The sequence below is a fragment of the Cottoperca gobio genome, unplaced genomic scaffold, assembly GCF_900634415.1.
Source record: "Cottoperca gobio unplaced genomic scaffold, fCotGob3.1 fCotGob3_146arrow_ctg1, whole genome shotgun sequence".
NCBI classification, from domain to species: Eukaryota; Metazoa; Chordata; class Actinopteri; order Perciformes; family Bovichtidae; genus Cottoperca; species Cottoperca gobio.
The window spans coordinates 1-144179 of NW_021166807.1; the positions used below are offsets into that span (position 1 = coordinate 1).

Consider the following 144179-nt stretch of genomic DNA (forward strand, 5'->3'; position numbering starts at 1 on the left):
ATAACTTTACTTTTTTCCTCCTCTTTCTTTTTTTTTATTTTTTTTTTTTTTCTTCATTTTTTTTTTGTTTACCTTATTTATATCTGATCTATTATTTATTTAAAAAACTATTATATTAAGTCTATTTAACCTTTTTGATAATCAAATAATATTTTTATTAAAAATATATTTAAAGGAATACTTTGCCGGTTTTCAACCAGTGTGTGCAGATGAACAGCACTAATGTAGACATCCAGAACTCGTTCCTTGACTTTGTTCATCTCTTTCGCCAGGTCTTGTCTTCTGTACAATATACTTTACATTTGTAACTGTTGTTAATGTGACTGTGTTTTTTCAGAGCCCTGGAGACCAACAAATACAACCATATCACAGCCACATACTACCTACTGGCAGAGCGGATCCTGAGGGAGAAGCAGGAGAAGGAGGTGCAGACTCGCTCCTCCAGCCCCAGCAACATCAAGGCACACTTCAGGTACACAACAGAAACACTGCTTCTGTTTGGACTGAAGGTTCTGTGCACAAGTCCAATTTTTTGGATAGCAAACTAGTGAAGAGTGTGATTAAGAAATAACAAACAAACAATTATGATACTTACAGGTTTTTGTTTAGCAGGATAATCTTCACAGCACGAACAGTACTTTTATGATTTTTGAAGCGTAAATTCAAAAACACCTTGCTTCTGAACAAAAACGATTGACTTTGAGACAAGGGAACCGGAAGTGTGTGTGTGTGTGTGTGTGTGTGTGTGTGTGTGTGTGTGTGTGTGTGTGTGTGTGTGTGTGTGTGTGTGTGTGTGTGTGTGTGTGTGTGTGTGTCTTCCTTTCGAATAGTGGTTCAAATAGTCCCCTAATATCGATACATGGTCTGCAATATGATACATAAATGGCAGAGTTAACCATGTTGCCCATGACGTGTCATTTATTACCAATATGGCTCTATGCAGCTCTTTGCCCATGGTTGTAATTAATGATAATAACCTTTCATTTCAACTGTCGTTTGCCTTACATCTGTAACGATGATGTGATTGAATACTATGAATTAGTCACATAGTGTTCCACATTGTGAAACCAATAAGGTAACATCCTTGGATAAAAAGCCAAAGAAGAAAGCCAAAGAAGAAAGCCAAAGAAGAAAGCCAAAGACTCTGCGCTGGCCGGGCTGCTGCGCTGCACTCTGCTTTTCCATCTCCCTGTACACATAAGAAAAAAAAGCAATTACGTTATTGTCCTGTATAGTTAGGCCCCAATCATAATAGTAAAACTAAGAAAATCTATCTGAGTTCATCCCTTTAGCTTAGCAAACATTTTCTCTTTGCTTCCTTGGCATAATTGTTCCTCTTAAAAGTAAGAGGAGAGCTGGATGGTGTACAATTATTAAAAGAAGAGGAACACATAAAGAAGGCTTCAGAATTATTTCCCTCTTCCTGCTCTACAGAGAGTGCTTTAAATCTAAGAAATGCTTTTAATAAGCCACTTTGAGGCATGAAGGCTGCAGTTTTTTTTACATACAAGGTTTATTTATTATTTACAACTGTCTATTCTTGAAATCATTCAGACCAGGGACTGTTCCACTGCCAGGCATACAGTATATGTCAGTGTTGGTAGTTTACTACAGTGTATTAGTGTTGGTAGTTTACTACAATATATTAGTGTTGGTAATTTACTGCGATATGTCAGTGTTGGTAGTTTACTACAGTATATTAGTGTTGTTAGTTTACTACAGTATATTAGTGTTGGTAGTTTACTACAGTATATTAGTGTTGTTAGTTTACTACAGTATATTAGTGTTGGTAGTTTACTACAGTATATTAGTGTTGGTAGTTTACTACAGTATATTAGTGTTGGTAGTTTACTACGGTATATTTGTGTTGGTAATTTACTGCGGTATGTCAATGTTGGTAGTTTAAATACAGTATATTAGTGTTGGTAGTTTACTACAGTATATTATTGTTGGTAGTTTACTACAGTATATTATTGTTGGTAGTTTAATGCAGATACAGTATATTAGTGTTGGTAATTTATTGCAGTATGTCAGTGTTGGTAGTTTGTATAGATAGATACAGTATATTAGTGTACATTTCTCTCACCTTGTCATGCAGGAAGATCAATGTTTGTCATATTTTTTGATGGTAAATGTGGCAAATGTAGCATTTCCACAGCAAGTTCCTTGCCATCAATATCTGTCTGTCCGTCATTTGTTTGAGCAGTGCTCTGGGTTTGACTGTGCTCGAGCAACTCTTCTTTTGGGGAAGTTGAGGAGCACTGCAAATATTTCATGCACCGCTGCCAGGTTCTGAAATCTCTCAACAAGTGAAGAGAGAGCTGGATCCACTACCACATCAAAAAATGTGATTTCTATTTTCCAATAGGCTTATCTGGAGCCTCATAACCAAAGTGCCTTTCTGCCTCAAACGCTTTTGTTTGATTACAGCCTCCACGTTCGTCCACATACATCTCCTTTGCAGTTGTCTGTGCATCAGAAAATCCAGTGTGAAGGAATCTTTTCTTCAGCAAATCAACAGCCACAGCTAGCTGCATGGAGGGTGACTGCATCAGTTTACTCACATGCCGGATCTTGTTGAGGATGTCAAACCATATGACTGTGCAAATAGAAAAGCGGTCTCTTCAGCCAAAGACTGGGCTTCAACTTTCACTACAGGGTCTGCAGTAGTTTCTCTCTCAAGAGCCTCTATGCTTTTTAACCCTTTAACACCTAAGCCTAAAAAGCCTCAAAATGTTTGTCTGGACTTTTTTGCTTATTTTGACTATGCAAAGGTCAGAAAATGTCCTGTAAGTGCTTTTGCCCATTTTTCAAGAATACCTGGAACTTTCAATATCTGGCAGTTATTTACAATTTATTGCATGTTATAAGAGTGTAACAACAGTTTAAAATGAAGAGAAACACAAAAACGGAATTTGATTTTAGAGGTTTAGTGAACAAAAAACACTGAAATTGTACATGACTAAGAGATTTGGCATGTTACATTTGAAGTTTGAAATGTATAAAACTATTTCCAGTAAAAGTTTTGAATCTTTTACTCTTTTTTTTTTTACTTTAAATGTGAAGAAACAGACCATACAATGGAAAATATGTACAGGCGTTTTTCCCCACACAGGGCAATTCGCTCCTCTCTGAGTGTCCCTTCACATGCAGAGGTCTTGGTAGTATTGCCAGTGACAGTTCCTGTCTGCCTGCAGACACAGGCCCACATCACAGTCCTCACACTTCCAGGCAGTGCTCCTCTTGCAGAGTTTAGAGCTTGAAGTCGATGGTGTAGCCGTTCATGTCAGCAAGCACAAAAAACTTCAGCCCCCACTTTGTTGGCTTGGCCTTCATGTACTGCTTGATGCTGAGCCTGGCCTTGGTACCAACCATCCTCTCGTCGACTGCAAGGTGCTGTCTTGGGTGGTAGATAGCCTTGCAGTTCATGCATATCATTTCCATGAGAGGTCTGACCCGGTGGAGGTGATCATAATCCTCGGTGCCCTTTTTCTGATCATTTTCCTAATTTTTCTCTGGGTCACTCATATGAAGATTAGATCAAATGGCCATGAACTGTCCTGTACAGTCTAGGGACATGGCAGTGGCAGGGAATGACGCATGGAAAATGGTTTGCTTACACCAAAAGTTGCTCATCTTTCTGCAGGTCCAAAACTGACATGTACAGCAACATGCCTATGAACTTCTTCATTTCTTCTGGAGTTATTTCATTTCAGATTAACTTTCTCCCTTTTCACAGAGGAGTTTGAAAACTGCAGCATCAAAGTGGGAAAAAATGTCACCTGGTGGTGGGTTTCCCATATCGAGAGGGGGTTGGACACCTGGGGTGGTTGAGTGGATCATCGGGCTCTGTCTCAGTCTGCCATCTTTGATGATGTGGTGAGGGGCTTCTGTCTCTGACAGCATCACCAGATGCTCCAGCATCCCCACAGCTTCTCCCTCTACAGCCCTGAATGTGACCTCTGGTGACACCTCCTAATCTCCAGCTCCAGCCTGCCCACAGCCTCTGCTTGGACGCAGGCTACTTAAAGAAGATGCGCACATTTACGCATAGAAAGTACAATTACACACCTAGTACAACCTTACAGACTTGGTACACTGTTCTAAACAAGTCACCACGCAATACAAGTGTTGATTTACATATCGTCTTGCTTCCATTTTAATTAAATCCGCTGTTCTCCGACTCTATTTTTCTGCTGCGTTGTCTGTGTTTCTCCAGCGCTGTGTGTGTATTCGCTCAAAACATTCGATTGCACAAACCATGACGTAGGTCAATTGTCTCACTACTCCCCCACTGCGAGTGAGACCCATATTTGTTTGATATCCTGTCTCCAAAATGTTGGAGAAAGGTCAGCAGAAAGTCTTCACACCTTCCGCCGCAGACTGAAAACCCACCTGTTTCGACATCACCTTGGCCAATAATAAAAAAGAATATTATTTCTGTATGTAGCACTTACATTGGTTTGGCTTATTTGAAGCTAATGTACTTGCAAGAGTCTTGCTGTTCAGAGTTGTATCCTCATGTTTGTTTGGACTTAGGGTTAGTCGCCTAATATATGCATCGGGCATGTCTGGGCCAAAATAACAAGGCTGATTTTTCCAAACGGGCACTGCACTAGTCATACTATACATGTTGTGTTCAGAGCACGTAGCATTTGAATCTGAAGATTTGAGAAAATAAAAAAATGGATGAAATATTCAACTCTCTGCAGGCAGTCGTGGCCCTCCAGAGTGGACATGCACCAGGACATCGAGGACAGCCTGGCAGCGTCCTCTATCTCCCATGCTGGAGGCCCCCAGTCCCCAGCCCGCAGTGCAGAGAACCTCCTCAACGGACATCGCTCCAAAGGCCTGATGGAGCTGGGCCGACGGGACGAAACAGTGAGCGACTCAGCAGGAGCACCAGCACAGGTATGTTCCTCCCTATCACCACCACCGGGAATATTAAAGTGATATGGCTCTCTGTTTGTTTGTGTTTCTGCTGTTGAATGCACTGACACATCTACGTGAGGACCCGGGAGTGTCACTCGGATACGATTATCTGCAGCACAGAGCCCCCCAAGGAACGGTTCTGGCGCCGATTCTCTTCACCCTCTACACTGCAGACTTCATCCACAACACAGCAAAGTGTCACCTGCAGAAGTTCTCTGATGACTCTGCTATTGTTGGCCTCATCTCTGATGGGGATGACAAGGAGTACAGAGAGCTGACACAGGACACAGAACCACCTCCTGCTCAACGCAGGGAAGACCTGGGTGCTGGTGGTGGACTTCAGGAGGCGCTATCATTCTCCCCCAACACCAGTGAACGTCCTGGGAACAGACAATGAGATTGTAAAGTCTTACCTTAAGTACCTGGGTGTTCACCTGAACAGTAAACTGGACTGGTCAGATAACTCTGCTGCTCTGTTTAAGAAGGGTCAGAGCAGCTTTATCTTCTAAGGAGACTGAGGTATTTTGGAGTGCAGGGGGCACTCCTTAAGACAGGGGTGGGGAATTAATTTTCGCAGGGGCCTCATGAGAAACTGGGACTGTTGTGGAGAGCCGGACCAACAGGCTGAACTTAATTCTAGTTTCCGGGCCGGACAAAGTGAGGGCGAGGGCCGCATGCGGGCCGCCAGTTGCCCACCCCTGCCTTAAGACCTTCTTTCACTCAGTGGTGGCATCAGCTATTTTCTATGGAGTGGTCTGCTGGGGCAGCAGCATCTCGGCTGCTGACAGGAAGAGACTGAACAGACTGGTGAAGAAGGCCAGCTCTGTCCTTGGTAGCCCTCTGGACACTGTGGAGGTGGTGGGAGATAGGAGAATGACGGCCAAGCTGTCATCTCTATTGGACAACATGTCCCACCCCCTCCAGGACACTTTGTCTGCACTGTGCAGTGACAGGCTGCTTCACCCGTGGTGTCTCAGAGAGATACCGTAGGTCCTTTCTTCCTGCAGCGGTCAGACTGTACAATCACCACGGCCCCTGGTAGACCACCACACCAAGAACAGACTATTCCACCACTGTTGTGCAATTATCACTGCCATGTGCAATATTCACTTTTACAATTTGTGCAATTATCACTGCCATGTGCATTATTACATTTTACAACTTTTATCAACAACTGTGTACTTATACTACTGTTACTCTATTTTATTCTAATTAATTATTGTGTACTTTACTTTCTTGTTCTTTTGCTGTAACAACGTAAATTTCCCCGTTGTGGGACTAATAAAGGATTTCTGATTCTGATCTTGTTCTAATGCTTTATTGCCGTCTCATTTCAGGGAGCCTGTGCTGTTGTTGGCTCTACTGCTGGATCTCTCAAGGCGCCCACACCATCTACCTCAGCATCAGCCAAGCAGAGAAGCTGCCTCTTCAGGTACTTTCGGTGGAGAGCTGTTTTAACTTTGTGTTGACCTTCACGAAACGTTCACATCCTTCATCACTGAATGAAAAAGAACCATCAACCATGATTCAATACAAAAAAGACCAAAGTTATTTTTTGGATCCAGCTTCTCAAATGTAAAGATTTTCCATCTATGGGAACAGATATGGGTTGTGGACTTGTCACTGTTTTCTTTATTGAGTGTCAGATCCATAAAATAACAGGAATATAAATTGAACTGTCCAGCATGGTGTTGCTTTGAGCTCCTGTTCTCACATTCGTTGTGTCTCATGTTTTTACAGGGTGGAGGAGGATGAAGAAGAAGAGGAAGAGCATGAGCCGTCTCCCCTTCCAAGCCAGGTCATCCTGAGACGTAAGCCCCCCTCCATCATCAACCGCCTCACCTCCAGGAAGAGCGCCCCAGTGCTCAACCAGATCTTCGAGGAGGGGGAGTCGGACGATGACTTCGACATGAACGAGGGTCTGCCACCCAAACTCAGCCGTGTCAAGATGAACATGGCTGGAAACACCGCCAACCTGAGCTCCGGGACATCCCCGGGGGCCACGCACAAGCGCTACCACCGCCGCAAGAGCCAGGGGAGGGGGTCGTCGTGTTCGAGCTCTGAGACGAGCGATGACGACTCAGAGAGCCACCGCAGGCGTCTGGACAAAGACTCGGGCTTCGGTTACGGCTGGAACAGAAGGGACAGCAGCGAGGGGCCACCGGGCAGCTCAGGGGGCAACGGAGGGGGCAGCAGCTCGGGTCAGAGTAAACCTTCCGGAGAGGGAGGGGGGACCTCCGGCCCTGACATGGGGAGTCCTCCTGGAGGGGGTGGTAACGGAGGAGGGGGGGGAGGTGGCGCTGGAGGGGGAAGTGGGGGAGGAGGGGGGGGGTAATAAAGGACAGGATAGCCCCTCCAGTTGTTGTAACAACAGCAGCAGTACTAACCCCTCTCTCAGCACGGAGCTGGTGGAGAGCCTGAAGCTGATGAGTCTTTGCCTCAGCTCCCAGCAGCAGCACCGCGGGGGCCGGGGGGGGCAAGGAGGAGGGGGGAGGCAGTTCATCATAGACCCTCGCAACTTCCCAGGAGGGAGCGTGAAAATCCAGGAGAAATCCGCCTGGAGGATGTGCATCGGCTCCACCGGAAGCCTGGACACCATCACCCTCCCCATCACCACCGCCGCCACCCTGCCCCGCTCCCATGCCGCTCACCACCACCGCAAAATGGCGGTGCACGGTTCCCCCGGCAGCAGGGACGCTCACAGCAACCTGAGTGCTCTGAAAAATGGTGTGCTCCAACTACCTCTGTGTGAAAAAACCATCTCGGTGAACATCCAGCGGGGCGGGGGCTCCAGGGACGGCCTGCTCTGCAACTCGGCTCCGGCCAGCTGCTGCCAGGTCATCTGAAGCTCTCAGTGAGAACACATGACGGCCTGCTGCTGTTTTCACTAGGCTGCTTTTACATTCATTAGTGTGTTTAGTACCTTTTTCTTTTTACCCCCCCAACTGCCCTCCAGACTAGTGGAATAACCTCAATGACAGTCTGCTGCTTTCAGAACATATAACATAGGAAGGTCTGATTTGATGCTAACTGGATATGGGATGGAAAACATAATGGCAGACTTTCTTTTAGCTGTGCTGTTTGGGAAAACGTATGTTAATGTTATGAGTATAAAGTGAATATTTTGAAAAAAGTCATTATTATGAGAACAAATTTTAGTAGACAAAAGTCGAAATAATTTCTGAATGAAGCCATCATTTTTAATATTTAAAGTAATTATTTTACAAAACAAATCATATTTTGAGGCTAAATTGTAATTTTACAATAACAATGTTCTAATAGTTTAGGATAAATATTAAAATTATTCTCATAATATTTACTTATATTCCACTAATGTCACTTTTATCTTGTATTTCTCACATTTAAAATTACATATTTATTCTAAAAACACTGCAATGTTTTTTTCTCAAAATGTTTAATTTGGAATCTTAGAATTCTTTGCCGTAACTAATTCTAATTCTCTGTGGTACTTATACTCCAGTAGAAACACTCCCGCCCTCTGAGCGTCTATAACTGGGATTACGCACGGGAAGAAAAGGTTTGTTTTGACTCCATTCTGGACTCCATATTGCACTCAGACAATTTGTTTTATGTTTATGTTTCATTTAGAAAGTTATTTCTATTAGAATGAATTCAACTCATCTGTCAAAACCCCTTTACATCTGACTGATAAACGAGCTGGTCGTTTATCAGAGTGTGTGTACTCCAACATAATGCTAATCTTTGGAAAAGTTTCTGCTGACCATATATTTAAAATGAGGTGTTCTTATTTTTTTATCCATATTTCAGTGGTTTGCTGATAGTAAACATTAGATGGGTCTGGCTCTCACTACCAAAATCCAAGTAGTGTGTTCTGGTTTGACCTGCTGGCTTCTCTCAGTCCCACCTCTTGACTCTTGTATATACAGTATGTTGAAAGTAAAGTTTATTTTTAAAACTTGTACATTTATTTGGAGCGATCTGCTGTTTGAAAATGTAGAAAGGCTTGTGAAGTGTCATGGTGTCAGCAGTAGGAGCTCACTTGTCATGAACTCCAGCTTTAAAGGAGCTGCCCAAGAGAAGATCACAGAAAGACAGGACGGGGGGACGGGGACATTCTCTAAGGGCATTGGCAATAAGCTATATGGTGTGTTGCAGCTATCTGTACAGAAACATTTTATTAGTTTAATGTTCTTAATTCCAGACTTGTGCAGCCTCACAGCGGCCACTTTGGACTAAACAGAAAAAAGGAAAGCTTTCTTTGAAATATTTCTGTGTGTCTTTGGTTGTTGTCTGACTTTTCTTTTTCAAAGAAAATGTAAATGGAGTTGTAAATATGGTGCTCTTTCTCTTTCTGTAGAACAGCTGAGTGAACCCCTTGGTGCATAGCTGTACAGTAATCTAGCCTTATGATAATTAGTACTGTATGGGTGTCTTATTCATACTGTCAGGTCTGTCTGACTGTCGTCTTGCTCCACTGTATCCAGGTGAATGACGTGCATGTGTTTCAATGTTTGACATTCAATGACACACAGGAGAGAGAATCAGCCACAGAAATGTTACTGGACCAAAAAGCAGAAGAAAAAAAGGGTTGGAACTGACAGAAATATTCAGTGTATTATTCTGTAGTTGATACCTGGTGTCAGAAGTTACATATAGCTATGGTGATATCCAAAAATAAAATGTGGAATACTGTCTCATACCTGTTGTCTTCTTCTGGTTCTTTCTTCACACTTACTGAAACCAATGAGTTATTGTCTGTGACTCAAATGACATTATCACCTTATAGACCAGGATAGTTATGTGTGTGTTATATGTGTGTGTGTGTATATATACATATATATATATATATATTATATACATATATACTATCATATATTATATCTATATATATCTATATATCTCATATATCTATCTATATCATCATCCTATATATATTACTATCTCTTATATATATCTATAGGTATATACATATATCACTAATATATATATATATACTATATATACATTCCATATATATATTATATATATATATATATACATATACTTGTATATACTATATATACATATATAATATACATATATAAACCTATACATCTACCTACTCAATCTACCTCTCTCTCCTCTCTCTCTCCCTCTCTCTCTCTATCTCTCCTCATCCTCTCTCTCCCTCTCTCTCTATCTCCTCTATCTCTCTTACCTGCTCTCTACTCTCTCTCTACTCTCTCTCTCTCCCTCTCCCTCTCTCTCTCTATCCCTCTACTCTATCTCTCCTACTCTCTATCTCTGCTCTACCTCTATCTATCTTTCTCCCTATATCTCTATTCTCTCTCTTATCTCTCTCTCTCTCTCTCTCTCTCTCTCCTTCTCCTCTCTCTCTCTCTCTCTCTCTCTCCTTCTCTCTCTCTCCTACTCTCCCGTCTTTCGCTATCTCTCTCTCTCTCTATCATCTCTCTGCTTATCTATACTCCTCTCCTACTAGTCTCTCTCTCTCTGTGTTTCTCTCTCTCTCTCTCTCTCTCTCTCATCTTCTCTATCTCTATCTCTTATTCTCTATCTCTCTTCATACTCTATTACATATCTTTACTACTACTCTAAATATACTACTCTATATCTCATATATCCCCCTCTCTCTCTCTCTCTCTCTCTCTCTCTCTCTATCTCCTCTCTCTCCCTCTCTCTCTCTCTCATCTCTCTCTCCAGCATATATAATACCCTATTCCTATACTCTACTATCCATATATAGTATTTATTATATATTTTACTCTCTCTCCTCTCTCTCTCTCTCTCTCTATCTCTCTACCTCTCTCTCTCTCTCTCTCGCTTCTCGCTATCTACCTCTCTGCTCTCTCTCTCTCTCTTTCTTCTATATATCTATCTCTCATCTCTACTAATCTATCTCTCGTCTCTCTATAATCATATATATATATTATATTTTGTATCTCTCTCTCATCTCCTGCTCTCTCTCTCTGTCTCTCTCTACCTCTCTGTCCTTCATCTCTCCTCTTCTCCTTCTCTTGTGTCTCTCTCTCTCTCTCTCTCTCTCTGTGTTTTTCTCTCTCTCTCTCTTTGTCTACTCTCTCTCTCTGGTGTCTCTCTCTGTGTCTCTCTCTCTCTCTCTCTCTCTCTCTCTGTGTGTCTCCTCTCTCTCTCTGTGTGTCTCTCTCTCTCTCTGGTGTCTCTCTCTGTCTGCTCTCTCCCTCTCTCTCTCTCCTGTCCTCTTCTCTCTCTCCCCTCTCCTCTCTCTCTCTCCTCTCTCTCTCTCTCTCTCTCCTTTCTCCCTCTCTCTCTTCTCTTCTCTCTCTCTCTTCTTTCTCCCTCTCTCTCTCCCTCTCCTCCTCTCTGTCTCTCTCTCTCCTCTCTCTCTCTCTCTCTCTCTCTCCTCTCTTCTCTCTCTCCTCTATCTCTCTCGCTCTCTGCTCTCTCTCTCTCCCCATCTATTCTCACCTATCCCTCTCCTCTCTCTCATCTCGATCTCTCTCCCTCTCCCCCTCTCTCCTCCCTACTCTCTCTCTCTCTCCCTATCTCTCTCTACATCTCTCTCTCTCTCTCCCTTCTCTCCTTACTCTCCCTCTCTCTCTCTCTCTCTCTCTCTCTCTCTCTCCTCTCTCTCATCTCTCTCCTCTCTCTACCCTCTCTCTCTCTCTCTCCCTCTTCTCTCTCTCTCCATCTCCTACTCTCTCTCTCTCCCTCTCTCCCCATCTCCCTATCTCTCTCTCTCTCCTATCTATATCTCTCTCTCCTATATACATCTTCTCTATATATCTCTCACATATCTACAATAATATAATAACATATTATACCTATTATCTATATATCTCTATAATATTCCTATACTACCCCATATATCTCCCTCTCCTACTACTCTGTGTCTCACTCTCATCATCTGTATCTCTCTCTCTCTCTCTCGTCTCTCTGTCTCTCTCCTCTATCTCTCTTCTCTCTGTCTGTCTCTCTCTCTGTTCTGTCTCTGTGAGTCTCTCCTCCTCTCTCTCTCTCTCTCTCTGTGTGTACTCTCTCTCTCTCTCCTCTGTGTGTCTCTCTCTCTCTCTCTCTCTCTCTCTGTCTCCACTTCCCCCCCCGCTCTCTCTATATATAGATTAATATATTTGTGTATATATATATGTGTATATATATATATTTATAATATATATGTGTGGGTATATATATATATAGTGTTGTATATATATATATAGGTTTGTGTATATATATATGTGTTATATATATATATAATATATATATAATATATATAGTGTGTGTATATATATATATATATTATATATAGATATATATATATATATATATATTAGTGATATATATCTATATATATATATATGTATAATTTTTGTTTGTTGGAAGATCACATTAAAGATGGAACAAGTCTGACATTTACGTTGTTGTTATTCTGTCTTCAAAAACCTGCAATTTCATAAGGGTATATAGACTTTTCATATCCACTGTATACGTATCAGTTGCTACTGACATAGGAGGTTTGTTAGTCTATCAACAGTAGCAAACAAGGCCTGTGCATTATTATAGTTTTTGATGTCAGAGAAAGCCTTGTATTTCTCAGTTCTGAATCATATATTGCACTCTGTATTTATAGATGTAATAATGAACCCAGAGATTTGTATTACTATAAAGTTATTATGGAAACATTTTAGCATACTTTGTCTATTTCCACATCCAGCCGTTACAGAGCATCGAGATCATTTATTAGTTTGTGTCCACCTGATGAATGTCTCCGTATTCAGTCTCTACCAACCAGCTAGCCTCCAACTGTGGTGCTGAGTTATTACAACTTTCTCTCTGAAAGGCCTGCTCCAAAAAGGAGTCAATCCTCGTTGACCCCTTTGTTAAAATGCCCGATAGCAGTCATAAAATGTTTACAGCCTGGTGCAAAAAACAGGATGTGGGTATCCTCAAAGGTTGCTAGCCGCTGTTACCGTGGCCTCAACTCCAGCTCTTGGCCCATTATTAGATGTTTTAGTTAGGCGGAGTTGTTGCTGCCAACCTGGCAACGGCCGGAGCCGCCCACTTTGAACTTCAGCCTATGGCGACTACGTCCATGTTTCATACAGTCCATGGTTTAAAGCAGTGTGATGAAGATGCAGAGTAATATGCTCGTTGAAACACTGAGCTTTTCAAGGAACTAGAGGCTTCCAGAGCAAATAGCACACTCCACTTTATTCACATTCATCTTTCTATGAACTCCCCTCTTTATTTCCTTACAATAAGAAGTAACTTGATTCAGTTCCTTCCTTTCAATCTACTTTATTCTCAACATTTTCACCAGAGCATAGAAAACCATGTTGAGATAGGCGTTGCAATTCAAGGCACAAGGTTGTTACAAGAGTGTTACAAGAGTGCATGGTTTAACTTCACTGTAACTGTCACATGCCAACACAAATGTGTCATGAGGAAACATTATTTTAACCTTTTAAGCAACTGAATAGCTAAGTGTGGGTTTAATCACTACAGAATACTTCATGTTGAAATCTAAAAAGAACAAACATTTGGTTTTCACAACTATCTTATGTGAATTTATGGGCTTTGAATTCCCAGAAAACAATTTCAAGTTTTGCTGTCACAAATTCAGATAAAGCTCCGCTGTGTGACGGACTGTGTCACTGAGAGGAGCTCTGATCCATTGCCTTCACCTTCAAAGCGTTTTTTATTGGTAGCCCGTGTTCAAGTTTGAATTGTAAACCTTGAATTATTTTCTTTTTAATTTTTATATTTCAAAATTACCAACACATTCTGAGCAACAAAAATAGAATATATATTGTACAATTTAATTTCTTTCTGAATTTGAGTCCTTAGTCCTAGGTTTTTTTTTTAGGAGATTTTGAACTTTCACTACTTGAGATGAACTAGAAGAGGGGACTACACGACACATGAATGCAGATGGATGGTTTTCAAAGTCAAATATTGTTTTTTTGGGTATTAAATACCAAGTATTTAGTAGTGATTACATTTCACCATTAAGTGTTCGGTTATGGCCAATATTTGCTTCCATACTTGGAGTGCAGTTCCAGATGAGCTTGTATTGTTTTACACAATTACAAGCAGCTTACATTTGAAAGGTTGATTTACAACTCATTAGTGGACAAACTTCAACATTTGCATAATCCCAAACTACAATATTGATTAGCGCCATCTGTTTCCATTCAGTGACTGTGAACATGTTGCAGATAAGCAGCGTAAACATACATGCAAGAGTGATCATGTAAAGCTGTGTGAAGCGGCGGCTGGCGATCCATCAGCGTCTGCAGCTCCTCCTCTCCTCCTCACTGCATCCTCTCACTGAGCTCCGAGGCTTCAAGCATTTTCTGAAACACAGCAACAGCTTCATGTGGATTTGTTTCACGACGCAAAGGTGCAGTATGTGCGTGTGTGTCACTTATTTAAAGGAGATAGCATCCATCTGCTATGTTAGCTGACAGATAAAGTAAGATGTGCTGGGCAGAGATTTTTGTAATAGCAATTTAAATGTCTACTGTTTAATTATGTACAAGTTCCCTCTGTTAAACAAGCCAACTGCCATTTGATGCTAATATGGGAGTGTCGGTTAGATCAAACCAGGACCAACTGCCATTTCATGTGAATACAAGACACAGACATATCCTGATTAGTCTGATTAACTAACAAGAGACAGGACACAGATGTGTCCTGATCAAACTAATTAACTCACTGAGACAGAATATTGAGTGTATCACCCAATATTTTGTTTACATAAATATTACCTTACAAGCATTAAAGGGCAGTTTGGCCCGGTCCCCTGTGGTTTTTCATCACCTCGTCTCCAGACCAAGTTGTATAAAATGCCTGTGTTTTCTTCCAAACAGCGTCCTCCTATAGACTACACTGTGCTCTGTAGAACTGGTGTCTTTGAGATCTCAAATAAATGGACAAAGACAACTCTGTCTCTATCACCATTTATTTGACTTGATATACATCTCTCCAGAGTAAAGCAGGAAAACTTCCACAACACTTTGTGTGTCGCCGTTTTATGCCCAGCAGCTGCAATCACAACCACTCAGAGTCATGCATGAAACAGCCTGTTACTGTAGCACGACTCATCCAGTCCTGATATATTGTTTCACTATGTTAAGCAGCCCTCTGACAACTCTACACCTTTCCCTGCACACAAAGATCACTAGAGATCGCCTGAGCTACATCTTTGTTCTCTCTTCCAGATAATACTCTGTCACTACTACAGCACTAATGTAGGCATGTGTGCAATGTGTTATGTTTTCAGAAAGTACTGTGTCCAATGGGCTGACATTAAGCTGTATCTAATGAAATCAGGGTTCAGGTCTGAAGTGTTCCTCTGCTGTGATTGATGTGCTCAGATGGCGGCGCAGTGGAAGGTGACTTGGAGCTACACAAGTACAGCCAAGAAAGTCACTTGTCGGTCTGATCAAATGTCTCCTGTGGGAATGTGAGATCTTTATGTAGCATGTCCTCCTCTGACTGTGAGCATGTTGCACTCACATTCATATTGCACTTTAATCACACCAAACACTTCTGTTTGATTTGCTAATGGGATTGAAAGATTATGATAACTCCCAGCAGCATTGAATCCAACAACACTCATGCTGCCTGTCACTTCAGTCATTGTATTTCAAATATATCATATTAGAGTATATGACATACTATAATAATAGGAGGGACTATTTTAATTTGAACATCATTATTTAATAATAAAAACTATTTCAATTGGAGTGTGTATTTTTCTTTCATATTGCCACACTTGGTAACCGTTTTATAAAAGCAATAGCTCACTTCAGACCGTGATATATGGTCATTATATCACAGTTAAGGGGCACAGAGGCAGCAAAATACTGATTGCTTGATCACAGCAGGGGACAGAGGTGTGAACTGCTGCTGAACCACAGATCAAAGACTCTGGTGTGGAAATCATCTTCCCCTCCTGTAACAACCATTTGTGTAACCAAAGGAGGAACTATCCCAAACTAGTTCTTTGATTTGATCTGCGTATAAACACCATGGAGGAGACATTCACTCCTCTGAGCAACACATGGCAGCATTACAACCTGAAGTGTGGGAGTTTGGACATATTTTCTATGTAACATAACTCAGCTCCTTCTTGCAAGAATATTGATTACAACTCTTATTTGATTTGGATCCTGACTTTGTGGGTTTATTAAGAATATTTTCCCAAAAAGTATATATGATATTAGTATATACTGCAGGAGGAGTTGTCAGCAGCATTTCCCCTAAACTGTAGAAGTTGCTGAGTTGTGTTAAAAAAACTTCTCAGTTAATTAGCAGCCATGATGATGATACAGTAAACATAATATTAGTTTTTCTTTAAGATTATTTAAGTTATATATTTTAGCTCACTTCAGTCCTCATATTTAAAATGAGTAAGTTTCATTCATAACTAGGAGAAAATCATAAATATGGCAAAATGGATCAATGCCACAAATAGTCTTAAATCAGTTGTAAGAGCCCAATCACAGATTTATATTTGAGAAGAACATTTATGTTGGCATGACAGATTACAAGTGTTAAATACTTTTTAAATGAATTCATTAGTTTTCATTTATTGATATAGGTGGAGTATACCAAGGTTATCTTGCTGTTTACTATTTTTCTGTAATAATGTGATAAAGTGCTATATTTTATTATTTATGACGACAGATGATAGCTTTCCGTGAGGATGGCCAAAAAGAGGTTTTTAACTACGGTATGCTCGTAAGATGCTGCAAGTTTGGATCGCACAAAGTTTTTTGACCGTATAGCTGTGTTAGCAAGGTTAGCATGTTTTAGTTATTTAATGCAGGGTTAGAGCACATACTATTGAATCATCACGTCGGTAGTGGACCGGGTGAGATGTCATTTGGATGGAAATCACCTGCCGTGGTGCTATAATTTATTTTCAGGATTTATCTGCCACCTGTGAGGACGATGGGTCTTCACTAAAAGTTTGGAATATTGTGGAAATAAGATACCTTGCAGACTAAGTGGCCTAGGAACTTGGTGCATTGTATAACTACTATACCACTATCTCACTGGTACGTGCCACTTCAGACATAACCAGTTTGTACGAGTGCTTCTTGCATTTTGATGAAAGTTTGAGATCTGTGAGCTCAGCTCATCATTTCACAAAAACAGCCCGAATCCACAACTGTCAAATGTTTCTGCAACAAATCTATTGATTTGGTTTCTTCCAACCAGAAGTCTACCTTCTGTCGGTCTGTCTATGTACTTCTGTCAGAGTATTGTCAAGGTTTACCTCAAGCAGTAGAGTAACTCCCTTCATCTAGCTCTATCTGAGTCTGAGGTCAAACAGAGGTCATCCACAGAAAAACAGGCTCATCGACACGCAACAAAACATAAATTTCATCTGGAGTAAGTGATGATCATAATTATGCCATGCATGTTTTAATCACGGTTATGACCTTGGAAAAGGTGATGCTGTAAATATATCAGCGTTCATGTTATATATGATATACAATAATAATAGATATGTTATATGACAGATTCACAAACAAACCTCTGGAGTTAGGATATTAGATGAGTGTCAACAGTATAAATTACTTTAAATAATGTCTTCCAGAGCTACTCACCCTCCATGGAGCTGTCTCTGCAGAACCAAGAGAGCACATAACAGCAGTGATCAGAGCACTGCACTGAGGCTTCATTATACAGGACTGTATGGAAGCTGCAGTTGTATCTTACACAATAAAGTAACAATGTGAACTCCTGACCTTCAGTGTAATTCAGAAATTTTATTAGAAAACCGGATTATGGAAACTGGGGATGGAAAGTGTAAAGAGTCAAAGCTGTACAATGGCGATATTGTGCAGCAGCAGAGCACAGCTCAGAGAACCACTGAGTGATGCTTTACTGTGGAGCCATATCAATACTGTTAACAGAAGGCCCACCATTTGTCTTCAGCAAGTGCTCTGGGGCAGGCATTAAGCCCATTGTTCATGCTGGATGAAGCTAACGATAAGCATGTTGTAATGGACGTACAGAACATGTCCACTCTGTCTACAGCGGTGGTCTTCACTATTTTTTACGTGAGAGCCACATTGATAGGACAAAGTCAATAGGAGAGCCACTTTTACCGCAAAGTATGAAAAGCAACATCCAGTGATAAAAAGCATGTCTGTTTATTAAACTGTCATTCCACCCAGAACATACAATATGCAATGCAGCCAACCAATGCATTAATTAAAAGCAGGGTTATCTTAATACTGGGATAATGTTGTTAAACTCTGCAAACAATATTTCTACTGAAGCCAAAAAACATTCTTTCACAATTTGAGTCTGAGAAGTTTTATTTGCCCGAGCCAAAATCCATGCGATCTCAAAAGATGCCTCAGTTAATCGTTCAGCTGTATTAGTTGTCCTGTGTATGAGCCTTTGTTGTCCAGAAAGAGAAGAAAGCCGCTCTATTTTTTAAAAACTAATTTCTCTTACAGGTGCGTAAATTTCGTTGAATTTTGGATGCGTCGTTTGGAAATGCGGCTCCAAATTGACTTCTCTTAAAACCAGAGCGGGTTTGTCTGCACATTAAGCATGAAGGGTTCGACTCGTGGAGGACAAATACAAACTCCTCTGTCCACTTTTCTTGAAATTTCCTTTGCTCATTTTGTATGGCTCGTACCTTTCTTTTTCTTTTTTAACGGGAGCACCCGTTGTCTGTCCACAAACCACATCTCCAGCATCTTCCTCTCGATTTGCGGTGGTTTGATGCTCCAAAGCCAAATCTTAACTTTCCTCGTTTGTCACGCTTTGTTTCTGTCCACCTGTTGTGCAACTTTTTAATAAGAAATCGATCCATTTTACGTCCGTAGAAACACGTGCCAACTAGCATGTAATGGTGAAACGAGTCGACTGGAGCAAAGCTAACGCGAGTGAAGGACAGTAACGTTAGGCTTTAGCTTTTCTGTAGCTCTCTGCTCATTGGGGTTGATAAAACTAAGGCAGTCATTTGAAATGCCTTAGTTTTTTACTAATTACTTAGTAATTAAAATTCTGCAGGTCTGTTGCATCTGTCCCCTTTGTGATCAGTTTCAAGTATCTGGAACATGCTGCACGCTGACAACAGACTGAAATTCACAGACAATGTTGATGCCAATATGTAAGAAACCAGAAAAAGTGTGTGCCTTGTGTTTAACATCTCAGTCTGATATGGTAACCCGACTGTAGCCAACAGCAACCATTGGATCCTGTGTAGAATTCTGCTCTCTTATAAAGTCCATTCTTTCTTGTCCTGCTTGATAGAAAGTTCAAACTCACATTTAATCAAACATACAAAGACAAACATTCACGTCAAACTTATAACATAATTTAACTGATTTTGAAAATGACAATTCACATTTACACTGTGGAAAGTTGCCCACGGCAACATGATGTTTTGATTTGACTATTTGCTTCCCACCCAGGAGTGCAAAGCCGGAATGAATTCCATGTTTTTGGAGGCAAGAATAATTATAGGGTTTTGTAGTCGAGGTGACATAAAGAGCATACAAACGTCATAAACAATTCATTGTCACGGCCTGTCATTCCTTGTGTTTTCCCTGTGTCGCCTGCTTGTTTCTCTCTCACGCCTGCCTTCTACCTGCTACCCACTTCACCCTCTGCCTCCACGAGCCGGATGTTCTCCGTCCTCTGTCCCCTTTCCCGGGGAACCCCTTCAATAAACCTCCTACCTATTGCTCCAAGTTTGGGTCCTTCCCTTGTTGCACACGAGACATTCATACAATATTATAAAATCAAACCGCAACCTTCAGGGATTTGAGCAGAGGCTCCATTTCAAATAGCATCATTTACAAACTAAAATGATCACAAGAGCAGATGAATAACAGTTCTGAAGTAATATCTTTAATTTAAAGCCTCCTTCCAGTTTTAGCTTTAAGAAAAATGTTGATGGTGGACTTAGCCTGGATTGATGGGACAGTAATGAATATAGTCACTGAATAAGTCACATATTCTTCACAAATAGTTGTACAGATTTGAAATATATCTAGTGAAAATATGTATCCTTTTTTAAAAACATCTCAATGTTTATACAGTGTAGTTTGTTCCAACACGAGGTCACATCTGTTAAGATGTTACACGCAGCAGTGGCAGATAACAATGCTGATGAGGACACTCACTCACTGTCAGCACTGATGAGCTGTTCTCAGGTGTGCATCAACACAATGTGGAGTCTCGAGCCGCGCTGATGCTCGCTGTCCTGCTTAATGCTCGCTGTCCTGCTTAATGCTCGCTGTCCTGCTTAATGCCGTTCGACATGTCCTCCAGCTGAACTCTGTCAGCTCTTTTTAAACCTTCTATAGCATGTTCTAAAGTGCATACGCAAGACCATTTATGGCCTGTCCAACTCCATTTTGCTAGTTAAAAGGCGCATAATGTGGGCGCCGTTTAATGAGTCCTCTGGAGTTATTGGAAATATTTGGATCTCCGGTCACAGAGCAGAGCTGAGCAGTGTCTGAGAGCACACTCATTATTCCATTACATTTTCAATTGTCAGCTGCCAACACTGTAGTAAACGGAGGAGCTGTGTGTGCCTACTGGTAAGGCTACATGACATAACCTGGCACATTGCACATTAAAAATAAAATAATCCGCATTTTAAATTGCAGAAAAATACTGCAGCGTTTTGAAATGTTGAGTGTGAGTGCTAATAGCATTTTATTGTATTGTTGGTTCTATTTTGAATTCGATTTTTTTTTGCTCGAGGATACTGTTAATTATAGTTTTGTACACTCCAACACCAACCATAGGTGTGATATAAAGGAATATGCAATAGACCGGCTTATTCTGTCATTAAAACATATGTAATTATAAACATGTTGCTATAGTTTTCTTTTATTTGTCATTGCTGTAATTTGTGCTGTTAACTGACTTTATGTTGAAGCTTCCACACTTGTTGTCAGATCTTACCTTTTTCTTGAGGGCCTCCAGTGATTCAAACTCCAGGCGGGCCAGGTTGATCTGAATGTGTTTGGGAACATCCGGGATGAGGAAGGTGAGAATGAACTTGAAGGCCAGCAGCCCATGCTGAAATCATAGTTTTTAAGAAAAAAGAGAACATGCTTGATTATGTTATTTATCCTGTACACATATCATCTATTGCACGTCTGTCCGTCCTAGGAGAGGGATCCATCCTCAGTCTCAGTCCCTGAGGTTTCTAACATTTTCCCCCTTTAATTGTGGGGTTTCTTTTAGGGAGTTTTTCCTTGTGTGGTGTGAGGGTCTAAGGACAGAGGGTGTATCCTGTACAGCCCACCAGACAAATGTGTTATATTGGGCTATATAAATACATTTGATTGATTCCTTTGGTTACCCAGAATACTGTGTGCTTACAAAGCACTCTACTCAAGTTCTTCTCGGATCTCATCTTGACAGGTTACATGCACGATGACTCTTGCTCACCACATGTATAAATGATCAGACGAGGTGAAGATGAATAATGAGAAGAGCCTGTGTGTGCCTTGACTTGACTTTTTTCCTCACATCCGTTTCTTTTCACACATACACATCAAAGTGAATAAAAAAAAATAAAAAATATATATATACATATATATATATATATATACACACATATATATATATATATATACACACACATATATATATATACATATATATATATATATATATATATATACACACACATATATATATACATATATATGTATATATACTCTATATTATATAATATATATATATCTATATATATATATATATATATATATATATCTATATATATATCTCTCTCTCTATATATCATATCTCTCTTATTCTCATCTCTATCTATATCTATCTCTTCTATCTCTCTCTATCTCATCTATATCTATATCTCTATCTATCTCTCCCTCCATATCTCTATCTATCTATCTCTCTCTCTCTCCTCTCCCCTCCCATATCTCTATCTCTCTCTCTATATATCATATATCTCTATCTCTCTCTATCTGTCTCTGTATTCTCTCTGTCTCTCTCTGTCTCTCTGTCTCTTATCTCTGTCTCTCTGTCTCTCTCTGTCTCTCTGTGTCTCTCTCTCGTCTGTGTCTCTCTCTCTATTTATATATCTATTATGTGTATATATGTGTGTGTGTGTCTATATATTGTGTGTATATATGGTGTGTGGTATATATAGGTGTATATATATATATATATATATATATATATATGATATATATATATATATGATATATGATTATATATACTATGATATATATATATGATATATGATATATCTATATGATATATGACCTTAAGTGGGACCTGGACATTAGCTAAAGGGACAATGCAGCATATCTTTTTGCTCTGCTGAGAAGGTGACGATTGTAGCCAACCCTTCCCACCCCCTAATCAGATTCTGATAATCCTGATAATGAGCAGAGGTCTAATCAGAATAACTAACAGCACCGTGGTGGATATCAGGACCTTTAATTCTATTCCTTGATGTGGTTCCAAAAACTGAACAGTGTAGTTGAAAGAACCCTTGTGTATCCAGCCTGTTGGACAGAACTGAGACTGGAGCTGCGGTCGAATACTGAACACAATGGACATCCTCTGTCTTTTCCTAAACACTTTTCTTTCAAGGAAAGATGTGAGGGAGAATTCATAAGGAGGACAAGAAGAGAATCCCACTATTCTTACACAAGGCTACGTAATTATGCAACGGCCAATGTTATTGACGTTGGTCTGCCGTCTCCTTAAATATGGCTGCCGCAAGGAATTGTGGGACGGCATTATCTCCTTTACTTTGGGATTTAAATAATGTTACATTGTTTCCTATGCTGCAGCCTATAACATTTTCACAACAGACTTGTTGGCATGTCTTAGTAGGAAAAGCACAGGTGTACTTGATAACATTGGAAATGCATTTAGGTTCCTGCTGATGTAGATGCTGGCTCCCTGTGGCTCACAAACATACACTTGATGGAACTGAGCCTTTGTTAACACCTGTGAAAGTCTCTGAATGACTGCCTTTGTCTGTCTCTGACACTGACTGTCTCTGGTTGACTGTCTCTGATTGACCGTCTCTGACTGACTGTCAGCCAGAGACGGTCAATCAGAGACAGTCTCTAGCCAGACACGGTCTCTGGCTGACTGTCTCTGGCTGTCATATGCAGAATCTGTTTATAGAGATGAGGTTGAGAGGTATTTGTGTGTGAGTGTGTGTATGAAGTACCTCAATAGCCACTGTCCATAGTATGAGCTGCAGCTCTGAGTCGGGGAAGTAAGCCTTGACTTGTGAAGACATGCCAATCAGCGAGCAGTTGGTCACAACAGCAATCACGCTCATGGCCTCAAAGGCAAGCTGGACACAGACAGACCGACAGACAGCAACAATCAGACTTGTTTCCACAAATGAAAACCTTTTTTCCCAACCTGGCCACAGTGCATGATACCTTTCTTAATAATCTGCACTGTTCGGGTTAGGAACAATATTTTGTCCCTGGGGAAGTGTAACATTCTCAAAGTGTACCCACATCCAGTGTTGGGTAATGTTACTTTTAACAGTAACTTGTTACATTACAGTGTTATCCACTAAGAAAAGTAACGTGCTTTTGCATTACCAAAATTGAAAACTACTTTGTGTACCTGTGCAGGCAGGAGTGACAGACACAGTGCCCCCTGTTAGATGGCTGCTAGAACAGAACGTTAATACAGGTGCGTGCAGAAAGCTGAAGAGAAAACTGTTTATTGACCACAATGAAAACGTTTTTAAAAATAAGGTTACACGCCAGCAAATATGGATTGAAGCAGAATATTACGTTATATAAAAAAACAGGTTGTGAATTTTGGAAATGAGACAATTACAGAGATGCTGTGTGTATCTTTTAAATATTACAGACTTGTTCTGGTTTTATAGGAACAAGAAACCCCCCCGCACCACCTCTCTTTGTCCTCACAGCTGCCAGGAGGCTGTTTCTCTGACTGTTTATCTGTCTGCAGCCCCGGGAAACAGCGTAGCTTCAGTTAGCAGTTAGCTGGAGTTCAGCCACAGCACCGGGGAAGTGCAGACTCCCTGTTGTTTGATTGAATTTTGGTATTCTTGCCCTGTTGACTGACTGACAGGCATTACACAGGAGTAAATGCAATCAACAATATAATGAATACATTAAAATACAATACATTTGCCAAACTATTACATCTAAAATATAAACATTAGAGATTGTATTGACCCAATTTAGAGGTGAAATACTGCCCCCTATTTATTTCGAGCAGGTGGCTCAGAATTACACATTGGACTATTGCACACAATTTTTCTGTAAGTTATTAATAAAAATACTTCTAATGTGAACATAATGAATGAAGCTTTGGAGCTTTAAGCCATATTATACCATGTTAAGGATTTGATAGATCGATAGATAGATACTTTATTCATCTCGAGGGAAATTTAGGATTATGAATAATGGAGACTCTTCAGTTGATACAAGTAGCTTCTTCTCCACCACCTAACCAAGCTGGCTAATTTCCCTCAGAGTGACAGTTGAACTAAAAGCTAGCTGTTGCTGTTTCTGAACTGTAGCATGGTTCTTTTTTTCCCTTGCTGCTGTGGAGCTGTGCGTATGCAGGTGCCCCAGGTGCAATTTGCTATTCACCGTGATGTTTTTGTAACACATTGCTTATTTGAAAACATAACTTAATAACTGATTACTTTGCGTTATGTTACTTGTTACAAAAAAGTTAACACTGCTCACATCACATGTCAGACAGAGATGAGCCATGGAAACAACCAAGGATATGTGTGTTAGTTGTTGGTCTTAAGCTGCTCCATCAGATTTTAACCTTTCCTTTGGTCTGCAACATCAGGTCATGTGTTTAGCTTTGCATTTCCTGAAAATAATATCAACCGCCTCCTTTGTGTCAAGAATACTGTGATACATCCATAAAGGTACCCGAAGCAATCTGACAGAGTTATTCCAAGAGAAAATAGCAGTGTATATCTCACCTGCCAGACTCCTATGTTGGCTGCCGGGTCAGAGAAGGGCCGTTTGAACACATGACACATCTTGAAGGCATCAGAGTAAACCTCTGTGATGTTGTTCAGCACCACCAGGACAGCAGCCAGAGGGTAGACGCAGGAGAACAGACTGACGTAACCAAACAGTAGGAACAGCTCCAGGTAGTCATCAAAGGTGCCCTTAGAGACACACTCATTAATGGACTCTGAAGCACATAAAGGCTTTCATCTGCATAGAAATAGACCCCGTACACATACCAAGTACATGCTCATGTCGGCCTCCAGCCGGACCTGCTCGGCCAGAGCAAGCTCTACGTCCTCCACAGCTCTTCTCTTCTGAACGTTGCGCATCATCTTCTTGTTGCGTCTCCTCTGGAGCCAGTACGGCAGGAAGGCCTCCATGACCTGATTCAAGATCTGACTGGTGATCAACAATGTGGCCAGACTCTGCATACAGACAAAAACAGAGAGCAGGTGGGGTGAGGAGAGGAAAAAAGATATAAAAGGTGAATAGAAAAGTGTTGGGAGGAAATATGTCCCCTTTGTTCTACACACATTTGTGCACGCGTATGCAGAGCATGTAGAAACAGTCACAGGACCGCGCACACATTCTTTTCAGGATGCCCTCTCGCCCTTATAGTGTTCCAACAAAAGGAATGGAAATAAAAGTAGGGAAACAGAAAAAAGCCACAAAGAAAGTGAAGGCAGGAACTAAAGAGTGGAGACAGGGAAGATAAATGGAAGGGGAGGAAGCAGAAAGGTGGAAGAAAGAAACAAAGAAAATGGAAGAAACAAAGAAACAAAGAAAAGTGGTAAGCTGTCAAAAGGGAAGTAACAACGGAATCAGGAAATAGAAGGAAGCAAAAGTAAATTAAGAAATTAAAAAAGGAAGCAAATGAAATATAGCGTTGAAAGAATAAAGGAGGTAGGCCTACCTGTCTGAGCAGAACCATGTCCTGCATGACGAAGGCAATGTAGAAGAGCGAGGCGAAACAGTTGAAAAAGTTGAACTATGGGGGAAAAGAATGATGACATGAGAAGCTGCACTGTGATCACTGAAGGACAGAATGGGCAATGTTATAGGAAACATAAATCTGTCATTTATACTCACTACTAATACTTTGAGGACCAAGTGATTCTGATATGAAGACTCGAGCCTGTGGTTCTCTAAGTACACAGAGGGGAAAACACGCCAATGAAGTGCAGAAATCCTCATTTCAGCCACAACACACTCACTCATACACCTACACACATCTTTCGACTGCATTTACTACGCGTTGCCTGCCATCCAAAATGAAAGAGGAAAATATCGAAAGGTTTCCTTTTTTGAAGTTTACAAAATAATTACAATAATGTTGTTTCTGTCCAATCACTGAAAAAGGTTTCCTAGTTAAAGAGTATGGAGTTTCTATGAAGTAGGAGGACTAACAGATTATAATATTATTATTATTATTATTATTATTATTATATTATAATTCCATTCAACATCAGAATTCAAAAGTGAAAAAATGAATGCAGCATATTTTAGTACCTAGTTTGGGTGAAGCTCATGTCCTATAATGCAACTCGGTGTGCTTCATTTCACTGTGTAATAAACACCTGCATGTTTCCTGTTAGAGTTCTCTCAGCATGACAACTTCTCCCTGTGACTTTGACACAACCTAACTAACAACTACCAGAAGAGACAAGTATGTCAATCAAGCACATTCTGTGAATCTATATTACTATATTTCCTAAAACCTTTAATTGTCCCGTAGTGTCACAGACGTCAGTGTCACTGTGGACAAAAGTGTCAACTCAACACTATTCTAATTATTAATTCATCTGTTGAGATTTTGTTAATCACAAATGAAAGAAAAGAGCATCACATGCCCATCACATATTCAGTCCAAAGCCCAAATATTGACTTTGCTATGATAAAAGCAGCTGATTCTCACATTTCAAATGGGATTATCAATTATCAAAATCTATGATGATTGACTTTCTGATGAAAAATAGATTATAGATTGTCTGAATAATGAAAATACAGCACTACTGTAATAATATTGTTTCCATACTAAGAGCCTGCTCACCCCACTCAGTGAGGAACTCAGCCACATATCTGTAGACCAGGTTCATAATCTCTATGACTACAGCATAGATAACACTGGGGATGAACAGCAGGATTCCCGTCCAGAATGTGGGCTCCTCATCGTGGACTGACAGCGCCCAGCCCTCCATGAGAAAGTAGATCATCATGACATAGAGGGACAGGTAGATGCAGAGCAGGACGAAGGGCAGGGACACCAGGTATATCCGCAGCTGCCTCTTGGTGTTAGGGTAGAGAGGCTCCTCGCGGCCCGTCACAGGGTTGAACCCAAGCACGCCATGGAAACCAGGACGAGGTTCTTCGAAGGCTTTCTTCCTGCTCAGTGTGCCCCAGATGTAGGCTAGTGAGGTGCTGCAACGCTTCCATAACTGGTGGAGGAAAGGTTGGGCTCATCTGTTACTCAGCTTTCACTACATTCTTATTTATTCAAGCTACAATGTTTTACACTCCTTTTATTCTTCTGGCTGCATTGTCACAACTTTTAACATTTCTTTAACTGTCCCTTAGGTTGTAATTCCACTTGAGGTGACCAAGTGACTTATAAGTAGATACAATCACTGTCCATACCTCCAGGATAACGGTGCACCAGACCAAGTTGAACACAGCAAAGACGACATATTTGTCGTAGTCCTCCCAGTCAAACAGATAGTAAGGCACTCCAATGAGAGCCATAGGCACCAGAGCAAAGGTGAAGTACTCCAGGAAGCCAAAGTAGAGGGCCTGACCCTCGCCATAGTAGTGTCTGATGTCATCTGGGGATAGAGAATGGAGAAGAAAGTAGCAGAGAGGAATAATAATGAAACATGGCAGAAAAATAATTATAAAGTGAAGAGAAATTAAAAGAGGAATACAACATCCACAAAGGTTGAGAACAACTTTGATTAGTAAGGCAAATGTTGCATCATCATGTAGAGTTACAATAATGTGGAGTGTATGTGCTTATCTCATCAGGGTTTCACACAAAGACAGAAAATGAGAGATAATTGGTACATCTTCTACTCACCAAGAGGCTGAAAGGAAAACTTCACCTTCTTGTACCAAGAAAAAGACAGCCTCTTAAGTTCCTCCTTGTCATGGAGAGGAAACACTTGGATCAGGATCCCCTTGGACTGCAGTCTGCGAACTAAAATGTATATAAGAAAACAGCCTGTTACCTCCCGTGTTTTCATTTTTATTCTTTACACTTTTCTGCAACCTATTGTCTTCAGGGCCAGCAGCAAACCATATGTATCTGCTTTAACAATGGAAAGCATGATGAATAAAAATGTTGTGTGGAGGTAGTTGAGTAAATCTTTATTTGCTCAAAGTTTAAATTATTTGGAAGATATTTTGCAGACTTTTGAGTGACATGAAAATGCCTTGCAGCCTTTGTCTGAACTCACTTTCCCAAAGTACAGACAAACAACAGCTGTGCACAGTGCACGGTCTATAAGCAATCATTTCTATTGTCTTACACAGAGTGACTCAACACAAGAACACGAGAGCTCAATCATTTCATCTGCCATTTCTTGACTGCATCATTTGTAGCAAAATTATTACTTTCTGCTTTAACACGATTTGTCAAATAAAGGCACTGAAGAGAGTCGGCCTATCTCCACTGAAACTTTATTGCTTCCTTATCTCGCTTAGGGAGGATTTCACTGCATCTGCATATGTATTGTTTCCATACTGCTGCTACAGTGAGAGTGAGAGAGACAAAGAGAGAGAAAGCGAGGCAGCAGTGGGGAGAACTTTACAATGTTTAGCCTTTTTGCTCGATAAATGAATTAGATGATTATCTCTGGAAGTTGTTTCTGGATGGAAATGTCTGCTTTTGTGTAAACCAGTGAGTTAGATACCTGACAAACAGACGAGGACAGACACTCACTGATAGATTTCCCGGGGTAGAGCTTAGCCTGGGTGTGTCCAGGGACATGGGTCTCATCTTTGGCCCGTAATGTGTCCAGCTCGTGTTTAATGATGTACTGACACTCAGCCATACTGAGGAAGGAGTCCCCGTACCCTGGAGACACAGAGCACACACTGTATATGTATGTATGTATGTATGTATGTATGTATGTATGTATGTATGTATGTATGTATGTATGTATGTATGTATGTATGTATGTATGTATGTATGTATATATATATATATATATATATATATATATATATATATATATATATATATATATATATATATATATATATATATATATATATATATATATATATATATATATATATACACACATACACATATACACACACACACACACACATATATATATATATATATATGCTTTAAGTTTTATTCTCCAGCAGAAATACTCACAAGCCCCCATGCAGCCTCCTCCTGGACTTTACCTTTAAAGTCTTTAAAGTTGTGTTTGTTGGCGCAGGTGAAGCCTCTCATGGATCCATCATTGAACTCCTTGAAGAGGCCCACATCCTCAGCTCCAGTGAGCAGCCTTTGCCATGTAGCCCCCACCAGGAACATGTTGGGGTTTTCCTTCTCCTGAGCCCCAGCTCCAGGGCCCAGCTGCTCCACCAGCAGCTCAGCACCTGGGACAGAAGACCGGCTTAGAAACACTAAATGAATGCAATAGAAACAGTGTAAATATGAACTGTAACTTCCACACCTCCATTCTGCTGCCGGTCTCTGATCCTGCTCAGTAACCATGCAGTGGCTTCCTGCTTGGTGTCTGAGGCGAGCTCCAGCACCACCAGAGGAGTGAAACTGTAGCTGCTGCTGTCTGCTGACAGACCCTGCACCATCTCCCCTTCACCTGCACCACAAAGAGAGGATTTTATATTGAATAATTATAAAAGATGTGATATACTATCTTATCAAAACATGCAATATAAAATATAATACAGGTTAAATTCTAAAAGTTGAAATTGAAGATCATTCAAATGTCCCCCCACATTTCCAGCTGTAAAACTTATTTGGAGACTTTGTTATTAGTAGTTATTGTTATTAGTTATTGTTTCTTTTTGTGCATCTTTCATGTAAATAACCCACAGAAAGAGAATCAACAGAGATATTTGCCAGAACAAGTAAAGAAGTTAACTAAATATTCTGGAAATCTCTCTGATAAGGTGTGTCAAGAACCAGTAGAATCATTATTCTGGAGAACACATGACAATAGATAATAGTCCCAATGTCCACTCCCAGACTTGGAGACATGCTTCTGCAAACTCCATGAGGGTTTAGGTCTGTCCCACTGCCAAATGATCAGGTGCATGAGGGCTCTCTCTAGCAGACATTTTGAACCCTTTATGCACACTTTCCATAAACCAGCATTTCTTAAGACTTTGGCAGACGGAATTACCCATAATTCATAGTGTGGTGATGTAAAACACAGGGTTAAAAAAAGTTAGAGAAAGAGGAGGACACATGGGTGTTCAGCCTGGTGTATTAAATGTACACAGAAACATAAACATTAAGGATTTAAGATGGAATACATGAAATCAGAGGAACGCAAAGCATAGACTCCATTAAACAGCCAGTTCATTCTTCAAGCATTTCTTTTCATGCTGTTTTGACAAACAAGTATATTGATTACTTGAAAATTAGCTTTCTCCTCGGCCTGGAAGACGTTCAAATTAGGCCGTAAAAGGAGTTAAATAAAAACCCACAATTATAACATGTTTTGTTGTTGTCACGGTAACGTGATATGTCACCATAAAATGGTGTCCCATTCCTGTGTATACCAGTTCAAGCCTTTGCAGCCAGGTGGCCTCACTTAGTCCCTGAGGGTTAAGTACGGAGGTTTCAGTGTGAATGTTGAATCCAACAAGGGCCATAGACTACTGACAGAAACAGCTGACACAGAAGGGGGGGGGGGGGGGGGGTTTATGAGCGAAGCCTGTTAGTAAAGTGGTAAAGTAGCGTTGGAGAGCGCATACCGCTACAGTACAAGTGACTCCATACTCACTACTTTAGAGCTAGTCTCCCCGGATGGTTTTGTCTGTGAGGAACGGGCTCTGCTGCAGCCTCGGGACTGATCTGTGAACAACATGGCTCTGGAGTCATGTTTCACGTCACAAGCAGCAGCAGGTTTCAGCTGTCACACTCAGCTAGTCAGCTCTCTTCACATCGCGGGAGACTTTACTACAGAACATCTATGTTTCTCTCAATGTTATTCCGCACAAAGAAAAGTGGGTAATTCAACTAATTTCTGATTTACAAATAGAAGGTTGCTGTAATCTTTAATGTTTAATCAAAATGGTCTATCTAGAATCAAACATACGGCCCGCCGGAACCGGCCCGCCAGAGGGTCCAATCCGGCCCGCAGGATGATTTTGCAAAGTGTAAAAATTACAGCGAAGACATTAACTTCACATTTTCAATACAAGTAACTGCTATTTCAAATGTGTCCACTGGGGGTCGCACACAACACTGCCAAGCAAGCAAACTGTTCATGCTGAGCTGCCGGTAAAAAAACCTTCTGGAGCTGGCGGGTTCTGTCAACATTACACTCGCAGCCTCATTATCCAAAATGTCTTTGTCTAAAAAGGAGAAAAGTGGACACGGAGTGTAGAGTTTTCCAAGAAAAATTGACCGTTTCCTATTTATTCACAGAGGTGAGTGGGAAAGCTGTGTGCTTGGTGTGTTCACAGAAGGTTTCAGTGCTCAAAAAATATAATATTTGGCATCACTAAAAATAAAAAAAATACAACAGCTTGCAATGACAACTGAGGAGATAAATGAATTGTTAGCGGGTCTGAAGAAACAGCAGTCTGTTGTTACCCGTAGCTGAGATATCGGTGATGCAGCAGTGAAAGCTAGCGAAATAGCATTAGCATCAAAGCCATACTGCAGTGTTTCGCTTGCCGTTCACGGTCAAGGCTTCTGATCTGCCCGTCGACATCCAACATGAAGTAATCAACTTGCAGTGTGATTCAGATATGTAGGACAAATTTGCCTCGGTGGGCTTGGACACCTTTTATCAGCATCTCTTGCCAGGGTACCCCACATTGACAGCCCTCACTGCAAAGGTTTTGTCCATGTTTGGGACTACCTACCTTTGTGAACAACTTTTCTCTGTAATGAGCATCAATAATACAAAGCTGCACTCTAGGCTCACACACAAGCACTTAAATGACATTCTGAAATTGGCTGCTACTCAGGATTTGATGCCTGATATTGATGCACTTGTAACGCTAAACGATGCCAAGTTTCAGGAGCAATCTGAACAGTGAGTAAGCCTACTTAATGTCAAATGCTGCTTCAGACACTTTTGCACATTATATATTTCTGTAAGAATATATTTCTGTGAAAATGAATACATACTGTGGAAATATTTAAAGACATTGAACAGTGTGAAATATAATGTCAGTCGGCAGCTGCAGTACAAAGAGACACAACCTTTATGTATTTTTCATGTATATGTTTACAAGGCAGGGGGATAACTTAACCTTCTTCCTTAAAAGTTGCCACTTTAGTTTGTATTTGTGTGGTGTCAGGATTACTACACAGATGTGGAAATGAATGTAATTTTAAAATTATTTCTATCTCTTGACAATTTGTTTTGATCATAAAGTAAAATACTATATTGTTCCAGATACCTGTGACTAAATGTTTTGTGCCTGATACACTGATCTGTAAGTTGTAATGCAACTAAATGATATGCTGAGGCATAATATTGTTGAAATTGCACTTTTAGGTTGTTCATAATGTTTTGTAAAAAGATAGTTCATTAAATGTAAATATTTTCAGAATGTACTGTGTACTTTTTTGCACTAAAACAAAGGGAAACATTTTGAGATCTCGTTATTTATAGGTTATTGTGATATGATTTCACTAGTCCGGCCCACTTGAGATGAAATTGGGCTGTATGTGGCCCCTGAACTAAAATGAGTTTGACACCCCTGATCTAGATAATTAAAATGTGCTTTATTTTTATTTATTTTTTATTAATTGTGTTTATTATCAGATAACATGGGCCGATAGTTGGACTCCTCTTCCTTGGAAAGGGTAAAGGCTGAACAAGAGCATGCGCAATGTATTTCATCCCAACCTGCCCACTAAATGTTGATATTTAGTATGCACAGGTGGAACATTTGGACTGATGGCCGTGATTGAGCAAAGGTTAAGGATGCACTAAAATCAATAAGATTCATCTTCTAGGGATCACAAATATCCATAATATAATTTAGGAGAATCTGGCCAGCGGAGGTGGTGCTAGGTTCCTGACAACAGTTCAGTGTGCCCTGACATATCCCCTTCAGTATATGAGTGGCATAGCAAACATATGGGCCCTCAGTGGGCCCACTCTACTTTTAATATGGTGCACCTGAGCAAATAACTGAATCAACAAGTAATCACATGCATCTGTACTAATCATGGTAATCAGTAATGGAGTGTATGAATATCTTTAAGAACGTTTGCATAATCATTTCCCAACATACTGTAATTACTGTCTTCATTATATCCATGGCCTAAGACTAACACAAAAGGCCATCGAACTCTGTCCCCTCTAACAAACAAATAACACTTCACTGGAATCATGTAGTATTGGAACAATTATTTCATACAAGTGCTAGCCCAGTATTGCAAAAATGTAAAAGATATAATACAACTCTACAAACTTAAAAACACAATCTATATACAGCAAAGTTAGCCCCAGTATTCAAACTGAAAGACAGGATAAGAACATTTGATCAATCTTAAACTGATGGTGTGACTGGTCTTAATGCAGGAAGTAATGTTCAATAATGACTCTTCTGAAGCTTTACTTGCATATTTGGTAACACTTTAGTAAACTGATAATATTTCAAAAGTCATCACTTTATACTGTACATTGTACTGTCACAAAACTCTAATATTGTTTAAGACAAAATAAATAGTATTTTCTACTATTTCTTAAAATGATAAAATTGCAGATAAAAAAACCCACTCTGATCCTGCCCTGACTCCTCCAGGGTCTCCCCCTACAGACGAGATATCCGCTTATCGAAACTGTGACCGTCGGATGGAAGATGGATGCAAAAGATTGCTGCCACTATATTCTACTGCACACCCATAGTGCACCTACACAGATGTTTTATCTTATTTCTCAGGAAATAGGCTGTTCTGATGGCTCGACTCTCATTCTCCTGTAATCAGCTGTAACTGAAACCATGTGGCTGTGGATTTCAAATATATTATTGTAATTCATAAACTGTTATCAATAATTTCAATTTTAACAAGACTATTTTCAGTATTACACTGATTTCAGAAAAAAAATAAGATTTTGGTTTCACATGATCACATGCCTACTACAAACAAAAGAGGAAGGATTGTTGAAGTTTCATTGTAAGATAATTTTCCACTTTTTGCTAACACATTTTAACTTGTCATAAAACAGGCGGAGTAATAATCCCATTAATTATGGCAATATTCCAGTAAAACCATGTCAGTGAGATAACAAAATGCAATGCAACCATGCAGTCATACAGTTTTATAATGCTATGATTAAAATCACCAAGTTTTGTTAAATTACAATATTTATGTTATATAGTATCACCTGTTTAAATCATATATGGTTTACATCTGTAATAATTATACTGATGATATATTATAAGATATTTAAAAAACAGTGGAGTATATTTATGTGCATTTCTAAAGCCCTCAATGACCTGAACGTTACCATCGAGGGGAATAAACACGTACAGTAAAGTTAAAAGTTTCAGGTATGTAACTTAACATGTTACATGTAACATGTTAGTGTACCACAAGCTGTCAGTGCAAACTAAACAATGTGTGTTACCTTGAATATGCGCAATTTATAAATATCCTTTAGCTCGCAACTTACCAGCTCTGTAAGCAGCAATGTTTAGGAAATGTTTAGCGAAGCTACTTCCGCAGTGTACAACGTCTTGTAGCTAGGTGCGCTTGTTTTTGTGACACATAAATAAAGAAACGCAGCGGAGACAGAAGCGGCATGGACGCATAGAATTGAGCTGTACAGGCACCGCTTAGTGGGGAAATCTCAAACAACAAATCAAACGTATTCAACCATATTGACTCTACGTCAGAGGCTTTCAGGCCATGTGACCGTGTTGCAGTATGGCCTATGAGTATGGACGAGCAGGCGGTGACAGCGAACGGAGGGTGAGTGTTTCCTTTAACCAAACTCACGTCCCTGTTTGTAAAGTCTGTACGGGAATACAAGAGATATTTAATATGTCATATTCAAATCTGTGTAATTATAGAAAATACCTGCATGTCGTTGTCATACACCTGCAAAGTTAATGAAGTTGTCAATAGTCGGGCGATAGGCTACCCTAAAGTTCAGGTAAACACACACACTAAGTAATATAGTGCCTTGAGAGTCGGGCACTACCATGAAGTTCAGGAAAGCACACATGCTAACACAGTGCCCAGCGGTGCGTAGTCCATCACACTGAAGGACAAACGTAAATGTGTATCTACCACAGATTATGGTTTGAGAAGATGGGTAGTTTTAGTGTCATCCATATAACTACTATGTACAGGGGATCGAACACATATGTCCCTATTGACAGCCATCATTTACCACAGCACTACTTAACTAATCTCTAATCAAGCGGTTTCATTTTGTTCTGGCTTCAGGATTGTTCAGAGAATGATGTCTGTTGTTGGTGCTCACAGTCTGCTCAGCAGTGTGAGGGGCTATGTGGACACCACAATAAGGTAAGTCTGATGTTTGACCACCCATCCACTTACCTGTGGTGTAGCCCCATAAATCACAAGACTGTTTAGCATGCAGCATTGTTTCAGATGAACCTTCCCTCTACTCATGATTCTTTTTTTCTTCCTATTGTTCCTTTCCCTGGATGTTTGAGCTTCACATTCATCAGCTGACCGCTAAACTTTATCTGTGCTCACATTAAATCTCAGTTTAAATGACCAAACTTCCCATACAATGGACTTTTCAGTAAAGTAGGAGACATCTTGTGTCCAGCAGGTAAACTTTGAAATGAACAATATATGCATATTCACGGACATTTTGAGGAGGGAGAAGGTGTAAATGTAATTTTAACAGTTAATTGAAAAAAATAAACATATCAGACACAGATAATTATTCCAATTATTGTAATTATTTTCTTAAATATCCTGTATTCAATGTAGGGAATGTGCCCAGTTTACAATAGTCTGTCACTCACACCTGTAACATTTTGTTTTAATTTACTAATTGGTTTATCAAACAAGTAGTCTTACTGGAGCTCTCACATAAGGAACTTTCCATCTATTGGCAACCAATATATTTTAATACACTAAGTTGCCAATTTACATGACAATTCTGCAATTAATAGTCACTGAACAAGCCAATACACAGTAATAACTTAAATACGTATTTGTTATGATAAAGTATCATTTGGCCTAAACTTGTTTCACATGGATTACTAAGTGATGGTGCAGTTGATGGAGGTGATATGCAGATCCAGTCATGCTCATGGTCAGCGACATTATTGTTTCCTCTGCAGAGACGTTACATCTACATATTGTCACAAGTCTGCAGCCTGATGAGCTAACATATAAAAAGAACATTCTGTTGAAAAGTTAAAGTATTGTATTTTACTTGGTTCATGAAATAGAGAGGAAACAAAAAAGCCAGAAGATGAATTTAATCATCCGTGTTTTTGTTCCAGCCCTGCTCTCTAATGTTCTGTCTCCTAAACCCAACGGTGTCATGAAATGAGCCTGCCTATGAAATGAGGGCAGTACCCTCTGCTTCATACAGAGTAACCCACACTGAGTAGCTGACGCAGAGCTCAGATGATCAGATCACATGAGACGCTCTTAATAAATGCTCTCTTATACTTTTGAACTTGTTTCTTTCTAAATCCTTTAAGCATAGTCCTACACTGCAGTAACACCATGGCCCTGTTGTTCTTCATAAAGCTTTTTCTGTGTGTGAAGGTGGTGCTGGATCCCCAGCTGGTTGCCGTCATGGTGTCCCACCTCTCAGATGCAGCTGCAGACTGCAGAGGACATGATGCTGCGATGTAAGGATCAGCTTCTCTAACTTTTAGTTTCCACATAGGACTGTCAAAATGTGGAAGCTGTATTAATGAAAATAGTGATGATTGTTTTCTACAGTGTGAGCAGGAACTGCCACCATCAACTTAAACTCTATTGTTGTGGAAAAAGTATTTTCTCCGGGCCAGAAGTGAAGTCTGAACCTCTTCCTCGAACACTTTAAATCTAATAAGCTATTGAAGTTCTGCTTGAGTTCTAGTCTTAAAGTTACAACAGATTCAAAAGAAGTTCACTGGAGAAGAACAAAGTCAGATACAATAGAGTTTATTCTTATATGAAAATAAGAAATCACCCGAGGTTACAACCGGCTGTAAACACTAAATTCTTATGTTCTGTGCTCTTCTTTTGTACACATTTGCCCACACCTCTATGTCGATACTGAGGTTAAAAGTTCATCCATTTCCCATCGTTTTAGTCTCCTAACAATAAATCAAGGGACTGTGTTTTTCACATTCTCTCTTGATCTGACACCTGAGTCCACAAAACATCTCCAAACATAAAACTTAGCCTGAGTGAGGGGGTGTCGTAGGGTTATCAAGCATATTCTAAGTCTCTCATATGCCCATTTTTCAGCGCATATCACCCCCTCCTCTCCTCCGCGATCTGCTTAGGGTCTCATGAATCTGTTTTTATGGTTTAACTAGGGGGCTCCTTTATGACACCGTGCTTTTACTCTGTCTTCCAACCCTGCTGTGCATACTACGTGATATGCTGTTTTCAACAAGATTGAGTATATTGAATTTTCACACGTCATTGAATATTACACACTATTATCATATATGTTAGATACAAAGTACTTGCTAGATGAATATTTACTACAACACCATCTGTGATCATTTACTCACTCCTTCATACTGGACACTTAATGAATCGTTACAAAGTTCACAATTTTGGCACATCTAGAAGTTTTCTATGATAAAACACTGTACATCCTAATCTGTGTGGGAGTGTTTTGAATGACTGAACACTAAAATAATAATTATCTAAAGGTTGGACAAAAAATATTATTGATTAAATTATTTGTGACATTTAGTGGAAAAAACGTTTGTTATGATCTATGCAAATCATCTGGTTTAGAGTAAATTATTATTTCTTTATTATTGCTTGGATCAGAAATATCATTTTGAAATTCAAACTATTGAGGTATATATTGTTTATCTTTTAAAGCAGGGCTATTCAACTTCATAAGCAAGTGGGCCAAATAGGAAAATCACTGGGGGTTTGTGGGCCACACAATACTTTGTTACAATTTAACAGTAAGTAGGCTTGTTTGACTCATAAAGCAGATCTGTCTTTGCATTTACACTAAGAATACATTACATGCCTAAGTCAGATGATGTACTACTATAGAACTACCACACATATCAGACTTCTGTCATTCTGAGCCTGTTTGAGTCAGTGAGAGAAATTACACTGTCTTGATTTAGCTATTTCAGCATAGTCTGGCTCATAAGTGGTAAGAGCAATCCTGGGCCATGTCAGTACAGTCAGTTGATTCGTCCACAGCGATTGATATAAACTCCGCTTTTCAAAGGTTTTCCAAAAGCTTCCCCGACACATCCTTTGCACGTAGTTCCACTCTGTGAAGTGTTGTTGTGTCTGAGAGAGGCACTTTTTTAATGGCTGAAGTGACGCTGTCCTTTAGTTTTTGGTGAATAACCACTTCATCAATGACAGCAAGCATGCAATCTTTAACGGTTTCCACGTCGGTAAAGGTCCTCTTCTGTCTGGTTAGTGTCCAGGCTACACACAGGGATGCTATCGTGGCTCTCTCTTGTTCTGTGCAAAAGCAACCAAAAGCCACTTGACTCCGTTAAATGACTTTCCTTCTCCGTTCCTATGAGCCCACGGGACAACTGGCAGAAAACGAGACACTTCACGTTGTATTCTTTCATCACGGAAATACATTTGTTGCATGATAAACAGTTTAACACCCGTTTATTACTTGTTGTGGCTGGCAAAGTAAATAAATATTTGTCAGTCCATTTGCTCTGGAATTGGTGATTTTCGGAATCAACTTTACATATCTTTAGCTTGGAGAGACATCTTGAAGCGTGTTGTTAGCTTGCCTAGCTCAAGTAAGGCAGTGACTTTCTCTGTGGCCCGCCAACCTAGTGTGCAACCTGAGCTTGACTGAGCCGATGGCAGGTGCGGACAGAGTGCGTTTTTTTCCGGACGATGGGCAAAACGGATGGGCATTGAAATGAATGGAAAAACCTGCGTATTCGCCGCATCGCCGGATTTGGTGTGAAACGGCCTTAATTTTATTTATGCTATATATGCTAGCCTAATTGGCCTGTTCTAAAGGCATTATTTTAGCCATATTGTCCAGCCCTGCCATCATAGTCGTAAATATACAACAATGCCACTTCAAAAAACAACAATGTTGGGTCTTATCGAGAAGAAAGACAAAGGACATCACATGAGTTATGCTGTCTAACTGTATCTTTGACCAACTTTCATTTCTCCCTTTCAGTAAAAAGCAGTAATCACACCGGTTGGTGAAGTTTCTCTTCATTGCTCTATTTCCTGTCTTTTCAGGTGTAGATGGCACTTTCTCCAAACAGTATGTCCCCATCGCCAACGGCAACGTGCTGTGGACCCTCACCTTTAGCAGTGAGCGTGTCAAAGACAGAACCCCGCTGGTTCTGCTCCATGGGTTCGGAGGTGGCGTGGGTCTCTGGGCTCAGAACCTAGATTCTCTCTCGCAGCGTCGGGCCGTCTTGGCAGTGGACCTGCTGGGCTTCGGACAGAGCAGCAGGCCTCTGTTCTCCACTGATGCCCAGGAGGCAGAGGAGCAGTTTGTGGAGTCCATAGAGCAGTGGAGGGCTAAAGTTGGTCTGGAGTCCATGATACTGCTAGGACACAACCTGGGAGGATACCTGGCTGTGTCCTACTCTATTAAATACCCTGGCAGGTGAGATTTCTCTTATCGTACTGTTGGGTTGTTGTTTTTCATTTAAAAGGGATTTTTATTCTTTGGTGCTGATCTTGTTGATATGGAAATGGAAATTGAGGACTTTGGTGTGATTATTGTTATAGTGAGGTTACAAAGTCATAATTTAATCTGAAACATTCAGAAAATTAGACTTTTTGACTGACACTGAGAGGTGGAGGATGGCAGGGTTTTGTAATATTCCGTTATTATCAGAATCTCGCTTGAGCTAGGGTGCTTTGTTACATTATTCTTATCGGTGAGAGTGTTATGCACTATTTATAGGAGCTTAACGGTTGGTATTAAATTACTTGTAAGATGGAGGGTGATGGAGACAAAACAGATACTAAAAAAATTATCACAGAAAGGTCAATAAAATGGTTAAAAAAGCTCCATGAGCCCAGGCTGACGTCCAACATTCAGCATGTGTGCAAAAGACTTTGCTTTTAATTGTGTACATGACTGTTTCATATGGGTGTGTGTGGATGATACTTCTGAATAATGTCCCTAGGGGCCCCACATAGACATTAATATTACATTAAGGCCAGCACTTAAATGCTGCAATAAACATATACAGCTCTGGAAAAAATTAAGAGACCACTCCAAGTTGCTTCCATCCTTAAAATGTCAAAGACAGAGGTTCATAAGAACAATGTCCAGCAACAGACATTGGGGACAACAAAGCTACAGACCGGCAGAGGGCAAAAACAACTCTCCACTGACCGGGATGGCCGCCAACTCATTCGAATGTCACTCAACAACCGTAGGATGACATCAAGTGACCTACAAAAAGAATGGTAAATGGCAGCTGGTGTGAAGTGCACAACGAGGACACTTCCAAACAGGCTCCTAGGGGCTGGGCTGAAGTTGTGCAAAGCTAGAAAAAAGCTCTTCATCAATGAGAAGTAAAGAAGAGCCAGGCTGAGGTTTGCAAAAGACTGTAAAGTTTGGACCGTAGAGGACTGGAGTAAGGTCATCTTCTCTGATCAGTCCAATTTTGAGCTTTGCCCAACACCTGGTCGTCTAATGGTTAGACGGAGACCTGGCGATGCCTACGAGCCACAGTGTCTCGCACCCATTGTGACATTTGGTGGAGGATCGGTGATGATCTGGGTGCTTCAGCAAGGCTGGAATAGGGCAGATGTGTCTTTGTAAAGGACGCATGAATCAAACCACGTACAAGGTTGTCCTGGAAGAACTCTTGCTTCCTTCTGCTCTGACAATGTTCCCCAACTCTGAGGATTGGTTTGTCCAGCAGGACAATGCTCCACGCCACACAGCCAGGTCAATCAAGGTGTTGATGGAGGATCACCAGATCAAGACCCTGTCATGGCCAGCCCAATCTCCAGACCTGAACCCCATTGGAAACCTCTGGAATGTGATCAAGAGGAAGATGGATGGTCATAAGCACTTAAAACAAAGCCAAGCTGCTTGAATGTTTGCCCAGGAGTGACATAAAGTCCCCCAACAGCAATGTGCAGACTGGTGGGGGGCATGCCAAGATGCATGAACGCTGTAATTGAAAATCAGGGTTATTCCACCAAATACTGATTTATGAACTCTTCCTAAGTTAAAACATTAGTATTGTGTTGTTTAAAAATGAATATGAACTTGTTTTATTTGCATTATTCAAGGTCTGAAAACAACATCAGCATCTTTTTTGTTATTTTGACCAGGGATTTGGGAGAAATGTTGTCAGTAGTTTATAGAATCAAACAAAAATGTTAATTTTACTCAAACACATATACTATATGCACCATGATACCATATATGATAATTTTGCAGTGGTCTCTTATTTTTTTCCAGAGCTGTATATATATATATATTACACCTTCCATTTAAAAAAAAAAAAAAAAGACAAATAAAGTTCATAAATGAAAATGTTTTTTTATTCATGTTGGTAGAAAGCTTTTCAGTACACACAATGGTTGTGTTTATTACAACTTGGGACTTTTTTTGTTCATAGTTTTGGCCTCCTCTCCTATCAGTAATGTGTGCTTATCAAGTAAGTTGTTAAGAGAGAACTCGGCAACATTGCCCCTCCAGAGAATCTCTGTTGCACCTGAATGTGACGTGTGTATCAGAGAGAAGCACACGTTCTCCTGCATGATGCTGGATATCTATTTACAATCATCTACCTGATGAAGGTAGTGAGCAACCTTGTGAACTTTATAAAGTTTCAGCTCTCGTTTGTCTCGGTTGCAACTCTACTCCACTGTTTAACAGACCGTTAGACACTTAGACAGCATATTGACACAAATATTTCTCAGAGGAGGTGGTGGAGACGAAACCAGAGCTACAAAGAGAGAATATTGGACTTACATTCATCAGGTGGACACAAAGACTCCTAATGAATGATAATGTTGCTCCAACAACTGTCATGATGGGATTTTTGTATATCCTGTTTTATTTTGAAGTGTTCACTCTCCCTTATGTCATGTCTAGTTGTACTTCCTGTCTGTGTTTTCCCTCTGTGATTGTTGATTGTTCCTCCTGTGTCCGTTCACCTTGCCCTTGTGTTTTAGCTTCTCTCCCCAGCTGTGTCTCGTTCCCCTCGTTTAGTGTCTGTGTTTATATATATCACTGTCTTTCCCAGTGTTCCTTGTCAGATTGTCATCTAAGTGTCACCCTTGCAGATTTCTCCTTGTGCTTCCTCGTGCTCCCTGTGTCACCCTGGTTTGTCTTTTCAGTTTACTTTTTACCTTTTGTATTTTTGTTATTTTGTAAGCTTTTTGGAATAAAGCCCTCTTTTTTTTAATCTCCTCGTCTGCCGTCTTGCATTTGAGTCCTCACCTTTTCCCCACCGTGACGATCTGACCAGAAACATGGACTCAGCAGATGTCATGGACGAGGAGACCTATGATTTAATGTACACTTTAATTATATTGTTTGGTGAGTGGAAGCGAAACCCCTGTTGGATGATGCGACAGCCTGGATTGGCGAGAAAAGAGGTTGGTAAGAAGCCAGAGTTGAAGAGCCTTTTACCTGAGTGGCTTCAGGATTTTGTGGACACTCCACCTTGCCAGCCAAACCCTGCCGGTCCTTCCACTCAACTTCCTTTTGCCGAGCTGCGGCAACCCCCTTCTCCAGTTGCGCTGCGTCAACCTCCTACTACTGTCGGGCTGCACCAGACCACAGTCCCTGAGCCATTTCTGGGCACTCGCCTGGCCCTGGGAGGTCCTCGGAGTCTCCAGGCGACATCCTGGTCACAGCGCAAGAGACCCAGACCACAGCAGACTCCTGTTTCCGCTGCCGGGCCGCGACAGACCCTGTTTCTGCTGCCGGGCCGCGACAGCCCCCTGTTTCCACTGCCGGGCCGCGACAGCCCCCCGTTTCTGCTGCCGGGCCGTGACAGCACCCCGTTTCTGCTGCCGGGCCGCGACAGCCTCCAGTTCCCGCTGCCAGACCTCCGCAGACTCCCGCTGCCGGACCTCCGCAGACTCCCGCTGCCGGACCTCCGCAGACTCCCGCTGCCGGACCTCCGCAGACTCCCGTCCCCGCTGCCGGATCTCTGCAGACATCCGCTCCAGTTGATGCCGGACTGCTGCAGACCCCAGCTGCCCCTCGAGACCCCAGCTATTCCCTAACTGCCCCTCGATACCCTAGCCCATGTGCTAGTAGAAACACAGTTCAGACTAGTCTTTTCTTCCGTATGTGCATTCAATTAAACGACAACTATCTGCCATTTTGGCTAGCAGTGTGGTAAAAGCTGAGCTTTCGTTGGCGGGCAGTCGAGGGAAGCTTTGTATTTCCCTCCAGATGGGCTTTGACCTCAGGAGCCACTGTTAGGCTAGGCATCATTTTAACTTCCTGGAGTATCAGAAGAAAACTCCAACTCCACTGGACCCCCCCCCCAAAAAAAATAGTCCAGTAAACCTGTAATAATTGATAATGTGTTGTATTTAGTTTGTTTCATTATTATAGGTGTTGGTGGGAAGATTTGTTGTACCTGTTTCCCCCTTATTTGATAGGTTCACATTTAGTGTACACAGATTAGAGTGTTGTCCATCTTCTCATCTACCTTTCGCTATGAAAGCAATTAAGTGAATACTAAATCATCAAATCAAATTTATTTGTATAGCCCAATATCACAAATTATACATTTGTCTCAGTGTGCTTTACAGACTGTACAGGTTACGACATCCTCTGTCCTTAGACCCTCGCATCGCACAAGGAAAAACTTCCTAAAAGAAACCCCAAAATTAAAGGGGAAAAAATGGAAGAAACCTCAGGGAGAGCAACTGAGGAGGGATCCCCCTCCCAGGACGGACAGACTTGCAATAGATGTCGTGTGTTCAGGATAAACAACATAGTACAAATACAACATTTGACAGAAATTATGTTGTGTTGGAAAAAAAAGAAATAGAAAGTTTGGATGAATCCAGGAAAATGTCAATAAGGCTTCCCGGTGTCCAGCAGGACCAGGTCAGCAGGCGCTGTCACGATTCATGATCCTGACGTAAACTTTATCAGTGGCAACCTGCCACATGAGAGACAGACACTCCGGGGATGATACCCCGGATGGTGAGTTAGTAACATACATTTACATAAATGCATACAGATAGAGAGGGAGAAGGAAGAGAGCAGGGAGGTGTCCCCCGGCAGTCTAAGCCTATAGCAGCATAACTAGGGGCTGATCCAGGGCAAACCTGAGCCAGCCCTAACTATAAGCTTTATCAAAAAGGAAAATCTTTAGCCTACTCTTAAATGTGGAGAGGGTGTCTGCCTCCCGAACACAAACTGGAAGCTGGTTCCACTGGAGAGGAGCTTGATAGCTGAAGGCTCTGGCTCCCATTGTACTCTTAGAGACTCTAGGAACCACAAGTAACCCTGCAGTCTGGGAGCGTAATGCTCTAGTTGGTTTATAAGGTACTATGAGATCTTTAAGATATGCTGGAGCCTGACCTTTAATTGATTTGTAAGTCAGGAGAAGGATTTTGAATTCTATTCTGTATTTTACCGGGAGCCAGTGCAGTGCAGCTAATACAGGAGTAATATGATCCCGTTTCCTTGTTCTAGTCAATACACGTGCCGCTGCATTTTGGATCAACTGAAGAGTCTTAAGCAACTTTTTGGGACAACCTGATAACAATGAGTTGCAGTAATCCAGCCTTGAAGTAACAAATGCATGGACTAGTTTTTCTGCATCATTTTGAGACAGGATGTGTCTTATTTTTGCAATGTTACGTAGATGAAAGAAGGCAGTCCTTGAGATTTGTTTTATGTGGGAGTTAAAAGACAGATCTTGATCAAAGATGACGCCAAGATTCCTTACAGTGGTGCTGGAGGCCAAGTTAATGCCATCCAGAGCTTCTATGTCATTAGAAAATGCGTTTCGGAGGCGTTTAGGGCCAAGTATAATAACTTCAGTTTTGTCTGTGTTTAACATCAAAAAGTTGCTAGACATCCAAGTTTTTATGTCCTTAAGGCATGCTTGAAGTTTAGCCAATTGATTGGTTTCGTCTGGTTTAATTGATAGATATAATTGGGTATCATCCGCATAACAATGAAAGTTTATAGAGTGGTTCCTTATAATATTGCCCAAAGGAAGCATATATAAGGTGAATAGAATCGGTCCAAGTACAGAACCCTGCGGAACTCCAAGACTGACTTTGGCTGTCATGGAGGATTTATCGTTAACACATACAAATTGAGATCGTTCAGATAAATAGGACTTGAACCAGCTTAGTGCGGTTCCTTTTATGCCAACACAATGTTCCAGTCTCTGTAGTAGAATGTCATGATCAACAGTGTCGAAAGCAGCACTGAGGTCTAACAAGACAAGAACAGAGACAAGTCCTTTGTCTGATGCCAAAAGAAGGTCATTGGTAACTTTCACCAGTGCCGTCTCTGTGCTATGATGAACTCTAAATCCAGATTGAAAAACCTCAAATAAACTATTATTATGTAAAAAGTCACACAACTGTTTTGCGACTGCTTTCTCAAGGATTTTAGCGAGAAAGGGTAGGTTAGATATCGGCCTATAGTTGGCTAAAACCTCTGGATCAAGACTTTTTAAGAAGTGGTTTTATTACAGCTACTTTAAAGGATTTTGGTACGTAGCCAGATAATAGAGACAGGTTGATCATATTTAATAACGAAGTGTTAATTAAGGGTAAAACTTCTTTAAACAGCTTCGTTGGAATCGGGTCCAAAAGACAGGTTGATGGTTTAGACGATGAGATTGTTGAAGTTAGTTGGTTATGGTTGATTGGAGTAAAACAGTCTAGATATATTTCAGGAGTTACAGATGTTTTTAAAATTCCAACAGTTGAAGTTAAGTCATTACCAATTGAGGTCAGGAGGAGATTAATTTTGTCTCTAATAATTATAATTTTATCGTTAAAGAAGCTCATGAAGTCGTCACTACTGAGAGATATAAGAATAGAAGGCTCTGTAGAGCTGTGGCTCTCTGTCAGCCTGGCTACAGTGCTGAAAAGAAACCTGGGGTTGTTCTTATTTTCTTCTATTAAGGAAGAGTAATAAGCTGCTCTGGCATTACGGAGAGCCTTCTTATACGTTTTAAGATGATCTAACCAGACTAAACGAGATTCTTCCAATTTAGTGGAACACCATTTACTTTCAAGATTTCTCGACTTTTGTTTTAGTTTGCGGATTTGTAAATTAAGCCATGGAGCTTTCTTTTTCTGTTTTATGATCTTCTTCTTTAGAGGAGCGACAGAGTCCAGTGTTATTCACAGTGAGGCTGCAGCGCTATCAACAAGATGATTAATTTGGGAGGGACTAAAGTTAGCATTGGAGTCCTCTGTTATATTGATATTGAGTCCTGGTATTGAATTAAGTGCTGATGGAATCACTTCCTTAAATTTAGTCACAGCACTTTCAGATAAACATCGAGCGTAGGATATTTTGCCTACTGGCTTGTAGTCCAGTAACAGGACTTCAAAAGTTATTAAAAAATGGTCTGATAAAAGAGGATTATGTGGACACACTGATAAACTTTCAATTTCAACACCATATCCCAGAACAAGGTCCAGAGTGTGGTTTAAACAGTGAGTTGGTTCATGTACATTCTGACTGAACCCAATTGAATCTAATATTGAGATAAATGCATTATTAAGGCTGTCACTATCAACATCCACATGAATATTAAAGTCACCTACAATAATTACTTTATCTGTTTTAAGGACTAAATTTGATAAAAATTCTGAGAATTCAGATAGAAATTCAGAATACGGACCAGGAGGGCGGTACACAGTAACAAATAAAACTGGCTTTATTGTTTTCCATGTTGGGTTTGAGAGCGTAAGAACAAGGCTTTCAAAAGAGTTATAGTTTAGTTTAGGCTTAGGATTGATCAAGAGGTTTGAGTCAAATATGGCCGCAACTCCAGTACCTCGAGGAATGTGAGTATTAATATAACCAACTAAAACTGTGTCATGATATAAAACGTGAAATAAGCCATGTATTTACTTTGTTTGTGTCTGGCCTACAGAGTGAAGCACATTGTACTAGTGGAGCCCTGGGGTTTCCCTGAGCGCCCCCACACACTAGAGGTAGACCGGCCCATTCCGGTGTGGATCAAAGCGCTGGGGGCCATGTTTAGTCCCTTCAACCCGCTGGCTGGTCTGAGACTGGTTGGACCTCTAGGTGAGACTGGAACAATGAGCTACTTTAATCAATGAGATGAACAGGATCGATCCTGGGAATAAAAACAGAGTAAGAGTAGAGAAACCTGACAGCGGAAGTTAATGAGTAGCTGAGCACCAGTAGCATACAGAAAGAAAATTAATTAGAAATTAAAGATTTAATGACTTTACTGTTGTTGATGTTTTAGTCCAGACTGTTTTTCAACCTCCCCGCTGTTAATAACCATGTCAAATGTAATGAAGGAGCCTTATCTCTTAATTAATGGCGCCATGCTTGGTTTTTCAGGACCCACTCTGGTCCAGACTTTGAGACCTGACTTCAAGAGAAAGTTCTCCTCCATGTTCAGTGACAACACTGTGTCAGAGTACATCTACCACCTGAACGTGCAGACCCCCAGGTCGGTCTGCTTCCCTGTCTAGCCTCATTCCTGCATCCTAAAAGCTATTTATTCCGGACCTTTTGTGGCAGTCATTTGTTAATGCTAAACGTGTGCCTTGTCATCAACATCTGTCTCCGTTGTTCTTGTGTATTGTCACAGTGGGGAAACCGCCTTTAAGAGTATGACCATTCCCTACGGCTGGGCTACGAGGCCGATGCTGCAGAGGATGGAGCAGCTTCAGCCTCAGATCCCCGTCACCATCATCTACGGATCCCGCTCCAGCATCGACAGCAACTCAGGCAGCAGCATCAAAGACATGAGGCCGCACTCTCACGTGGAGATCATAGTAAGTTCATAGTGTATTTGACTTAATTTTAGTTATAATCCATATCATGTAAAACGAAAGTTACGTATGTAACTACGGTTCTATGAATCCTGGATGACCGCCAGAGCCAGTGCTTAAGTAATGGTATACTTCCTGATGACACCGGATCTTATACATACTTTGTTGATATAAATATTCGACCTGTGCATGCGTGAGACTGGCGGTCAGTAAGGATGATATAGAACTGCATTACATTATTTCTTTGTATTCTATTGATGCACTTTATTTGCAAGTTGTGGTTATTAGTAGAGGAAAACAATTGAAATGTATCAAATATCACTTTGTACTGATTTCCCAGTGTGTAATAACTGTCTGTGTTTGAAACTAAGAATATGACATGTACTAAAACAAGGCCTCACTCAGCTCCTACATAACTGCTGTGAACACACTGTAAACTGCTATCATTACATTTATACATATAGCCTATTACTTTCATGCTAAAATGGAAGTTTACAGTTCAGTTGTCTGACAAAGATGTCCCTTACATCTTAGGAAGAACATGCTAAAAATATCTGCAGCAGCGGTTACTAACTTCCTGCCACTGGACCCACTAATCTGCTTAAAGTCAGCACTATTCATGTGTCATATGGACAACAGGATCAAATGCTTCTCTAAGGTTGGCATTGTGCTGCGTACATTTAAGAGGAATTGTTCTTTCACTAAAATGTAACACCACATAATCGGATAATTGAAATAAACAGTATTTTTTTTATAATTAATTATAACCGTGAAAATGTAATCATTTTAAAATTCCGGCTGTTAAAATCATTTATTAAAAGGATTTTGTATATCCTATTTAATTGTAAGGGCTCCATTTCTGAAATGTTCTGGCCTCGAACCATACCAATGTACCAAATTTGATGCTTTTATAAAAAGAAATGATCATAGCACCATATACTTTAATAATGTGATACATAGTAAAAGATGTGGCAAAATAATGTCATCTCAAAGGTGCACTTCCTGGATTTTTCCTGAGCTTTTAACTGCCTCTTATGGTCTTCATCAACAAATAGAGTTGGCACAGGTGTCGTCATGTGACAATGAGAGGAATTTTGGTAACATAACAAGACTATAAGAGGCTTATTAAAATAACTACATTTTGATAACTTAATAGTTTTTTCCAAATGTTTTTAAATGTATTTTGATAGCCGTGTGCAGTGCTCTCCGGTAAAAAGCTATTCTGTGTGTCAGACGATCCGTGGAGCCGGACATTATGTATACGCTGACCAGCCAGAGGACTTCAACTACACAGTTTTGCACATGTGTGATAACGTGGACTGAAGCACAGATGAGCTGGTTACTGACCTCTGGAGGAAAAGGGGAGCACCAGCAACTTCACTTCAGCAGGTGCTGTGGAAACACAGGATTCTACTTTCTCAAAGCAGGAATAAGGAATATTCTGTATTTTTGTATGTGTATTTCTGCATATTTTTGTGAAGAAATGCAATAAGAATAATTTCTAATATGATATAATGATATTATATGCAATGACATCTTAAATGATATCAAACTGAAACCGAATCGATGCCTCTGCATTCAGAAGGCTCGGGTCATGTTTGAGGTACTACTAGTGCTTAACATGTGGTTTGTGGTCTTTCCATATCATTCTGATACAGACAGGAAGCATACAAGTACACCACTGCATCAGCACTAGGAAGCAACTATGGATTTATCTGCAGCCAACAATAATCTGTCCTCAGACAGAAATGGTCATTTGAAACCTAGAAGACACAGTTGTTCTGCACTCTGAAGCTGGAGCACAGCCCAACGGCCTTTTTGACTCCTGTTTACAAAAAAACACCTGAGAACCATTTAATGTATAATTAAATTCTCAGTAGAAGCCTATTTTTTTAATTATTAGATGCCGAAGATTGTCTACTGCTTTGAGGTCTTGAAAAGCGCTATATAAATTCAATTTATTATTATTATTATTATTATTATTATTATTATTATTATTATTATTATTATTATTATTATTATTACTACTGAGCAGTGCTGTTTAGTAGTACTGTTTACACTAATACTCTTTACCAGATAAAGATTAAGCCTGAAAATAATAATTTAGCAGCATTTGAGATAAATGCCAAATAAAGTTATTCTACATGTTAAACTAATTTGGTACCCCAGGAATATGATGCTCAGACACATGACACCCACAACCATATTTAAACAGATGGAACATGGTGGATTTCCTAATTGAAATGCTCCGATGTAATCTGTGTCTTTTAATGTTAAAAGGAAGAAAGTCACGTTGATGCGCAAATGAGCAGTGTTTAACAAGTGCACTGTGTCTGCACAGCAATGTTATTATTTGTTACAGGAAAATATGTCTTTGTATTTTTACTGATTTTCTTAAATTAGTTACTTAAGTCATTGTAAACATGTTAAATTTTGTTTGATTTTGCTCCCAAAAAAGTTCACTCCTGGGACAGCTCATATTTCAAAAGGTATACAATAATAAAATGTTATGATCATAGTTCACTTGTCTTCTGTGTCTCCTGTCACACATGAATAATGTATCTCGTGTTTGCATCATATGTTTAATTTGCGATACAATACTTTGATTTTGCCTCGCTCCTATTTTGATTTGAATTGTTATGGTGCAGGATGAGTCAATATGCATCCCCCCTTTAACATTTGGGAGCGGTCAGCCCTCTGCCAATGAGACAAATGATTCCTATGCATTTGTGTTTGGCAAAAGGCCTCTGCAGTTCCCCCTCACTGCCACTAGAGAGCACTCATGTAAATGAGGGGATGTGTAGTCTTTCCTCTAATGCAATGTTTCTCAAACTTTTTCAGACCAAGGACCACTTAACCAATAAAACCACAGACCACTTAACTCCCCAAATATCCAAAAACAATAGGCCTCCTTACCACTCCAACAATATATTACAAATGACAGCCTAATAATGACAGCTTTATGTGAACTTTTCTATATCGCTCGTTCACACATTAAATCAACAATACAAATACAACTACGGATTCTACAAGCATTTCGTTCATATGCGATTTAAACGGTGAATGCTGATAGATTTTACACATATGAAACGTTGACTACATTTATTACTGAGTTTATGTCCGTACAGAGCCGCAATTTACCCACAGCAAGATCGTTTGCTACTGAGAGATACGCAAAATGCAAACTGAGGGCGACGACTCAATGCAACGACTCATAGCACAAAACACAGTGTGGATTGGATCGTCTTCATCTCCAGTCCAAAAAAATCCACATTTGATGTAGTTGCTGTGATATTTTCTCTTCACTTTAGCGCTGGACTTTCCGCGTTCAAGCCGAGTTTCACAGCTTTCAGCCGGGTGGTGGTTAGACGTTGAACCGCTCTCCTGGGACTCAGTAACGCACACAAAACCACTTGTAGCTGCTGAATCACCTGCATCAGGACGATGCACCTTCACTGTCGCGTCAGATTTTTGATTTCATTTTCTTTTAACTGACCCTGTCTTGAGCCATCGATCCATCTTGTCAGTTGACTGCGGCTCAAATTAACCGTGCGGATCATTTGTGACGTAAGATCGTAAAACTAACCTATGTAGCTACGCTACATCTATGCTACACTCTAGTCTATACTAGTTATTTTTAAACAGTTTGAGAAACACTTTAAACTTATAATATATTCATTTCAAATGTGACATTTTACCAATATACTCACGGATTACTAGCGGTCTCTCACGGACTGCTCTAATGCACTAATATCGCCATTCATTTTCATCTTTTTATTTCATTAGCAGAGGAAGCAGTCTTTAACTAACATGAGATATGTTTCCACATTAAACAGAAGGGTTTCTGAAGATAGCGGGGAAGGACACCGAACGCTGTTCTGTAACAGAGAGCCTTAAATGGACGTAGGATATGAGGATGTACAGTTTTCTTCTCCCTCGGTTTCCATCCACGGAGCCAAACTCAACAATAACACAGATATTGATTGTAAAAGTTATCCTATCTGTTTTATCTATCTGTATATGCAAGCTTATGTAATGTGTTCCATGTGTATTTCCAAATCACATGGAGCCAGTGAGGGCAGTTTGTCCCACTCAGCTGCCATTAAATATCTATTAAAAGAAAATCACATAAATACAAGCAAAATCTTGAACTAAGACTCAATATAATAGTGCAATCGAATAATGCAAGCTAAAATTCCAAAAGATGCAGTCACATGTGATGTAGAGGTTGAATGTTGAACAATAGTCTATGAACAGCATTCTCACATTTTGGTTCAGGTGTGGAGGTCTAGGGTGACGGCATTGTCTGTAGACCCATTTGGCCTGTATACTAAGTATAGACAGGGGGTTATGAAGGTTTTGACTAACCACTCGAAGCGCCGCATGATTGTGGAGGTGAGTGCAACAGGGCTGTAGTCATTCAGGCAGAGGTCTTTTTGGGGACATTACATTACATTACAGTTCATTTAGCTGACGCTTTTGTCCAAAGTGTATTACAAAAAGTGCAAACTATCATGAGGATACAACTCCTAACAGCAAGAATCTTGCAAGTACATTAGCTTCTGTGAAGTAAATGACTCCTGATTGTATTAATCCACACTGGAAAGACTATCATATGTATTTGTCTACCTCAATCAATATGTATTTCTGCACTATGAATGTATTTCTGCACTACGAATATATTCCTGCACAATTATGTATTTTCTGCACTGAATGTATTACAAACATAATAGGGGCACTTCCCCTTTAAGAGAACAGGTCAACAAACCATCACTTCCTGACTGCTGACGGAGGAGCGTGTTGGCGCCAACGGGGACCAATGAGGAGAAGGTCAACGCCTTCACCATGTATTTAGCCATATGTTTTACAAACCTTTGGACACACTTGAGCGGAGCCGTCAGACAGCAACCTGGGGTTCCTTGAGCCATTCAGTCTGTGGAAACGGCGATGCGAATTGTGTCCTCAGCTGAGAGTATTTTCTATGTTTGACTTATCACGTTAATAAATATATCGATTTAACTAGAAGATTGCTGTTTTGATTCGACATTCAAGCTCCGAGTTCTTCAACTTTTTCATTAAATCAAATATTCACTGCAGATAGATTAGGAAAACTTATTAATGAATGCCAGCAACAATGTTCGACGGTCATAGCTAATACAACTGCTGTTAAACGATAAAAAAGCAATCTTGAATGTTGAAATACATGTGATTAGAGCAAGCATTGAAGATATTAATTGTGTTTAAAAACCCGTAAGGAACGGTAATTATTAATAAAATCCCACGGAGGGTATCTGGTAAGGTGCTGGATAAAGCTTAAGGAAAGCTTGTATTTATTCAACAAAATCCTACAGAGGGTGTCCAGTATGGTACTGGATAAAGCTTAAGGAAAGCTTGCATTGATTTAGTTTAATATGAAAATACCTAAGGAAGGTAGCTAAGAAAACTTAGTTGATAAACGATAAGATTAAATGTTAAAGAAGTCCTACGGAAGGCAAATAAGTATAGTTTAATTACAAGATTTACGGGAAGCCTAGCATAGAAGCTAGTGTTGTAGCGAAAGGAGAATATTGAATATAAGCCTGAATTACGTGAAGTTGATGACGATCTATTTCATAGTCTCAGTGACGTTATATATCATCTCCTTTGGACAGCATAGTGGTAAAATAAGAATGTTAAGATTTGTTGTATTGTTGTATTGTTGTTGTGAGTAAAGTGTATCTCAAGCAGGCCTAAGGCGAGGCTAAGCTAGCGCTGATATTTAGCTAATGCATTTGAGTTTGTAAAACAGGTGAAAACAGGTGAAGTAGTTTTAAGTTGGAAAAACGTGAAAGGAGACGTTTTTGTGAAAGGCCTCAGAGATTAGGACCAGCTAACTATGGCCAAGTAATGCTGGGTCGCTAATTCCGCCTACTTGATGCTATGTGGCATGAGAAAGTAAAATTGTGATAAACTAAACCTTGGGTCTTACGCTGGAGCATTTTGGGTGGAAATAGAATCCATAAGTGATGTATTGACAGAGTGATTAAACCAAAGATGCAAGTTTTCTCAATACTGAAAGGAGAGAAAATTTAGAACAAAGAAACCTCCATTTTCTATCCTTCTTCATCCAGTGGGAATTAAAAAAAAAAACCCACATCCGGTTGATAGCTAAATGCCTGGACAAAATTGAGACTACAGCTAAAATGTTATAAAAACTTTCCAAAATTTAAACACCTCCACCTGTAGGACGGCAATTAAAGTGCACCTAAATTTAAAAATCGTGCACCAGCAGACAAATTGATAAATTACAATTAAAAATCCAATTGAAATTCAAGGATAGATTAGATGGACTTTTGAATTAAGACATTCTTGATTCATTTTTCTCTAATATTGATTGACCAATTGAACATTTATTTTTTCATTAAAAGTCTCTGTTCATTAATTTTTATTACAATTTTTATATCTTTTGATTAAAAAAATATTTTTGCAAATTGAGATTTCTGTTTGAAAAATAGAAACATTTTGATTAACATTTTTTCTAATCAACAATTAAACAATTCATTACATTTTTTATTGCAATTTTCATTTAGATTTTCAGATTAACATTTTGTTCACTAATATTGATTAATTGAACATTTATTTTGATTAAAACTTCGCTTTCATTTATTTTTAGATAAAAAATTAGAGAACAAAAAGAGCTACTTTGATTAACATTCATTTTATTTTTTGTTTTTGAGCTAAAGTTTGTTTTTGTTTAACCCAAATTTAATATTACAAATTTGTTTTTAGATTAACATTTTTAGGAAATCCTGAAATTAAAATCTTTGGGTTAAACATTTAGGTTTTATCAAATTTTGTTTTGTTTAAACCATTTTCTTAAAGTAAATTTTTTTTTAGAAATCCGGGATTTAAAAAATAAACAACATTTGTCCTTTAGTGGGATACTGCGTACATCAGTTACAATGGCGGACAAGGGGGACCCAAAACCAGTCAAGACTGTATCCACAGCGGACTTGAAAGTGACAATGTTCAAAAGGCTGGAAGCCTCCACTGAACCTGCTGAAAGAAGGAAAGTCAGAGAGAAGATGGAAGAGCTGCTCCAGCTGTGGCAAACAAGAAGACTAATCTCAGAAGATGACAAGCCAGGTCTTACTGCAAGCCAACGAAGAGCAGTTGTTGACTATGAAAACGGAGAATATCTGCAACATGCTACAGCCTGGGAGAGAGCAGGAAAAAGACGATTCGGCGCCGCACATAGGGCATTTCAGAAAGCTGAAAAGAGGAAGGCTCGAGTCATGAGTCTTCTTTTCCATCTTAAATATGTACCACCAACTGCGGGGGATACAATCTGCGTGGTCAAGGAAGTGGGAGAGACAAAAGACGACAACAAAGATCAGAAGGTACACATCTCTCAAACTCCTCAACTCTACCCAGATTTGTCCCAAGTTGCCGTCCCTCCGGCATACTCATCCAATAGCAATCCTTTTCGTTCCACTTCCATTCAAGCACCCGTGTACAAGGTGAGTGGAGGAGTTCTGGAAGTCGAGGAAAGTGAGAGTAGCGCATGTATGGGATCCGTGCTGAAACAACTCACGAAACTCTCAGACGAGGATCAGAGAATGGTGGAACAGAGAATGGTGAAACACAGCATGAACATGAAAGAGAGAGGGTTCCAAAAGGATACTGTTCCAAAAGGATATAGTGATTGGGCAGGCCTTTCGGCCTGCCCAATCACTATATCATGCCCAGTCACTTCAAAATTCCTCTGGAGGTCTGGAGAGCATGACCATGGACAAAGAAGCAAGACAAATGAGTGAAGACAGAAGAAAGGAAAAGGGATCACAAGGAATGGCTGAGCTATTCAATAGAACAAACTATCATGACTACGTGGGAAATAGTGGGACACAAGGGATTGGATCAGCAAGGGCGAAGGACTGGGGAGGTCAAAACGGCAATGTTGAGAAGGGCGCATAACAAGCTGGAGGATTCCACGGGGATGCAGAAAAGGATCCCAGCAGAGAGAACTTAGGTACAGAAGACGGCCTAACGAAATACACCATATTGGAAGGAAGCATGACAGTGGCTGATGAAGCCTCCATCGCTAGCAGAACCAGAAGACAGAATCAAGTAAGAGGGTTACAGGCCCCCCTCATGGCAACTCAAGGAGGGAACATGATATACCAACCATGGAGTCATCGGGACATGGAGAGTTTGATGTCCAAACTTCCTCCCCTCAGCGGCGGAGGACAAAAGTGGATTTCGGAATTTGAAAAGTATACTGCAGGAGACCGAGTGTGCGTGGGTGATTTGAGAAGTGTCATCGCCAGACTGGAAGGAAGTCTGAAGGCGAGGGAAATTGATGCTAAAACAGGATGCAGTGGGGCGGTTGATGAACTGTCGTTCAATGCATACAGGAATCTCTACTGGACTGCCCTGAGAGACACCTACCCCACCACTCGCAGCCTGACAGCTTTGTCCAGCCTGAAGAAAGGAACTGAAGAAGACATGCATCTTTTCCTAAAAAGGAGCGAAGGTACCTGGATAGATAGCACTGGAGAGAGACATGACTCCACCCCAGCAGTCACCATGTTATGGAGAAATGCAGTGATAAAGGCCCTGCATCCTCGAGTTCGAGAGCAACTGGAGGATGTGGTGGGACTAGACACAAAGTCTGATGAGGAATGGAGAGAATACCTTGTACACCACGACCTTAAGAACAGGAAAGCAGAAGGGGAAAAAAACGATGAAGTGAATATGCTTACCAAGAGATTGCTAAGGATGCAAGTGGCTGAAAAAGACAGCGAGGCTTCAAGGCTTAAAGAGAGAGAAGAGACAAATGGTGATGGGTTCTCCAGCTGCAGTGGAATTCGAAGCAGAAGCAGAAGGGCGAGCGCAGCAACAGGCTACACAGGAGATGAGTGCTCATCCCTATTACACTGCAGCCCAGTTTAGTGCTCCGCCTTACTACCCGCCAGAGCCACCAGGAGAACAGTGGAGAGGGGGAGGAAATCGCTACAGAGCCAGAGTACAAGTCCGGTCTACTATGTGCTTTGCTTGTGGAGATCCCACTCATTGGATCAAAGACTGCCCAAGTCCACAATGTACTCAGGGGTACGGGCCCCCACAGTACATGCAGCGTGGGAGGGGACTCCCCAACAATAGAAGAGGAGGGAGAGGACAAAGAGGTTATGGGAGAGGTGGCAACCCACCAAACATCCATCAACTGCCTCTCTCTGCTTGGGAACTGCCCCAGCAGTGGGATGGCTCCTACCAATGAGGATGCCCAGAGGATCCAACTGCAGGTGAAGCTATTCCAGCTAAAAACGAACCAATGGTCACCTGTATAATAGAAGGAGAAAAGATGGAGTTGATGGTGGACACAGGAGCTACCACCTCTCTCCTCTAAAACCCTTCAGACAGTTGGATACTCGGGAAGATCTGAAGAACAAAAGTATACCGTGCCATTGGTTACTGCAGTTGGTAAACAATCCCTGCTACATCCGTTCCTATATTCCCCAAAATGTCCTGTAAACCTAATGGGCAGAGACCTGCTGGTCAAGACAGGAGCACAAATTCTGTGTTCTTGTGATGGGTTGGTTATACAGTTTCCAGGACAAATACCCCTGCATGGACATTACCAGAATGATCAAAGAATTATGGTAATGGCTGCCAGCCCAAATCGTGAAATGGAAGAGGTCACAACAACAGTGTACTGGAACCGACTGTTGACTGATGAACAAGATGCTCCGGGAGTTCAGAAGACCTACATGGAATGGAAACCCTGGATCAACACTTTGGGTCCATATGGTCCTCCACTTGACCCTCTGCATTGCACCTACAACTACTTACGTCAACCAGACGAAGAGTACCAACAAGCCTGGGAAGAAGAAAAAGACAGAATGAGAGAGCAACTGATGGTCGAAGACATTTATATAGGACCTCAGGGTGTGGCTGCATATTGTGCTCTCAAGAAAGAACAGCAACAATGGTATGCACTGTCGACTGAAGCCGTGTCACATATCACACTGGCATTGGCAGTAGGAGCTGAAGCAAGATCTTTAGGTCCCATGGTCAAAAAAGCCAGATCAATGAACTGGCTCCCTACCAACATTGCCCGCGTATGGAAATCTGACGACGAGACCATGTGGAAAATCACTCATCACAGTATGGATGTTGGCATCTTGGAACAACACGAACTGGAAAGGGATCATGGGAGAGAACACACTAACCATCCTGACACCGAAGAAACCCTAAAGACAATACCGCACTATCTGTGGGCTACTGGAGACTATGATGTAGGTTATGTACCTAATCATCAGGTCTCAGTCACTCTGAGACCTGGGCAGATGTCATGTTGGTTGCCTCAGTACAACCTCAAGGAGGAACAGATTGAAGGTATAGGAGCAACAATCGCTGGACTTCTAGGTGCGGGAGGAATCAGACCCTTAAACTCCACCTGGAACACTCCTATTTTGCCAGTCCTGAAAGCAGGCAACAAAGGCTGGAGAATGGTTCATGATCTAAGAAGAATCAATTCAGCCACCGTTTCACAACACATCCCTGTACCCTATGTGGCGCTACAAAATCTGACCTCTCAGAGACATGCTTGCGGAAGCAGGAAACAGAAACCTCACCGCTGAACTCATCTGGACCACAGAAGGCGAGGAAGCCTTCACCAAGACCAAGCAAGCCTTGGGACAAGCTGCCCATCTCTGCTCCCCAGACTACAATGCTGACTTTCATTTGGATGTGTAAAGTACATGGTGTGTAAAGGGGGAATTGTGAAGTAAATGACTCCTGATTGTATTAATCCACACTGGAAAGACTATCATATGTATTTGTCTACCTCACTCAATATGTATTTCTGCACTATGAATGTATTTCTGCACTATGAATGTATTTCTGCACTATGAATGTATTTCTGCACAATTATGTATTTTCTGCACTGAACGTATTACAAACATAATAGGGGCACTTCCCCTTTAAGAGAACAGGTCGACAAACCATCACTTCCTGACTGCTGACAGAGGAGTGTGTTGGCGCCAACGGGGACCAATGAGGAGAAGGTCAACGCCTTCACCATGTATTTAGCCATATGTTTTACGAGCCTTTGGACACACTTGAGCGGAGCCGTCAGACAGCAACCTGGGGTTCCTTGAGCCATTCAGTCTGTGGAAACAGCGATGCGAATTGTGTCCTCAGCTGAGAGTATTTTCTATGTTTGACTTATCACGTTAATAAATATATCGATTTAACTAGAAGATTGCTGTTTTGATTCGACATTCAAGCTCCGAGTTCTTCAACTTTTTCCACCATTACTTCAAATAGGTACAATCCTTTAAGTGCAGAACAATAGCTTCAAATAAGCCAAACCAAGTGTAACATACAGAAACAATAGAATACAAATTCAACTATTAGCTACAAATAAGCCAAACCAATACAAGTGCAACATACAAAGAACAGTTTTTTTATTTTTATTTTTATCATTCGCCGAGGTGCAGTCGAAGCAGGTGAGTTTTCAGTCTGCCACGGAAGGTGTAAAGACACTGGGGAGGTCATTCCACCATTTTGGAGCCAGGACAGCAAACAGGCGGGTTTTGTTTGAGGGGAATCTGGGTCACACTCACAGTGAGGGAGTGGCGAGCCAATTGGCTGATGCAGAGCGAAGTGAAGGTGCTGGGGTTTATGGTTAGACCATGGCCTGGATGTAGGAAGGGGCTGATCCATTCACAGCACGGTAGGCCAGCACTAGAGTCTTGAAGCAGATTCGGGCCACCACTGGTAGCCAGTGAAGGGAGCGGCAAAGCGGTTTAGTGTGGGAGAACTTGGGTAGATTGTGTTTTGGCTGCTGTATTCTGGATGAGCTGTAGAGGTCGAATGGCACATGCAGGCAGTCCAGCGAGGAGGGAGTTGCAGTAGTTGAGGCGTGAGATGACAAGAGCCTGAACAGGTACAATAGTGCTCAATTCTTTGTAGACTGCTACCATATGTGCAAGGCCAGGAAAGGATTGGTTGTGGACAACTGCCTCCCATGGATCAGGCCTTAGGGGACTTGGTGTCCCCCACCAAGTCTGTTCTAGCTGTGGAGATTTCCACTCCTGGCAGAGAAGGCCATCATAGAGGTAAAGCAAAACGATCAGAAGCTTACATAAACAGGCACAGGGGGTTCGTTTCCAAACTGCAATGGCAAGTTTCTAGCCAGGGGTTTGCCCCAGTCTGCGGATAGCTCTCTGCTACAGTAGGGTTGGGGAACCTTTTTCCTATCAAGGCCCATTTCTTTTTTACAACATCCTTCGAGGGCCATACTAATTATTTAACTCATAACCCCTGCAATTTTTTTTTAAGACGCAGCCCATTTATTTCACCTTTCTTTTATGCTGTGCAAAAAAGCAACTTTTTTTATCCATGTATCTTTCCGTTTTTATCAGAAAACAATCCTTTATTAGTCCCACAACGGGGAAATGTATCTTGTCACAGCAAAAGAGCATATGAAGTAAAAAGGCAATAAATAATAATTAATAGAATAAAAAATAATATAAGTAATATAAGCGGTTGATAGAAAATAAAGTGAATATTGCACATGGCAGTGATCATTGCACAAATTATAAAAAGTGAGTATTGTAAATGGCAGTGGTGGAACAGTCTGTTCTTGGTGTGGTGGTCTACCTATCTATCTTTTCATGTTTGTATGTTACGCTCTGGAGAGAGCTGCTTGTTGGGCCAAACTCCGCCAAAGAGCGTTAACTTTATCCAAACGCATGACACGTGAAACGTGATGACACGTTCCGCTCTGACCTTGGCCAGGAAAAACAGTCAGTCCCCCATTTAAAATAGTGGCGTCTAGTTTTTTTTGGCTCGTGGATTTTATCTGCGTGCGTTTTACGAATGACCTCGAGGGCCGGATCAAATGGTCTCGCAGGCCGTATACAGCCCGGTGGCCGGAGGTTCCCCACCCCTATCATATTCCTATTGTTGGGGAGGGTTTCAAACATGGTGCAATTCGAGGCGGGCGGATCCCCGTTCCTACATGGCCCATGACATCCTCCAGTTCTTCAAGGAGATGCTGGAGGTCGGCAAGTCTCCCTCAACTTTGAGGAAAATGTTGACGGTCATAAAAGCAGCCAGTGTTGGGCCTTAGAAATTGTCAGAGGTTTGTTACAAGCTTATTGCTCAGTTACTAAAAATGTGCGCATTACTCCCTTCCACAGAAGGTCAGCTGTCCCTCCATTGGATTTGGAAGTAGTGCTTGATAGGGAAGTATTGATCTCTACCCCTTATTCAAGCAACACTATTAAGAAGTAAGATTCATAGGGGCGGTTTCACAGACATAGCTTAGATTAAGCCAGGAATAAGCCATAATGTGGACTAGTTAATCTAAAACATTTAAGTAGCTTGCATAAAAGTGGCTTAAATTTGGCTTAGTTAGTCGCCGACTATAGAGTCTTAGAGTAAGGTAAGCAAGACTAAACGAGAACACCTGGGTTAAGCGTCATTAGGTTAAGTATGAGCACATGCTGTTGGTGTAATGGTGCTGATGAAAACCCGGAATGGAATAAAAAGTGAATATTTTTAGTGAATATGAAAAAAAGCTACTAAAGCAAATTGTGTCCAATCATCCAATTATAGAAAGTTGAAACCATAATATAATTATTTCATATTTCTCAAATTTATATTTTCCAAAATCACATGTAGAATTATATTTGCCTTTATAGACTCTGTGGAAGAACCTTAAACTGGCTTTAAAAAGCTTGAACGCAGAGGCCAGAAGAGAGCGATTTAAGACAAGGCTAACAAAACCGATGAATTCAGTGACTGGAATTATAGAGCACCATCGACCTCTGGGTGGTATACCAGATGATGACTATGTAGAAAGTTCAGATGAAGACCTGAGCACAATTGGTAAATACACCACAGAAAGTGAATTAGTTATGTTGTCAGGTAATTATAGTCCCCTGTCAGTCTTTCTTTTTCTACAGCTTTCATGTTGCTGATCTGTGAAGCACAGTGGCACACGCACACACCACTGAACATAATATTACTGTGCATACATTTACATAGGTATTTGGTATTGTACGAGTAGGACTGTGGATCATATGGTTATATTTGTGTTTCTAATGGTGTTCTATTCCCAGAGGAAAGGAATCTAAACAGGCTTGAAGAGCCAGGGCATAGTGAGTGTGTGCCATCCACATCTGCTGTAGCATCCCTGAGAGAAGATGACGCCAGCAGCAGAGAACAAGATGACCATGCATGAAAAGTTAGCCAGAGAATTTCATGAGCAAATTTTTTTATGAAACTCTAAATTAGGATTGCATACATCCTGGACATTGATGGAAAACCAGTTATTACAGTTCATGTACTCCTCAGCATCAGGAGTTGATGGACACTTGATGGGAACATGACATCTATGCAGCCAATCACTCCTGGGAAGTGACCCATATTCATAGAATTGCACTTTATAGTTGGCTTGGGCAGCAGCATCAGGGAACTTTATATAAATACTCCTCAATTCACAAATGGCCTTGCAGACTTTGTGAACTATTCTTCAAACAGTTGATTCACTGATGCCACACAAATCACCAGTTTCCCAATGAAAAGTTTGCAATGCATTTTCTTTGTCCATTCTAAAGCGGTCTCAAAAGGTTATTTCATCATAGTAATTTAATGGATTAAATGCTGGCCATAAAAGTCCATGCTGCCTCATAAACAAACAGTTGGATTTAAGGAGAGGTTAAACCTGCCTCCTGTTCGGATCTTGGCGCCACTCAAGTGGCAGCCTGTTACAGCAACTCCTACTCACCGCTGAGTATTTTCTATTTTATTATGTGTTTTAGTACTTATTTTCTTTTTTTATTATTCTGTGTTTACTGCTCTGCAATCTGTCTGGAAATCATGGACAACAAACCCGCTATTGCACTGGTTTTCTTCTTACTTTTCCTGTTATCAACTGTGACCGGGGATCGCACGTGTAGCCAGCGCATTGTTTACACCAGGGACCAGCTGTTAGCATCCCGTAGCATGGCGGTACTAACCGGCGAAAGACCCGATGTTCCCCGTGAGCTGAGGAGAAGAAGAAGAGGATATCGTGCCGGGACTGAGTTGCGGGCTAGGAAGCGACGCTATAGACCTGTCCTTCCATCCATCGTAATGGGAAATGTATGTTCACTTCCCAATAAGATGGATGAGCTAGCAGCGCTGACCCGGTACCAGAGGGAATACCGGGAGTGTAGCATCATGGTATTCACAGAGACCTGGCTAACCGAGCTAATACCGGACACTAACGCCACATTGGACGGTTTTCATCTGATACGGGCGGACAACGTTTGTGAATGATAGATGGTGAATGATAGATGGTGTAACTCTGGCCACGTCACTATTAAAGAGAAAGTTTGCAGTGGGGACGTTGAGCTACTGGCTGTTAGCATGCGGCCATATTATCTGCCGTGGGAATTCTCGTATTTTATCACGATAGCGGCGTATATTCCCCCTTCTGCTAACGCCGATGTGGCTTGTGACATCATCAACTCCACTGTAAGCAGGCTGCAGACACAGCACCCAAACGCCCTCCTTCTGATCTCTGGTGACTTTAATCATGCCTCTCTTTCCACCACTCTGCCCACATTCAAGCAATATGTCACCTGCCCCATCAGAGACAATAAAACACTGGACTTACTGTATGCCAACACCAAGGAGGCATACAGCTCATCACCTCTCCCTCCCCTGGGTAGATCAGACCACAACCTGGTACACCTCCTGCCTGTGTACAAACCCCTTGTATACAGACAGCCAGTGACCACACACATGGTGAAGAGATGGTCTGCAGAGTCTGAGGAGGTCCTGCAAGACTGTTTTGACTCCACTGCGTGGGATGTGTTCACGGACTCTCATGGGGAGGACATTGAAAGCCTCACCGACTGTATAATGGACTATATTAACTTCTGTGTGGATAACGTCGTACCCACCAGGACTGTACGATGTTTCCCAAACAACAAACCATGGATGAAACTTTAGGTCAGGTGACAAGGAAGAGCTGAGGATTGTTTAGAGGGAGCTAAGGTGGAAGATCAGGGAAGGAAAGAACACCTACAGGAAGAAGATGGAGGAGCAACTGCAGCAGAGGAATGTTAGCGGTGTCTGGAGAGGCCTGAAAACCATCTCTAGGTCTGAGAGTTTGGCTCCTTGTACCCAAAGTGGGTGAATGACGTGAACATTTTCTTCAATAGATTTGATCAGTCAGGCGCACCTCCAACGGCTCATTCCCCTGTGCTGCAACCTCCATTGTTCTTATCACCGGTGAACGACCCTGCCATCTCCACCCTGCTCCCTCCCTCAACGCCCAACTGTCAGCTACTTCACACATCCTCTTTGTCACCTGCTGCTCCAGTCACACACACCCCTCCACCCACTACCTGCACCTTGTCCCTCACAACCAACCAGGTGAAGAGTGAGCTCAGAAGGTGTAAGGCAAGAAAGGCTGCGGGTTCAGATGGTATCAGCTCAAGGCTCCTCAAATCCTGCGCCGACCAACTGTGCGGGATTGTGGAGCTAATATTCAACCTGAGCCTGAAGCAAGGGAGGGTACCACAACTGTGGGAAAAACATCTTGTGTGGTACCCGTGCCAAAGATCTCCCACCCCAAGGACTTCAACAGCTTCAGACCGGTGGCGCTGACATCACAGCTGATGAAGACCCTGGAGAGGCTGGTCCTTGCATATCTTCGACCCCTTGTGAGACCATCGATGGACCCACTTCAGTTCGCCTATCAACCTGGCATTGGAGTGGATGACGCTGTCATCTACCTGATGCAGAGATCCCTCTCTCACCTGGAGAAGGCTGGAGGCACTGTGAGAATCATGTTCTTTGATTTCTCCAGTGTCTTCAACACCATTCAACCCAGGCTGCTGGGGGACAAGCTGGAGTGCTCTGAGGTGGACCATCACCTCACCAGCTGGATCCTGGACTACCTCACCAACCGTCCACAGTACGTGAGGACCCGGTAGTGTCACTCTGACACGATTGTCTGCGGGGTCCCTCAAGGAACGGTCCTGGCACCGTTTCTCTTCACCCTCTACACTGCAGACTTCACCCATAACACAGCAAAGTGTCACCTGCAGAAGTTCTCTGACGACTCTGCTATTGTTGGCCTTATCTCTGATGGGGATGACAAGGAGTACAGAGAACTGACACAGGACTTTGCCCTCTGGTGCCAGAGGAACCACCTCCTGCTCAACGCAGGGAAGACCAGGGAGCTGGTGGTGGACTTCAGGAGGCACCATCATTCCCCCCAACACCAGTGAATGTCCTGGGTACGGACATTGAGATTGTAAAATCTTACAGGTACCTGGGCGTTCACCTGAACAATAAACTGGACTGGTCAGATAACTCTGCTGCTCTGTTCAAGAAGGGCAGAGCAGGCTTTATCTGCTATGGAGAATGAGTTATTTTGGAGTGCAGGGGGCACTCCTTAAGACCTTCTTTGACTCTGTGGTGGCATCTGCTATTTTTTTTGAAGTGGTCTGCTGGGGCAGCAGCAACTCGGCTGCTGACAAGAGACTGAACAGACTGGTTAGGAATGCCAGCTCTATCCTGGGGAAGCCCGCTGGACACTATGGAGGTGGTGGGAGACAGGAGAATGACAGCCAAGCTGTCATCTCTATTGGACAACATGTCCCACCCCCTCCAGGACACTTTGTCCGCACTGTGCAGCTCCTTCAGTGACAGGCTGCTTCACCCACGGTGTCTCACGGAGAGATACCGTAGGTCCTTTCTTCCTGCAGCGGTCAGACTGTACAATCACCACGGCCCCTGGTAGACCACCACACCAAGAAAAGTCTATTCCAACACTGTGTGCAATTATCAATGCCTGTGCAATATTCACTTTTTGTATTCACTTTTGCTGTCAAGTTGCTGTCAAGTGCAATACTGTCAAGTGCAATATTCTCATTTATAACTTTTGCGACTTTCGTGCGACTGTACTGTTTTTGTATTTTTACTCTATTTAATTGTGTACTCTCTTTGCTGTAACAATGTAAATTTCCCCGTTCTGGGACAATTAAAGGATTTCTAATTCTGATGAATTAATTTATGATTCAATTTAGTCCTAGAGTAGCTCTAATCCTCCCCCTTGCAACCAGTTTAGTTTAATCCAGAACAAGCTAAATACAGCACTATTTTAAGATGAGTCTGTGCAGGTCGCTTAGAGTTAGAACAGCCTAAACGGGCATTTTAGTCTGGGATTAGACCTAAACTGTTTCCCCCTCTCCTCAGACACGCAGCCTTGCCGTGATCTTCGACCCCATGCTCTCCCTTGAGCCCCATATCCACCATATTGTCAAAACCTCCTTTTTCCACCTCCGCAATATTGCAAAAATCAGACCGTCTCTCACCCGCCCAGCAGCTGACAGACTGATTCACGCCTTCATTTCCTCCCGCCTTGACTACTGTAACTCCCTTCTATATGGCATCACCGCAAGCTCCATCAACAGACTCCAACTGGTCCAGAACTCCGCCGCCCGACTCCTCACACACACCAAATCTTGGCACCACATCACCCCAGTCCTCAAAGAACTCCACTGGCTACCTGTCTCCCTCCGAATCAATTACAAACTCCTGGTCCTCACGTACAAAGCCCTCCGCCACCTAGCCCCCACCTATCTCACTGACCTCATCTCCCCATACTAACCCCCGCGGCCCCTGAGATCCACCTCAGCTGGTCTCCTTTCCACCCCCAAATCCAAGCTGCGCAGCTTTGGAGACAGAGCCTTCTCCAGGGAAACACCCAGGCTCTGGAACCCAAGACATCCGTGACTCTCAGTCCCTCTCCATATTTCAGTCCCGCCACAAGACGCACCTCTTCTCAACTATCATTTGCTAGCCCCCTGTTAACCGTATCATTATCATTATTATTATCTTTTTCCTTTTCTTCCCTTTCTTCACTCGTCCTAACCCCTCCCCCCACTTCCCCTACTATTGTAAAGCGGCTTTGAGGTCTTGAAAAGCGCTATATAAATTCAATTTATTATTATTATTATTATTATTATTATTATTATTATTATTATTATTATTAAGTCTTGACTGTGAAACTGCCCCTAAGGTGCAAGGGGGAGGATTAGAGTAACTCTAGGACTAAATTGAATCTTAAATTAATCCTTCAAAGAGGCAGGTCTAACCTCTGCTTAAATCCAACTGTTTGTTCTTCTTTCAGGTATGCTACAGCAGATGTGCTCTGGCTCTTCAAGCCTGTTTAGATTCCTTTCCTCTGGGAATAGAACACCATTAGAAACACAAATATAACCATATGATCCACAGTCATACTCGTATAATAAATGTATGTACAGTGGTATTATGTTCAGTGGTATCTGTGCATGCCACTGTGCTTCACAGATCAGCAACATAAAAGTTGTGGAAAAAGAAAGACTGACAGGGGACTATAATTACCTGACAACGTAACTAATTCACTTTCTGTGGTGTATTTACCATTAGTAGTCAGGTCTTCATCTGAACTTTCTACATGGTCATCGTCTGGTATACCACCCAGAGGTCGCTGGTGCTCTAATTCCAGTCACTGAATTCATCGGTTTTGTTAGCCTTGTCTTAAAATCGCTCTCTTCTGGTCTCTGTGTTCAAGCTTTTTAAAGCCAATTTAAGGTTCTTCTACAGAGTCCATAAAGGCAGATATAATTCTACATGTGATTTTGGAAATTATAAATTTGAGAAATATGAAGTAATTATAGTATGGTTTTTACTTTCTATAATTGGATGGTTGGACACAATTTGCTTTAGTAGCTTTTTTTCATATTCACTAAAGTTTTTGGAACGTATTCTTTTTGCATCTGCCATACTTCTGTCTCTAGATTCACAGTAGAATTGGTGTTTTTTAATCCATTCTGGGTTTTCATGAGTTGGTGGAGAGATTATATCTCCTCACTGGCCTGGGAACGCCTCGGGATACCCCAGTCGGAGCTGGAGGATGTGGCCTGGAGAAGGGAAGATTGGGGTTCCTTACTGGAGCTGCTGCCGCCGCGACCCAACCCCCGGATAAGCGGTATACGATGGATGGATGGTTTTCATGAGCACCATTACAAAAACAGCATGTGCTCATACTTAACCTAATGAGGCTTCACCCAGGTGTTCTCGTTTAGTCTTGCTTACCTTACTCCAAGACTCTATAGTCTGCGACTAACTAAGCCACTTAAGCCACTTTTATGCAAGCTACTTAAATGTTTTAGATGAACTAGTCCACATTAAGGCCTATTCCTGGCTTAATCTAAGCTATGTCTGTGAAACCACCCCTTAGTGTCTTTCCTTTAAATTAGGTGACACAACACAGTGGGCCTCAGGTCACATCCCAACAGCTTCTATTGCCATCCCTTAGGTCAGGGCACACTCAGAGACCCATAGCTCACCACACAGTCTTCAAGACCGACTGTTCTAGGGATAGCTGGTAGATAAGAATTGTAGTGGCTTCATCTCTCTTGGAAGTCAAGATTAGGTGCATTCTAGAATGTGCTGAGGAGCCCTCAACATGTTCCGTTTTTAGGTAAACATGTTTTAGTACATATGTCATGCCACCTGTATAGATTGAATGTGACTACAACTAACTGTGTAAATCTATAAATGGACTGCATTTATATAGCACTTTTCAAATCACTTTACAACACATGTCAGCATTCACCCACATTCATACAGTCAGTGGCTACCATTCACACTCTCACACACTGTTGGCCATGCCACCGAGAGTCATTTGGGGTTCAGTGCTGCCCAAGGACACTTCGACATGCATGACTGCAGGGGTTGTTTAATAACAACACTAACTGATTCAAGCTAGAGCAGCTAAAGTACGCTCCTAGCAACACAGAAGCATATGTAATAATAATAATAATAATAATACATTAGATTTGTATAGCGCTTTTCTAGAAACTCAAAGTAAACCGGAAATGACAGGAAAAGTTTCCCCTCTTCAATTTTCCTTAGTAGTCACACACAAGTTACACGTTACACTTGGTAAGTGTAGAAACTAAGCAACAACTCAACTCCATGGAAGATAGTGTGTGTTCTGCTACCCTTTTTAATTTAGTGATGCATAAGTCCACACAGTAAACACTCACATTATAACCAGGCTACGTTTGAACTGACAGCCGGGCAACCAGCCGTGGATGTTTCAGCTAAGCTTTAAGTTCAAGGTGCTGTTTGCCCTGCCCAGCATTAACAGTGGACACATCACCCCCCATTACTCCTTATTTCTGAAATGTTTAAGTGCCTTCTTGTGAATGATGTTTGAAGTCTAAAAAAACATTGATATTGTGTGAATATGTGTTGAAAACAATTTCTTTTGTTTTGTTTATTGTGCTGTTCAAGATGACGGTCACACAGCAGCTCCCATCACAGACAAACAAAAGGCTGTGTGAATATTCATGTAGTGTAAGTGTGTGAAGACTGGCATGCGTTCTCTTTTTTACTCTTTCTCTTCAGTTTTAGAAATTGTGTTTAAGCATCAGTGGGATTCTCTTTGTCTCTCTCACATACACATAAGGCAACCTGCCTCTGCCCCTTCACACGGAGCCTGCTATGTACAGAATAATTGGAATCTACAGTCATAAAGCAGGTAGCAGGTTACCACTCCCAATCCCACGAGATGTGAAGCAAGCATTTGGATAAAAGGATTTATCAACTTGTGTGGCCAAAGTGCTGTAGAAACAGATGAGTTTTCAGTCTGTGACGGAAGGTGTGAAGACTGTTTGCTGACCTGATATCAATGGGGAGCTTTTTCCACCATTTTGGAGCCAGGATAGCAAACAGGCGGGTTTTATTTGAGGAGTATCTGGGTCCCACTTGCAGTGAGGGAGTAGCAAGCCGATTGGCCGAAGCAGAGCAAAGTGAGCGAGCTGGGGTGTATGGTTTGACCATGGCCTGGATGTAGGAGGGGCCTGATCCATTCACAGCACGGTAGGCCAGTACCAGAGTCTTGAAGCAGATTCGGGCATCCACTGGTATGAGGTCAGATGGCACATGCAGGTAGTCCAGCAAGGAGGGAGTTGCAGTAGTCAAGGCGTGAGATGACAAGATACTGAACCAGAACCTGTGTCGCCTTCTGGGTTCTGACCCAGAAGGCGACACAGGTTCTGGTTCAGTATCTGGTCATTCAGGGGGTGTAACTGTAGGACAGTTGGTCGACACCGAGATTCCTTGCATTCCGAGTCGGGGTAACAACTGAGATGCCGATGTTAATAGATATATATATATATATATATATATATATATATATATATCTACACTACGAATATGTTTCTGCGCAATTATGTATTTTCTGCACTGAGTGTATTACAAACATAATAGGGGCACTTCCCCTTTAAGAAAACGGGTCAACAAACCATTACTTCCTGACTGCTGACGGAGGAGCGTGTTGGCGCCAAACTGGGACCAATGAGGAGAAGGTCAACGCCTACTCCATGTATTTAGCCACATGTTTTACGACTCTTTGTACACACTGGAGCGGAGCCGTGAGACAGCAACATGGGGGCTCTTTGAGCCATCTGTGGAAACGGCGATGCGAATTGTGTCCTCAGCTGAGAATATTTTCTATGTTTGACTTATCACGTTAATAAATATATCGATTGAACTAGAGGATTGCTGTTTTGATTCGACATTCAAGCTCCGAGTTCTTCTACTTTTTCCACCCTTTAATTGGCGTCCCTGGGTGGGCTCCCGAAAGGAGAAGTGAAGAACGATCGCCGAGTATCGTTGTCTGGTATTCATTGCACGTGCACAAGATCAGGTGAGAGTGAACACCGGTTAAATCAAATATTCACTGCAGGTAGACTAGGAAAACTTATTAATGAATGCCAGCAACAATGTTCGACGGTCATAGCTAATACAACTGCTGTTCAACGATAAAAAGCAATCCTGAATGTTGAAATACATGTGATAAGAGCAAGCATTGAAAATATTAATTGTGTTAACGATATTTATTAAAAGCCTTTGGAGGGCTCCAGCGTAGACTGGTTAGGGCTCTTGGAGAGCTTATATTAATCAAAGAAATCCCACGGTGGGTGTCCGGTCTGGTACTGGATAAAGCTTACGGTAAGCTTGCATTGATGTAGTTTAATACGAAAACACCTTAGGAAGGTAGCTAAGAAAGCTTAGTTAGTTTAATGTTAAAGAAGTCCTTTGGAAGGCAGATAGGTATAGTTTAATTAAAAGACTTAAGGGAAGCGTGGCTTAGAAGCTAGTGTTGTTACCAAAGGAGGATAATGATTATAATCCTGAATTACGTGAGAACCGATGACGATCGCCTCATAGTCTCAGATGTTATATATCATCTCCTTTGGGCAAGCATAGTGTAAAATATGTTAAGATTTGTTGTATTGTTGTATTGTTGTGAGTAAAGTGTGTCTCAAGCAGGCCTAAGGCGAGGCTAAGCTAGCGCTGATATTTAGCTAATGCATTGGAGTTTGTAGAACAGGTGAAAACTGTTCAAACTGACTGGTGGACGGTTGTGAAATCAAAGAGAACCGTGGAGTGTATGTGAAGTAGTTTTAAGTTGGAAAAACGTGAAAGAAGGAGACGTTTTTGTGAAAGGCCTCAGAGATTAGGACCAGCTAACTGTGGCCAAGTGATGCTGGGTCGCTAATTCCACCTACTTGATGTTACGAGGCATGAGAAAGTAAATTGTGATAAACTAAACCTTGAGACTTATGCTGGAGCATATTGGGTGGAAATAAAATGCATAAGTGATGTAGTGACCGAGTGATTAAACCAAAGATGCGAGTTTTCTCAATACTGAAAGGAGAGAAAATTTAGAACAAAGAAACCTTCATTTTCTATCCTTCTTCATCCGGTGGGAATTTAAAAAACCACATCCGGTTGATAGCTAAATGCCTCTGGTGGACAAAATTGAGACTACAACTAAAGGTTTATAGAAACTTTACAAAATTTAAACACCTCCACCTGTAGGACGGCAATTAAAGTGCACCTACATTTAAAATCGTGCACCAGCAGACAAATTGGTAAATTACAATTAAAATTTGAATTGAGGAAAGCTAAAGAGAAGAAAAATGTGAAACCAGAACCCCAGAGGGAGACTGTAGACCGGACGTCAGAAAAAGGACTGACAAGAGAACATGACTCCCCAGCAACGGGGATCCACACTTCCGGAACCAGGTCGTATATCTGCATTCACACACACTATCATAGTCAATTAAAGGAGGCTGAATTGTAAAGTGTAGAAAACTGTCTCTTATATGTTTTTGAGAAAACATGTTTAATAAGTGTGTGGATGACAGATGAAGAGAGGAAGAACTTAATTAGAAGCACCTAAACCAGATTAAGAGACAAATTGTGTAATTTCTGTAGAAGCTGAGTGCCAAATGATGCACTATTAATTAATCCTCTGTCAAACGGATTTCTAAAAACCCTATGTCAGCGTCTGATAAGATAATAGGGAGTGAAACAGCTGACGAATTATTTAAGAAAATAAAGTTTTGGTAAACTCATCTGTTTTAGAAATACCAGACTATAAGAAGCCTTTTATCTAAACAGCAGACTTCATGACATTAGTATTAACACAGAATCATGGAGATAAGAGTAGACCAGTGGTTCACTACTCTTCACAATTAGACCCAGTAGATAAGGCGATGCCTGACCGCACATAAGCAGTAACTGCAGCTTCAATGGCAGGTCAGGCCTCTGCATCAAGTGTTATTCAGGTCATTGACTTTAACAGTAACACATGCAGTGTCAGTTTTGTTTTCACAACCGCATCTGACTATAGAATAATGTACAACTTTGATCCGTCTACATTATTTCCAACAGCTGAGGACGGAGAACCACATGACTGAAGGACAGAGAGACAAGGAACTTCACCAAGACCAGACTTGACTGACGTTCACTAAGAGGAACCAGAGATAGAAATGTTTGTTAACGGATCATGTAAAGTAAACTAGAGGATCCGAATGTGACAAGATCTCTGTAGTGACACAGACCGACGTATTAAAAGCAGAAGCTCTACCTAATCATCTGTCAGCAGAGCAGCAGAACTGATAGCATTGACAGAAACGTGCAGATTAAAGAAAGACAAAGTTGTAGATATCTACACAGACGGTAACTATGCATGTTCAACATGTGTTTGCTCAACAAGTACAGAATAGCGGTAGGGTAACTGACTAATTGACTAATATTACTAACTAACTAATTAATTGACTAATATTACTAACTAACTAATTAATTGACTAAAATTACTCACTCTAATAGAAGACTTATTGAAGGCAGTACAGCTACCAAAGTATATTGCTTTATATAAAGGCACAACACGTACCATATGAACTGATCCAGTTTCAGTAGGCAACAATATGTAAATGAGAAGACAAACACACCAGAACACAAGACAGAGATATTGAAAGAGATGCAGAATGCAGCTACAAAGTAAGAACAAGCCGTTTGGACTAAGAATAATTACATACAAGACAGAGACGACGGACGAAAGAATACTTGACCAGAGAAGAACTCAGTACTACCAAGAACATATATAAATGTGTGTATTGAGACACGGTATTTGACCATGTCTCAAAAGGGGGAGTATTATATTGAGTATTATATTAATAGAGTATATTCATAGCATTTGATTCAAAGGCCGAATGCCGACTCCAATAAAATCCATGCAGATGTGCTGAAACGGATATTCTGAACTAAATAAATATGAAGGAAATAAATATAGTTTAACGATTATAGACGTGTATAAAATGAGCTGAAGTATTTCCAACACATACAGTAGATGCTATGACAGTAGCTAAAGTGTTTACAGCTAAATGAACTGTAAAATAAGGTAATGTGTGTAAAGGATGATAATAATGATGATAATAATAAGCTTTATGTAAGAATTGCAGGCCAAAGTACTTGCACTGCAAAGACATAAAACATTAGACAGAATAAGAACATTTACGGTACAATAATCAGTGTTGATGTAAATAAGTGTGAAAGACTAATGGTATAAAAGAACACTGGAAATCATGCCAAGTTTCCCTATCTGTGCCAGGAAAACTATCAGAGTCATATTTAGAAATATACCACCATTGGGAAAGAAAGAAAGGAAGAAGAGAGAGAGAAAAAATATATCCTGGTGACACCTGACACATAAATATATCACCTCTCCTGTGAGAGACACTGACTCCATAAAGCAGAAACTGGACCTCTTCGTGGTGAAGTCTGACTACACAGGGAGGTGGTACCCATAAGGGCGCTTGTCTCACCATCAGTGAAGATTCAACAACACAAAGTTTTAGAAGGGGACTGTGAAATGGGGGTCAGAGTCATCACAGGAGGGTGAGTATAGCCCTGTACACCTGAGACTGCACAACCACATCAAATTTGATTTCCGTGACATAATAACCTGTCCCTCTTCTCTAACAATATGCAAAACAGATCAGGTGGGCAGAGGAGCACATCTGCGCCACGGAGAGGAGTGACATGTAAGAAAATAAATGATTGTGATCCATTATTCCTCACCATCGTTTCATCGCATCCCAGAGATTAGAGACTGTTTTAGGCAGCAGAGGTTTTAGGAGCAGGTCCACAAGGACACTTTAGGATAAAGGTAGACAACAAGAAGACTGCAATCTCAAAGCAGTCAGTAGGAAAGGATATCAAGTTACTACAGTAAGAAATAGAATAGCATGGAGATGGGGTATGTGGGGAAGAATATGTGGCTTGACTGCAAACTGTATACCACTAGCTCAGTAAATATATATTGTGTGTGTGTACCAGTCAGGCCCCTCCTTGCTTTAAGCCCAGTCCCAGTACTACTCGGACCAATAACAGAGTAAACCTGTCTGTTAACAATGATGCACAGTGTAACAGAACCACTCAGCCCAATTTGCAAAAATCTCATTAAGAGATTTCCAACTCACAGAACCAATAGCACAAGACTGAAATATGTGCATTGATGAAACTGGTCGAGCGTTTCTATGTTTGGCCCACAACAGGTCAAACTCTTGTGAGCTTGAACTCGGTGGAAGAGAAACATAGCACCTGGGGAGAGCTTCAGCTCCACAGCATACAAGAGATGCAGTAGGAGTGCCCCGGGGAGTGCCAGAGATCAAATTGGAGCAGGTTTTGACTCATTGTTTTTATGATGGGCAACTACCAATAAGAATGTGGATTAATTACATTCATTGCATCTAACAGAGGTTTATTAATTATTACAAGGGATGCCGTTAAGGGACAAGCTGAACAACAAGCAGCTTCCAGCGTATTGACATGATAGAATGTCTTTAGACATGCTCCGAGCAGAACAAGGAGGTGTGTGTTCCATGTTTGGATCATCCTGTTGCACAATTATATCAAATAATACTGTTTCAGAGAGATCAGTTACTAGAGCCTTACAAAGATTGACAACATTATATAAAGAATTAGCAGAGAATTCAGGGGTAGAGAATTAGTCTGGTGATGCTATGGAAAGATGGTTCTGGAGATGGAGAGTTCTCATGTCACTGGTATCTTCAGCATTAATAGCTATATCAATATCAATTTGTACATTATCTCCACAGATTATATTTTGTAAATATTTATGCATTTTTTATATTCATGTACCAGCTAACCCAGAGCAAATTCTTTGTAGGTGAAAACCTACATGACAAGAAAGATTATTCTGATTCTGAATACTTACTGTATGTGGATGTTGTTCTATACCATGAATTAGAAGCCGCATGACGAGATTGATTGATTCCACAATAACAAAACAAATGTACACGAGTACAATCCCCTCTCCATAGATTTATGCAATTTGATAGAACTAGCCTGATTACAGAACGGAATTGCATTAGACATGTTGCGAGCTGAAAAAGGGGGTGTCTGTAAATTGTTTGGCTCTATGTGTTGTACTTTCATCCCAAATAACACAGCCCCTGATGGATCCTTTACCAGAGCTTTGAAAGGACTTGACAGACTCAGCAAAGAGCTAGCATCAAACAGTGGAGTAGAGAATTACTTCACAGGCTCCCTGGAGCATTGGTTTGGTCAGTATAAGATGTTGGTGTTGTTCATACCGATAATGATAGGAATACTAATCCTATGTGGATGCTGTGGCATTCCATGTATCCACACCCTGACCACTAGACTGATCACCACCGCCCTGACCAAAGAGAGAGACAGAGAAAGGTCAGTCTTTTATGCAAGAGCAAACCAAGTTACTCATAGACTATGATATAGAGCAGGAACACGACAGCCAGGAGGAAGATGATTTTGTGTGAATAACTCTACAAAGTGTTTTTTGCTGCCATACCGAAGCCACTGACTTTATTGTAGTTACAGTCTCTTACTGTAGTCACAGTCTCTCAGTCGTATACAGATATTACAGTCTTATACAGACATTAAAAGTTTACTAATATTTACTGTCTTTTACTGGAAGTGTTTTTTATTATACTGAAGCTAATTGTCTTTATACTGGAATAAAAAGTGAAGTTGATGTTTTATACAGAAGGTACTTTTTATGACTGGAATAAAAACAAGTGCACTATGAATGTATTCTTGTATACCATATGCTGAATTTGTACACCACTCGGTGCCTTATATTTACTGGAGATTATACACACCATAAATGGTGTGTAAAGGGGGAATTGTCAGGTAAATTAATCCTAAATTGTATTAATCCACATTGGAAAGACTATCATATGTATTTGTTTACCTCAATCAATATATATATATATATATATATATATATATATATATATATATATATATATATATATATATATATATATACTACAAATATGTTTCTGCGCAATTATGTATTTTCTGCACTGAGTGTATTACAAACATAATAGGGGCACGTCCCCTTTAAGAAAACGGGTCAACAAACCATTACTTCCTGACTGCTGACGGAGGAGCGTGTTGGCGCCAAACTGGGACCAATGAGGAGAAGGTCAACGCATACTCCATGTATTTAGCCACATGTTTTACAACTCTTTGTACACACTGGAGCGGAGCTGTGAGACAGCAACATGGGGGCTCTTTGAGCCATGCAGTCTGTGGAAACGGCGATGCGAATTGTGTCCTCAGCTGAGAATATTTTCTATGTTTGACTTATCACGTTAATAAATATATCGATTGAACTAGAGGATTGCTGTTTTGATTCGACATTCAAGCTCCGAGTTCTTCTACTTTTTCCACCCTTTAGTTGACAGGGGTTCGACAGAGATCCTCTCCAAGTTACCCTGTAGGTGCGGACCTTTAAGTAAGATTGGAGCAGGGAGAGCGCAGAGCCTGAGACTCCCACTTCTTGGTGAGTGTAGAGGAGGATCTGGTGGTTCATAGTGTTGAATGCAGAAGAAAGGTCTAGAAGGATGACAACAGATGAGAGTTCATCAGTGAAAACGAGGAGGGAAGTCTCAGTTGAGTGGCCTTGAAACCAGATTGGTGCAAATCAAGAAGGTTGTTTTGGTGAAGGTAAAATGAGAGTTGATTGAAGACCGTATGCTCAAGTATTTTGGAAGGAAATGGAAGAAGGTGAATTTCACACACCTTTGACATACAGTATTATTGTCTATTATACAACAGTTAGTTCTGGTCGTATAATTTGATTGGACAAGAGCATTCCATGAGTGCTGATATAGAGTACAACATCCCTGTCACTGTTAAGTACACGTATCACTTAATGTCACGGTTTTGTGAAGGTGAGGACCCAAATGCAGTACAACGGATGATGATTTTAACCAAAAAGAGAGCTTTATTAATAAAAGCTAATAAACATACCGAAATACAAAGTAACAAAACAACACAAACCAATCAGGGGACGAGCAGGACACGAACGGACACGAACGGACCGATACGGGCCGATACGGGCATGTAACGGGCATGTAACAAACACGTAACAAACACGTAACATGAATGACAATCCGACAAAGAACACTGAGACAGACAGGGATATATACACAGACACTAAATGAGGGAACGAGACACAGCTGGGAGAGAAAGGAAAATACACAGGAGGAGACTAATGAAGGGAATGAGACACAGCTGGGGAGAAAGACAAAGACACAAGGCGAGGGTAAATAGACACAGGAGGAACACATTAACGATCAGGAAGAGAGGGAAAACTAATGGTGGGAAAAGTTGAAGAACTCGGAGCTTGAATGTCGAATCAAAACAGCAGTCTTCTAGTTAAATTGATATATTTATTAATGTGATAAGTCAAACATATAAAATACTCTCAGCTGAGGGCACAATTCGCATCGCCGTTTCCACAGACTGAATGGCTAAGAAACCCCCAGGTTGCTGTTTGACGGCTCTGCTCAAGTGTGTACAAAGGCTCGTAAAACATATGGCTAAATACGTGGTGAAGGCGTTGATCTTCTCCTCATTGGTCCCCGTTGGCGCCAACACACTCCTCTGTCAGCAGTCAGGAAGTGATGGTTTGTTGACCTGTTCTCTTAAAGGGGAAGTGTCCCTATTATGTTTGTAATACATTCAGTGCAGAAAATACATAATTGTGCAGAAATATATTCATAGTGCAGAAATACATTCATAGTGCGGAAATACATTCATAGTGCAGAAATACATATTGATTGAGTTAGACAAATACATATGATAGTCTTTCAAGTGTGGATTAATACAATCAGGAGTAATTTACTTCACAAAACACAGACGGGAAGTACAGCTAGATATGACACAAGGGGGAGTGAACTTTTCAAAATAAAACAGGAAACAGTAGTGCAAGACTGTGACACTTAACCTGGATACTTCAGTGCAAACCTCCATGTGTGCTCATAAGGTGACATGCATAGGTTAAACACAGAGAGACTACCATCTGAATTGTGATTTATAATAAGTCGCAAACTATAAAAAATATAAACACTTACAGTTTTGTAGACTCGCTAAAAATATTAATATAAAATATTCACGCAGTTAAACATTCACACAATTACACATTGCACAAACTTTGCGGGCTACATACAGAAAAATATACAAAGGGCTGGACCACTCACTCGAGGTGAGGTATATTGCCTAAAAAGAAATATCAATCAAATGTAGGTAAATTATGCTTGACAATTGAATATGCTTAAAGGGGGGGGCAGCCTCCATCACAGCTTTCACAGTTGTTACTATAAGGGTTTGCAGCTCATTCTCAAAACAGAAGCCTCAGATTGCTTCTTAGTCAGAATGGTGATCCCCTTCTCAGCCCTGTGTAAAGGGGGAATAATGAGGGAGAAGGGGATGGATATATTTCAAGCTTGTTAAACAAATAAGTTATTGGGCTTGTTAAAACATCAACTAACGTTAATTTGAATATTTTATCAGCTTTAATTAACAGAATTTATTGAAAAATTTAATTTATTAACATGAATACAGTGTAACTCGCCTATAATGGAACAGCGTTGTGGGAGCAGTAACATTTAACAGCTGTGCAGTGTCTGGCATCTGTGCTCTCATCACATGCGATGGAGTAAAAATCAAAAACCCCAAGCTTTATCTGACACTTGGGGGAGGTTTAACAGTTAAGGTTTAAGCCTAATCCCAGACTAAAATGTCCATTTAGGCTGTTCTAACTCTAAGCGACCTGCACAGACTCATTTTAAAATAGTCCTGTATTTAGCTTGTTCTGGATTAAACTAAACTGGTTGCAAGAAGGAGGATTAGAGCTACTCTAGGACTAAATTGAATCTTAAATTAATCCTTCAAGGAGGCAGGTTTAACCTCTGCTTAAATCCAACTGTTTGTTTGTGAGGCAGCATGGAATTTATGGGGAGCATTTAATCCATTAAATTACTATGATGAAATAACTTTTTGAGACCTTTAGAATGTACAAAGAAAATGCCTTGCAAATAATATCTTTAGTCTAGCATTTCCTCCTTGTCTCAAAGAGGAAGGCCTTTACCCATTTCGCACCAAGTTTTGCTCACTTTCAGGTTTTTGGCAACTGGAACTTTTCATCGGGAAACTGGTGATTTGTGTGGCGTCAGTGAAGCAACTGTTTGTAGAATAGTTCACAAAGTCTACAAGGCTATTTGTGAATTGAGGAGTATTTATATAAAGTTCCCTGATGCTGATGCCCAAGCCAATAAAGTGCAATTCTATTAATATGGCCACTTCCCAGGAGTGATTGGCTGCATAGATGGATGTCTTGTTCCCATCAAGTGTCCATCAACTCCTGATATTGAGGAGTACAGGAACTGTAAGAACTGGTTTTCCATCAATGTTCCGGGTGTATGAAATCATAATATAGAGTTTCATTTAATTTTTTGCTCATGAAATTCTCTGGCTAACCTTTCATGCACGGTCATCTTTTTTGTTCTTCTCTCAGGGATGCTACAGCAGATCTGGATGGCACACACTTACTGTGCCATGGCTCTTCAAGCCTGTTCAGATTCCTTTCCTCTGGGAATAGAACACCATTAGAAACACAAATATAACCATATGATCCACAGTCATACTCGTATAATACCAAATACCTTTGTAAATGTATGTACAGTAGTATTATGTTCAGTGGTATGTGTGCGCCACTGTGCTTCACAGATCAGCAACACGAAATCTGTGGAAAAAGATAGACTGACAGGGGACTATAATTACCTGACAACGTAACTAATTCACTTTCTGTGGTGTATTTACCATTTGTGCTCAGGTCTTCATCTTTCTACATAGTCACCGTCTGGTATACCACCCAGAGATTGCTGGTGCTCTATAATTCCAGACAGCAAGTCAATGAATTCATCGGTGTTGTTTGCTTTTGGTGGTCCTCCACCAGTCTCAAATCGCTCTCTTCTGGCCTCTGCTTTCAAGCTTTTTTAAACCAGTTCTTCCACAGATTCTATAAAGGCAGATATAATTCTAAATGTGATTTTGGAAAATATACATCATAGTGTCGTCGTACATTATAGTCTTTCATCACTGCAACAGTTTAATTGCAAATCAAACAGGCAAACTTCCTCTTGACTTTTATAAAGAAATGTCCATTTTCCCACCGTGTCTGAAGTTTTCTGCACTCACTTGGTATCTTGCGTTTCTTTGATTCTGCCATTTTTTCTCACCCATGGCAAAAGTTTATCGTTGATTAATCTTGTTTTGTGGAGAAGCTGCCTTGTTCAAGACATTAGCTCCACCTAGTGCGACCATATGACCTAGCGGCCATATTTGACTCAAACCTCTTGATCAATCCTAAACCTAAACTAAACTATAACTCTTTTGAAAGCCTTGTTCTTACGCTCTCAAACCCAACATGGAAAACAATAAAGCCACATTTTATTTGTTACTGTGTACCGCCCTCCTGGTCCGTATTCTGCATTTCTATCTGAATTCTCCAAATTTTTATCAAGTTTAGTCCTTAAAACAGATAAAGTAATTATTGTAGGTGACTTTAATATTCATGTGGATGTTGATAGTGACAGCCTTAATAATGCATTTATGTCAATATTAGATTCAATTGGGTTCAGTCAGAATGTACATGAACCAACTCACTGTTTAAACCACACTCTGGACCTTGTTCTGGGATATGGTGTTGAAATTGAAAGTTTATCAGTGTGTCCACATAATCCTCTTTTATCAGACCATTTTTTAATAACTTTTGAAGTCCTGTTACTGGACTACAAGCCAGTAGGCAAAATCCTACGCTCGATGTCTATCTGAAAGTGCTGTGACTAAATTTAAGGAAGTGATTCCATCAGCACTTATTTCAATACCAGGACTCAATATCAATATAACGGAGGACTCCAATGCTTACTTTAGTCCCTCCCAAATGAATCATCTTGTTGATAGTGCTGCAGCCTCACTGTGAATAACACTCGACTCTGTCGCTCCTCTAAAGAAGAAGATCATAAACTAGAAAAAGAAAGCTCCATGGCTTAATTTACAAATCCGCAAAATAAAACAAAAGTCGAGAAATCTTGAAAGTAAATGGCGTTCCACTAAATTGGAAGAATCTCGTTTAGTCTGGTTAAATCATCTTAAAACGTATAAGTAAGCTCTCTCTTACTCTTCCTTAATAGAAGAAAACAAGAACAACCCCAGGTTTCTTTTCAGCACTGTAGCCAGGCTGACAGAGAGCCACAGCTCTACAGAGCCTTCTATTCCTATATCTCTCTCAGTAGTGACGACTTCATGGGCTTCTTTAACGATAAAATGAATCTCCTCCTGCCCTCAATTGGTAATGACTTAACTTCAACCTCCGGAATTTCAAAAACATCTGTAACTCCTGAAATATATCTAGACTGTTTTACTTCAATCAACCTTAACCAACTAACTTCAACAATCTCATCGTCTAAGCCCTCAACCTGTCTTTTAGACCCGATTCCAACTAAACTGTTTAAAGAAGTTTTACCCTTAATTAACACCTCGTTATTAAATATGATCAACCTGTCTCTATTATCTGGCTATGTACCACAATCCTTTAAAGTAGCTGTCATAAACCACTTCTTAAAAAGCCTAGTCTTGGTCCAGAGGTTTTAGCAACTATATACCGATATCTAACCTTCCCTTTCTCGCTAAGATCCTTGAGAAAGCAGTTGCAAAACAGTTGTGTGATTTTTTACATAATAATAGTTTATTTGAGGTTTTTCAATCTGGATTTAGAGTTCATCATAGCACAGAGACAGCACTGGTTAAAGTTACCAATGACCTTCTATTGGCATCAGACAAAGGACTCTGTTCTTGTCTTGTTAGACCTCAGTGCTGCTTTGGACACTGTTGATCATGACATTCTACTACAGAGACTGGAACATTGTGTTGGCATAAAAGGAACCGCACTAAGCTGGTTCAAGTCCTATTTATCTAAGCGATCTCAATTTGTATGTGTTAACTATAAATCCTCCATGACAGCCAAAGTCAGTCTTGGAGTTCCGTAGGGTTCTATACTTGTACCGATTCTATTCACCTTATATATGCTTTCTTTGGGCAATATTATAAGGAACCACTCTATAAACTTTCATTGTTATGCGGATGATACCCAATTATATCTATCAATTAAACCAGATGAAACCAATCAATTGGCTAAACTTCAAGCATGCCTTAAGGACATAAAAACTTGGATGTCTAGCAACTTTTTGATGTTAAACACAGACAAAACTGAAGTTATTATACTAGGCCCTAAACGCCTCCAAAACGCATTTTCTAATGACATAGAAGCTCCGGATGACATTAATTTTGCCTCCAGCACCACCTTAAGGAATCTTGGCGTCATCTTTGATCAGGATCTGTCTTTTAACTCCCACATAAAACAAATCTCAAGGACTGCCTTTTTTTTATCCACGTAACATTGCAAAAATATGACACATCCTGTCTCAAAATGATGCAGAAAAACTAGTCCATACATTTGTTACTTCAAGGCTGGATTACTGCAACTCATTGTTGTCATGTTGTCCCAAAAAGTCGCTTAAGAGTTGATCCAAAATGCAGCGGCACGTGTATTGACAAGATCTAGGAAACGGGATCATATTACTCCTGTATTAGCTGCTCTGCACTGGCTCCCGGTAAAATACAGAATAGAATTCAAAATCCTTCTCCTGACTTACAAAGCAATTAATGGTCAGGCTCCAGCTAGAGCATTGCGCTCCCAGACTGCAGGGTTACTTGTGGTTCCTAGAGTCTCAATGGGAGCCAGAGCCTTCAGCTATCAAGCTCCTCTCCAGTGGAACCAGTTTCCAGTTTGTGTTCGGGAGGCAGACACCCTCTACACAAGAGCAGGCTAAAGACTTTCCTTTTTGATAAAGCTTATAGTTAGGGCTTGCTCAGGTTTGCCTTGGATCAGCCCCTAGTTATGTTGCTATAACCGTGGTTCTCATCAAATAAAATGTAGGCTTGCTGTTTGTCTGTTTGTATTATTCTTAGTATTTATAATTTATATTACATATTGATTATATTAATTTAGTATTTAAATTCTTATATTTTTCTTATTATTATGTTATTAGAAAAACTCAAATTCTCTGAGATTAAAGTTACATAATAACATTTCAAAATAATAAAAAATATTATATTATTAAACAAATGTTTATATGTTTTTACCTTCAATTGCCCTGATACACCATGTACCCAGAGAGCAAATAAAGACATTTTATTAAGGAGTGTTAAACAAATGCAACGGTAAGAAGTTTGAGATTCAAACTTTAATCAGTGTCATATACTGCAGCCAATCAGGGTCAGACATTCAAACCGGTGTTATACACAGCAGCCTCAGAAATGTGAAACAATTTGCACTCAATTAGCAATACAAATAATATTTTACTGATAAATATTATAATATCTCCAAATTGGTCGCCTGGTGTTACACTTAGAAAAACCTGTCTAAAAAGTTACGTTTTTGTGGTTTTGTTCTGAAATTTGAACCTGAACTTGGTAATAGTTGATTCTATGTTCCTATAGTGTTTTCCAGCTCATACCTACTAGCTATAGTCATCTTCAGGAATCTTTTTCAACAAATATATTCAGACAGAGTTTATTTTCTTAAAATTCAGTATATTCAGACCACTATTACTCAGTGCCAGAATCACTTGGAGTGATCAATAATAACAATAAGACTGTTATCTTTTGAATGAGACCAAAACCATGCATATGGTGCAAATGGTTGAAGAGCAGCTTTTAATTTACTTTGGGTATGTCGTTTTTAGGTATTTTCGGGTAAATTCCCCCACACTGTAAGAGGTTTTAATTGGAGAATTGGTCCAGATATACCATGGTTCTATCAGGGCAAAATCTACAGCATCTACGTATTATATTATTAAATATATTATATATATATATATATATATAGTATATTTACCTTCAATTGCCCTAATACATCATGTACCCAGGGAGCAAACAAAGCCATTTTATTCAGGAGTGTTAATCAAATGCAACGGTAAGAAGTTTGAGATTCAAACTTTAATTAGTGTCATAGACTGCAGCCAATCAGAAATGGGTCGGACATTCAAACTGTAATTGGTGTTAAACACAGCAGCCTCAGAAATCCATCCATCCATCCTTCGTCTACCGCTTATCCGGGGTCGGGTCGCGGGGGCAGCAACTCCAGTAAGGAACTCCAGTAAGGAACCCCAATCTTCCCTTCACATTCACATTCTCTCCGTTTCGCGAACATCTCCAGTCATAGACAAAGCGGAGGAAAGGAGAGGAGAGAACTACAAAGTGCAAAAAAGTCAAAAATCCAACACATTATTATAAATGGAGCGACGTTGACCCCAATATTCGGAAACTGAGGAGAAAATATCCGCGTTTTTTAAAGGCACACAGCCTGAATCAGCACCAGTGATGCAGCTCTGCTACTATGAGCAGCCAGAGTGCAGGCCGTCTGCTGCTGGTCCAAGTCCCGACCAGTGTTTTATCATTAATTCCGATTAGCTTTATTCATGGTGTATCTTTGGAATAACATTAATGCTTTCGAGCAGTGGCGGCAGATGGGGGCGGTGCTTGTTTTAAAAATAAAAGTCTAAAAACACACAACGTTAATTTAATCCAAACGCACTCGTCCTTTCAGCTCGTGCAGTTTGGCATGTTTTGTGCTGTAATGACGCTTGAGAGCCTTTTTTAAAAACTAGGCACACTGGCCATTTACTTCCACAAAGAAATAATCGTTCGTCCATTTCTCCTAGAACATTCCACATCCACCTTTCTCTTTTTTACACTCGCCATGCTGCGTTCGCTGATGTCAATGAAGTTTTTTGACATGACGTGACCACGTGATGACACATTCCGCTCATGTTGTGTTCAAAGACCCTGATCGTGGCCAAGGAAAACAATCAGTCGCCTGTTTTATTATATTGCTGACTAGATTTGGATTTATTTTCTTGGATTATTCAGCGTGTGTTTATGAATTACCTCGCGGCCCTTCACACAAACGCCCCCCAAAGACACGTGAACGCCCCCATTTCTCAAATATCGCCCCCGTTGAGAACCCCTGATCTACAGGATCTATATATGCCTGGGATGGCAAGCAGCCCAGGACCTTGATCAGGGAGGCCATTCCTCCCAATCACACCTCTCCAGGTGTCTCCATCGTTTCCCACGTGCGCGTTGAAGTCTCCCAGCAAGAATACAGAGTCCCCTACTGGAGCCCACTGCAGGGCTCCATTCAGGGTCTCAAAGAAGGCTGAATACTCCGAACTGCTGTTTGGGGCATAGGCACAAACAACAGTCAGAGTTCCCCCCCCATGATCTGTCGGCGAAGGGAGGCGACCCTCTCGTCCACCGGGGGTGAACTCCAATGTAGCGGCGCTCAGCCGGGGACTTGTGAGTATCCCCACACCCACCCGACACCTTACACCTTGGGCCAGACTGGTTGCAGCTTTAGTTGAATAGTTGGACAGAAATGATTTTCTTGTGGGATTATGCAAATGCATAACTGAGATGTTGGGGAGTACTTCTATGCCTTAACAGCTGTGCCAATGTGCTGTGCTAGTCAGTCTGCAGGTGTGGTTGGATTGTGGGAGCAAGTAGCCCTCTGCAGAAAGAGCAGACGTGTAAAGTGACAGTTAGAAAGAGCACGGCCCAGGTGAGGAGACTTGATTTGAGATCTGAATTTCTGCATTTTTAAAAGTTTTGAGTACTGTGATCATGTGTTAGACGTGAAGCACGGTCTGTCTGTAGAGAATAAGACAAACAAGGCTGCATGTGTCGACTCAACAGGTGATTAGAGATGTGGTTGAGGTGTGGTCCAGCTCCCAGACCTAAGTTAACTAATTAACTTCATCTCTGGATGGATCTTACTTTACCTCCAACATGCATGGATATCACTACAGCTATGGTCTAGTCTTGTGCTGACTGTCGCAGCGTGAAAATGAGACTGAATTATCTAAAGGTCTGGTTGGAATTTTAGCCAACTCCCCTCTCGCTTTATTTTTTACCTTGTTCCTCTGCTCCCCCAGCTCCCATTCCCCCCCCCCAAACACACACCCATCCCCCACATCCAGCCTTTCTTTGTCGAATGGCAATGTGTTTTAGCACCAGTGGAAAATTCAGTTTGTTGTCCTGCGGATGTTGTTTGTGCCTCCCATCCCATAGTTCTGCTTATTGTACACACTCACACACATCCAGGTACCCACAGACTGTGCTCATGGCAGGCCTCAGCTGCTGTGACATGAACCAGGGAAGATGAAAGCTGAGGAGTGAAAAGGCAGATATGAATAGAAGAAAAGGAAGTGCTGGAAAGACTGCAGAGTGCCAGAGGCGGAGAGAATTAATAGAAAGGATGAGGAAAACATATGGAGGGATATTTGAAGAGAAGAAATGCTGAAGGGAGGTGTGCAGAAGACAGAGAGAGCAGGAGAGATCTTGCATGCCAAAATCAATGAGAAGCTGGCTTTGTCAGGTTATGTGCAAACGGATAGAAAACTGAAATGCACCCTGCTCTGAAGAAATGAATTAAAAGATTGTAAACTTTCTCTGATGTCTTTTCGATCAAATATCCCAATGTAATACTGTGTTTTTCATCAATTAATCCTGACATTAATTCCCTTCTTTTTTGGTCATACCTGTTGCAGTCTATTAGTACATGTTTGACAGTGTCTAATTCTCAGACGGTTCTGGTTCTTAACGGTTCTTGATTTTGATTTTTTGAGGGGTTCAAAAGAGGACACATGCATATTTCACGAAAACCTTTACACAAATGTATATTCAGAATTCACTTGATAAGGTTTATGGAACCTGTAACTTAAATGCATAGTTTAATTTGGTTGCCGTTATTAAATAATATGATTCAATAATAATCTGTTCATAATTATTTTCATTCACAAGTTATAATTGTGTCCTTTCTCCAGTACTGTAACACTGAAGCCTATGATACCCTGTCTGTGAAGTGATACAGGCAGGGTCCAACATATGTTGGGCAGTAAATACAATTAACCAGAAGCCTGATCAGGTCAATGCTTGCAAAAGTGAATGAACATTTTCCAGACCTTGCTTCACGAGCGACATACTGACTTGGCTTTCTGTCTCACAGTCTCAGGGAAGTGAGTAGAGACAGACAGGCATGCTTGTTTACTTCATAGAGGAAATGGCGTTCAATATAAACAACATACAAGTTGAAACGCTAAAGAACATTCATTGAGTGTTGGAGAAAAACATACAACTGGGTTGAGAAGTTTGATTATAAGAGTAGTGGAGCTGCTGTGTGTGGAGAGATTGAGACAGAGAGACAAAGAAACAGAGAGAGCGAGAGAGAGAGAAACTGAGACACAGAGAGAGAGAGAAACTGAGACACAGAGAGAGAGAGAGAGACAGAGGAATACAAATATTTACATTTAACCCTTGATCATCACAATTAAATCATAAACAATCGTTTTTGTATCACTTCTAAGGAACAACATGGGTCAAAAATGACTCATCGACCCACAAAGCCACCCCGTGTGAGTGCCTTCCCGCCACACCCACGGAAATCAACTCATTCCATCATTCAATATTCCAATCATTAGTCAAACAACCCGTTCTCGATCACCACAAATCATCCCCCCCCCCCTCAATCCACAAACCAAAACAGTTCCTGCACCACCACATCAGGTCCACACACACAGCCCAAAAACGACCCCGTGCAACAAAAATGGAAAACAAGACCCACAACAACAACACCATCAACAACAATTATCCCAGCAGCAATCCAAACCAAACAATACACCCAACATCTGAAATCTCCACTCGCCACCCTGCCCCACACACACACCACCCATCACCAGCCGAATGATGCATGCTATGTGCGAGTGCGACACAGCGACAAGAAAAGATTCCAAATGTCAAATGCACCGCCCGATCCAAATTACCGCCAAAACAACTATCCCTAACAATGTCATTACCATAGCACGTCCTCTCCCCACCTCCATCACACCCGGCCCTCACGAGCCACCCCGACCCACGTGTGCTAACCCTATGCAGCAACACAAAAACCCTTCCAGCTCACAGATCAAGAAAGGGAAAATGAAAACAATGACCTGCAGCAACCAAAAACAAAACATTCAATGAACAGCCGGAACATCAAATGATCAAATAAATCAATCCCCAGAAACACAGCAAAGAAACACCCAGCCGTGCACGAAAAACAACACCACAGGCCAACACAGGCCACCATGCCACGCCCCATAAAGTGGTTTGCATAGGCTTGTGTTTTAAAGGGATAACAGAATAATAATAAAAAACTATCCAATAAAAACTTGTGCAAAGTGTAATTCATCGTCACTGACGGAACAGATAATATTTTTAAAAGACCAACTTTGTTTAAAAGTATCTATGTCTCCTATATGTTTATAAAACCTGAACGAGCCAGAGTCTTGCGCTGATGTTAAACAGCCACACTGCTTTTTGAGGGGAGGTTTGTATAAAATCCTCCACTGTGGGCCCGGTCCGCTTTCTCCACCTAGCCTATTGGTCCACACATTGGAGGGTCTGCTGCACAGGCCTTTTCTGTTGATGCTTTTTACACAGTTCACATAGAAAGTTGTTTTGTCCGCTCTGTGCAGCGACAGTTTTGCTGGGTTAGTGACCTTGAGCAGGGGGCTGGTCAGTTCTCCCATCCCTGGGCTCAAGTAGATTTCTGGAAACGGGTCTGCTGGGCCTGGAACGGTCTTTCCCTGACTGTACTTGATGAGGAGGATCCTCTCCTCTCCAGAGAGTCTCTAGCTCCAGAGCTGGAGGATCCTCTGAGCCACCCGGCTAGAGGTTAGACCCAGCAGGCCGGGTGTGTTGCTGCTGCTGCTGACGTCCAGCCTGGCCCTGTGAATTAGAGGCTCCATCAACAACCAGTGCAGAGAGTCAGACTTTGGGTACCTTTTATGGTTAAAAAGGGCCCAACACTTAACACTGATAAAACGGAGGCAGCTCACTTACCCTTAACAATTTTGAATCAGTTAAAAATAGAGCAGTATCCAGCCCCAGGTTACTCAGGCGTCTGAGGATACAGCTGGCCACGTCTCTCCACACCAAATCAGCCGGACCGGTAAGATATTTCTGTAAAAACTGGAGTCTAAAAGTGGCTGTTCGGCTGGCCAGGTAGAAAAGGCCCTGTTCCCCCTCCTCTCTGGATAAATACAACACCCCTTGTGGCACCCAAAAGAAATGTACCATTTCTTTCTGTATTTTAGCTAAAAGGCCTGAGGGAGGGTCCACACAGGTCAGACAGTGCCACATCTGAGACACATCTGAGGGAGCAACCATTTCCATTTGGACGTAAACTTGCCACAACCTGCCACAGAGACACAGAAACTCCGGGACCAGCTTAATGCGGTTCCTTTTATGCCAACACAATGTTCCAGTCTCTGTAGTAGAATGTCATGATCAACAGTGTCAAAAACAGCACTGAGCTCTAACAAGACAAGAACAGAGATAAATCCTTTGTCTGATGCCAATAGAAGGTCATTGGTAACTTTCACCAGTGCCGTCTCTGTGCTATGATGAACTCTAAATCCAGATTGAAAAACCTCAAATAAACTATTATAATGTAAAAAAAAATCACATAACTGTTTTGCAACTGCTTTCTCAAGGATCTTAGAGAGAAAGGGTAGGTTACAGTTACTTTAAAGGATTGTGGTACACAGCCAGATAATAGAGACAGATTGTCATATTTAATAACGAGGTGTTAATTAAGGGTAAACCTTCTTTAAACAGTTTAGTTGGAATCGGGTCTAAAAGACAGGTTGATGGCTTAGATAATGAGATTGTTGAAGTTAGTTAGTTAAGGTTGATTGGAGTAAAACAGTCTAGATATATTTCAGGAGTTACAGATGTTTTTAAAATTCCGAAGGTTGAAGTTACATAATTACCAATTGAGGGCAGGAGGAGATTAATTTTGTCTCTAATAATTATAATTTTATCGTTAAAGAAGCTCATGAAGTCGTCACTACTGAGAGATATAGGAATAGAAGGCTCTGTACAGCTGTGGCTCTCTGTCAGCCTGGCTACAGTGCTGAAAAGAAACCTGAGGTTGTTCTTATTTTAAGAACAAGCTGCTCTGGCATTACGGAGAGCCTTCTTATACATTTTAAGATGATCTAACCAGACTAAACGAGATTGTCAGGACAGACAGACGAGGACCCAGGAGCGCAATTTCGAGATCAAGGATTTATTGAAACACACACTTACAACAGGACCGAATGAGGCACGGCAGTAGTACAGTTCAGGGATATTCAAAACTCGTAGTCGTAAGGCAAGTCGGGTTTACCGGGCTGGAGGGCAGGCGGGCAGGCGGGCAGGCGGGCAGGCGGGCAGGCGGGCAGGCGGGCAGGCGGGCAGGCGGGCAGGCGGGCAGGCGGGCAGGCGGCAGGCGGGCAGGCGGGCAGGCGATCTGACAAGTGTGGACTGAAAAACAGGGCTTTTTATACAAGGCATGATGAGTGGTAAATGCAGTGCAGCTGTTAGGTTAACGAGGGTGGAGCAGAGACAGGTGGAGGTAATCAGACAGAGTAGAGAGAGCAGGGAGCAGAGTGGCACATAATTGAAAACAATTAGTGGTGTTACCAGGCCGGGAGAGGGCTCATGACAGAGATTCTTCCAATTTAGTTGAACGCCATTTACTTTCAAGATTTCTCGACTTTTGTTTTATTTTGCGGATTTGTAAATGAAGCCATGGAGCTTTCTTTTTCTGTTTTATGATCTTCTTCTTTAGAAGAGTGACAGAGTCGAGTGTTATTCACAGTGAGGCTGCAGCACTATCAACACGATGATTAATTTGGGAGGAACTAAAGTTAGCATTGTCCTCCATTATATTGATATTGAGTCCTGGTATAGATTTAAGTGCTGATGGAATCACTTCCTTAAATTTAGTCACAGCACATTCAAATAAACATTGAGCATAGGATATTTTTGCCTACTGGCTTGTAGTCCAGTAAAGAGGACTTCAAAAGTTATTAAAAAATGGTCTGATAAAAGAGGATTATGTGGACACACTGATAAACTTTCAATTTCAACACCATATCCCAGAACAAGGTCCAGAGTGTGGTTTAAACAGTGAGTTGGTTCATGTACATTTTGACTGAACCCAATTGAATCTAATATTGAGATAAATGCATTATTAAGGCTGTCACTATCAACATCCACATGAATATTAAAGTCACTTACAATAATTACTTTATCTGTTTTAAGGACTAAACTTGATAAAAATTCTGAGAATTCAGATAGAAATTCAGAATACGGACCAGGAGGGCTGTACACAGTAACAAATAAAACTGGCTTTATTGTTATCCATGTTGGGTTTGAGAGTGTAAGAACAAGGCTTTCAAAAGAGTTATAGTTTAGTTTAGGCTTAGGATTGATCAAGAGGTTTGAGTCAAATATGGCCGCAACTCCACCTCCTCGGCCAGTACTTATGGTCTTATGGTCACTGACCTATTATGAAACAGATAAATAGAGAATGGGGGAGAGAGAGCACACATTCATTCATTCAGCGTGTTCTTTGTTATATTTCCCCCATTAAAAGAGCATTTTTTTGGGCATGAATTAAACACATTAATAGCGTCTTTGGTATTTATTTGGGGAAAAAATAGTCTACGTCACCGCTTACAACTGCTTGTGCTTACGTGGATGAGGTATCCTTCGGGCCCACCATTGGCCCGTGCCTCTTCAACCTCAACCGTGGTCATGTTGTCGTAAATGCCGGGCCTGTGGCCAAAGAGGCAGCTCCAGTACCCACACTGATAAACGTATAGAAGGAATAAGTCCGTCACCGTGTACTCCTTCTCCAGGCGGTCTGCAATTGTTAAAGTGAAAATAATTTTAACCAGCAGCTGAGGGATCCAGGTCTTTTCCAATATATCCTCCTTCTTAGGGAGTATGGACCCCTTGGTCCGTTTTGTAGCCATTGAGACTAACTTTGAGCTCCGTATGCTTGGTTGCTATCTGAGCCCGGTTCTGGCGGCTTGTCCGGGGCAGTGTTCCCCGCATGAAGTAGATCAGGTGGCAGGCATTCTTTAGATAAAATTCTGCTGTGGTCACCTTCATACTATATTCAATGACACTACTGGACCATCTGTTTGAAGAGGGTTGGGTTGAAAACATGTAAATATACATAAAGTGACTACATCTCTCATATGCAACCAAAACTGTGGTGGTAATTTTACTCACTGATGAATCTTAGAAATAACCAGTCAGAGTTCAAGTACAAGAATTCGCCATGTATAGGAGGAATGTCTTGACCTGGCTCACCTTTGACTGGGTTAATCCCCTAATGGTACCTGCCGTAAGTGCTGAGATCTGACTCCTCAGTAACGACACATCATTTCACATGCTATACGTGTGGACCCCAATAATACATTGCATTACACTGGCACTACATCATAAATATATCCTCACACTGGCCTCGGCCAATTCTTGTGTGTGGGTGGTTAAGTAAACGCACAGACCAATTGCATGCGAGTTAAGCTACCCCACGTGATGCTTCTCAGCCAATCAAATCTGTGCATTCCAGGCGTCAAATATTGCGACTCTGAATACAGACAGATGAGAGGCGAGACTGAGGCAAGTGACAGACGGAAAACGATGAGCGATTAGACAACTTAGCGATACAGGGAGAGAAGACGGAGAGACGAGTGAGCCGGAGACAGGGAGAGAAATACAGACGAAAAGACGAGTCAGCGGCAGACAAGGAGAGAAATACAGACGAAGAGACAAGTGAGTGGCAGACAGGGAGAGACAAATAACCACACATGGCGCTCTCTAAGAAGAGAAAAGTGGACAGAGAAAACAGATCTTTCAACCCAGAATGGACAGACTCATTCATGTTCATCCTTCCAACTGGGAGCACAAAACCAGTGTGTCTCATATGTTCAGACTGTGGCGCTCATTAAAAGTGACAATGTGAAACGCCACTGTGAGACAAAACACAAAGTTTTTGACCAAACATACCCAGTCAAATCTGAAGTGAGGTCACATAAAATAAGCAGTCTCAGAGCCCAATATAATCAATCCACCAGGATCCTGACCCATTCATTCACTGCCCAACAACGTGCTAATGAATGTTCCCCCAGAGTTGGTTGGATTTTGGGTCAATACAAAAACATTTACTGATGGAGGGGCTGTCAAGTGCATGACTGCAGTAGCTGAAACCTTGCTTGATGGAAAACAAAAAGAAGAGCTTTGTGACAAAATAAAGCAAATACCTATGTCAGCATCATCAGCCACAAAGAAAAGTGAACTATTAACCGAGGATGTACTCGCCCAGCTGGATGAAGCCCTTCATAAGGCTTAGCTGTACAGTGCCTATAGAAAGTCTTCATACCCTGTGAAAATCTTTACCTTTTGTCACATTACACCCTAGAAACTAAAATAAACAAAATCTAACCTTTTTGAGCTGCATGTACACATTATAACCCTCATCATCAAACCTCTATTGCTGAAGCTGCGGTGATGAGCTGTGGTCTCAAGGTCTTAGGTGCCTCAAGGGGCGGTAACCCTCGAACACCGTGGTGGACCCCGGTGGTCAGGGAAGCCGTACGACTGAAGAAGGAGTCCTTCCGGGTCATGTTATCCGGGAGGACTCCGGAAACAATTGCAGGGTATCGAAGGACTAGAAGGGCGGAGGCAAAGCAGCGGGAAAGCAGCGGGTGTGGGAGAAGTTCGGAGAAGCTATGGAGAAGGACTTTCGGTCGGCACCAAGGTGCTTCTGGAAAACCATCCGGCACCTCAGGAGGGGGAAGCGAGGAACCATCTAAGCTGTGTACAGCAAAGGTGGGACCCTGCTGACTTCGACTGAGAAGGTTATCGGCCGGTGGAAGGAGCACTTTGAGGAACTCCTGAATCCGACTAACACAACCTCTATGGTAGAGGCAGAGCTGGAAGCTGAAGGGGGATCATCGTCAATTTCCCTGATGGAAGTCACTGAGGTAGTCAAACAACTCCACAGTGGCAAAGCCGTAGGGGTTGATGAGATCCGTCCAGAAATGCTGAAGGCTTTGGGTGTTGAGGGGCTGTCTTGGTTGACACGCCTCGTCAACATTGCGTGGAAGTCTGGGACAGTGCCTAGGGGTTGGCAGACCGGGGTGGTGTTCCCCCTATTTAAAAAGGGGGACCAGAGAGGGTGTGCCAACTACAGGGGTATCACACTTCTCAGCCTCCCTGGTAAAGTCTACTCCAAGGTACTGGAAAGGAGGGTTCGGCCGGTAGTCGAACCTCTGATTGAAGAGGAACAATGGGGATTCCGTCCTGGTCGTGGAACAACGGACCAACTCTTCACTCTCGCAAGGATCCTGGAGGGTACACCCATCCGGTCTACATGTGTTTTATGGATATGGACACGGGTACAAATGGCCGAAATGGGTTTTTTCAGACGGTTGGCTGGCGTCTCCCTTAGAGATAGGGTGAGAAGCTCAGCCATCCGTGAGAGACTCGGAGTAGAGCCGCTGCTCCTTTACGTTGAAAGGAGCTAGTTGAGGTGGTTTGGGCATCTAGTAAGGATGCTACCTGGGTGGAGAGATTATATCTCCTCACTGGCCTGGGAACGCCTCAGGATCCCCCAGTCGGAGCTGGAGGATGTGGCCTGCGACCCGATCCCGGATAATCGGTAGACGATGGATGGATGGATGGATCATCAAAGCATAAAATGATGTAAAAAAAATTCAATTCTCGAAAACTCGAAAAAGTATTTTAATTAATGGGTTTTGATTTCAGGCTGTACGGCAAATAAAGTAACTATTTCAAAGGGGTATGATGACTTTCTATAGGCACCGTAGATGAGTCCCTTGATGTTTCTGACAATGCTCAGTTGTTAGTTTATGTACGGTTCTTCAACAAAGACAATAAAGTGTTATGTGAAGACCTGTTAGGTGTTACTCCCCTTCAGACCAGTACAAGAGGAGAGGACATCTACCTGGCCATTAACCCTTTAACACCGAATGTGTCGGCGACGACACATATTGCAAGCAAAACTTGGATTACCGTAATTATGTCAAAGTTTGCGCAGTCGAAAACCTTTCAACGGTTTCTGAAAGCTGAAACTCTGCGCTTTACAGCATATATCGACTCATTACGGTAACTTCACTTACGGCCCTCCCGGAAGCCCGCAAAACAGCGCCTTTGTTCTGAGCGAATACACACCCAGTGCTGGAGAGACACAAACAACACCGCAGAGATATAGAGCCAGAAAACAGTGGAATTAATTAAAATGGAAGCAAGATGGTATGTAAATCAGAGGCTGTGTGCAGGCTGGAGCTAGAGAGAAGGAGGTGTCACCAGAGATCACAAGGTGTCACCAGAGATCACATTCAGGCCTGTAGATGGAGCTGTGGGGATGCTGGATGATCTGGTGATGCTGTCAGACACAGAAGCCCCTCACCACATCACACCACGAGATGGCAGACTGAGGCAGAGCCGGATGATGGACCCCAGGTGTCCAACCCCCTCTCGATATGGGAAACCCAGCACCAGGTGACATTTATTATCACTTTGATGCTGCAGTTTTCAAACTCTTCTGTGAATACACAAACAAGAATGCAGCCAAAAGCCTGGAGAGAGGGAGAAAGTTCATCTGGACTGAAATAACTCCAGAAGAAATGAAGAAGTCCACAGGCATGTTGCTGTACATGTCAGTTTTGGACCTGCAGAAAGATGAGCAACTTTTGGTGTAAGCAAACCATTTTCCATGTGTCATTCCCTGCCACTGTCATGTCCCCAGACTGTACAGGACAGTTCATGGCCATTTGATCTAATCTTCATATGAGTGACCCAGAGAAAACAGGAGCAACAGGAACAGTCACTGGCAGTACCACCAAGACCTCTGCATGTGAAGGGACACTCAGAGAGGAGAGAATTACCCTGTGTGGGGAAAAACGCCTGGACATATTTTCCATTTTATGGCCTGTTTTTGCAGATGTAAGAGTAAAAGACTCAAAACCTTTACTGGAAATAGTTGTATACATTTCAAACTTCAAATGTAACATGTTAAATCTCTTATTCATGTACAATTGCAGTGTTTTTTGTTCATTAAACCACTAAACTCAAATTCCGCTTTTGTGTTTCTCTTCATTTAAACTGTTATTACACTCTCATAACATGCAACAAATTGTAAATGACTGCCAGATATGGAAAGTTCCATGTATTGTTGGAAAATGGGCAAAAGCACTTACTCACAGGACATTTTTTGACCTTTTTATAGTCAAAATAAGCTAAAAAGTCCAGGCAAAAATGTTGAGGCTTTTTAGGCTTAGGTGTTAAAGGGTTAAGGAGATGTTGACAAAGCGAGGAATAGAGCCATAACAAATGGTTTCAATAACCACAGATGGAGCCCCTGCCCTGATAGGGAGAGAGAGAGGAGCTGTGGCAAGAATGAAAGAGAACAATCCTGAGCTCATCTCTTACCATTGCATAATTCATAAATCTGTCCTGTGCTCCACCCTGTCAGGGTGAGCATGCTGATGTGATGAACACAATGATTAAAATTATACATTTTCTCAGGGCATCCTTTTCCTAACAGCATTGCATGCTCAGGGAATTCCTCAAAGAAGTTGATACAAATGCTGATGATCTTTTGTGCACAACAATGTGAGATGCCTCAGCAAAGGCAGGGTGTTGGAGCGCTTTTGGTCCATCAGAAGGGAAGTAGCAGCGTTCTTGGCAGAGCTGAAAAGTCAGAAGGCAACACAGTTTTCTCTCTTTTTAAAAGATAAGAAAAATATGGATAATGTGGCCTTTTTGGTTGATATCACTTCACATCTGAATGAACTGAAATTGAAGCTACAGGGGAAGGACAATTCAATTTGTGAACTGATGACAGCTGTCCGCTCATTTCAGAGGAAAGTTGAGGTGTTCAAGCAAGATCTGCAGGGAGACTATGAACACTTCCCAGAAGTGAGGGAACAGGTTCAGGGACAGAGAGATGTGTCTTCTTTTGTTGACTTTGTTGATTTGACTTTGTCGTTTTGACAGCTTCAGTTTTGGACGGCAGCTCACCATGTTCATTCAGAACCCATTTCTCATCACAGATGTCAGGGAGTTCTCAAAGGAAGTCACATAGCACTTCAAGTGGGCAAATGCTGGGCCTCTCAAGATGCAACTGGTTGATCTCCAAGCAGATGTGACCCTGAAAGAGCAATTTGGAAGAACTGACCCTACCACTTTCTGGCTCCAAATGGTCTCTGAGAAAGCTTTTCCAGGTCTGAGGAAAGTAGCCCTGTACATCTTCACCATGTTTGGCTCCACATACAGCTGCGAGGCAGCTTTCTCCTCAATGAACATAAATATCGTTCCAGGCTAACCAATTAGCACCTGCACATGTGTATGAGAATGGCCTTGACACCATTCCAGCCCAGATTTAAAATCCTAGCAGGACAAGCTAGAGCTCAATTCTCTCACTGAACAAAAAAAAGTGGGGCAGTGGGATATAAGAGGGAAAGAAAAAGAAACTGTAAAACTGTTCAATTGTTTAATTAGATGACACTCTTAAGTCAAGATGTGAAATAGTTAACAAAGAAAAAGGGAAACTCAAACTACACTTTATTTCATTTTTCTAAAATGAAATACTTTATTTTAAGATGCACAATTTTTCAATAATATTTTTTTTTGTTCTTATTTATTTTCACAATTATATATTTTTTCAAATGCAGCACGAGACAATCATTATACATATCTACAGTATTATATATATCTGTATAGTTCAATGTTAAGTGACAATAAATATTGTCTAAATGTTTTTGAATTGTACTTTTTTCATTCTTCAATGTTTTTTTAAATGTATATTCTGCTTCATTTTTCATTCATTTTTACTCTGTAGCACTTTGAGTTTTGTTTACTCAAATGAAAAATGCGCCTATGAATACAAGTTATTATTATTATTTGTTTTGACAGTCAGTGCAGCCGTTGATACAGCTACTAGGCTACTTCAATATATATCACACCAATTCCTAATGCAAATTAAACATTATGATGTTCCGGACCTTTGCTTGAGGAACTTTTCTCTAACTGGACCTCTTTGAATTTTAGTTGAATACCCCTGCTTTAGGGTCTGTAAAGCTCACTTAGACAAATGTGTAATTTGTGATTTTTTGTGATATACAGGTTAGTAGTGATCAATGTAAACTTCTTTAAACTGAACTTTATTTGGACGAGTGTTATAAATATATTTTCATATCATTTTAAGCCGTTTTGTCACACTGTAGAAACTCTTTGATACTCCGCCACTGTCGGCAAGTTCAAATCAAATCAAATTAAATATATTTATATAGCCCAATATCCTCTCCGGGAACCATCACCTTACCGCGGTGGAGAGGAAGGAGAGACCCTGCCCGGAGGAAGCCCAGGGCCCCCGTCTGGAGCCAGGCCCAGAGAGAGGGCCCGACAGCGAGCACCTGGTGGCCGGGTTTGCCACGGAGCCCGGTCGGTCACAGCCCGAAGAAGCTACGTGGTGCCTCCTATCCATCCATCCATCCATCCATCCTGTGGACCCACCACTCATGGGAAAAACCTGCTGGGGTCGGGTGCGCTGTCACACGGGTGGCAGTGATGGTCAGGGACCTCGACGAACCGGACCCGGGCAGCAGAAACTGGCTCTGGGGACGTGAAACGTCACCTCTCAGTGGGGGAAAGAGCCGGGACTAGTGCGGGAGGTGGAGTGCTACCAGTTGGATCTTGTGGGCCTTACCTCTACGCAGTCTTGGCTCTGGAACCGTACTCCTGGATAGGGAAGTTTTCTTCAATTGGAAGTGGACAAGCTCGCAATGTTAATTTATTGCCACCGGAAAAAGTGGACTCAATGGACTCGAGACGTCCGTTTGTAACATAAGTTTATTGCCATTGGACATTGATGTGTACCGAATAAAAAATACTGTTGGTGGCGCTGTTGCTCACTTTAGATTAGATTTCCAAGTTATTGTCATTGGACAAAGTTGGCACTTCCCGTTGGTGGCACTGTTTCTCACTTTATGTGAGATGTCCAAGTTATTAGCATGGACAGAGTTGGCCCTAGGTGGTGCTGTTTCTGTAATCTCACTTTACGTGAGATTGTATTGTCATTGTCCCCTATTGGTCCTAGATGATCCGGGGGGGAATTTTGCAAAATATCCTATGTCCTAGGGGACTTTTGCAAAATATCGAGCAAGGAGGCTTAAACATTGGGTATAGCATCCTTAGTACCAGGTCTATAAGTTCACCAAGTTTGGAAGCAAATCTGAGCTAGTTTAGCATTCAAGCTACGTGGCTAAAGCTAATCAAGATTGTCCAATCATCTTGATATTCACAGCATATATTCATGGTCCTAGTTGGATAGTACACTTCGAGTTTCAGCCTCTTCCCACTTAGCATTGTGGAGATGACCCTGTCCACCATCGGCGTTGACCTCCAATCAATTAGGCCCTGTTTTCAGTTGTGTTGTGAACTTTGGTATCAAAATCACAGGAGGTGATCTCTGAGAACTCTTGAATAGATTGATCTTGGTCACGTCTCACCATGTGATCCCTGAAAGGAAGTATCCTTGTGAAGGAGTGAGCAACTTGACACTCTAGATTCTGTTTGATGGAGTCCATATTAGGTGCTCTAACCAAATTATAATCATTGAATTGCTCCCTTACTTTCAGCCCATTAATTTCCAATGGCAAATTGCTTCCCGTGGGGTCTACAAAATACTTTGAGATGTGGAATCAGTGTGGGATTCTTCCAAATGGAGTGCAGAACAACATATTACAGTGTCAGGGGCCAAAGGGCCCCAGAAATTATTTTTGACCCAATCTAATTAAGACTTCAGAAGGGTGTCCGCCTTAACAAATCTGAGACCCTAAGTAGAATTTCAAATGGAAAAGGAGAAATTTGGTGAAAGCAGGGTCCAGGGGCCACACAACTTCCCATACTCATTTAGGACATTAATGAGAGTCTACACACTAAATCGGGGGCCTCCCAGAACTTTTGGGCCCAAGCCGCGGCCTTTGAGCAAAGCACGTCATCCAATTCAGGTGAAATGGAAAGGGTCATATCTCCTCAATGGTAGGTCTAGAAGCTCTGAAATTTTAGATAACACATCATTGGCCACTTCCCTAAAGGTATAGCTGTTTTGAATCAAATTGGAATATGCATCTATGACAAAACATTGTCCAATCATCTAGGACTCAGACCTAGCACTGTGGAGCTATTACCCTGTACACCATGTAATCTGACCTCTGAGATAAAGATAAAGGCGACAATAACTAAATATTGTCCAATCATCTTGAAATGCTCAGTACTTATTCATGGTCCTAGGGGGATACTATATTATAGGTTTCAGGCAAATCAGAGCTAGTTTAGCTTTAGAGCTACGTAGTCAAAGCTAACCAAGATTGTCGAATCATCTTGAAATTCCCAGCACTTATTCATAGTCCTAGGGGGATACTAAATTCTAGCTTTCAGCCAAATCAGAGAAAGTTCTATTTTCGATATATTTGCCTTGAAAGCTCAAAATCAGAGACTCAGAGAATCAGTTTAAATCAGTCAAAACCTAAACATTGTCTAGTCATCTTGAGATTCACTGCACTTATTCATGGTCATAGGGCAGGGGGGGCCAGCCAGTCAGAGGTTAAGAGCCAACAATGTTACTATGTTACTGCAAAGAGTCACATCATACACACAGTCACAGATGCGCATCTCTGTGCTCCCTCACTCTCTTCCTCCCCTCTCTCGCACAGACAAAATTAAAATCTAAAACTTTAGACACACACGCACACACACACACACACACACACACACTCAAAGACCCTCCCTCCCAAAGACACACACACCCTCACACGGACAGACACACATAGCTCTGCTCAGACAGATTTATTGTAAATGTCACACCATAATATTGAGAGAACTTGAATTAAACCTCTCCTACCAGTATGCAGAGGCCAGTTATTATCAACAATGAACATTGTGTGCACTCTCACACACAAACTCTCAGTAAAACAAAATGTGAAAACGTTTTTTATCTTTCTATGCATGTTGCTTCTTTAAATTAGTGGGACTTCTGACATTCCTTGCCTTGAACAATCCTCCTCAAATCTGGCTTGTATTCCGTTGTGGTCACTCCAAGCAATTCTTTCACATGTGTGTCATTCAGAACAGATCGATACTTTGATTGCACGTGTTTCAGGGTAGAAAACACAGACTCACAGACGTAAGTTGACCATACCTGTTAACCCTCCCGTTTTTCCCGGGATTATCCCGTATTTTTACTTCTATCCCGATTTTTTCCTATTTAAATATTTTCCCGTAATTATCCCATATGTTGAACCTTTCAGAAAAAAAAATAGGCGTAATTAAAAAAAGTCTAAAGTGGCCTCCGGTAAAGCAGGTGGCAATATTATGTTTAACTTTAGCTGAAAAAATGTTATCTGTCAGTAAACACACAGAAGAAGAAAACAGGAACAATAACACAGAAGAAGACGAAAACATATGGATGAGAGTCACAGTGAACGGGAGATAGATGGAGACGCAGCTGTACCTGCCAAACAAGTTAAATCTTTATGAGAGGAGACCTTCCCATATTTAATAAAAGCAGAGTCGAGCAAACTCGTGCTTTTTGTAAAGTGTGCCATTCAGATGTTAGCACCGCACACGGCGGAATAAGCGATGTTTGCCAGCAAGAAAAAATGTCCAAGCACAAGCACGCCAAGAGGCACAAAAACATACACTGTCAATGACTTCATGTGTGATAAGAACTGTGTCGGAGGCAGACCAAGTGACCAAAGCTGAAGGAAATATGTCGATGCTTTGCGCTAAAAACAATGTAGCCTTTAGCTTCTGCGATAATTTCAGTCGCTTCCCGACTCTGACATCGCAAGGAAGTCCTCGTCAGGGAAAACAAAAGCCACACAACTCATCCATCATCAAATAAATTGAAAATAACTCATCAAATAAAATACATAAATCTTATAAACATGTCTGTACAACTAATACATACTTTAAATAAACATGTATTTCCTGAATGTATATACCCGTCCCTTATGTGTTTACGTTTACATTGGTGGCTGAGAGCTGTTAAGATATGGGCGGAAACAGTCCGTGTCAGCATTAAAAGGGTCGACGAGGAACGTAATCTGTGACCTTTTCAGCTGTAGATCATGGAACCGGGTCGCAAAGTTTTCGTGCAGGGTTTCAACCAATGTTGCATTTCGGCTTGTCCGCTTGCATTTAGTAGAGGGAAAATGCACTAATTCTCCCTTTTGAAGAAGTGTCTTAAACAGTTTGAGTTTGTTAACAAACGCAAATACACTTTGCACTAGGTCAGGCAGCATTTTTATATGAATATAAACTCTCCCAATAACGTGTAATGGGCGTCCAATGGCAATAACCCCCTGTCACAGCTCCACCCTTTGGAAAATACGCGAATTGCGCGAAAAGAGGAAAGTTAGAGAAATGTCTATTTCGGGTTGGGGGAGCCCGAAACCACTCCCAACACATAGATGACCCCCACTTATTTTTAAGCCTTCGGGGGGGGCTAAGTAAGGGAGGGTCCACTTCCCATCAAAATTGGAATTTATTTCCAAATGCCATTGGACAAAATGGGTCCGAAGTGGACTCACTTCCCTAAATGTATGTAAGGATGCTACCTGGGCACCTCCCTAGGGAGGTGTTCCAGGCACGTCCAGCTGGGAAGAGACCCCAGGGAAGACCCAGGACTCGGTGGAGAGATTATATCTCCTCACTGGCCTGGGAACGCCTCGAGATCCCCCAGTCAGAGCTGGCGGATGTGGCCCGGAGAAGGGAAGTTTGGGGTTTCTTACTGGAGCTGCTGCCCCCGCGACCCGACCCCGGATAAGCGGTAGACGATGGATGGATGGATGGAGCCCAATATCACAAATGACACATTTGTCTCAGTGGGCTTTACATACGGTACTGTCATGATCGGGATTTTTGTATATCCTGTTTTATTTTGAAGTGGTCACTCCCCCTTATGCCATGTCTAGTTGTACTTCCTGTCTGTGTGTTTTCCCTCTGTGATTGTTGATTTGTTCCTCCTGTGTCCGTTCGCCTTGCCTTTGTGTTTTAGCTTCTCTCCCCAGCTGTGTCTCGTTGCCCTCATTTAGTGTCTGTGTGTATATATCCCTGTCTTTCCCGGTGTTCCTTGTCACCCTTGCAGATGTCTCCTTGTGCTTCCTCGTGCTCCATGTGTCATCCTGGTTCGTCTTTTCAGTTTACTTTTTACCTTTTGTATTTTTGTTGTTTTGTAAGTTTTTTGGAATAAAGCCCTCTTTTTGTTAATCTCCTCGTCTGCCGTCTTACATTTGAGTCCTCACCTTTTCCCCACCGTGACAGTACAATCTGACCAGAAACATGGACTGAAAAGTTGCTGCTGAAAGTAGAAAACTGTATGTATACCAGAAATTTCCTGAAAACACACAGACACATACGCGCACGTGCAAACACAAATATATGAGAGAGAGAGAGAGAGAGAGAGAGAGAGAGAGATGTGAGTGTTGACCCTGCAGATGTGGGTCAAGTCTGGTGTGCTGAGCTCTGGCCTCATTGCCCTTGGCTGCATGTTATTGGTCTTACAACCAAGTTTCTCTCACACACACACCCACAAGAACAAGCATGAATACATGTTGCAAGTGCAATGATGACCAACATCCAAATTGCTTTACCTCCTCTGCACCTTCAAATAATGTAAATGCATCAGTGTGTGTGTGCATGCATGTATATGTGCACCTGCCAAGCCTGTACTAATAGTCTTAATGCTTCCTGAGGAGTTGCCCAGAGCTGCATTAGCCTCTGGATGGGCTATCGATTTGACACAAAGAGCCTCAGCCCTCCACCCTCCCCTCCCCATCCCAACACACACACACACCCAGCCCCTTAAAGCTCTATATGGCCAAGGTGTCCTCTCTTGCACCCATGGGATTATCTCCCCGATGCAATTATGGTGCTTTAAAAGTGCATTTTCAGGAAGGAGCATGAGGGTAATGAGGAAGAGTGCTGGCTGGACAGCTATGCGCTGAGTGCGATAGGAAGCCCCTGTTACTCGCTAAGAGCCCTGACATCCAGGAGGATATCAAAAAAGCTTCCCGGTGCTTCCTAAAAAACAATTAACCTGGGCATCAGGCAGGACCAGGGCAACACGCGCAGCCACGAATCAGGATCCAGAGACACAGAAACTCCAGGGATGATGCCCCAGATGCTGAGTTAGAAACATGCATTTAAGGGACATAAATGCATACAGATAGAGAGGGAGAGGAGGAGAGAGGGAGAGGAGGAGAGAGAGATAGAGAAAGGAGGAGAAAGAAGAGAGGTGCAAGTCCCCCGGAAGCCTATAGCAGCACAACTAGGGGCTGGACCAAGGCAAGGCTGAGCCAGCCCTAACTATACACTTTATCAAAGAGGAAAGTCTCTAGCCTGATCTTAAATGTGGAGAGAGTGTCTGCCTCCCGAACACAAACTGGGTACTTTTGGAGACTCTAGGAACCACAAGTATCCCTGCATTCTCGGAGCGCAATGCTCTAGTTGGGTTATAAGGTACTATGAGATCTTTAAAATAAACTGGAGCATGACCATTAATGGCTTTGTAGGTCAGGAGAAGGATTTTAAATTTTATTCTGGATTTTCTTGTCAATACACTTGCCGTGTAGTTTTTCTGCATCATTTTGAGACAGGATATGTCTTCTTTTTGCAATGTTATTGTGGAGCCTCTTGTCCACAGTCCGTTACAGGGATGACAGAGAGAGAGTATAGTGTCACACACACCGCTTTATTCGCACACAGGTAAGCTTTCTATCACAAGCACACTAACAGGTCGCTCTCCAGTCCGTCACTCTGCTGCTCGTCGCTCTCCAGGCTGCGCTGCGTCTTGGCTCACCAAGCGTCTCCGTCTCCTCTGGAACCCAGCCTACTGCAAGAGAACAGAACCAGGCCTGATTCCATTCAGCTGTCTGGCCTCCAGCTGGGACACTCTTGTCTTTCCCCAGCAGCCGGCGCCCTAACCACACCCCACTGCCACACACCCCCACCGCCCGACTCAGGCCGGGAGCCCGCCGGCCGCAAGCTAACTCCCCCCCCCCTCCGCCGAGCGAGAGAGGAAATCAGCCACAACCATCTGGTTACCCAGCCTGTGGACCACCTTGAAGTTGAACGGTTGCAACGCCAGATACCAACGGGTGATCCGGGTGTTGGCATCCTTCATGCGGTGGAGCCACTGGAGCGGGGCATGGTCCGACCAGAGAGTGAAAGAGTGCCCCAGGAGGTAATAACGCAGGGCGTCGACCGCCCACCGTATGGCGAGGCATTCTTTCTCCACCGTACTGTAGTTCACCTCCCGCTGAGCCAGCTTCCGGCTAATGTACAGTACGGGCCGGTCGACCCCCTCCACCTCCTGGGACAGAACGGCTCCCACCCCGCTGTTCGAGGCGTCGGTCTGCAAAACAAAAGGGAGAGCAAAGTTAGGAGAGAACAGTAGTGGGTCCCCACAGAGGGATTTCTTTACCCTCTCAAACGCCCGCTGGCACGGCTCCGTCCACTGGACCGGATCTGAAGCACCCTTTCGGGTCAGCTCCGCGAACCCCGGAATGAACCGACGATAGTAGCCGGCCAGCCCCATAAACCTCCTGACCTCTTATTTCGTCTTAGGCGCCGAGCAGGCGGAAATGGTGGCAGTCTTTTCCAGCTGAGGCCGCACCTGCCCGCCACCCAAGTGGTACCCCAGATACCGTACCTCCCTCCGCCCAACCGCACACTTCTTCGGGTTGGCTGTGAGCCCCGCGCTCCACAGGGACTCGAGCACTGCCCCCACCTGCTGCATATGCTGCTCCCACGTCTCGCTGTGTATAATCACGTCATCTAAGTAGGCAGCAGCATACGCCGAGTGAGGACGCAGAACCCGGTCCATGAGCCGCTGAAAGGTGGCTGGGGCCCCAAACAACCCGAACGGAAGAGTCACAAACTGGTATAAGCCATACGGAGTGGAGAAGGCCGTTTTTTCCCTGGACTCTGGAGACAGGGGAATCTGCCAGTAACCCTTGGTCAAATCCAGTGTCGTATAAAAGCGAGCCGTGCCCAACCGGTCCAGGAGTTCGTCGACCCGGGGCATTGGGTACGCGTCAAATTTGGACACCTCATTAACCCTGCGATAGTCCACACAGAACCGAATTGACCCGTCGGACTTGTGGACCAGCACAATGGGACAACACCAAGCACTGCTGGACTCTTCCATTACGCCCATCTCCAGCATGGCCTGAAGCTCCACCTGAACAATTTTTCTCTTGTGTTCAGGCAGCCGATAGGGCCGTGACCGTACCGTCACGCCCAGGGGCATCTCTATGTGGCTAACCACACCCCACTGCCACAGTTATGTAGATGAAAGAAGGCAGTCCTTAATGTGTTTTATGTGGGAGTTAAAGGACATATCTCGATCAAATATAAGATTCCTTATGGTGGTGCTGGAGGTCAAATTAATGACATCCAGAGTTACTGTGTCAGAAAATACATTTCGGAGGTGTTTGGGGCAGAGTAACATCAAAATGTTGCAGGAGATCCAAGTTTTTATGTCCTGAAGGCATGCTTGAAGTTTAATTCAATAAGCTTTTGTGCCATATAAATTTCCCCGTGTTGGGACTAATAAAGGATTTCTGATTCTGCATTTTCAGTAATCAGGGATGTTTGAAACAAAGGAAACTATTTATGTCAATCATTTTATTAATAGTTACACAATGTGAATTATTACCACATGTGTATATATGTACACACATATGTATATGGTGTTACAAGTGCAGTTGACAGGCCTAAATATTAAAAGGCTACATTAGCTGCTACTAGCATAACACATCTGAATCTCCAACTGAACTTTTGTGGCCAAGTGAAAATTTTGACAAGGAAGAAGAATGCATGAAATTACTATATCTCTGGTTCCGCGGGATCGATTTCAATTTCTGTTACACTTTAGAAATTAGTGGTCCTTTCTTTTTTCTTCAACCTTATCCTGTAATTGATTAATCAATTATCATGTGTATTTTCTTATCCATTTATAAAAATGTGCCAACACTAGTTATACTAGTGAATGCAGAGATATAATCTCAATTGAAATTGACATGATGCAAAGATGTGTTTATGTCTGTCATAATGCAAACGCTTCTCTGCTAGCTCTTGCCCCTGCTTGCCTCTGCTTGCATCTTTCTGCTAATATTCATTAAATGTTTTTCACGGATATGCACCCCTGCAAGGACTGCCGTGGACATCTACAGAAGATTGCAATACTTCAGGCAAAGGTATTTCATCTAGAATAGAAGGACACAACAATACAATGGACCCAAAAGGTGTAGCTACAACTTGCCCCGGAGAACAGTCATGAAAGTCACGTCTAGAATAAGCGAGCAAGAATTAAAACTGCTCCTAACAAAATAGAAGAACCAGACTTGACAGAAAGAGACTGGCCCCCGTTGACATCCTGCCGGCAACGGCTCACATCAACCCCCGCTACACAACCGTGGATTATAGCAGCGAACACGGCAAGGAATGCCCCGACGCCACTGATGACTCTATCAGCTGGAAAACAGATTCCTACCGCTACGAACCGAGTCTGGATCGCTGCTGGAGGACCCAGCTCGCCTGTCAGCTCCGCGCCGTTCGGGCAGAATGAGACGCAGAGGACCCCAGAAAATGTGCGGCGGACAGAAGACCACAGATCACTTAGCCAGCAACGGTAATTATCGGCGACTCTACTGTATCAGGCATTAACATTAACGGTAAGAAAGATACCAAGACATATTGCTTCCCTGATGAAATGATCTGTGACATAACAATAAAAATTCCAGAAATGCTGTCTGTCCACAAATCTGTGAACAAGATTATTATTCATGCTGGGAGAAACGGAAACACTAAAACATGACTTTACTGAACTGTTAAAAGTTTTAGGCACTAAAGACATTGAAACATACATCAGTGGTCCCATCCCACCAGCCAGGTCAGGAATAAATCGTTTAGCAGAATTTTGGGGCTGAGCAGGTGGCTATCAATTGCCTGTCCCCTGCACAAAGTGAACTTTATTGACAACTTCAATCTGTTCTGGCAGCGTAGAGGCCTTTTCAGAAGAAATGGACTTTCTCTCAACAGAACTGGAGAAAAACTGTTAATTTCCAATATGGATCACGCCATTAGCCACCCAACTTTGGCTAAATGCAAGGAGACACCATCCCCCACACCACCAGATAACCACCATGATGACGTCCAAACAACTGGAGCGAGTGACCTTGCTGCAGTACCAGCCAAAACAAGCCTGCACACCAAGGACCCCAGTCCTTCAACTCCACCGCCAGACATGGATGAAGTTGAAATTCTGTGGAGTAACATTGAGACACCCTACCCCCTCTCCTCCCCCTCCTCCTCATCTTCCTCTCCCTTCCTCTCCCTTCCTCATTTTTAACGACAGGATGAAAAAATTGGTGAAAGATGGTCTTAAAATGACACCTCAAATAACCATCATGCCCCACCATCATCCCCCATTCTTCTCCCCCCTCCCAGACATCCCCCGCACCTCCCCCTCGGTTTATAACAAAACCCCGCTCATGGACACTCAAGGACATCACCCCCCCAAACTGGTCACCAAACTGTTCTAATATTTCATGCTGTTCCTGTCTTGACTACTACCAGACTAAAGACTACAGGAATTCTCAGAGCTGATTTCACTCAGCATTACTAGATGTGAAAGAATAATCCTGCATGGAGACCTAAATAGTCACGTAAATAAGAAGAATGACCCCAAGACTATTGAACTTGAAAAGTTACTAGACAGCTACGATCTAAAACAAAATATCAGTGAACCCACTCATCAGCATGGTAACACGCTAGACTTAGTGATAACGACAAGGCTGGACATCGATAAGGTTTCAGTAATCAAATTACCAATATCTGACCATCACTGTGTGCTTTTTGATGCAAACCTAATCTTAACAAAGACCAAAAGAGAGATAGTCAAAAAAAGAATACTAGCTGACACAGCAGAGGAAACATTCTCTAACATCATGAAATCATAATTAATATATTTTTATCTTAGCCTTTTAATTGTGCCACTTTAAACTAATTTAAATGATTTCATTATTTTTTGCTATATCTGGTTTAACATTGAATGTGTAAAGGTAACTGAGATACATTTCAGAGTGTGTATTTTTGAAAAACCTGAGATCAAATAGACTGTGTTACCACGGGAAAAAGAGGAAGTTTCTTTGATAAATGTGTGTTGGAGAAAAACGGGCTTTAAGGGAGTAAACCAGTTGAAAGGCCCATTGTTGATCTCATGCTTTTAAAATATGGCTCTGATAGTTTAAAACATTTACAAGAATGGTGTGATGAATGTGATTTCCCGGCAGTAGGGTCGTTAAGTACGGCACAGATAGGGAAACTAGGCATGATTTCCAATGTTATTTTATACTATACTATACTTTATAATTCTGCTATTTTATCTGCTATTTTATCTGCTATTTTAATTCTGCTATTTTTACAATGGTACTTCAGACTCATTTACATCAACACTGTGATTATTGTACTGTAAATGCTCTTATTCTGTCTAATCTTGTACTAATTGTTATGTTTTTGCTGTGAAGAACTTTGGGCTGCAATTCTTGTATGAAAGGTGCTATGCAAATAAAGCTTATTATTATTATTATAATTTCAATAAAGTGGAGGCCTGTTTGTGCTCCACAGTAAGCCATTTCCCTGTCCAGATGATTAAGACACATTGGGTCAATGGGGTAATTACTGCGGCTGCTCCAGCTCTCGCACTGCATGTTATGCAATATCTGTGATGCTACAGACGATTAGGTTTCTGCATCTGACACTGACGGAGCATGTCCGTCTGACTGCTTCACAGAAAACACCACATTCTGCAATTGAGTTGGAGCACTTTCTAAGAAATGTGGGAGCAATAATGTCCATTGTTTGGCTCAGTGTGAGGGTCTTCATCAGTGTGTGTCTTTGCAAAGTAGCCCACCTTGAGGCATATCAGAACATTGTGAAGAGTAATTGAAACAAATTTTACAAGATAACCTTTTTACAATGATACACAAATTACAGCTTTGTGAGAGCAACACAGAGAGAAATGTGACACAGCTGATGTCCCTAGGCTCATATTAATCATAATGTAAAAGAGGTTCTAGCAAATGAATACATGAATGATGCTACTGTGAAAGGTTATGTCAGGTTAAGGCAGGAAAAAAGAAGTGGAAGGCTTCAGATGATGTCACAGTCTGGATTTTTGTATATCCTGTTTTATTTTGAAGTATTCACTCCCCCTCATGTCATGTCTAGTTGTACTTCCTGGCTGTGTTTTTCCCTCTGTGATTGTTGATTGGTTCCTCCTGTGTCCATTTACTCTGCCCTTGTGTTTCTGCCTTTCTCCCCAGCTGTGTCTTGTTCCCTCGTTTGGTGTCTGTGTATTGTATTGTTATTCATGTTACGTATTTGTTACCTGCCCATGTCTGCCCGTATCTGCCTGTTCGTGTCCTGCTCAGCCTGTTCGTGTCCTGCTCGTCCCCTGATTGGTTTGTGTTGTTTTGTTACTTTGTATTTCTGTATGTTTATTAGCTTTTGTTAATAAAGCTCTTTTTGGTTAAAATCATCATCTGCATCCTGCAATTGGGTCCTCTCCTGAGACCTACCGTGTCAGATGAGGAGGAGGAGGTGGTGGTATAGCTAACACATCCTCTCCCAGCCTGCCCCTGCTCCTGCTCTGCTGTTCTCTTTCTGCAATCAATAGCCCCCTAATTTCACCCAAATAGCTGCTGTGAAATGGCGGCAAGTCACAGGCACTGCAGCACTGCCGCAGCAGCTTTAAAGAAGAGCCAAATATTCTATTTATCTTCCTTCGGATAACTGAATGCAAACTGTGAATAAGATTTGTGAGATGTGTGGTCCAGGCACATCGCTTTGTCGAGGAACAGCATAAGCCTATATTTTGCGCTTTTTAATTTTAAAGTCATGCATGCTTCATTACAGTCTCCCAACACAAGTCATGCACATCATACACCGCAATGATAATAAACAAAGAAAGGGAGGAGAGGATTGCTCCTTTTCTACATTGAGATGTTGGGTGCTAGCTGTGAGTCTTAATGTAGCCAAAGAAGAATCAATTCTTGGAAATTTCTTCTAAGTGGGGCCTGTAATGTCAAGTTTTTGTCTCTACCCCTGGGAACCCCGGATGATGAGTTAGTAACATACATTTAGATAAATGCATACAGATGTCTCTCTTTTTCTTTATATCTGTACCTTCCACCTCTCCCATCTGTTATTGCTATAAACTATACAACTATAAAATATGACTAATAAAGGAAATAGCAACAAGAACAGTTGTAAAAATATAAAAATAACAATAGAAACAATTCCGAGAATATGACTCATAATAATAATAGTAGTAGCAGGATCACAGCAACTGGCGCAGCCACCTTCCAAACACGGCCATTAACAGTGGCAACTGTTGAGGAAAAAGTTGAAGAAATCGGAGTTTGAATGTCAAATCAATACAGAAAACTTGTCGTTAAATCGATATATTTATTAATATAAGCCAAGCATGGAACATTTTCTCAGCTGAGAGACATTCCTGTTTTGCAGCCTCTCTCTCCCCTATTCCACGGAAAAACGTCCCGCCTCCTGGTTACATCCGTTTTTATATAATTTCCGGTCTTTGACGTCTGACGTCATCACGTCACATCCTACGGGAGCCTTCGAATGACTTCAGGGGGGCGCGCTCAGATTATGCATTCACAATATCACAATGAGTCACAATTATCCCTGATATGATGAGACAGTTATGGGTGAGTTGAGCTTCTTACAAGTCTAAATATGAGCTTTATTTAATATACATATAGTACCTAACATTTATTCACATTATCTATGTAAATACGTGCATTTGTCAGTTATTACACAATATAATACATTTATTAGTTAATTATATCACAAATTCCCTCCTTACACACCATTTATGGTGTGTATAATACTATTGATATATCAGGCACTTTTAATAACTGAGATGCAAATTCACTTTGGTCCAACTAACAACTTTGGTATACAAATACAATCACAAAGTGTACCATATCACCTTTATGTGTCATGGTGTGGTGTAGGAGAGGACCCAAAAGCAAGGCCCGCAGGAGGCCGGGCAGGATGCGGGAGGAGCCGCTCAGGAGGCCGACGGGGAGGCCGACGGGGAGGCCGACGGGGAGGCCGGCGTGGAGTCCGGGCTGGAGGAAGCACTAGGGTCTTGGGAAGAGAGGGGAGCGAAGGGGTCTCTCAAATAGAGGGGAGCGAAGGGGTCTCTGGAAGAGAGGGGAGCGAAGGGGTCTCGGGAGGAGAAGTCTGACCAACCAATCAATTGGCTAAACTTCAAGCATGCCTTAAGGACATAAAAACTTGGATGTCTAGCAACTTTTTGATGCTAAACACAGTGTTGTGGAAGTTTTCCTGCTTTACTCTGGAGAGATGTATATAAAGTCAAATAAATGGTGATAGAGACAGAGTTGTCTTTGTGCATTTATTTGAGATCTCAAAGGCACCAGTTCTACAGAATACAACGTAGTCTGTAGGAGGGCACAGATTGAATGAGGATACATAGACAATTTATACACACACTTGTTTCCTTGACTTTTAGTGGCTGAGTCATAAACACAGCAGAGGACAGGGGACAAACTTCTGATGACCAACAATAAAACATCAGTCAATAGGTGATTGATCAGCACATCTGTTATTCACTGTAAACAAGCAATAAACCAAAGATGATCTCTGTTAGATTAGTTCCTTTTGATGTTTGTAAGGTCGTTCCCTCCAATCTGATGAACCCAATCCTGGGAAAGTCCATCCTTTTATCTTTGGGTATATAGACATTTGTTTCTTGAAGCAACATAGTATCCTGACCGTCTCTTTGATAACAGTTATGTAAACACTAAGAGAAAATGGCACACCCAAGATTCTTTCTCAGAGAGTTAATCAGTATGTAAATCTGAAGAGAGGACTATCTGTGTCCTGTTTTACAATGCCTCCCCCATTATACCTTCGAAAAGCAGTTGACCCTGGCTTGATAAGGGAACTTGTAAAGTTGTGCAAATGCATGAAAAGAGAAATAGGCAGATAATCACTTGTAACATTATTAGAACATTATTTAAACGGTAGACATTTAAATTGTCATTACAACAGACAAAACTGAAGTTATTATACTTGGCCCTAAACGCCTCCGGAACGCATTTTCTAATGACATAGAAGCTCTGGATGGCATTAATTTGGCCTCCAGCACCACTGTAAAGAATCTTGGCATCATCTTTGATCAGGATCTGTCTTTTAACTCCCACATAAAACAAATCTCAAGGACTGCCTTCTTTCATCTATGTAACATTGCAAAAATAAGACACATCCTGTCTCAAAATGATGCGAAAAACTAGTCCATGCATTTGTTACTTCAAGGCTGGATTACTGTAACTCATTGTTATTAGGTTGTCCCAAAAAGTCGCTTAAGACTCTTCAGTTGATCCAAAATGCAGCGGCACGTGTATTGACAAGAACAAGGAAACGGGATCATATTACTCCCGTATTAGCTGCTCTGCACTGGTTCCCGGTAAAATACAGAATAGAATTCAAAATCCTTCTCTTGACTTACAAAGCAATTAATGGTCAGGCTCCAGCATATCTTAAAGATCTCATAGTACCTTATAAACCAACTAGAGCATTGCGCTCCCAGACTGCAGGGTTACTTGTAGTTCCTAGAGTCTCTAAGAGTACAATGGGAGCCAGAGCCTTCAGCTATCAAGCTCCTCTCCAGTGGAACCAGCTTCCAGTTTGTGTTCGGGAGGCAGACACACTCTCCACATTTAAAACCAGGCTAAAGACGTTCCTTTTTGATAAAGCTTATAGTTAGGGCTTGCTCAGGTTTGCCTTGGATCAGCCCCTAGTTATGCTGCTGTAGGCTTAGATTGCCGGGGGACACCTCCCTGCTCTCTTCCTTCTCTTCCTCTCTCCTCCCCTCCCTCTCTTCTTCTCCCTCTCTATCTGTATGCATTTATGTAAATGTATGTTACTAACTCATCATCCGGGGTATCATCCCCAGAGTTTCTGTGTCTCATGTGGCAGGTTGCCACTGATAAAGTTTACGTCAGGATCAGTAATCGTGGCTGCGCCTGCTGCCCTGGTGCTGCTGGACACCGGGAAGCCTTTTTTGACATTTTACTGGATTCATCAAAACTTTCTCTTTTTCAACACAACACAATTTCTGTCAAATGTTGTATTTGTACTATGTTGTTTATCCTGTACACACGACATCTATTGCACGTCTGTCCGTCCTGGGAGAGCGATCCCTCCTCAGTTGCTCTCCCTGAGGTTTCTTCCATTTTTCCCCCTTTAATTATGGGGTTTCCTTTAGGAAGTTTTTCCTTGTGCGATGCAAGGGTCTAAGGACAGAGGGTGTCGTAACCTATACAGTCTGTAAAGCACACTGAGACAAATGTATAATTTGTGATATTGGGCTTTACAAATAAATTTGATTTGATTTGGTATAAGCTTCTTGGTAGCACTAATGTCTTCTCTGATCAAGTACTCTTTCAAAAGTAGTCTCTTTCCTGTATACAATTATTCTTAGTCCAAACAGCTTTTTCTTGCTTTGTAGCTGCATTCTTCATCTCTTTCAATATCTCTCGGTCTTGTGTTCTGGTGTGTTTGTCTTCTCATTTACCTATTGTTGCCTACTGAAACTGTATCAGTTCTTATCGTATGTGTTGTGCCTTAATAGAAGCAATATACTTTGGTAGCTGTACTACCTTCAATAAATCTTATATTAGTGTGTGATGTTTAATATGTGTGTTAGTTAATGTTACCATACCTCTATTCTGTCCCTGTTAAGCAAACACATGTAATGTTGAACATGCATAGTTACTGTCTGTGTAGATATTTACAACTTTGTCTTTCTTTAATCTGCATGTCTCTGTCAATGATATCAGTTCTGCTCCTATGCTGACAGATGATTAGTTTATAATCATTTATACTCATTTAGTCTCCCACAACTCAGTCTTTAATCTTTAAAATTAAAATATTTCTATGCTTGTTCAATCAGAGATGAAGTACGGAAGTGGGACTTTCAAGAGATTGTCATCATTCCTCACGTAATCCACATCCCATATTCATGTATTCTCCATTGCAACAACACTAGCTTTTAAGCTAGGCTTCAAATAAGTCTTGAAGTTAATATTAAACTATACAGGAATTTTTTAATATTTAAACTTAACGTTTACCAACTAAATCCCACTTAGCTACCTCCCTGAGGGTGTCTATGCAACTGAATACAATTCAGGCCTTCCGTAGGACTTAATAAACCAGTTGATCACATTTAATATCTTCAATGCTTGCTCTTATCACTTTTGCAATATTGCGGAGGTGGAAAAAGGAAGTTTTGACAATATGGCGGATATAGGGCTCAAGGGAGAGGATGGGGTCGAAGATCACGCCAAGGTTGCGTGCCTGAGGAGAGGGGGAAACAGTGGTGCCGTCAATGGTGAGTGTCAGGTTAGAGGTTTTGCTGAGTGTGGATTTGGAGCCGATAAGGAGGAGTTCACTTTTGCTGCTGTTAAGTTTGAGGAAGTTGTGTTGCATCCTGTTTTTTATTTCTGTGAGACATGATTCGATGTGGGAGAGGGGTGGGTTATGGGGGGATTTGGTGCTGAGGTAGATCTGAGTGTCGTCGGCATAGCAGTGGAAGTCCAGGTTGAAGTGGCGGAGTATCTGACCGAGGGGGAGGATGTAGATTGTGAAGAGGAGGGGGCCGAGTACTGAACCTTGGGGGACGCCTTGGGTGACTGGCGCTGTGGCAGAGGAGTGGTTGTGATGGGAAATGAAGTGGGATCTGTCGGATAGGTAGGACTGGAGCCATCTGAGTGCAGTACCCTCGATACCGATGTCCTTGAGTCTGGAGAGCAGGATGTTATGGCTCACGGTATCAAAGGCTGCACTCAGGTCAAGAAGGATTAGGATGTTGAGTGAACCGGTATCAGCAGAGGTGAGGAGGTCGTTGAGGACCTTGAGTAATGCCGTTTCTGTGCTGTGGAGGGGACGAAAACCAGACTGGAGGGGTTCAAAAAGGTAATTGGCATGGAGGTGGGAATGGAGTTGTTTGGCAATAATGCGTTCCAATGTTTTTGACAGGAAAGGGAGGTTTGAGATTGGTCGGTAGTTGTTGAGAGAGGAAGGATCCAGACCGGGTTTTTTGAGGATTGGGGTGATCGCCGCTGTTTTGAAGGCAGATGGGACGGTTCCATGGGACAGCGAGGAGTTGAAGAGGTGAGTGAGGTAGGGGCAGAGGACAGGGAGGCAGGACTTCAGTAGTGGAGTTGGAAGAGGGTCAAGGGAGCAGGTTGTGGGTTTGGAGGAGCTGATCAGTTGGAGGAGCTCAGGAGGGGTAACCAGGTTGAACTGGGAGAGGCGGCAGAGGGGAGGGGGGATTAGGAGGTCCAGGGAGATTGGGGAAAGAGGCACAGTGGTGGAAGCTGGGGTAGCTGCTTCTGGGTGGGGTACAGGGGATAGTGAGCTATTAATGTTGATTTTGTCTGTGAAAAACTGGAGGAATGAGTCGCATAAAGCATGAGTAGATGTAGTGAAGCTGTTGGCACGGGGCTGGAGGAGGTTTTTGACTGGAGAAGAGGGTTCTGGGGTTCCGGGAGGTGTCATTGAAGATGGTCGAGAGGTAAGCAGACTTGGCAGCGGTGAGGGAATCTTTGTAGGCGGTGAGGTGGAGTTTGTAGGCTTCTTGATGGACTGTAAGGGAGGTTTTTTTGGCGAGACGTTCAAGTTTGCGGCCAGTCTGTTTCATTTTGCGGAGTGTGGGTGTGAACCAGGGTGAGGAGGTGTTGGTGTTTAGGAGGTTCGTAATATCGTCGGGTGAGGTGATGGCTGTGTCCAGGGTGGGTGAAGCAATGGTAAATTGTATGAGTTTGTGGTCTGAGAGGGGAAAGGGGCATGAGTTCGAGTACTGGGAGGTTTGTTGAGCAGACAAGGCCGATGATGTGTCCTTTGTCATGGGTGGGGAAGGTGACGTGTTGGGTGATAGAAAAATTGTCCAGTAGAGTAGAGAATTCAGCTGAGAGTTTGCAGGTGGGGGAGTCCATGTGGATTTTAAGGTCACCGAGCAGTAACAGGCGTGGGGAGATGGATGAGGCTAGTCTGAGGAGTTCAGTAAAATCAGAGAGGAAGGAGGGATGAGTTTTAGGAGGCTGGTAAATGAGAATAACTGTCATTGAGGAGAAGGCTTTGAAGGCAAGGAACTCAAAGGATGGTACTGGGGGGAGGGGGAGTTCTGTGATCCGGAAGTTCTGATTGTAGATAACAGCAAGGCCACCACCACGACGGGAGAGGCGGGGTTTAGTGATGTAGTTAAAACCAGGAGGGGATGTTTGATTGAGGGAGAAAAAGTAATTGGGTTGTTGCCAGGTTTCAGTGAGCAGAAGAAAATCCAGGGTTTTGTCAAGGATGAATTTGTGCAGGATGGGGGCTTTATTGTTGATTGACCGGACATTGAGGAGAGCAAGGTTGGTTGAGAGGGAGGGTGGTGCGGTGGTGGCAGGCTGGAGAGGTCTGATGTTGTCTTGAATAGATGTTGTTGGTGTCAGACGGCGGAGAGAGGAAAAGTCTGTTCCAGGTTTTCTTTGCTGCCAGGAGTGCAGCAGTCGTTGACCATTGCATCAGGTTCTTAGTTCAAGCTGTCTATAAAGCCCTATGAAGTCCAGCAAACCTTCATGGCTAGGGTAAAAATGAGACAACTTCCTGACCTTTTTTTTCTTCTAAAAAGGATCCTTGGAACACCTCCTCAGCAGCTGCACAAAAGCCCTTGGCGACGAGTGCTTAAGGCAGTCATTGAGAATGTAGCCACGGCCATCAACACCAACAAGGGACATCAAGAGCATCACATTCCTCAGAGCAAGAGAGAAGCCCCACCTAAAATCAAGAGCAAAGTCTGGTCTCCTCACCGCTGCCACAGACTGGCAGCTGGAAGTGAATCTGTGCAAGCCGCTGAAGGTCCCAACTTGGATAACATGGACATGGCTTTGACTAAACATGATCATCGTTTCAGAGTCCACCAAACAACTGATCATGCTGGAACTTACAGTGCCCTTGAAAGACCATATGGATGATGCCAATGAGAGAAAGCGCACCAAGTACCTGCAGCTTGTGGAAGGGTTCAGAGGGTAAGGCTGATAAACTGTGGAGCCAGGCTGCTGAGGATCTGCAGGGCGTTCACTCTGCAAAGCATTAACACTACTGGGCATCACCAGGAAGGCAAAGAGGAAGACCATCATATCCGCTACTGAAGCTGCAGAGAAAGCCATTAGGGGGCTTTAAATCAAGAGGGCAAATCTGTGGGCGAATGCTGCTGGGAAGAAAGCTGGGGTCTGATCAACCGCGGCTGGGTCGCCTGGGCGATTGTGTGACCCGATGACCCCAGGTTCCATTACTGAAGACGTTTTACCACTTGAGAGTACCATGATGTTAATGTTAAAGGCAAATAAAATCAATCGGCCTGGCTGTGATATGGACAGATTTATTCATTCTGTGGTTTTATTATCTTTTTGTAAAGACTTCAGTACAGACAAAGGCTCCAGTAAACTAAGCTAAAGTATAGAACTGGATCTAACACAGTGGCTTGACAGTGGGGTTACTTGCAGCCCTTTGTGTTGCCAGACTTGATGTTTCTTGATGCACCCTCAGGCATGAAACTGCAAAATCTCCAGTCACTGAATGACATCGATTGTTTCAATCTGCAGTTATTGTTTAATGCTGCAATTAAAGAGAAAAAAACATGTCATGAAGGCATATGGTTCCCACCTTTTGATTACTTTTCATTTCTGGGCTGCATGTGGACAGCAAAATAAGACATTTATATCTAATGTTTATGTTTCTTTTTGCATGATATTTGTTATCATTACATTACATTTAGCTGACTTTTGTCCAAAGAATCTTGCAAATAGCTTCAAATAGGTGAAATCATTTTAAGTGTAGTACTTTAAACTTTAAATAAGCAAACCAATTCAAGTACCACATACAGAAATGAGAAAATCTTTATTTTAATTTTAGTATCTTTTAAATTATTATTAGCACAAACAGATGGGTTTTCAGTCTGCAATGGCAGATGTGAAGACTTTCTGCTGACCTGACATCAATGGGGAGCTTGTTCCACCATTTTGGAGCCAGGATAGCAAACAGGCAGGTTTTATTTGAGGGGTATCTGGGTCCCACTCGCAGTGAGGGAAATAGCTGCAGTACCACATTCAAAACATCACTTAAGACTTACCTGTTCAACACTGCTTTCAACCACTGACTGTCTCTTCTCCCTATCCTTCCTTTTTGTTTTATTTTAATTGTTTTACTCACTCTGTCATACGTCTTTGAGTTTCCAGAAAAGTGCCATATCAGTAAAATGCATTATTATTATTGTTGTTGTTATTATTATTATTATTATTATTATTAAATAAAGTAGACCAGAGAAAATCTGGAGAAGGGCTTTCATTCCCTGGGACCTCTCGGACCAGGTGCTCTGAATCTAGTTCTTCGGTTCACCATGGCATCGACCCAGCGGAAAGCACGACACCTCAGCCCACAGCATCGGATGGCTCTCTGGACTTTCTCCTTTAATGACAGAGGATGAGAGCGCCTGTCCAAAGTAAACAGGTTTAGTGCATGCAGTTGTTCTCCACAGCTGGCTAGCCTTCACAATAGCAGCAATAAGTGGTTAGCAATGAGCTCACTGCATTCTGCAGGATAACAAACGGAGCGACCAGTTTCCTCCTTCTTGCACACAGCTTAACAAGCTGAAACTGTACAAAGACACAACAACTTGACCCACGGCACGCCCCCATCAACAAAGACTACACGTTGCTTCTCTTCTTCTCAAAGCACTTGCCAGCTAAGCTAACAGCTAACAGCTACATTAAGTCAAATCAAATCAAATTTATTTGTATAGCCCAATATCACAAATTATACATTTGTCTCAGTGTGCTTTACAGACTGTACAGGTTACGACACCCTCTGTCCTTAGACCCTCGCATCGCACAAGGAAAAACTTCCTAAAAGAAACCCCAAAATTAAAGGGGGAAAAATGGAAGAAACCTCAGGGAGAGCAACTGAGAAGGGATCCCTCTCCCAGGACGTGTAATAGATGTCGTGTGTACAGGATAAACAACATAGTACAAATACAACATTTGACAGAAATTATGTTGTGTTGGAAAAAAAAAGAGAAAGTATGGATGAATCCAGGAAAATGTCAATAAGGCTTCCCGGTGTCCAGCAGGACCAGGTCAGCAGGCGCTGTCACGATTCATGATCCTGACGTAAACTTTATCAGTGGCAACCTGCCACATGAGAGACAGACACTCCGTTTTTGTCTCTACCCCTGGGAACCCCGGATGGTGAGTTAGTAACATACATTTACATAAATGCATACAGATAGAGAGGGAGAAGAAGGGAGAAGAAGAGAGGGGAGGGAGGGGAGGAGAGAGGAAGAGAAGGAAGAGAGCAGGGAGGTGTCCCCCGGCAGTCTAAGCCTATAGCAGCATAACTAGGGGCTGATCCAGGGCAAACCTGAGCCAGCCCTAACTATAAGCTTTATCAAAAAGGAAACCACAAGTAACCCTGCAGTCTGGGAGCGTAATGCTCCCAGACTGCATAATGGTTTATAAGGTACTATGAGATCTTTAAGATATGCTGGAGCCTGACCATTAATTGATTTGTAAGTCAGGAGAAGGATTTTGAATTCTATTCTGATTTGTTTTATGTGGGAGTTAAACGACAGATCTTGATCAAAGATGACGGCAAGATTCCTTACAGTGGTGCTGGAGGCCAAGTCAATGCCATCCAGAGCTTCTATGTCATTAGAAAATGCGTTTCGGAGACGTTTAGGGCCAAGTATAATAACTTCAGTTTTGTCTGTGTTTAACATCAAAAAGTTGCTAGACATCCAAGTTTTTATGTCCTTAAGGCATGCTTGAAGTTTAGCCAATTGATTGGTTTCATCTGGTTTAATTGATAGATATAATTGGGTATCATCCGCATAACAATGAAAGTTGATTGAAAAACCTCAAATAAACTATTATTATGTAAAAAGTCACACAACTGTTTTGCGACTGCTTTCTCAAGGATTTTAGCGAGAAAGGGTAGGTTAGATATCGGCCTATAGTTGGCTAAAACCTCTGGATCAAGACTACGCTTTTTAAGAAGTGGTTTTATTACAGCTACTTTAAAGGATTTTGGTACGTTGCCAGATAATAGAGACAGGTTAATCATATTTAATAACGAGGGTATTTATTAAATACGTATTTATTATTTATGTAAGTATTTATTATAGAGTAATAATTAAGGGTAAAACTTCTTTAAACAGTTTAGTTGGAATCGGGTCTAAAAGACAGGTTGATGGCTTAGACGATGAGATTGTTGAAGTTAGTTGGTTAAGGTTGATTGGAGTAAAACAGTCTAGATATATTTCAGGAGTTACAGATGTTTTTAAAATTCCATTCCATTCATGAAGCCTTTGTATTCACGAACTGAACCGCCACTGGGCATAGTATATTATTATTTAGTATACATTAACTTTACATGGCTAAGTAAGCATATAACTGTGTTGGTTTGTTTTTTATTCACTGAACTGTATTGTGTAATTTGTTGTATTTGAGCCTTAGGTTGTTTTTCCAGTGGAGTCACATGCACACTAACAACTTCTTAACCTGCCACCATTATCATACATGTTACCATCTCACAATAATTTGACAATTGTCCTTTTACCATAGCGACACAAATAGCTAAGGACTCAAAGCTCCTGCTTCATATGTTCCTTTGTACGTACGTACGTACATTCGTACATACGTAGAGCACGTAGAGACAGTCAAAGGTACGTGCACACATTCTTTTTGGCGCACCCCCAACAGGCGCACAAACCCACACGCACTCTCTATTCCACACACACACACACACACACACACACACACACACACACACACACACACGTGCAACCCCTATTTATGATTTAATCAATATTAATAGTTGTATTAATATTAATTAGCATTCATTCATACTTGGTAATTACTAGACTTGCTCACATCAGAACCCTAACATAGTAGTGTTCCAATACTGCTATTCAAATTGCTTACATACGTAGTCCCAGTTTTTAGTTTTGGCCCTCTCTGTGATTAAGTTTGACACCCCTGGTCTACTGCTTGCTTTGCGCAGTTTCTTGTTTCGCGAAGGGCAGGGCTCTTCCCCCCCACCCACACACACACACACACACACACACACGTTTGTGTACATATTCCCTTTTGATTGTTTAGTATTATATATTGTGTGTTTTGACATTTATTATCTTGATATATTAAATGCTTTTTGGAATACACATGCTGGTTTGTTTAATGTTGTACAAGAGTGATTACTGCCAACCTCTACTATTAAAGAATTCCAAAATCTTTCAACCTACCTATTGATATGGTCATTTTGTTTATAGTTGTTGATTTAATTATTAATCAGATATATTAATTAATTGTCTAGTATATTTTATGAAACCACATTAGCTGGCTATAATTTTCCTGTGATTCAAAGCTTTTGATAAGGAGGTAGTGCCCCTTAGAGATGACTCAATGTTAATTAAGTCATACTAATAAAATGTATAATTATATGAAATATCATAATTAATGATTATTTTTGAACATTATGAATTCCTTCTGATAGTTATGTAAATTTATTTTTGAGCTAATACACCTATTTTATTGTAGTGCCAGTTATTATCAACCACTATTTATGATTTAATCAATATTAATAGTTGTATTAATATTAATGATCATTCATTCATACTTGGTAATAACTAGACTTGCTCACATCAGAACCCTAACATAATGTTAATGATAATGTTCCAATACTGCTATTCAAATTGCTTATATATGTACAGTATATATATCCAGTTTCATTGTGTGTTCTTTGTCATTTATTTAAGTAAAATAATCTGTCTTTTTCACTAGTAAACACACAATGCAATATATTTATTTAAAATTGTATAAACAGTGACATAACAGCAATAAAACACGTTGATTGTTGTTGACATATACTGAACATACAAAACATTTGCATCCCAAAAAAATATGATTTTCCATCTTTGTCAGGCCTGTAATGTCAGCTTCACCTGTTGAATACAGTCAAAATATTCTTGATGCACTTTGGTTACATCAGGTGCAGTTCATACATTTGACCAGACGGGAGACACATTGCTTGAGGTGGGTTCTTCAGTTCATCCATGACACTACCTTCCAAGATGTTCCCTTTTTTTGGTGGGTTGAGGTGAGGAGATGCCAGGTTTTTGACCGCGTTCTCATCATCAACATCCTAACGGTGTGAGAGACAAGAAAGATAGAATATTGCCAGGTTTTCCCATTATAAGACATAAGACATGACAGGGTTTTGTTTGCTGACTTTTCATTGTCATTCAACATCATAACAGCGGCATGTTTTGATAGAAAGGTTGCGATGTGAGTTTAATTAAAATGCCTCTCCAGCTTGTTTTATGGATCTTGGACACAGAGCAGAGGGTTTTTGCATACTCTTTAGTTATGTCCACAGGCTCGCCACAAGGATGCATCCTTCCGCCTGCACGGATGCAGCAGCTATATGGTCAAATTGTCTGACAACACTACGCTGCTGCCAATTTCTTTAAGGCCCTGTCCCACATATCCGTATGACAGAAACGTATGCCGGCGGATACGAAAATACGTCCAACTTTTCATCGGATCGGAAAAGTGAACATATACAGATACGCATGTCTAACCTATTGATAGCGCATCACTTACTAATACAAAATGTATCAGACAAATGCATAAGATATACAAAAATATGGCCTATACAAAATATCGGCAACACGCTGGTTAAGTTGATATAAGGTAAGGTATAAGTAGTATTCGTTAAGAGCTCACTGTGTTACGCTGGGTTGCGTTGTTGAATGCTGATGTTTTGAGCATGTTCAAAATTACCGGACGTACCCGACGTGTGCTTCATAAGATATGCAGACGTTACGTGACGTTAGACATACGTGAAAACGGAATACGTAGGTGAATATTTACCTACGTAAATACAGTATGTGAATACTTACCTACGTAAATATAGTATGTAAATACCTACGTGAATACCTACGTGAATACCTACGTGACTACGTTAGAGGTATGTTAGATATAGGCTACGTCGGCTGACGATGAATCCTACAGCCAATTTATTGATAACGAGTGGATACCCTATTCCTACTCTATGTTAAGATTATGCATGACAACGGAATAATTTATTAAACGTCTTTCTACAGTATAGCTAGCGTTCATTTTAGCCGTTCTCCAGTATCAACATGACGTGAACCAAATGGCACTTTTCCAGCTCCGTTGGCCAGACGCTCTGATACGTTTTAAATAGATAAATGATAAGCTATCAATGTTTAACATACGTATAATAATTTGTTATGCATTCGTTATGTATATGTCAGCTACAACACCGCTGTGGAAAAGTTTGACGTATTTGACATTTTGAGATAATATATGCCATATATATTTCGTATGCACCGGCATACGTTTCTGTCATACGGATATATATTTAGGTTCAGAATATTTCTTGGTGTGATAACAACCTATTGGACTTTAATATATCCAAACCAAGGAACTGATTATTGATTCTAGACTAGACAGAGATTCAGCCAAAGAGAGAATCATACACAATGAAAGTGTGGAAATTGTTACATCATACAAATAGTTGAGTACTATTTTTGATGACAATCTTAAATTTGATGTGAACACTGAGGCTATTGTGAAGCGGAGACAACAGAGAATTCAACTTCTACCTAATTAAGTTGTCAGGCACGTCATCCTCTGTTTATCAATCTTTTATTGAGTGCCTTCAGAGCTTTTCTTTAATCTGGTTTCACAGCTTCACAGGCAAAGACAGAAACAGCCTGAAAAGAAGATCATGAAGTGAAACAAAACTTGAATTATTTCTGAAACCAGCATATCTGTAAGGGTTCCTTCTGTTCGTTAGATGTTTTGTGTTATTTTTGTTCTTCCTGCTTTATTTTTTTTTCCCAATCTGTTGGTTAGTGCTTCCACCTGTGTCTCGTTACCCCGCCCACTTCCTGGTGTATATAATCTGTGTGTTTTGTTCCCCTCGTTGCCAGTTCGTGTTTGTACCTCCGTGTCATTGAGTTCCATCATTGCCTCCTGTTTCCTGTCATCGATTTCCTGGTAATACCTGACCCTGCTTCTGTGACCTGATTCTCCTTTCTCCTATTCCTTGTTGGATCTGTTTGCCACGCTGACTGATTACCTGTGTACGGAACCTGTTTTTGCTTCAAATAAAGACTTTTACCTACACTACAAGCTGACTCTGCATTGTGCATTTGTGTCTTACTTCCTGTGATCAGATCATAACGTTACAATATCATCCATAAAGCAGCAAGTATTTTTGCTTCTTCGGTTAATGTTCTGGCAGGTGAATTCTCTCTATTGCTAGCGCCATTAGAGAGCGGTGCTAGCGGCATAATGTTGCCGAGTGAGCAGTCGATAGCAGAGAGAGCGTACAGTAACAGTAACGTTACAACTGTGTGTAGCAGTACAGTATGTGTACAGTTTATTTATCAATAAATAAATGCTTCAAGTTCTGAACCCACACAAAATCCTTTTGTCAATAACCAATAATATATATGACACGTGGAAAAGACGTTGATTCTGGCAGCGTGTGTACATGTGTATACACTAAACTAAGCCGACTGCTTCCTCGGGGGGAACTGAAACAAATCTCAGCTAAACTCCCCCCTGTCATGCTGCCTCCATCCTTTGACATCATAACCACGTCAGTGGAGGGTGAAAGTAAACCCGAGAACTGGCAAGTATTGTCTAAAGACTAAACATAAGCAAAACAACATGAAGACAAAAACAGTGTATACAGGACTGTTAAAAGTTGTCGGAGAACAATGTGGACAAATGCTAATATTAATCCTACCTTTAGTACCAATGCTACTACTGCTACCACCAGTGATACGACAAATGAGGGTCAGCGTAAATTCAATAAGGAAGACTACCTTTATGCTTCATTCATTCTCATCGTCTCCCTCACTCCTCCAGCTGCTTCTAATCAGCTCATTATGAGTATCCACTCTTTTAGTTAAATAACTTGATTTTTCCACGATCTCCAACAGCCAATCATGGCTGTTTGCAAACATTTAAAGTTTGCTGTCAAACTTTAAATGTGTCCTCCTCTCTGCTGCCGTCAGCTGACAAATCAGGTGATCCACTCATCAAATCCAGTATAATCAAATAGTATCAATAATCATTAGAAAGCACGTAGATGAAGACATCTACATCAAGGTGATGCAGTTTATTTCCCCACATCTTTAATTGTTATACCGGTGGAAACTTTACAAGTCTTCCCCCTGTGTGTCCTGTACGACGAGCCTCTTGTAGGTTCATACTCCAGCCTGGATGAATAGCAATGATGAGTTTTTATTCCTGCCCATTTTCTCTTCTCAACCTAATCACCACACATTTAACAGGCAATTTTCCTACTGACAAGGTGAGCTCATGGCTGGAACAAATTCCCCAAAAAACAGTTTATTTATCTCTATGCAATGAATACAGTATTCCTATGTTACAATAATATTACACGGCCCCAAGTTTGCTGAGTGGTAATTTGATAAAACATAAATTAATATGAGCGACTGAAGGAATGACAAACAAACATCTTTAAACAAATGTTCACATCAGATAAAGATTTTGATAAAGAAAATGGAAAAAATCAATGAATGTGAACAATAAAGTTGTACGGTATTGTAAAAATAAAACACCATCATATTGCTTCATTGTCGCAAAACATCATCTCTTGAATTATGTCTTTGGGGGATGTCGTCATGGTGATATGTGTACATCTGTCTGCATACAAACACAACACAGTAACTCCACTTCAGGCTCTGACTATTGAGGAGATCATCTGATCACTGATGGTTAAATTGGCAAATTAATTTGCAAATAAACGACATATTACTACATAAGACCACTTTTTCACAAGACCAGCTTATTAATATAGACTAATTAATGGTCACATAAGCACAACTTCTGTTTCTGAGTAAAATGTTTGGCAGTTCAAATTGTCTCCTTCTTGAAATTAAAATAACATGATGAAAAGACCAAATTAAAAGAGAAAATGCAGGTACAGTGGGCGCCTGTTGACCATGCATTTTCAATGCAAGAAATGGTTCATTTCAATAAAGGAAAGCCTTTTAGACTGGTCACCAGTAAACACAATAAAGCCCATGTAAACAATTTAACAACACTTATTTGAACTTAAAAGGCACATTTTGTAATAATGAGAAAGGCACACAAACAGCCCATTATCAGATTAGTACACCGTTAGAGGAATCGTCTGCTGCTCTTTTCTCTGTGACATTAGCATTGTTAGGTATGTTAAACTAGTGGCTAGTTTATGTAATCATAACACAGGCAGAGGAGCTTGATTATAGCCTGCTAATGGCCTCAGCAATGTAAATCTCTAGGATAATTATAACAAGATGAAATGTGGGAAAATACACAAGCTAATGCTTCGCATTAAGAACAGAATGATTGCCGCACATGATATGCTTTAGAATTCTGAGTTTGCTAACACAGCCATGCATACTTGGTGCCACTTTAGAAAGACACAAACTAGATAAACACGGAGCAATTGTACTGTCTATGTCTTTAGCCAATAGCTTCTGGGGGCTTGCTATCATTGATGTTGGAAACATATCAATGATAGAGATAGTATCCCTGTAAGGTTCAACTTTGCTTTGTTTATGGCATTTAGGTATTACACAATTCTACTCCTTTGTAGTTCTACTGAAATACTTGTGCTTCAGGGTATTTTTGAAATGTGCATCCTCACCTCATATTTATAGTAGATGTTCAGTGGGAATATATAAAAGAAAAAATCATTTTAAAGGGTTATTGGATTGTACAGATTTGTGTTACACTTAAAAGAGATATTGAACATTATAAGATTTTGCTATTTTCTTTTGTCTTTGACATTCGGTTTTCTTTCCTCTACTACTCTTTGTCCCCTCTAGAGGAGAGGAGCCACTAAAAAGTGTAAAGATATCATTGTGAGAGTAGTCTCCGTGTCGTCTCACACACCCCTAATACCGGCCTGTAGCTGCCAGCAGCGCCTCACTGGATGCTGATTGGTCAGATCACTGGTGGTTGGACTTAAACACATGAAGCCTGACAAGATGGATAACATAAAATGTGTCCCCCTAAATGTTGCAAGTTGGAAAGGGTTAAATCCCTTACAGCTGAAAGGTAACACTAGCGTACTAGCTCAGAAAAGGGGAAAATACCATGTATTATATTTCGTAGACTGCACAGTATGATGATCTCCAGTCAGTAGCACAACATGCCGGCTCTCAGTTGTCAGTCAGCTGATGCCAAGCAAAAGACACACCATATTGCATCCATCCACAGCTGGATAGATACACACTAACACACACACTGAGACATACAGTACATAGAGCTGATATGAGGACGACACCCACACAAACTCACTTAAGACTCAGCAGCAGCAGCAGGGAACACACTGTCAACATCAGTGACGTGCGGTGAGGTTCATGGCTGGGGAGGCACTGACTCTTTCAGAGTCAGATTTACAAATATATGAACCCAACTGAGTAGCTTATTCACCATTTTCTTGGCAGCATGAACATTGACTACTGGTTATTTTTCATTTTTAGTTCTCATATCAGCATTCTTTATACTTTATGGTATATATCTCTATTAATAAATGATCTATTCATTGTTTATTAAGAATGTAATATGTGTAACATCCCTTTTAGGTATTTATCTTGATAATAAAACTGCTCCCATAGACACTACACGTTACACTAACGTATGAGTTACATTAACGCAACTCTTTGTGATCATCATATCTCTGTATTCTACAAACTCTTCCTCATACTCCGTACTGTGAATCTTTGCCCATTCCTCAGACTTTTTGCAAAGTTTTTGCACATTTAATTCAGATATACTGTATGTATTGTTTCACAGTAATTGTCATATTCTTATTGTATTTCCTTTTTTGTATATTTATATTTCTTTTTTTGATTTTATAATAGTTTTTACATTAGTTTTTATAATATTTTTATATTTGCTCTAAATTTACATTTGAACTTTTCTTACTATGTTTATGTCTGCACTATTAAACACCCAAGCAAATTCATTGTATGTAAAAACCTACTTGACAATAGATCGAGTGCTGTGAGTTAAACATACAGTCCATGTGAGGTCATCTCAAAGACAGCTGTCAATACAATCCATATGTGCACATTGGTTTGATGAGTAATATGTTTTAAGTAAATAAATAAAAAAACTCCAATGCAGCGTATTCGAAGCTTTACTGTCTATTTTTCAACAGTGATGCATGGATTTACTGCACATTTCTTGGCTGCGACTTGACAGTTTAATGCCACTAAGAATATTTAAAATTAGGATGAAATTATTATTTGAAATGTCATTGTCATTGAACTAGAATACATTTATTTTCCCAGTATGTTATATAATATGTTCCTTGGTTTTTAATTTATTGAGGGTAATAAAGTTGAAAACAGAGAAACATAAATTCTCATAATAAATCTATTTATAATGTATTGTATTGTATTTCTGTTGATTCAGCTCTTCTGTTCTGCTTTTCATATTTAGACTAGATGAAAACACACACCAGTCAGTCAGTTAAAACCACACACACACACACACACACACACACACACACACACACACACACACACACACACACACACACACACATACACACACATTGATACAGCCACATTAACATATCCCACTCCAGCATTTAGAAGCAGCCTTCTGTAACATATACAGTACTGCTTGAACGTTTGTGAACCCCTTGAGCAGTTTAGAGTTTTTGTTGTTTTACCATGATTTTCTTATTTTATCATCACCAGATTTCTATATATTAAATGTCAGGTTTATGTTTATCATTTGCATGTACTTGTTTAGAGGGAATTGTGTGAGTAGCCAAAAAACTACATGAAATATGGAATTAGTGTATGTGCAAAAGAAAGTGAACCCCCAGCTTTATTGGTAAAGTCAAGTAGGTAACAGATTCTGTGAAAGACATTTGGATGCTTATTTAGTCAAGTAAGCAAACCAATCAAATGAGACATTCTTAGTAAAAGTGTTGGGCATCACAGATTAAAAGAGAGAGGAAAACAAGCAAACTACTGTAGTGCCAAGGTGTACCCACACAGAAAAACAATGCAGAAAGGAAATGAGATATTGAGGACATCAGGAAGAAGGTACTGACAGCCCATCAGTCTGGGGAAAGCTATAAGACCATCTCCAAAAGATTCCTGCTCCATCCATCCACTGTAAGACAAATCATTTACAAATGGAAAAAAGGAAGCCTCTGCTTCCTTTTAGCAACCTTTCTTTAGCAGTAAGAACAGAGCGGCCCGTTTCAATTTGCCAGAGAGCACTTGGACAAACCAGAGGCCTTAGGAAGTCCATTTTCTGGACGAGTCCAAGATAGAATTATTTGGTCACAATCAAAACCGCTATGTTTGGAGAAAAGCCAACACTGCATACCAAGAAAAGAACCTCCTCCCAACAGTGAAGCATGGTGGTGGAAATGTGAAGGTCTGGTGCTGCTTTTCTGCTTCCGGACCTGTACGACTCCATATTATCCAGGAAAACATGAATTATCAGGCCTATCAACAAATTCTTGATCAGAATCTCCTGCCATCAGTCAGAGAGCTGAAGCTGGGCCGAAAATGGGTTCTGCAACAAGACAACGACCCAAAGCATATCAGCCAAACTACCAAGGAATGGCTTAAAAGAAAGAGGATTCGTACTCTGGATTGGCCTAGTGAAAGTCCGGACCTCAATCCAATAGAAATGTTTTGGCCAGACCTGAAAGTGGGCGGTACGTGCCAGATGTGCCTCCGACCTCTCTCAACTGGCTTCTGCAAGGAGGAGTGGACAAAAATCCCCAACAGCAGATACGAGAGACTGGTCAGGGGTTACAGAAGATGTTTGGTTGAAGTAATGGCTGCAGAAATAATGTCACAAGCTACTAACTAAAGGGGTTCACATACTTTTGCACAGGTCAAAATTTCAGTTTTTGTGAGATAAACCACTTTTGTTGAATAATTAATGAAAATTCATAATTTTTCTTTGTTTGTGTCCATTATTTGGAAAGTCTGCTTTACAAATTGGTGTTTGGATGTACATTTAATAAGGCTATTTTACATTTTTGTACAAAAACAATGACCATGTCTGGGGGTTCACAAACTTTCAAGCAGCACTGTAGGTAACGCTCTCTGTGTTCACATGTATTACCACGGGCAGTTCTGAGGAGCTCAGTTCACTATGACCCCATTCCCCTTGTTACAATATAGGGTATAGCAAATGCATGAAATTACAGCAATGAGCACTGTTTTAAAACCAAATAATAATTAGAAATCATGTAGAGATGAAGACTGAAATTGTATAACAGGTCGAGAAACAACAAAAGGATCATTAGAAAAACTGTAGAATGTTTAAAAATAATGACACTCTGTTTAAAGGTTAAACCAATTAATGTTAAGTTGTATTAAATGCACATTTTATATCCAATAATTTTATTCAATGAAGTGGTCTGCTCAGAACATCAGTGAAGGATAAAGGTGTCAGTGCTTGATGGATCGTCCCCCCATACCTCTCTTGCATTTCTTCTGGGTCACTTCCTCGTCACTTCCTCACTTACTCACTCAGTCTAATGCCTGACCGAGGTCATCAATACAGCTTCCTATACCAACCTTTGTGTCCATTATATTAATTATTGTTGATTAAAGGTCTGTAACAGGTCGCAAAGTCTTGTCACCTGGATGAAGTCAGATGTGCAACGAGCCCCTCAACAACAGGGGTCGGGAACATATGGCTCTTTCGATGACGCGATATGGCTCGCAGACAATTTTGAGCTGACATTTTTTTACATGATTAACAAGTAATAAATAATTATACTGTGTTATTTTAAAGTAAAACATTTAGCAGCGGATTCTGTTTTAGTTCTCCCCTCTCGTGTGTGTGTGTGTGTGTGTGTGTGTGTGTGTGTGTAGGGGGCGGAGCCCTGCCCTGCGCGAAACAGATGAGGAGAAACTGCGCAAAGCAAGCAGTAGACCAGGGGTGTCAAACTCAATCACAGAGAGGGCCAAAATTAAAAACTGGGACTATGTGAAGGCCAAACACGGTCCACATTTATTGAACAGGATACACATATTGGATAAAGTGCAAAAAGATATGGAACATATTTAGGTAGGCTACATCCTCCGAGTATGCATATGTGTCAGAGCCAGATGTTTAGAATCTTTTTTTAGCTGCCAGTTTAATGTGTGGGGTTCTGTGGAAACAGATTTAATAAAACTCAAGGAAATATATTTAAAAATATTTGTCTTTTATGGCTCTCCCAGCCAAAAAGGTTCCCGACCCCTGCTCCACAGCCTCGCAACACTCCCTGCACTGACACAGACTGTTGGCAGCTAACATCAAATCAAATCAAATCAAATTTATTTGTATAGCCCAATATCACAAATTATACATTTGTCTCAGTGTGCTTTACAGACTGTACAGATTACAACACTCTCTGTCCTTAGACCCTTGCATCGCACAAGGAAAAACTTCCTAAAAGAAACCCCATGGAAGAAACCTCAGGGAGAGCAACTGAGGAGGGATCCCTCTCCCAGGACGGACAGACGTGCAATAGATGTCGTGTGTACAGGATAAACAACATAGTACAAATACAACATTTGACAGAAATGATGTGTTGAAAAAGAGAAAGTTTGGATGAATCCAGGAAAATGTCATAACATAAGGGATGAGGTGTGGAATCGTCCAATATAAACCTATAATTCCTATAATAATAATTATAATTGGCTGATCATGAAAAAAAGATGCAAAACAAGCTAGACATGTGATCTTAAGAGGTAATGTAGCTGAAGTTAAGTTGAGCTAGTGATAAGCTGTCACTTATAGCTAAGTGATGCGCTATAAGAAATGTGAGTGACAACTGAGCCAAATGATCTAATAATGAACTACAATTTATCACCCATCCTATTGAATCTCATTGGATCAACATAAATATTAAATAATAAATAATTCATCAGAATGTTCTTTGATTCATGCACAAGAAACAAGAATAAATCATTTACTGAACATAAACTAAATAAATTCCTTTAATACAAACAGATTTCTATTTTGCAATTCAAACGAACGTCTTGCTTGATTATTGTTTGTGTGATCAACCATACTACCTGAGCATCACAATATCACCTGTCATATCCAAAGCATTGAGTGTTGAAGAACAGCACGTTCCTGAGCTGACCGAGCTGAGAGTGAGGATGAATCTGTGTGAGAGACGACAACTCGCAGCGAGGCAGAGAGCCGCTCCGTCCCTGAGACCTCACCTCCGCCTCTCACTCGCTCTCTTTCTGCCTCAGCTAGTTGGTTGTAGGCACACTCTCACACACAATCAGTGGCGCTGCGGCTGGTTTGTAGCCTAGTATACAGCATCACAAATTCATGACCAGGCTCTTTGTTCTTTTTTATAATATTCCTATACTTAAAAATATTTCCTGAGCTAAGAGGCTCCATTGATTCAGTCTACAAGCCTTCGAGGCATCCCTCCCCCATACACATCCTTTACTCATCTTTCCTTTCATTCCCATCCCTTCTTTTTCCTCTCCTCTCCTCTCTCATCCCTCCTTTCATTCCTACACTTCCTCCTTCACTCCCATTCTCTCTCTCTCTCTTTTCCTTGCCCCCTTCCCTGTTTCCTTGTTTCCTCCCCTTCCCTGCTCGTGCCTAAAGCCTCAACGTGCAGAGAGGATGTAGCAATCGGTGGGAAAAAAGGGAGAGACCATCAGCTCGCAGACGGAGGGATGCAGCAAAGGTATAGGTTGGAAGGTGGTAGTATAGGCCTGCTCAGTCTTCCCTCCCCCTCCCCTCCCCCCTCCCTTTTCCTGTGCCAGGGTGGTATGACCTGCTTGATTACAAAACAGCCCTCCCATGTGTCTGCCTGTTCTCTGTGCCAGCCGAGAGACAGCAAGAGCAAGCTCCTGGAGCGCTGGTGAGGGCGACAGACAGGAGGGGATAGACATTGAGGAGAGAGATAATTGGAGAAGAAAGAAAGAGGGAGAAAGTTAAAAAAAGAGTGGGACATGCATAACAAGAGAAGTAAGAGAGAAATAAAAGAAGAGAGAAAGATGAGAGCGGGACACTGAGAAGCATCAGTGCTGTCAGAGCATGTTCAGCCCTCAGGGACAGCCGGGGGTAAGTCTGCTACACATGCATGTACATCTGATACACGGATTGATGCATTCACACACGTCTCAATGTATGGCTATTACACACCTTTACATTCCAGACATAGTGGACAGTCTTTGGTGTAAGTGTAGAAAATATGTATTTCTGATAATGATAACGGCTCCAGTCAGATGGTGAGTAGAGGTTCTGATCTGGACAAACCTGCAGGTCAAAGCTCGACAGTGCTTTAAAGAAGGAACACCTGAAAGCTTTCACATTCATATCCGTATCTCCAAAAGTGGTCCTGACAATGTTTTCTGCACTTTTACATCCTCCATTTATGTCCACACTTCTCTTTCTCTTTGTTGGCCCTGTATAGTACGAGGTTGGCCATTTTATAAGATAAGAGAGACTGATCAAGAGCGGAGTCGTCAAGGGATATGGATAATGGCGTAGAAAGGGAGAGGGGAGCTTTGGCTGTGTGGAATCAATTTCATATGATGTCTGACAGGCTGTCATGGAATCATTACACAACCCCCAGAGACAAAGAGATGCTTTAAGAAGCTGTGTGTGTGTGTGTGTGTGTGTGTGTGTGTGTGTGTGTGTGTGTGTGTGTGTGTGTGTGTGAGAGTGTGTGTGTGTGTGTGTGTGTGTGTGTGTGTGTGTGTGTGTGTGTGTGTGTGTGTGTGTGTGTGTGTGTGTGACAAAAAGGCCTAGTTGGTTTCTCATTCGGTCCTGCATACCTGCTGTGTTTGTACCGGAAAAATGATGAGCTCTTTCTATCATTTACTATCTGTCGACTATCTACATACACATGCGTTGGGGGGGGAATACACACTTAGGTGCACACACATTCCTGTTTTCCTCCGATTTCTGCATGCAAACAACTCAGTTTCTAGAAAACTAAGCGACTGGGCCTCAACCAGCTTACAGCAGACATTCAAGAAATGCTATGGCAGCCTCCAAGAGTCTGGTGTTGAATTTTCTCCAGACTACGAGAGGGAGAATCTACAGTTCCAGGGAGTTGTTAGGTCCGTGTCTAGCACCGCTGTAGATCCTGTGCTTCACATGAGGAGGCAGCGGGTTGTATTGTTTGTCCTCAGAGGAGAAGAGCTCCACAGCAGACATATTAGCTCCGTTTCAGGTCTCAGGAGGACAGCTGGGTGACAGAGGTCGTCATGGCGAGGGGGGTAGTCATGGTAAGTGGTTGCCATGGAGATTGTGGGGGCCCCTGCGGATGGGGCTTACCTTGTCTGAAGAGACCATTATGATCATTTTCTACCTGCAGCTGAAGTCTGTCGCTCTCCAAGTGTGTGCTGCACAGAAAAGAAAGGAACCATAAGCTATGAAAATACATAGTTGGATGCCAAAAAAGGCGGGGTCAGTCTGAATTATGCTCAAGCTCAAGGCCACACTGCTGTTGTTTCATTAACTTCGGCTGCATTTTGACTGAAACAGAAAGCCGTTATTAACCCTTTACAGGAAAACACGGCTCCGTTTAGATGAGGGTTGTTATCATAGGAAAAGGTGCAGATGTTGCATCAGAGATTTAAAAATCTCTCCCTTGATTGTTTAGTTTTAGTTTAGTTGTGCTAAATTGCATCTGGGAAAGTGAAATATCAAAAATGATTTTGCACAGCCTGCCACACACACACACACACACACACACACACACACACACACACACACACACACACACACACACACACACACACACACACACACATTCCAGCCTCTATCTGAGCAGTGATCAGTATATTTTCCCCTCCTTGTGTTTGGGTTTGGCCCTGAAGCCTTTGCGCTCTCACATGCTAGCAAGCGAGCAATAATTTGAATATCTAAACGCTCAAAGCAGGTACTGTATGCAACAGTGTAATGCAGGGGTTGGGAACCTTTTTGGCTGGGAGAGCCATAAAAGCCAAATATTTTTAAATGTATTTCCTTGAGAGCCATATATTTAATAAAATTGAATGTAACTTCATGCGTGCATTTTTAAGTATAACACGTCTCTACTAATAGCGCTATCAGTGTTTCATTGAACAGGTGCTCTTTTATTAAATAAACTAAACGCTTATGTTATTTATCTAATTTATGAGCACGTTTCAGTGTTTACTGCATGGGTGTCAAACTCGAGGCAATTATATCTGGCCCGCGAGAAAATATCATGTCTATCATAACTGACCCGCTGGTTTTGGTAATTAAATCAATGCATGGCACAACCATGGGAAAATACATATTCGAGGAAGTATCTAAATGTGTGAGAAATGAAGCTGCCCCGAGACAAACTGACGGGACTGACGACAGATGGAGATCCTGCGATGTGATGAAAAGAGCGTATTAGTGGGCAGGATGCGGGAGAAGATTCACCGTCAGCTGCATCTTACACCAGGAAGCGCTGTGTTGTAAAGCTCTGGAGATGGAACATGTAATAAGCACCGTAACACAGAAAGGAAACTTTATAAGGGTCAATTTAAGTCTTTTCTGAACATGGCTGAGTCGAGGGAAAGTGCTGAATAGATTTTTCGAGATGCGTGAGGAAATCTGCCAGTTTTTGGAAAGCAAAGGGAAACACACCACAGATCTCTAGGACGATGTGAGCTGGACTGTTTGTGTGACATAACGAAGCATCTCACTGTTAAACCTCCAGCTTCAGGGCCGTGTGATCACGGACATGTATGATGCCAAGCTGCCTCAGATGCAGAAGGAAACTTTGGTCACTGTGTGTTTCCAAACACTGACAAACCATCTCCACCGCTGTGTTCCCGACCGCGCATTCTGCTGATCAACTGAACGTATTTGCTGACTTTGCAGCTCAGAAATTAAAATTGAACTGCTGTTTGCAGTTGACTTAAATATGTTCCATATCTTTTTGCACTTTATCCAATATGTGTATCCTGTTCAATAAATGTGAACCGTGTTTGGCCCTCGACGTAGTCCCAGTTTTTAATTTTGGCCCTCTGTGATTGAGTTTGACACCCCTGGCTGCTTGCTTTGTGCAGTTTCTCCTCTGCTCGGTTTCGCAAAGGGCGGGGCTTCACTGCCGACACACACATGTGCGAACACACCAACATTCATAGACAGGGCAGAGAAAAGGAGAGGGGAGAACTAAAAAATAAAAATCCGCTGCTAAAAGTTTTACTTTAAAATTACACAGTATAATTATTATATAGCTAACAGTTAGCCGAGAATTAGCTGCACTAGCCTGGTTCAGAAGAGCACAACTTTGATGGCCCTTCTACGCCTCTATAAATGTGCTATAAATATATAAAATATATGCCATAAGCAACATTTATGAGCTTCTATCTTGTACAAAGCATCCTTGTTCAGTATGGTTTGGACCCCCTAATACCAAACATTCCCTCTTGAAACACCTCCCTCTGCCTCTCCAGAAACTTGCCAAACTGGCCCAGTGGACTTTGAGTCCTCATCAGCTCTGTGTTAACACATCCACTAGCTTCCTATTCTATTCTAATGGCCCCTTTACCAGCCATCAATAATGCAGGGTCCATCCCATGGTCGGTCAGAACAGGGACTCATAAAGGTGCCTGTGTTTATCCTAACACACTCACATACTGCAAGCATGAATATACACACACAGGTGTAGTGTGTAGTGATGCACACGTGCATAGATGAAAATACATCACATTATGCACAGTTTAAACAACATAACTGAGCAAGCAGGGCAAAGAAAAAAACCACATGCATCACATGAACACATTTTTGTGAGTGGGAGGCTTTTTGTGCTTTTTTAAAGCATATAAGTGGAAGATGTGTGTGTGTGTTGTGTGTTGTGTGTTGTGTGTGTGTGTGTGCATGTGCGTGTGTGTGTGTGTGTGTGTGTGTGTGTGTGTGTGTGTGTGTGTGTGTGTGTGTGTGTGTGTGAAAAGCAGTGTACTCACATGTGGCTGTGGAACTGAATGGTAAACCTTATTCTTTTTCTTTGTCTTTGTGTTGCTGGATTCCTGTAGTGATTGGCTGCACTTCATCCAGACATGGATTTCTTCTTATACTCTCTTTTTATGCTTAGACATTTAAATTCTAGCTATCAAAATGATGGATGTTAACTGTAGGCTCATGTTTCTTTGTTCCAATCGCCCACCTTATACTAAGTGCCCGATAACCTTCCTCTACTTTGAGAACTTGATTACTTAATGTGGCTTAGCAGGTTCCATCCATCCATCCATTGTCTACCGCTTATCCCGGGTCGGGTCGCGGGGGCAGCAGCTCCAGTAAGGAACCCCAATCCTCCAGCTCCGACTGGGGGATCCTGAGGCGTTCCCAGGCCTGTGAGGAGATATAATCTCTACACCGAGTCCTGGGTCTTCCCCGGGGTCTCCTCCCAGCTGGACGTGCCTGGAACACCTCCCTAGGGAAGCGCCCAGGTGGCATCCTTACTAGATGCCCGAACCACCTCAACTAGCTCCTTTCAACGTAAAGGAGCAGCGGCTCTCACGGATGGCTGAGCTTCTCACCCTATCTCTAAGGGAGACGCCAGCCACCCGTCTGAGAAAACCCATTTCTGCCGCTTGTACCCGTGATCTCGTTCTTTCGGTCATGACCCAGCCTTCATGACTATAGGTGAGGGTAGGAACGCCACACCACAGAGAGGTGACGTTCCACGTCCCCAGAGCCAGCCTCTGCTGCCCGGGTCTGGTCCGTCGAGGTCCCTGACCATCACTGCCACCCATGTGACAGCACACCCGACCCCAGCGGTTCTTCCCATGAGTGGTGGGCCCACAGGATGGATGGATGGGAGGCACCACATAGCTTCTTCGGGCTGTGCCCGACCGGGCTCCGTGGCAAACCCGGCCACCAGGCGCTCGCTGTCAGGCCCTCCCTCTGGGCCTGGCTCCAGACGGGGGCCTCGGGCTTCCTGTGGGCAGGGTCTCTCCTTTCCTTTCCCTTTTTTTCATGAAGTCGTTTTGAATCATTCGCCCTCGCCCGATTTGCCTTGGGAGACCCTACCAAGAGCACTAGGCTCCAGACAACACAGCTCTCAGGTTCATAGGTACACACAAACCTCTCCACCACGATAAGGTGATGGTTCCCAGAGAGGGGCTTAGCAGGTTATTAAACAATAAAGAGCTTTTCTGTCTCAGTCCCTCCATCATCCACACCTACCATTTGTCATCAGACATCACCTGCTTTGATGTCTGTGTATTTTAGCTGTGGGCTGCCACAAACCCTCAGAGACAACAGACTCTCAGTCCCAATTTGTCAAGAAGGTTTATGACAAGGTTCCCTGAGGATACACCCTCCATTCTTGTCTTCCCACGCTTCGCTCACACATACACACACACACACACACACACACGCACACTCACACAGAAGCACACACATGTTGAACAAATGTAGTGCATGTGTATGCATCCTACACAGCATTATCATATCAAAGATTGTCTCCCACCAAAGGAGCTGTAATGGGTGGTAAACCCCCATTATAATTAGCTCCTGGCTATGTGTTGGATGACATCTGAGGGACAGAGAGGAAGAGCAGGTAGAGGGAGGGGGGAGAGAGAGTAGAGGGTGAAAGGTAAAGGGTCGTGGAGATGAGGAAAAGGAAAATGAAGGACAGTGGAATGAATGAAATAGAGCACAAAGGAAGTGAAGGAGAGAGGAGGAGGAGGAGAGAGTCACTGTGGAGTTTTTTCACACGCCTGGTTGCTCCCTGCAGACAGCATTGCCCCCTCCCCAATCCACACACGCATCACATCTCTGTCCTCCCTCCCCCCAGCCCGGTGTAGCTCTGGCAGCAGGCAGCAGGCGGAGCGGCCCTTTGTTTGACATGTAGCCGCACATAAAGGCATGTAGAGCTGAAACAGTGCTGGAGAGCAAAGGTTCACTCACACTCTTGTCAGGACCACTACTGATTGGCTTAAACTCAGCTTCATGCTGATGCTGGAGAATGTTGCAAACGTCCAACAATGTTTTTAGTTAAATTTGTCAGTTATGTTTCTGATTAAAAAGAGTTGTTGGCAACTGTGTTTGCATAACTTATGATAATGCTGCAGTTGAACAAGACCTTTCTCCGCAGACAAAAGACAGTATTGACTCTACTATTCCTACTGAGACCCTGTGATTCTTCTAAAGACATGACATGAGTCGTTTCAGTTTTCAGAGATCAATTTTTTGTTTCCAGTTTTGTATTCAGAAATCAGAGCCGGGGCGTCTACTGTGCAGAAAAAAAAGAAGATTTGACATGTATAGACGGCAAGCTGCATATGGTGCAGTTTGCAGACCTGAACGATGCAGAAGGTTTGTGCAGAATTTGTCAGATTGAGAGCAGAGTAATAACCTGGGTTTAATGTGATTGATGCACCAGTCTGTGTTTCTGATTAGATCAGTCATAGGTTAAATGCTTGGTGCATTGCCGGGGCCTGAGTGCACTCATGCTGAAATACAAGAAATCCCTCACTCACGCCTGTTAGTGTTCCAATGCCTCAGGGACCAGACTGCAAGAAGTCTTCTGACACCCTTTATAAAAGATTAACCCTTCCGCGACAGAGCAGGCATCTTTGTTTACCGCTAGGAAACAAACATCTACAGTAAAGTCTGCTTCCATATTTCAGGGGGATCTTTTCAATGAGATGACAAGCTTTCTGCAGTAATCTCTTGTACATGGATTTCACACCGCACTCCTCATATTTATGATTTATGGCGCTGTCGGGCAAGAGAGCAATATCTGCCAGAGGAATGTCAGCAGTTTCCAATCCACCATTTGAACTGTGTGGAAAAACTGTGTACAAGCCACTTCATGGCATTAGCCCAGGGGTCGGGAACCTATGGCTCTTTCGATAACGCAATATGGCTCGCAGACAATTTTGAGCTGACATTTAACATGATTAACAAGTAATAAATAATTATACTGTGTCATTTTAAAGTAAAACATTTAGCAGCGGATTTGTTTTTAGTTCTCCCCTCTCCTTTCCTCCGCTCTGTCTCTGGCTGTAGGTGAAGGTGTGTTCACACGTGTGTGCGTAGGGGGCGGAGCTCCGCCCGTCGCGAAACCGAGCAGAGGAGAAACTGCACAAAGCAAGCAGTAGACTGGGGGTGTCAAACTCAATCACAGAGGGCCAACATTAAAAACTGGGACTACGTCGAGGGCCAAACACGGTCCACATTTATTGAACAGGATACACATATTGGATAAAGTGCAAAAAGATAGGGAACATATTTAAGTCAACTGCAAACGGCTGAGCAGTTCAATTTAAATATCTGAGCTGCAAAGTCGGCAAATGCCCTCAGTTGAACAGCAGAATGCGGTCGGGAACACAGCGGTGGAGATGTTTGTCAGTGTTTGGAAACACGTAGTGACCAAAGTTTCCTTCTGCATCCGAGTCTCCCACAGGCAGCTTGGTTTATAAAGCTCTCACTGCATCATACATGTCCGTGATCACACGGCCCTGAAGCTGCAGGTTTAACAGTGAGATGCTTCGTTATGTCGCACAAACAGATCTGTGGTGTGTTTCCCTTTGCTTTCCAAAAACTTTCGTTCCATTCACATATTTAGTTACTTCCTCGAATGTCTTTTCCCGTGGTTGTGCCATGCATTGATTTAATTACCAAAACCGGCGGGCCAGTTATGACAGACATATGATATTTTCTCGCGGGCCGGATATAATTGCCTTGAGTTTGACACCCGTGCAGTAAACACTGAAACGTGCACATAAATTAAATAAATAACATAAGCGTTTAGTTTATTTAATAAAAGAGCACGTGTTCAATGAAACACTGATACTGCTATAAGTACTCGGATAAGTGTTATTCTTAAAAAATCCACGCATAAAGTTGCATTCAAATCTATTAAATATATGGCTCTCAAGGAAATACATAAAAAAATATTTGGCTTTTATGGCTCTCCCAGCCAAAAAGGTTCCCGACCCCTACATTAGCCCCTCTTATGGCATCCAAAAAACTCTCTGCAGCCAAAAACTTTGAAATAAAAACAGTATGCTGGTGTTTTAACGTGATATAACTGAAAATATGACTAATATGACCAGTCATGGTTTAAGTCTGGAGATACAAAGTGCATGGCAATTCAATTTATAAAAGCTAAAGTCTTTGTGGACATACAGAAGCCCAATCTTACATTTTTCAATATAGAAGTTAATACCACAGCACCTAATCCAAACACTCTGCTTAACTACTTAGAGGGGGAAACGTGTGTGTGTGTGTGTGTGTGTGTGTGTGTGTGTCTGTGTGTGTCTGTGTGTCTGTGTGTCCTCTCTCTCTCTCTCTCTTGCCTTTTCTCTGCTGGTTTTCAGCCTGTTTGGTTGAATTGTGTGTCTTGTGGGAAGCTAGAGGTGAGGATGCAGGGGGAGGCGAGGTGAACCAGGGGCACAATTACATCAAGAACCTCAGCTTGAACAGCTGTCTGAAAAGAGTCTTAATCCCAGCAGAAAGTTTAAATCAGAGGCTTTATAAGAAGTAAAGGCCCTTGTTTATCACTTGTATAATGACTGCAATAGGTTCAGTAGGGAATCTCAGATTCTCACACAGTTCAGTCAGCTCATGTCCATCTCCAGTGGGAACTAGTCTGTGAGTCAATACTCAAATGCTGCTGTCACTTCAACGCTAATGCACTGTGCTATTCAACGTGTGTGTGTGTGTGTGTGTGTGTGTGTGTGCATTCAGCATGCTCAGTGCTATCAGAATCAGAATCAGAATCAGAATTTGGTTTAATGCCGTGCAGTAGGTTTTCACATAGGAAGGAATTTGCTTTGGTGTATGAAGGTGCATACAAAATCACAATAAGAGAAGTTAAAATGTAAGAGCAAATATAGAAATATTATAAAATAAAAAAATGTGTACAAGTATAAATATACAAACAATAAAATACAA

The 144179-nt window shown here is 41.7% G+C and overlaps 3 protein-coding genes across 8 annotated transcripts; 2 read left to right on the top strand and 1 right to left on the bottom strand.

Annotated features, from left to right (window-relative positions):
• Window positions 1–337: 337 nt before the first annotated feature.
• LOC115004584 (SNF-related serine/threonine-protein kinase-like) lies at window positions 338–9613 on the top strand (the record flags this gene model as incomplete). The annotated part of the gene is given in 5 exon segments (XM_029426257.1): window positions 338–472; window positions 4713–4911; window positions 6270–6364; window positions 6673–7255; window positions 7257–9613. Coding segments are annotated over 5 exon segments (1534 nt in total), but the record flags the coding sequence as incomplete, so codon positions are not given.
• Window positions 9614–13074: 3461 nt separating this feature from the next.
• Window positions 13075–34957, bottom strand: ano10a (anoctamin 10a). 4 transcript variants are annotated; one of them, XM_029426250.1, is made up of 15 exons: window positions 34748–34957; window positions 29588–29734; window positions 29313–29510; window positions 28834–28968; window positions 27970–28089; window positions 27534–27718; window positions 26950–27334; window positions 25989–26044; window positions 25813–25887; window positions 25136–25324; window positions 24866–25057; window positions 23099–23227; window positions 20842–20958; window positions 17511–17527; window positions 13075–14243 (listed from the first exon to the last, which is right to left on the bottom strand). In XM_029426250.1, exons 2-15 carry the CDS (start codon window positions 29721–29723, stop codon window positions 14174–14176), a joined length of 2004 nt encoding a protein of 667 aa, XP_029282110.1. In that variant the 5' UTR covers window positions 29724–29734; window positions 34748–34957; the 3' UTR covers window positions 13075–14173. The 4 variants fall into 4 exon arrangements, with proteins under 4 accessions (XP_029282110.1, XP_029282111.1, XP_029282112.1 ...); XM_029426251.1 differs by lacking the exon at window positions 34748–34957 and adding an exon at window positions 30887–30974; XM_029426252.1 differs by lacking the exon at window positions 17511–17527 and having other exon boundaries at window positions 34748–34947.
• On the top strand, window positions 34896–50748 carry abhd5a (abhydrolase domain containing 5, lysophosphatidic acid acyltransferase a). 3 transcript variants are annotated; one of them, XR_003831849.1, is made up of 9 exons: window positions 34896–35046; window positions 35527–35607; window positions 36838–36923; window positions 39499–39874; window positions 47349–47503; window positions 47789–47900; window positions 48042–48228; window positions 49459–49614; window positions 49884–50748. XR_003831849.1 is itself a non-coding variant. In XM_029426255.1 (8 exons), the coding sequence occupies exons 1-8, from the start codon at window positions 35009–35011 to the stop codon at window positions 49546–49548; spliced, it is 1125 nt and encodes a 374-aa protein (XP_029282115.1). In that variant the 5' UTR covers window positions 34897–35008; the 3' UTR covers window positions 49549–50748. The 3 variants fall into 3 exon arrangements, 2 of the variants coding, with proteins under 2 accessions (XP_029282115.1, XP_029282116.1); XM_029426255.1 differs by having other exon boundaries at window positions 34897–35046; window positions 49459–50748; XM_029426256.1 differs by lacking the exon at window positions 34896–35046 and adding an exon at window positions 35196–35230 and having other exon boundaries at window positions 49459–50748.
• The last annotated feature ends 93431 nt before the right edge of the window (window positions 50749–144179 follow it).

Excerpts from the sequence above, each read along its gene's own strand:
- ano10a (XM_029426250.1), bottom strand. The coding sequence starts at position 29,723 with ATGGTGCAGGGTCTGTCAGCAGACAGCAGCAGCTACAGTTTCACTCCT. Across the intron at positions 25,325-25,812 it reads ACATGGTTCTGCTCAGACAG|AGTCTGGCCACATTGTTGAT; the intron begins GTAGGCCTACCT and ends GTCTGTATGCAG. Across the intron at positions 25,058-25,135 it reads CCGACATGAGCATGTACTTG|GGCACCTTTGATGACTACCT; the intron begins GTATGTGTACGG and ends TGTGTCTCTAAG.
- abhd5a (XM_029426255.1), top strand. The coding sequence starts at position 35,009 with ATGAGTATGGACGAGCAGGCGGTGACAGCGAACGGAGG. Across the intron at positions 35,608-36,837 it reads TATGTGGACACCACAATAAG|GTGGTGCTGGATCCCCAGCT; the intron begins GTAAGTCTGATG and ends CTGTGTGTGAAG. Across the intron at positions 47,504-47,788 it reads GAGACTGGTTGGACCTCTAG|GACCCACTCTGGTCCAGACT; the intron begins GTGAGACTGGAA and ends TTGGTTTTTCAG.